Genomic DNA, 141786 nt, shown 5'->3' on the forward strand with positions numbered 1-141786 from the left:
AAATAAAAACATTTGGGTTCATTTTTACAAATGTTTTTTGCAAGAAAGAGTTTATTATTGTTAACTTGAAATATGAATTTTTAAAAAGGATTTATGAATTATGGCTATTTGGTGCCACCTAGTGGTACATATATTTCTAAAATTTGCATTTTCCTTGCCTTTGGAAAATTAAAGGAATATAATTAGAAAGTAACTGATATATCAAGTAAAAGAGATGGAAATTAAGATAAAATTCATTACACACACGCAGATGTTGGCAAGATTGTCTTCTTTTCTCCACAGTGACTTCTTTCCTGTGACAATGCTTTAGAACTAAAAACGTAGATTAGAGATTGACAGGGTAGCATTCGATGCTGTTTTTAATTTTGTTCTAGGTTGGTTTTTAAAAATCAAAGATAGATAAACATTATCAAACTCTTAGAAATGATATGTCACTTCATAATAATTATTGATTATATTATCAGTGTGATAAATCAGTGTCATTGTGATGTTAACATGAAAATAATATTGTAACATAGATATTTCTCTGTTTCTTTTTTGACAATTCCAAACTGTGTTTTTTTTTCTTCAGAATTTAAACATAATGGACTTTCCAAATTTAGCGTCTGGCTGTCTGAGTAGTCTTAAGTCTTTTACATTCCTCTCTCCCTCCCTGCTCCCCTTCCCTCCTTCTCTTCCTCCCTTCCTATTTCATTCCTTCCTGTATTCTCCTCTTGCGGATCTGTCCTAATGGCCACTTTTACAAGCAGTGTACTCACAGTGGTCAACCCCTGAATTTAGTGGAGTGAGTCCTCAGGCGATGAGCAGCTAAACTACTGTGTGTGGTGTGATTCAGAGAGCACACATGGTGAGTGACTGGGTGTGTAGAATGTGGTAGAGAGGAGAAATCTTAAGATTGGGTTTCTGCTCTATTCTCTGTGAGCGGGATTTTTACTTCTTTCTTAATTTGATGCTGCTTCCAAAGGACATCCAATTCTTCTTCCTTATTATCCATTTCCTTCTACTTTTCAAAAATACCTAAAAACTTGTCTTGCTTCTCCATTGAGGCGTTTCAGTGTGTGTGTGTGTGTGTGTGTGTGTGTGTGTGTGTGTGTGTGTGGTGTGGTGTGGTACATTAATGCTTTGGAGTGCCTACCTTTGCAGTGGAGGAGTGTGTTAGGGTTGTGTGGTAGAAACCCATGAAAAAACAAACCAGGAAGGAGACTTTCTCTTGTATATAAAAACAATAACATTAAGTAGTGCAGAAGAGATCCTTTTCAACACAGGAGAGTAGTACAGTGGCACAGGAGGGGGGAGGGGGCTCGTTCTGCTTCCAAAAAAAAAATGCTGCTGGGCAGGGATTGTGGTAGAATGGCCAGACCTCATGAGAAAAAAAGTGAAAGCTTCATCTAGAGAAGGAAATATGTATGTCTCTGTTATACTTCAAAAGGGACTGTGAAGAGTATAGGGTACGTGAGAGGGAAAAGCCAGACACTAAGGTCAGTTTGAATGTCCAAAGCCAGATGGAATTCTTTACTCTCTCCTATTCTGGTAAAACTTACAAACCATCAAAAGCACCCTGGCACAATTCAGGAAAAAGAATTGGTTATTCTTCCAAGGATAAGAAGACATGAGTTGCCACAGACAGTATTTTTTATAGACAACGGTGCATAGTTTGAGAGAGCATTGTGGCTCTAAAATACAAGTCTCATTGCTACTTCAACTGATTGACTTTTAAATTAATTTTACACACACTTTCTGGATGCCTGGTAAACACACAGCTATAGCACATCTGTAACACCTAATTAATCAAATATAGATATGCTTTTTCCACAGAGTTGGATCTTGGAGTAAATTTTAGGAAAGATGTACCGTTTAGTCTTATGATTTGCAGTCATTTTTGAACCAACATGCTGAGGTAACCATTAAAATTACTCTGTGCTTTAGTCTTTGCTGTTTAAATTTCTTTTGAATATCCATAGTTTATTTAGAGACCTTTTCTATAGGAGAAAGACAGCTATTTTCTCTAGATATACTTTATAAAACTGTAGAAAGATGTATAGAAACACCATTGCTCAAGATAACAGTCACATTGGCATCAGTTCACAAAATACTTATGAATTGCCCTGCAGGAAGGCACTTCAAACACCCCGTTTATGGGAGAGCAACTGTAATGGTAGGTCATAGTCCTACCAAGTGGAACTTAGGTGATTCACTTGAGCATACCTGTGGTTTCTGACTTGGTTTGTCGTTGCTAATTGTCTGCTTGTTTCTTGTTAACTCTGGCTTTCCAGACATTGGCATTAAGAGTGCCATCTTTGGTGCCCTCTTGTTCCTCTTCCTTATACAAACCTTGGCTTCTGATGGACTTCTACTTTGTTTATGTCATCGTCGGATTTCTGAGCAAGCCATTGGCTTCAATAGCACAGATGTCTGTGCCTCGTTCCTCATAGTTTGGTGAAGAAACACAAAGAAAGATGCCTGGTGAGTCACATTGATGGAGAAACTTGGTAAAAAAAAATCAGTAGGCTTGATGAGCACTATAGTCTGCCCCATGCAGCTCTCCCTCGGATCCATTCCATTTCTGGGGAGTTGTAGTGCATTTCCTTAGGACCCTGGGGGCTCAAGAACACTTTAGTCAATGACAGATATGAGGACAAGACCAGCTTTAGGAAAAGGACTTAAATCCTTATTCTTTGGCTCACTAGTTATTTCTCTATTTAGTCTTTGTGGGTTTAGCATTTATCAGCCCAAACTGTAATTACTTCATGAACTCATTAATATCAGGTGAGATAATGTATCAGAACGGGTATCAGGAGTCTCAGTGTCCATTTTCTGGCTTTTACCATATCTAGGCATTGATGGATAATTTATGGGTCCATATAAATTCATAAAGTCTTACCACAGAAAAATTGAGAGTTTGTCTAGCCTTCCTAGTGAATCCTTTTGGAATATTCTTATTAGATTGTTATTTCATAGATGACCTAAATTTGGTTGGGCTTTCTCTCTCTCTGTCTCCTCCCTCTCCTTCCTTACCGCTCTTCCTCCCGCTCCTGTTCTCTCTCTTCCTGTCCCCCTCTTTTCCTAGTCTCCATTCTTCCCTTCCTCATTACTTCCTCATTTCAAACTCCCTTCATTCTCAGAATTCCGCCCCTCCTTCCCTTTCTCTTCCCTGACCCTTGTTTGCTCACTCCCATAATTTCTTAGTATACTCTGTTTCTGTAACACACGCCACAGGCTGAGTCAAAAGTTGAGCACATTATTTTAGAATACACCTTTTAGAACACCATATGCTATGTAGCTATTACAAGTTTTAATAGTACTTCTCTAAGTTTCAAAGCTAAATGATCAATGGGCTGGTGAGCGAATACATGGGCAAGGACACTTGCCTCACAAGCCTAAAAATAGTTTCGAATCCTCAGAACCCAAGAAAAGTTGGAAAGAGAGAGAATTGCCTCCACAAAGTCATCCTCTAACTTGCACAGGGGCACCTGTACTCTGGCATGTGGACCTTCCCTCATATCATAACACTAACAATAAAAGTAAAGCAGTAAGTCAGGCATTCTTTACGTTGTAATCTTGTCTTGGTTAAGAGTCTACAGAGGAACAATCTGTAAACGCTTGTATAGCCATGCAGTATGAATACCCGTGCTGGTATTTTTCTAGAAATATTCGTTTATACATTAATTCCTACACACAACTTCACAGACACTCTTTCCTGGTCTCGTGTCTCATATTTTAAAAACATAGCTTTGTGAGATGGGAGCCTCATAGTTGTGCACGAAAGCGCACAGGTATGCTTCACTGCCTGCACTCCATGCACACAAATGCACAGTGATGAAATCTGCCATGAGCTGTTTGTTTTCTGGGGTGACCAAGTGTGACAGAACAAGGCCTGAATTCAAATCTTTCACCTGATAGCCTCCCCATCACACCCTTTGCATCAACTCTGCTCTTTTTACTATAACTAGCAGGCATCCCATCATCAAGCTCATTAGTTCCTGAACGCATTCCTGTTAATTTTCTAATTGAAGTGATCTATCGGGAAGTGAGCATAACATTCGGGTATAATATGAGAAACACATAATACACTCTATTACTTTCCTTGATTAAGTCATTATACATTTATCAAACCAAGACATAATACTTTTATTAAATATGCATGCATTTCTGCTAATTTTAAAACAATCTTTTGCATTTCCATTATGAGTATAATATGTTCACTGTAGGATATTTGATAAGTGCACACAAAGATGTAGAAATTATAGAGATACTAAAAGAATAGCACACATAATTTTCACACCTCCATAAATATTTTGTGTGATTTCTGGAAAGGTTAAGATTTTTTTTTTCAATATCTACTTTATGATTTGCCATATTAGTATGACTTAATTAAAATGTATTAGAGTAGTTGAGTAAAACACTTAACTATGCAGGTATGTATATTTTAGTAAATAATGGAACCTGTGAAAATTTTATTCTGAGTTTTTACAGTCTGTAGTGATTTTCATGAGAATGTCCCACACAGTATCACATATTTGAGCACTTGGTCTCTAGTTGTTTGCAGTGTTTTGAGGCTTAGAAATTGTGGTTTTGTTGCAGAAAATATGCTACTTGAAATGAGATTTGAGTATTTATAGTCTCACTCCAACAGCAGCTAGCTTTTTCTACTTCATTCTTGCATTTAAAGATATGAGGTCTCAGCTTCCCACTCTTGCTGTGGTGCCTGCCTCTTGCTACTGTGTCTTTCATCTATAATGGACTCTTAACCTCCTGGGAAAGTAAGCCCAAATGAACACTTCTTTTTCTGAGTTGCTTCAGTCATGGTAGCAAAAGAAAAGTAAGAAAAGACCTTAGCTTATTTTTGTACAATTAGAGTAGTTTTATATTTCATGTAACAAAATATAGTGCTATTAAAAACATCTCTTGTGCATATTTCTGTAAATATGCACTATAGACTGCAAAAATGTTAGAATACAAATTTTTACAAATCCGATTATGTACTAAAAACAATACAAATGTGCAGTTATGTGTTTTAGTCAACTACTCAAATCCTTTTTAATTAGGTCATACTATTTTGAAAAAAGTGTATTTTGTGGATATTTGGAAATAAAACATTTAATGGTGTGAATAGTTTAAAAGAAACTCTTCTCTGAGTTCCTGTCAAGTTTTTGAATACATATTTATTTTCTGATTTATTATTATTAAGCTCCTGACTACACGTTAAAATCTACTTTTGCAGCAGCAAGACTTAAGTAGACTGCACGTGTAGTACATGGTTCTGTAATGGTGCCATTCCCACTTTTAGTACATTTAACTTCAGAACACAAAACACTTACCTCTTTCTGGTCAGATTAAGTTGGGATTCCACTTTTTGTTTCTGAAATCCTGTGAAAAATTAAATTGTCAGCACAATAAGAATTTGTCTGATGTCCATCTTTGTATCATAATAAGATTTCTAACAGATGTATTCATAGTGAACGTGCTTTGCTGTGGACTGTCCACCAGCCCTAATCAACATTATTACCATGACTCCCTCAAAGACAGGAAAGGGGTATAATTCAAAGAAGAACTCTAATCTCCTGGCTGTGCTCATTTCCTTCTGTGACTGCTTTCTTCCTGTTGTATATGAAAATTACATGCAATACAGTGTTCAGTATGATGTTCGTTTTATCTAATGGTCCTCTTCAAGAATAGTAAAACTGTGTTGATCTTGACCAATTTCTCTTCAGTCTACCAGTGTTACCGTACAGTATCATATGGGAGACATCAGACTGTTGGCTCCTGCTTCTCATTTTCACACTCCAAGTGCTGTGCTTATTGGTTTTTGTCAATCTGACACATATCTGTGTCAAACTTAGACATATCGGGGGGGGGGGACAGAATCTAAGTTGAGGAGCTGCTCCCATAACATTGACTTTTATGTAAGGAGGTAGGGCGTTCTTTTAGACTAATGGTCAATGTGAGAGATCCCAGCTCCTTCAGGTGCTGTGACACACCCCTTTTCTGCAGATGTTCCTGAGATGTGTATGCAAACTAAGCAGTCCATACAGAACAAGTCAATAAGCAACATTCTTCCATGTCTTCTGCATGAGTTCCTGCCCACAGATTTCTCCTATGCTTCAATTCTGGCCTTTACTTCCTTCAGTAGACTGTGAGCTAGAATATTTCACTCAAATAAATCCTTTCCTCTGCAATTTTCTTTGAGGCAAAATTTTATAACAGCAAGAGAAACCTTAAGAAAATTGATAAAAGCCTTATACACTTACAAATAGCTCTCTTTATATTTATCATATTCTATTTAGTACACTTTGTTTTTTCATTCGAAGATGAGATTGAAAATCAGCTGTAAAATGAGATTTAAAAATAAAAATTACAAATATCTATGTCTACTCGATTAAGAACCAAACACTACAAATATAGGTTTATGTTCCTTTTGCAAATTTTATACAGATATAAAAATTTTAATTTTCTTAATTGACCCCAAACTTGTGAGTCATGATTTCACAGACAGAATGTACTAGCACACACTGTGCCTGAGTTTTCATTCATCTTCTAAAAAATTTGTCTACCTATGCTTGACTGAGCATCCATTTAGTCTCCTGGGTGTTCGCCTTTAGTGTTCTATGTTACATAGTTAATAGGGTCCCTCCTATTTAACTCACTGATTTCATGACCTCTCCACTCCTACCCTCTAACTTTCAAGTCACATTTGGTAGTTGCAAGTGTGACTTTGTCCCAAATGACAGCACCACCATGAGAAGTAGAAGAATCACTTACTGAAAAAAGGATCAAGACATTAGTTCTAATAAGGAGCCAGGGGATGCTACTCCTATGATGTCACCTTTGATTGATACTATAAATAGAAGGATGAGACGACTCTAGAGGATGGATTCCTTTTCCTCTTTCATATTCAGTTCATGACAAAGCAAAACATTTTCTAATGGCAGTTTGCTTTGAGGTTCAAATTCTTATATACAAGGATATTTGAAATAATAATAATATAATGATAATAATAATGATAATAATAATATAAATAATAATAATAGATCTTAAGTCGCAAGCCAACCGTTATTTTCAAAGGAAATGAATGATTTTGGAAAAAGTGAAATAAATTCAGGGTGTTTCAGTATTCAACAATTCTTCAGTGCATTTATCTAGTAGTAGTTTATCTACAGTTTATAATAAAATTATTCTCATAGGACACTTCATTCTATATGATTCTATTTTACTACTAATAATACATTTAAAAATTGTATTTGCCAGTTTCAGACGATGCTGCAATTTCCACAGTGTTTTCAACTACAGCGGTACCTAATAGATAGGGCATAAAAGCCTTGTGTTATCTAGTGGGAAGATTGCAGTTGTGACATGTTCTGTTTATGTACCATCATGTAACAAAGTGCTTCAAAATTCACCACCTTTTCAAGTAATTGTCAATAGTTCTTCAATTTTACTAAAGTCATCTGTATGTTACTCATGTAGTACTTTTAGTGGGTCATTAGTCAATAACAATGGCAGGAGGTTCTGGGTCTTTTGGGTAGATGGTTTACCCACATGCTGGCAGCTGTCTCTGCATGTCAACAGTAAGCAGAACTCTTGACAGAAATGCTCACAACTGGTCTCTTCATATGACTTCATCTTTTTCCATCATAATTTTGACTTCTAACACAGAATGTGCCACAGATGAATGTTTCAAGGGGCAAAAAATGGAGACTTGCAGTACTTTTAAATCCAATTGTGAATTGCTGATGGTGTTACACAGCTTGATTGTGTTGACCAATGTAGTCATAGTGCCCACTCACATTAAATGATAGAGAATAGCATTTGACTGTTGATGGGAGAACATCAAAATTATTTGGTAAGTCACCATGACATGAGACATATCATAGATTTTTTTTCTGTTACTGTGAAAAAGTACCACAAAGTAAGAAATCTAGAAAGAAAAATATTTATACCTTACAGTGATGGAAGCGGAATTCAAGAGCAACAGCCTTATCATGGCAGACATATTAGAGGGTGAGAGTTTTTATAAAAGATGTGAGAATTGTGTGTGTGCTTATTTTCATAAAAGTGTTTCTTTTCAAGTAATTACTTCCATGATGATCACAGTATTTTACGCATAGTTGTAGGGCCCCCATGTCCTAACTGTCCCTTCACAGTCTGTCTGCCAGTACTGTAAGAAGTAGATTAAATTCCAAGAATAAGATTTGGAGACTACCAATCCAAATTATAGCAAGAAATATTTATTATCAAGATGAGAAATATAACCAAGTACACTCTAACAGCCTTACAATTCATATTTAAGTTGATTCATATGATACCATCTAAGTAAATGTAATAAAACCCTTTAAACATTCTTTTTAACTGGAGAAATTCACTAAGTATTTTAGCTGCGTGTAAATTGCAAGGCCATCACTAACCTACATCCTATCATGGAATCACAAATAAAAGCGAGCTTTCAGAGTTGTATTTTGGGATCAGGTTTTTTCATATGGCTTTCAAACAAATGCTTTGTTAATTTTTTTTATTTGATTAGTTTAGAAAATAAATTTTTGTTTCATTAACATTAATAGAAAGATATCTTTATTATTACACTTTAAATATTCATAAAGATTGGTAAATTCTGATAAAGAAGTTCTTGTACTTCAAGAGAGATATTTAGAGAGTTTGTTGAGACATTCTGTTAACTGTGATATATTATAATAGCAATTATAATTGAATATATATCATACCTTTAGGATCTCACACACTGAAGCAATAGATGATAGTCCTTCTTTTGAATACAATATACAATTATCTTATTAATATGTAAGAAATAAATGTTTGTTGTATTAAGCCAGTTACTGCTCCTGGTCAACTGACTAGGACTCTGTTTTGTTTTTTTGTCTTGTTTTGTTTATTGTTTCATTTGGTTTTCTTTGTTTTTAAATTACTATTATCTTTAATCTTTTTTTTTACAGTCCAGTTGTTATCTTCCTTCCAGTCTGCCCTCCAACAATTCCTCATTCCATTTCTCCTCTCTTGTCTCCAAGTAGATGTCTGCACCCTCCTCCACCCCCCCCCAGACCTCCCCACTTTTTGAAGCCTCACACCTTGTGAGGGATAGGTGCTTCTTCTCTCACTGAGGCCAGACCAGGCAGTCTTCTGCTGTATATGTGTTGGGGGCCTCATATCAGCTGGTGTATGCTACCTAGTTGAATTAGGGGAAGGGTAGAAGAAGATGAGGAGGAGGGCAAGCCTGTAGGAAGACTAGCAGTATCAACTAACCCCAAGATCTCTCAGACATTTAACCAGGCTCTAGTATTTTCTAAATTGATGGGAAGCTATAAAATTCCCACATAATTCTGTTGTGATTAGACTGCATAACAAAATACACAAGTGTTGGCTGGACCTTCTCACTTAAAAAGCAGAATAAAATAATGTAACTGAACTCTATGTTCACTTCTCAGCACTCTCTCTATTTTGTTAACCCCTCTGAACAGCGGAAAATGTTGTCTTTTCGCATATAAGGGATTATGGATTGTATTTTAGCCATGAATGTGTGAAAATTATTCTGATTTGAAAATGGCATTCATGAGACAAAGGCTTATTCCCAGCAGTAGTACTTAGAATAATCTGGGAATTGAGACTGTACAGGTCAAGGTCTTTTGGTATATGACAAAAAGAAGGGCATTTTGAGAAAGAAATTGATTTATGAGGTCTATGTGAATCCTGAAGGAATTGGGGTACACAGTCATAAAATCAGAAAATGACAGATATTTTAGCTTTCATATCCTTTTTTTATTCAAAAGGTCTATAGTTCAGCACACAAGGTTTGTCAGCTTCCTGATTTTGGAAAGTGCTTTCATTGGTAATTCATAGAATTCCAAAACTTTCTGCACACTTGAGGAAAACTAAAAGTATGGGTGCATATAAATGGAAAACTTTGAAACTGTTACTACTGCTACCTGCTTTAGGAGAGAAAGACAACCAACAATATCAAATATGAATAGTTAGTGAGAAAAAACATGATATTAAAATTTGATTAAACTACCAATTAGTTGGCAGAGATGAACATTTCTCAATGTGAATTGGTCAAAAGTTACTGTGAGTTAGGTGATACAAGCTTGGTGGAAGAATGTATTCTTATATATAAGAATATATATTATAATATATATATTAATATATATATAATATATATATTCAAATATAAGAATGTATGAGGGCCTGCATTGCCCTTCCAACACCACATCCATTTAGATAACTAGATTGGTAAGTAGATAGGTAGGTAGGTAGATAGATAGATAGATAGATAGATAGATAGATAGATAGATACATACATACATACATGCATACATACATAATACATGCATTCATACATACATACATACATGTATAAATATATGATAGATGCATAGACATATGATAGATAGATGGTCTATACATCGATATTACAATGAAATTTGTACCCAGGAATATACAAGAGTATGAGATTATATTGAAAAATGTTTTAGAATTATTTATTTTATTTTTATATGTCTGTTTATCCTGAATGTGTATGTATGTGTACCAAACAAATGCCCACATGGGTCAGAAGAGAATTTCAAATTTCCTAGAAATGAAACTACAGCTGACTCTGAATTCCTTTATGAGTGTGAGGAATTGAACCCAGGTCTTCTGCAAATACACGAAGTCTTCTTAACTGATAAAGTTATCCTTAATTGCCAATTTTAAATAATATCTTACAAGATTATCAACACTGTCAAGTTTAAGTAATACACTTACAGAGATAGACGTTTCTTTGTCTTTCCCAGTGCTTGGGATTAAAGGTGTGCACAACCATGATTATCGAAAATTAGCTTCTTAAATTTGAATAATACATGTCAACTTCAGAATCTTCATCTTCTCCATCTCCATTCATGTGCCCAGGAAATTCTACATCCTTGAATGGCATTTGTGTGGATTGTCTTGGTAGTGCCATTCTAAATTCATCTGATTGACCATGTGAAATAATTGTATAATAGCTGTGACCCACTCTAGTTGAAGGTCATGGGTCACTTCCTGTCATGTGTACTGACTTCCTCATTGTCCTTTCGGGCTTGATGCTAGGACCTGCTAAATTTTTGTTCTTTGATTTTCTGAGTCTTAAGGCCTCTTCTCTCTCTCTCTCTCTCTCTCTCTCTCTCTCTCTCTCTCTCTCTCTCTCTTTCTCTCTCTCTCTCTCTTTCCCCCCTTCTCTCTGAGATCTAGAAAAGTAAATATCATTCCTATGTTGTAATATAATATAAATTTATGTCCTTTCTATGACTCAAGTTTATCATAATGGCACATTGACTAGAATGAGAAGTTTAAACTCTAGTTAGCATTAAAATGTGAATTGCTGTAAATGAAGATGTGCATTCATTTAAAAATAACACTGGAATACAGTATAAATGTTTGCATATATACACATATACACATGCATACATACACATATAACATATATCTGTTTACTTTGCCTAACTGTGTAGCCGTAACCTTATCTATTTTCTAGACTGTATATAGTTATAACATTGCATAAATTTATAAAATATTAATTTATAAATACTTAGTTATTTTATTTGGTTATTAAAATACTGCAACAATGAACTATTTTATTATGCATGTATTAAGTTGCTTACATATATGTACATGTGCATCTTTGAGCACTGGTAAGTTGGGTACTTTATTTATAAGGTCAATGAAGGTATGTTTGAAATTTTAATACCTTTAGTTAACCTGTCTCTCATTTACCTGACAGTAGCTTTAACATCTGAGAAAAGAAGCTATGGTTGGCATGAACACTGTTTGACATGACAGAAAGGTTTAAATCTCTTCTGTTTGGGAGAGTTGTATATTGATTAAGACTCATAGTGAATGGATTAATTTTGATTTAATGATCTGGCATATCAAAAGTAAAAATTCCTACCCTATTTTCTACACTATTTCAATACTTTTCTATGTGTCTGTGTCTCTCAGGAGAAAGAAGAATGTCACTGTCAGAAAGTATATGATAGATGCTGTTAAAATAAAAGATGACTTGGTACAACCTGGTAACATTGAAATTAAGATTTAATTTCTCTTACTGATTTTTTGTATAGGATGTATATCATATACAAAACCTATTGATAATTCATTGCATTTTGTTTTTAGTAACTCTCTAAACATGCAGATAATGACAGAGGATCAATTTGACATAGATATCTGTACATTTGCACTGCAGCAGTCTCATCAAGCTGACTGCTGACTTCTTTCATGATGAGATAATTTTGCTTCAAGTCTTAATACTGTGGAGGTCACATGGTTTGCTGATATTCATGAGGGAGCTGTCACTTTCAGGCTTCTAATATCAGTCACTCTTCTATCTATATTTGGCTTATGGATTCAGGAATGTGTGATAGCAGTTATTAGCTGCTCTCAGAAAATCCTCTTACAAGATAGATTTATTTTCTGATTAATGATGGAAATGATCCAGTATTAATTTCAATTTTTGATATCAACAATTTTGTGTTAACATCAGTCTTGCTGTGTTCACCTTTCAAATTACTATGATCATTCTAATGATTAAAGCGATTGTTTGATTTAGACACACTATGTAATTACCAGACAGAGCATTTCTGACATTTCTAACTAAATTTGGGTACATGAGGTCACGTCTCCTGGGCCAACAAAAGGTTTTCCTAGAGCAGAATTTTTTGATTATATGAATCCATGCAAGTTTACACCATGAAGAAACAAGGGAGTGATATTTCTCATAAGTTCTGCTGACTAAATATTGCCTTCAATAGGTCTTTTGGGATTTTAAAATCTTTATTACCTTGAAATTAGATAAATTATTCAATCTTTTGTTTGAACTGTCATATAGCTCTCAAATGTATTTAATAACAACAACAAATTGCTTTGTCCAGTTGTCTAGATTTGCTAGTTTTGTTGTTCTGGTAGGTTTTTGTCTTGTTTACTGGCTGATTTATTTATATGAGTGTCTAAATTCCTGATGGCTAAATACTTTCTTTATAATCCAGGCATACCCCAAAGCTATGAAAACATTCCTACTTCACCCTGAGAGGGTTGAAGAAACAGGGGTGATGTACCTTATTTATTCTGTTTTTAAGTTGCAATCTTAGATTATTTGAACTTTTTTCATTATTCCCTTGGTTAATGAGAATGGGGGCTTTTTTCTTTCTTTCTTTTTTGTTTCTTTTATTGGATATTTCTTTATTTACATTTCCCTTCTGGAATTCCCTTCCCTCTCCCTCTGCTTCCATGACGGTGCTCTCGCACCCACCTACTCACTCCCACTTCCCACCCTGGCATTTCCCTACACTGGGGCATCAAGTTTTCACAGGACCAGGGACCTCTTCTCCCATTGATGCCAGACAAGGCCATTCTCTGCTACATATGCAGCTGGAGCTATGGGTCCCTCCATATGTACTCTTTGGATGGTGCTTTAGTTTCTGGGAGCTCTCAGGGGTCTGGTTGGTTGATATTGTTCTTCCTATGGGGTTGAAAACCCCTTCATCTTTTTCAGTCTTTTCTCTAACTCCTCCATTGGGGACTCCATGGTATGCACTCACTGATAGGTGGATATTAGCCCAAAAGCTCAAATACCCAAGATACAATTCATAGACCACATGAAGCTCAAGAAGGAAGACCAAAATGTGGGTACTTTGGTCCTTCTTAGAAGGGTGAACAAAATAGTCACAGGAGCAAATACACAGTGTAGAGTAGAGACTGAAAGAAAGGCCATCCAAACACTGCCCGACCTGGGGATCCATCCCATATACAGTCACCAAACCCAGACACTACTGTGGATGCCAAGAAGTGCTTGCTGACAGGAGCCTGATATAGTTGTCTCCTGAGAGGCTCTGCCAGAGCCGGGCAAATAAAGAGGCAGATGCTTTCACCAATCATTGGACTGAGCACGAGGTCCTCAGTGGAGGAGAATGGGGTCTTTTAGCTGCAGCATAATAAAGTGAAATACTCTAAGTCATTGACCTCCACAATGTAGTTATTATCTTAATGTTTCACACTTCCATACTTTGATGAAGTAAATCAATGAGGGCCCCAATTAATTTATCACAAAGTGCTAAAGAAATCTTGTGACATTTACTTTTTAACTTATTTATCTTTGTTTTTTGCTTTGAGCACTATTTGACAAAATAAAGTTTTTTACATTTACAGTGTCTCGGGTGATCACTGATATATACACACTTGTAAAGTTTGTCACAATTGCGTTCATGAACACAGCTACTAGCTTTCAGTTACCATGTTTTGTCGGATATTTTAGTTAGGATTTCTGCTGCTGCTTGTGATAAAATATATCATGGCTAAATCAGCTTGGAGAGGAAAGGATTTATTTCCCTTACCCTTCCAGATAATAGCCCTTACTAAAGGAGGTAAGGGCAGGAAATCAAACAGGGCAGAGATCTGGAGGCAGGATTTGAAGCAGCAGCCATGGATAGGTACTGCTTATTAACTTGCTTCCCATGATTTGTTAAGTTTGGTCTTTTATGACACTCAGCTCCATTTACCCAGGAATGACACTGCTTACAGTGAGTTGGACCCTCTCACATCAATAATCAGTCAAGAAAATGCACAACAGGCTTGGTCAAAAGCTAATCTAATGGGGGCATTTTCTCAGTTAAGGTTCCCACTTCTAAAATGACTCTAGCTCGTGTCAAGTTCACATAAAAAGAAGACAACACCTTGATAAGATTTTTTAAAAATATTAGCAAGTCTGAAGCCTTCAACATTACTAAGTATTCCCCATAGTACATCAGCTCTTCCAAATACGTGTTTTAATTTTAAAAGTGAGCTTGCCCAACAGTGGAAACAGGGAACTTGTAGAATCTACCTCAAGTAGAAAAACAAGACATCAAGTGGAAAAATAGAGTTGCCATCCTATTGTCAAAATTGACCCAGAATTCTTCAAGAGCTGCATGGACAAAAATGGAGAATAGACTGAGGGAAAGGCAGTTCAGTGACTGGCCCAAATTGGAACCCATCTCGAGGGAAGGCTCCAAGGCCTGACACTATTACTGATGCTACGGTTTGCTTACAGGCAGGAGCCTAGTATGGCTGTCCTCTGAGAGGATCAACAAGTAGCTGACTGAGACAGATTCAGATTCTTACATCCAACCCATGGACTAAAGTTGGGGACTCTGGGGGCTGAATTAGAGAAAGGCTGGAAGAAGTTGAGGAGGAGAGTGACTCCATAGAAATATTAACGGTCTCAACTAACCTGCATCCCTGAGATCTCTCAGACACTGAGCCACCAATCAGGCAGCATACACTAGCTGGTCCAAGGCTCCTGACACATATCCAGCAGAGGATTACCTGGTCTGGCCTCAGTGAGAGAACATGAACCTAACTTTTGAAAAACTTGAGGCTCCAGGGAGTGGCAAAACCTGGCTGAGTATGTGAGGTGAGGAGGGTATCCTCTTAGCAATGGGGGAAGAAGAATGGGATGAGGAACTGTTGTAGGGCAGAACAGGGGGGGGAGGGAGATAAAGACTGGATTGTAAAAAAGTTTGAAAATAATAATAATAATAATAATAATAATAATAATAATAATAATAATGTGAGACTTTTTCATAATTTCCACTTAATTAGTGCAAAGACTGCTATTCTCTGAGTTTGAATTTCTATTAGATGTGAAAGTAAAATATTGCAGCATGTGTACACACACACACACACACACACACACAATTTTCTATATAGCCTCTGAATGTTTAAAAAGTCATTTTATCTTTAAATAAAGATACTTTATGCAATCTTTTGTTTGTAGAGCAAAATGGTCCCCAACCTTTATATTATAAAACCCACCAAATTGTTCTTTCTTTATCCATTCATTTTTTGTTTTCAATATTACCCTCTAATGGTGCTGAGATGTGTGCTGGAGTACAGATGTCCCTTTGACATGCTGGTTTTGTTCCTTGTGACACCTGGAATATGGATAGTTGGGCCTAGAGTAGTCCTATTTTACATTTTGAGTAGATTATGTGCCATTTTCATGTAAAATGCATGTACCAATTTCCAACTTCCATAACTGAGTTCATGGATTCCTTACTTCTTCCTGGGGTTATCTTTTACCATTTTGAAAATGTTAACAAGTGACATCTTTATGTAGTTTGGTCTTATGTTTTCTCAATGTATGGTGATCTTAAATATTTTTATTCTTGGGACAAATATCGATTCAGGTTTTTTCCCTTGCCTGTAAGTTCAGTGTAAATATTTGATATACTTTACTTTTTGAGAGACAATTAACAATGGAGATATACACATATTTAGTCCAGACACAAAGATTTTCTTGAATATTTGCTGTCTGCAGTTGATTGAATGTCAATATCATCAGTATTTTGTGGAGCACTTGTACTATAGCTGATACCTGAGAATGTTTTACTATTGTTTTATTAACTTTTAGTATCTGTGTAGTTTTATTATCAGTGGTACTCTAGCCTAATAAACTGACTTTTGATGTGGCTCCCCTTTGTCATCTCAGTAAGCACAGTTGTGACAAGATTATTAGTAATTATTTCTATATTTGGTAGAACTAATTGGTGGAGGTATATGATTCAGGAATTTCTTTTCTTAAGACATGTTTAGTCATTAGTTCAACCTACTTACTTTTGATCTGCTTATAGTGTATACTTCTTTTAACTTTAATTTTCTCTGTTCTTTTGCTATGCACATGATATTAAATATGAAACATTTTTATAACCACTGTGAAATTGTCTTAGCTACACTTTAGCATCTTTTTGAGTAACAGTAGAATTAAAAGGTTTTATAGACAATTGCTACATGGTGGAAATAGACTGAACTTTATTACATATCTGCTGTTACAAATGGATTTTATAATTTCTATGTATCGGCATCCTTTAATTCCTTTAATTAGTTCTTTTACTAAGTGTAGTGATGATTTTATTCAGAATTTTCTTTTCTGGAAATAATTGTGTCTTTCTTTCATTTCTCAGGGTAAGCAGCTGTATATAGTCAATTTTTCTCCTTCTATGCAAGATTTCTGCTGAGAAATGCAATGGTAGTCACATGCAAACTACAAAAAATGGCCATCTTGCCAAAAGCATTCTACAGATTCAATGCAATCCCCATAAAAATTCCAACTCAATTGTTCATAGAATTAGAAAGATCAATTCTTAAATCCATTTGGAATAACAAAAAACTCAGGATAGCAAAAACTATCCTCAACAAGAAAAGAACTTCTGGTAGAATCACCATCCCTGACCTCAAGCTGTATTACAGAGCAACAGTGATAAAAACTGCATGGTTTTGGTACAGAGAAAGGCAGGTAGATCAATGGAATAGAATTGAAAGATCCAGAAATGAACCTACACACCTATGGTTACTTGATCTTTGACAAAGGAGCTAAAACCATACAGTGGAAAAAGGACAGCATTTTTAACAAATGGTGCTAGTTCAACTGGAGGTCAGCATGTAAAGAATGCAAATTGACCCATTCTTATCTCCTTGTACAAAGCTCCAGTCCAAGTGGATAAAGGACCTTCACATAAAACCAGATACACTGAAAGGAATAGAGGAGAAAATGGGAAAGAGCCTTGAACACATGAACACAGGGGAAATTTTCCTGAATAGAATACCAATGGCTTATGCTCTAAGATCAAGAATTGACAAATGGGACCTCATAAAATAGCAAAGCTTCTGTAAGGCAAAGGACACTATCAGTAGGACAAAATGGCAACACATTGGGAAAAGATCTTTACGAATCCTACATTCGATAGAGGGCTACTATCCAATATACACAAAAACTTATGAAGTTAGACTCCAATAATCAAACAACCTTTGTGTGCCTTTCAGTATTATGCTTATGTGTTTGAGTTTTTTTCTTTATTTTTAAAACTTTGTCTTTGGGAATAATATATATGCACAAAATGTATTTCAAGTACATCTTCTTATGTCCTCTCTCTTTCTCCTCCCAGAACCCTCCTCTCCATACCCATACTAACTTAAGTTCTCTTCCTCTTCTTTCTCCTTTTCCTCTTTGTCTTCTACTTTAATAACCCATTAAGATATTGTGTCATATGTGCATGAGTGTACCATGAATCACTGAAGCATGGGAAACCTCTTAGAGATTCCACTCCTGAAAAAACCCCCAGTATTGCTGCTCCAGCAGCCATGAATTGCCAATCCCACTTTAGTTAGGTTTAGGGTCTAATGAGCCCCTCTTGTATCCACACTGGAATGACTGGCTTGATCTTATTGTATAGTGTTTATAGAGAAAAGCACAAATAGTCTATGTTTATGGGTGCAATAATTCTTCCACATCTTTTGTGTCTTTTATTTTTATGCTTCCTCCTCCCCATACTCTTGCTCTTCTTTTTCTTCTTCCTCCTCCTCCTCCCCCTCCTCCTCCTCCCCCTCCTCTTCCTCCTCCTCCCCCTCCTCCTCCTCCCCCTCCCCCTCCTCCCCCTCCCCCTCCTCCCCCTCCCCCTCCTCCCCCTCCCCTCCCCCTCCCCCCTCCCCCTCCCCCCTCCCCCTCCCCTCCCCCTCCCCCTCCCCCTCCCCCTCCCCCCCTCCCCCTCCCCCTCCCCCTCCCCCTCCCCCTCCTTCCTCTTCTTCTTCTTCTTCTTCTTCTTCTTCTTCTTCTTCTTCTTCTTCTTCTTCTTCTTCTTCTTCTTCTTCTTCTTCTTCTTCTTCTTCTTCTTCTTCTTCTTCTTCCACATAGGGTTTGCTGTGTAGTTCTGAAACTCCATTCTCTCAGTTATGATATCTTAGAAAGTGGTAAAATGTGACATTGATGTCATCTTTAGGGCTAAACACCCCACCATCAATTATTCTCTGCATATTGATCAGTTGTTTCAACACCTTAATCACTATCTGACAGAAAAATTATCTCCTTTTATTTGAGGTGAGAGTTTCACTAATGTATAGGTATAAGGATAAACATCTAGAAAACAGTTTGGTACTGTACCGTTTTGCTAAAATAGGAGTAGCAGGTTCTTTCCTAATGTCTCCAATGGGCCCAGTCATAGGTCCTTGACATGTGTTCTCTGCTTCCAGATTAGTAAAATCTTGATTTTTCCATGCTCTATGATCTCTATTTAAGTCTCATGAAGAGCACTTTAAACAAGTATAGCACTTTAAGAAAGAAAAATATAAAATATATGGTTGGAGTATTAAAGGTACACAAGGAAGCTAAATGGAGCTGCATCCTGGTTCAAGGATATTAAATTGAATTAAGGGAGTTGTGACTTTGGGAAAAGGTCCTACCCAGCTAAATTTAGATCCAGGAATGATGGTACATACTTTTAATCCCAGGAGATAAAGCCAAGAAGATCTCTGAGTTCAAGGCCAGCCTAGAACACAGCAAGAAAGCTAATGTCCAGGCTTGGTGGACCACACCTTTAATCCCAGAGTTTAGGAGATAGGCATGCAGATTTCTGAGTTCAAAGTCAGTCTACAGAGCAAGTTCCAGATCAGTTAAGTTTATGCCATAGAGGAGTTGGAAAACAGAAAGCTAGTGATAATGTCATAGAACAAGGGGGCCATGTTCTAGCCCCAGCAAGCAGCAAAATTTGCCAGCTTAGGCCACATGGCTCTGGTTTTACAACCCAGTAAACCCTAAGACAAGGCCCTATCTCCCAAGATCCACCTTTTTTCAGCCCACTTCCTCACCTGGGACAGATCAGCAGCCTGGCCAATACCAACCCAAGTGCTAGAGCCTGTGAGCCTCTCAGGAGGTCCAAGTTAACCAAGGATACAGGTGAAAAATTTCCCCAAATATGCATGCCAGCTGGGACACCCACACTGATGCTGGACAGCCCCCATCCTTCTAACTCCACCTCGTTTCTCTTCCAATTCCTGACCTGGGACAGACCATGCATGATACCCAGCCAAATGTTACAGACTGTGAGTCTCCTAGGAAGTCTACAGTAACAAGGGCCACTGGAGGCCTGTTCTAACCAGAGACACAAGAGGCATACACTAACCAGAGACAACACTGCCTGCCTCCAAGGAGACCAGCTCTAACTCAGGTCACAGAGCTCTCTGCCTGCCTCCAAGGAGGCCAGTTTCAGTCAGAGAGAGCCAGGTCAGTTAAAACAAGAGAGAATCAGATGGCTAGAGACAAGAGCAGGATTATAAGTGAGAGAACCCAATGCAATTTGGCACCATCAGAATTTAGTTCTCCCACTACAGTAAGGCCTGACTACCCTAATACTCATGAAAAATAAGATATTGACCTAAAATTTGATCTCATGAAGATGACAGAGTCCTTTAAGAAAGATATAAATAACTCCCTTAAGAAATACAGGCAAAAACATAGGCAAACAGGTAGAAGCCCATAAAGAAGAAACAAATAAATCCTTTAAAGAAATAGGAAAATACAATCAAGTAGGTGAAGAAATTGAACAAAGTGGTCCAAGAACTAAAAAATGGAAATAGAAACCATAAAGAAAACACAAATAGTGGCAGCACTGGAGATGAATAACTTAGGAAAGATATCAGGAGCAGTTCCCATTGTTATTGCAGACCTCTTGTGCCCTTTCTTACTGTGGACCTCCTGGGAGGCTCACAAGCTGTTGCATTTGGGTGGGTATCATGCCCAGGAAGTGGAGTTCAGGGGATGGAAGTTAGGTCCAGCATCAGCTGGGTTATTGGTGTGCAAGCATCATCAACAGAATACAAGAGATAGAACAGAGAATCAATGGCATAGGAGATACCAAAGAAAATATTGACACATTGGTCATAGAAAATACAAAGTAAAAAGCTCCTAACCTAAAAAAAAAAACAAGAAATTTAGAGCACAATGAAAACATCAAACCTAAGAACAACAGGAATAGAAGAGGATGCAATCCCAGCTCAAAGGGCCAGGAAAATATCTTCAACAAAATCATAGAAGAAAACTTCCCTAACATAAAAAAATATGGGTAGAAGAAGCCTACAGAACACCAAATAAATTGGAACAAAAAGAAAAATTCTCTCATCACAACAATTAAAACACTAAATGATAAGAACAAAGAAAAATATTAAAGCTGTAAGGGAAAAAGCCAAGATCATATAAAGGCAGACCTATCAGAATTACAGCAGACTTCTCAATAGTGACACTAAAAGCTAGATATGGATAAGATCCTGTGATCCAGACCCTAAAAGAACACAAATGCCAGGCCAGAATATTATACCAAGCAAAAATCTCAATCATTGTAGATGGAGAAACCAAGATATTCCATGACAAAACCAAATTAAACAATACCTTTCTATTAATCCAGCCCTACAGAGGATACTTGAATGAAATCTCCAACACAAGGAGGGTAACTATACTGGCTGATTTTGTGTCAACTTGACACAAGCTGGCGTTATCACAGAGAAAGTAGCTTCAGTTGAGAAAATGCCTCTATGAGATCCAGCTATAAGATATTTTATTCAATTAGTGATCAGCAGGGGGAGGGCCCCTTGTGGGTGGTATCATCCCTGGACTGGTAGTCTTAGGTTCTATAAGAAAGCAAGCTGAGCAAGCCAGGGTAAGCAAGCCAGTAAGTAACATTTCTCTATGGCCTCTGCACCAGCTCCTGCTTCTGACATGCTTGAGTTTCAGTCCTGACTTCCTTTGGTGATCAACAGCAATATGGAAAGTGTAAGCTGAATAAACTCTTTTCTCCCCAACTTGCTTCTTGGTCATGATATTTGTGCAGGAATAGAAACACTGACTAAGACAGTAACTAAACTCAAGAACACACAAGAAACTAAACAGTTTACTATAAATACAACAGAAGAGAATAACACATACATAATACCGCCTTCAGCAACAAAAATAACAGAAACTAACAATCATTAGTCTTTACTATCTCTAAACATCAGTGAACTCAGTTCCCTAGTAAAAAGACACAGGCTAAGAGACTAGATATTTAAATAGGATCCAGCATTTTGCTGCATATGAGAAACACACCTCTGTGACAAAGACAGACACTGCCTCAGATTAAATGGCTGGAAAAATGTTTTCCAAGCAAATGGTCCCAATAAAGAAGCTGGAGTTGCCATACTAATATCCAATAAAATAGGCTTGCAACTAAAAGTTGTTAAATGAGAAGGAAAGGGACACTTCATATTCATCAAAGGAAAAATCCACTAAGAGGAAGTCGCAATCCTGAATATATATGCCCCAAATGTAAAAACACCCATATTTATAAAAGAAACATTACTAAATCTCAAAACATACATTGTACCTCACACAGTAAGAGTGACAGACTTCAACACCTCACTCTCACAAATGGACAGGTCACTGAAACAGAGACTAAACAGAGATATGGTGAAAGTAACAGAAGTTATAAACCAACAAGACTTAACAGATATCTATAAAACATTTCACTTGAAAACAAGACAATATACCTTCTTCTCAGTACCTCATGGAACCTTCTCTCAAATGGACAATATAATCAGACATAAAAACAGGCCTCAATAAATATAAGAAGATTAGAATAATCTCATACACTCTATCAGGTCATCACTGACTAAGGCTAGACTTCAATAACAACAAAAAACATCAGAAAGCCCACACATACTCATGGAAATTGAACAACTTTCTGCTCGGTCATAACTTAGTCAGGGAAGAAATAAAGAAAGAAATAAAAACTTTGTAGAATTCAATGAAAATGAAGACACACCATACCCAACCTTAGGGAACACAATGAAAGATGAATTAAAAGAAAAATTCGTAGCACTAAGTGTCATCATAAAGAAAATGGCATCTGAACTGCACTCCTGAAAACTATAAAACAGAGAGAAGCAATCACACCCAAGAGTAGACAGCACTAAATAGTCAACTCAGTGCTGAAATCAACCAGTTAGAAACAAAGAGAATGATACAAAGAATCAACAAAGCCTAGAGCTGGCTATTTGAGCAAAATCAACAAGATAGATAACTCCTTAACTAAACAAACTAAAGGGCACAGAGACAGTATCCAAATTAACAAAATTAGAAATGAAAAGGGAGACATAACAGCAGAACCTGAGAAATTTAAAAAAGTCATCAGAACCTACTACAAAAGCCTATATGCTACAAAATTAGAAAATCTAGATGAAATGGATTCTAGTCAAATACCAGGTAACAGAGTTAAATTAAGGCCAAATAAATTATCTAAACAGTCTCATAAACCCTAAAGAAATAGACATTTTCATAAAAAAAACTTCCAAACAAAAAGCCAGGGCCAGAAGGTTTTAGTGCAGAATTCTACTAGACCTTCAGGGAAGAGCTAATGCCAATATTCCTCTCAGTATTCCATGAAATAGAAAAAAAAAGAATACTATGTAATTCCTTCTATGAAGCCATAGTTACTCTGATTCCTAAACCACATGAAGACCTCAAAAAGAATGACCAATTTTGTTTATGAATATCAATGCAAAAATACTCAATAAAAAAAAAAATCCAAGAACACATTAAAACCATCATTTACCAAGATCAAGTAGGCTTCATCCCAGGAATGTAGAGATGCTTCAATATATGAAAATCTATCAATGTAGTACACTATATAAACCAACTCAAGGAAGAAAACTACACGATCATCTCATTAGATGCTAAAAAAACACCCCTTCATGTTAAAAGTCCTGGAGAAATCAGAAATTCATGTCACATATGTAAACATAACAAAAGCAATATATAGCAAACCAACAGCCAACATCAAATGAAATTGAGAGAAATTAGAAGCAATCTTACTAAAATCTGGGACACACGAAAGTTGCTCAATCTCTCCTTATCTATTCAATATAGTGCACGAAGTTCTAGCTATAGCAATTAGACCACAGAAGGATATCAAGTGGTTAAAAATTGGAAAGGAAGAAGTCAAAGTATCACTATGTGCAGATGATATGATTGTATACAGAAGCAACCCCAAAAATTCTACCAGAGAACACCTACAGCTGATAAACAACTCCAGCTAAGTGGCAGGATATAAAAATGAACTTATATAAACCAGTAGTCTTATTTTATATAAATGATAAACAGACTGAGAAAGAAATTAGGGAAACAACGTCCTTCACTATAGCCCAAAATTGTTTAAAATATCTTGATATAATCCTTACCAAGGATGTGAAAGATATTTATGACAAAACTTCAAATCCTTGCAAAAAAGAAATTGAAGATTTCAGAGGATGAAAAGATCTCTCATGCTTGTGGGTTGCTAAGGTTAACATAGTGAAAATGTCCTTCTAATCAAAAGCAATCTACATGTTCAATGCAGTCCCCATCAAAATTCTAACACAATTCTTCACAGACATCGAAAGAGTGAATGTCAACATCATATGGGAAAACAAAAATCTTAGGACAGCCAAACAATTCTCAATTATAAAGGAACTTCTGAGGGAATCACCATCACTGACCTCAAGCTGTACTACAAAGCAATAGTGATAAAACTGCATGGTTATTGGTACAGAGACAGACAGGTTGATCAATGGAATAGAACTCATTGAACTCAAAAAGTTAAACTTTAAAAGCACAAATTACACAACTTAAAAATGGGTTATGAGATAAACAGAGAATTCACGGTAGACCAATCTCAAGTAGCCAAGAAGTACTTAAAGAAATGTTCCAAATTCTTAGCCATCAGAGAAATGCAAATCAAAACAACCCTGAGATTCCACCTCATATCAATCAGAATGGCTAAGATCAAAAAACTCAAGTGACAGCACATGCTGGCAAGGATGTGGAGAAATAGTAACACTCCTTCATTGCTGGTGGGATTGCAAATTGGTACAATCTCTCTATAAATCAATCTTGGGATCCTTCAGAAAATTGGAGAACCTAGCTATACCATTTTGGGCATATACCCAAAAGAATCCTCACTACACCACAAGGATACATGCTCTACCATGTTCATAGCAGTCTTATTTGTCATATCCAGAGGCTGAAAACAACCCAGAGGACCCTCAACCAAAGAATAGTTACAAAAAAATGTGATTTGGTTACATAATGAAATAATATTCAGCTATTAAAAATGCGGACATCATAAAATTTGCATGCAAATGAATAGAACTAAAAAACATCACCCTGAGTGAGGTAACTCAGACCAAAAAGGATATGTTGGGTATGTACTCACTAATAAATGGTTATTAGCCAAAACTTACAGATTACCTAGGATATAACCTACAGACTGCAAGGAATGTAACAAGCAGAAATGCCCAAGTGAGGAGGCTTCAATCCCACTTAGAAGGTGGAATGAAATAATCTTGTGAGGTAGAAAAAGGGAGGCACCTGGGTGGAAAAGGGGAAGGGGTGGGCAAAAAGGGAACAGGATAAAATGGGAGAGAATGAATAGAAATAAGCAGCCTTGGGGAGTAGGAGATGGGTGGATCCCCTAGAAAGTACCAGAAACTCATGTGGTAAGACACACTCAGGACTCATTGGGGTAACCTTAGCCAAAATGCTCAACTGTGGGAAAAGGGAACTCCATGAATCTACCTCCAATAGAAAGACAGGACCTCAAGTGTAAGGACAGGGTTGCTAACCCAAGTCAAAACTCCTGACTCAGAATTGTTTCTGACAAAATGAACTGCAGGGACAAAAATAGAGACTGAAAAGAAAGGCAGTCCAATGACCAGGCCAACTTGGGATCCTTCTCATGGGGGAACACCAAGGCCTGACACTACTATGTTATGATGTGCTTACAGATGGAAGGCTGGTGTGGCTGTCTTCTGAGAGGCCCTACCAGCAGCTGGTTAAGACAGAAGCAGATACTTGTACCTAACCACTGGACTGAAGTCCGGGAGCTCCTGTGGTTGAATTAGGGTAAGGATTGAAGAAGCTAAAAGGGAAAGTGAGCCCATAGAAAGACCAGCAGTTTCAACTAACTCAGAGCCCAGAGAGCTTCCAGAGACTGAGCCACCAACCAGGAGCATACATGGGCTGGTCCGAAGTCCCTGGCACATATGTTGCAGAAGTCTGCCTGGTCTGAGCTCAGTAGGATAAGATGTGCCTAATTCTGGAGAGATTTGAAGCTCCAGAGAAAGAAGGGCCTTAGGGGTGGGCTTGGGGCACACCCTCTCAGTGATGAGGGGGAGGAGAAATGGAATGAGGTACTGTGGGAAGGGAAATGAAGGAGGAGGTAATAACTGGAATATAAATAAATACAATAATTTAAAACAAAAAAAATAAAGAAAAATACAAACAGTAAACCACCTATGTCCCCATGACACTAAAGTCACTCCTCTGTATGTATTTTTTGGGGGGTTGTGGTTTTATATAATCTAGAGTGACACAAGGATGAACTAGAACATAACAAGCCACATTACCCTTCTACTTTGCTTAGTGAAATTCAATAATTAATATTAGGTAATGCTCGTCAATGACCTTCAAGTGTATTTGATTATTGAGGCACTTGTGGTTCATAGTCTAAACTCATTCATTTTACAGTGTTATAGAATGTTCTTCATTAAACCATCACTACTTTATTAGTAATTTTGATAAATCTGATTAAAATCTGAATAATACAGGAGTGTTTTAGTTAGAGTTGTATTACTCTGATGAGACACCAAAACCACAGCAACTCTTATGAAGAGAAACATTTAACTGAGGGTGGCTTAGATTTAACCTTTTAGTCCATTATTATCCTGATGGGAAGCATGGCAGTATTCAGGCAGATATTGTGTGGGAGAAGTAGCTGAATGCTCTACATCAGAATTGGCAGCAGAAAAAGAGAGTGACACTGGACCTACCTTGACCATCTGAAATTCTGAAGCCATCTCCAGTGACACACTTCATCCTACAAGGCCACACATACTCCAGGAAGGCCACACCTGTTAATTTTGTCACTCTCTATGAGGGTAGTTTCATTCAAACATCTACTTAGGAGTTCGTCTTACAAAACTCTGAGGACTGCCTGTTGCAAGATTTATTGGTAATTTCATCACTTGCACCATGTCATTGTTTTGTATTAGTTATTGAATTTTGAATTAGTCATTTCCTTGCTACCTCATATTCCACTTGCAGTCCATTAGGTACTTCTTCATCTAATTGCTATGTACTTCTAGATCAATTTAGATTGTTCTTATTAACATACTGGATTATCATTGAATTTCCAATATGAAGGTTAATTTATGAAGTTTTTCTGAGGTCATAGTTATAGATGGGAAGAAACTAAGTGAAGAATTGTGACACTCAAATGTATATTTAGAAAACATATATTTCAGAAGTTGGTCATTTTTAGTGTTTCTGCACAGTAGTGAATGAGTGTGGCATCAATATTTATCTTTGGTTTTCCTAAATAGTATTACTATGATTGATTCATAACCCCTGAAATGCTCCCTTCAATATTACCAAAGGACATAATTTCTTTGATAGAAACTGGTCCCTGTATTAGATCAATATGCCTTTATTTTACAAATTAAGGCTGTTATAAAGAGAAATTTCTATTCAAAAGCAATAAAGGAAAGGTCAAATTTATACTCTTCCTTATTTGAACATAGTTTAATCGTCATGTAGATATAAAAAAAGACCATGAAAATAGCAGTGTGGATCACACCAGAGAGAATTTGGACACAAAATGCTTATTTAGTAAAGACATTGTTTAATATTCAGAATTCTTTTTAGAGTCGATTGATTTCTAAATTTCAAACTCAGAAGACAATACCCATCCTCTTACATTACATGCAGTTTATTGGCTTTGCAAATGGAATTGGAAATGATTGCAAAAGGTTCATAAACTTTAATAGATGACAAGCTGGGTTAGCTACTTAGTGTTAGAAGCAAGTAGGAGAATCAGTTTCCAGGATTGTAGTCAAGTGTTCTGTTATAAAAAAACTCTCCTTTGACTTCAAAACCATCCTTCACATAACCCTTCCCCGCTTGTTTAATGCATTATCCTGAATTCCCCTTCAACTGTGTTTCCTAGATGTTATAATCTGCTGTCAAAAACTGCACTTAACTTTAAAACCTCATGATGTAGTATATGTTCTTATTGTTTTATTACATACTTTATAAATACTGATTATTAGTATACATTTAATGCATTTTATTTTCTTAATCTAAATGATATCCTATTTCTTCCCTGATTCTAAGTTTCTGTCACATTGCCTTTTAAGCTCCTGAAATCATTAAAGGGACTTTATTGTGAAAGCTTTGCAAGTACAGATTCACACATTTCTGTCTTTTTCTGTTTTTTTCAAAGTTTGTATAAGATAATGAGCAAATCAGAACATAATGTTTACAACAATTTTAGATATATGTTATACAATCACCAGCTCATTTGTAGTTTCTTTTAAATTTTACTAGTTTCTATTAGTAACCATGTGGCATGAATTCTTTTCAGTCATATCTCACAACATTGCACCAAATTTTTCAGTTGCTTCATATTTTTTGCTCTATTGCTTTTGTGTATATTCTGTCTAAGAAAACATTCCTTTTACTCTGTATATATTGAGTGTCACTGTTCATTGCCATTTGGGGCTTTGTATAAAACAGTCTGTGATTAACAACTGTGATGACTGTCTCTCTACTTAGCCTCTTATGATATATTGGCTCAATGATCAGCATGCTAATTTGTGCAGCTGGTATAGCTATGTTTTTCCTTGCATGTGTTAGGATATCTTAAGTGGTTTAATCTCTGTGATTAGACTGTAAAATTTAAATAGAAGAGTAACAATTTTATGTTAACTTCTATTCTTATTTTCAAGTAGTCTTTCTCTTTTTACTTGTTTTAAGTCCTGAAAGATGTTTAACATTTTGATAAAATATACTTAGACATTTCTCACTGCATTTCACTGTATCTTGTCACTTGGATACAACATCAATGTCAGTTACATTATAAGATAACAGAAAGCTTTGGCTAGAAGGTAAGCATAAAGATGAGTTAAAGATGAACTAAAATTTACTGTAAAAATATGAATGAATGAATATAAAAGAGATATGATTTTATCTCTGATATGTAAAAGTAACATTTATTTGCAAGAAATAATTGTTGTTTCAGAGACTTACTACTGAATAAACTCTGGCTGGTTGGTTCAACTTAGCTGTTCTGGCTCAACATCCTCTCCAAACTGACTGATTCAACCTAGCTTCTCTTGGCTTCTGACTAAATTGTTCTCTTTAACTTCAAATTACTGTGGGAATTTGTTCTAATTTGTTGAATCTCTTTTATTCTATGGCTCCAAGAGCCTCTGCTGACCTACAAATAAGTAGTAGATTGTAGCCATCACTTAACTTCATATATTGCCAATACTTGTAGCTTTACTCTGGGCTTCAAGAAAAGTACCAGTTTTGGAGGCTTCCTGTGAAAAATACCATACTAAAATAGATGAGAATATAAGACAGGAAGAGCCTCTGTTTATGCACTTTTGATCTGTTTCTATTGCCTTAAATTAAGATCTGATGTATTCAGATTAGACAATTAGAAAGTGACAGAGCTTGTTTAATAATTCTTATTGTCCAATTTTAGAAAGAAGAAATTAAAAGTAAAATCAAAAATAGAAAAGAAGCATCCTACTAACTATTGTGTACAGTTAGAAACTGGGAACACTATGGAAATGTTTCAGTTCATCATTAATTGTTATGAATACAGATTGATGGCTGTAAGTAAGTACACAAAAATGTTAATACTACAAGGACAGTAACAGAATTAAATGATTGAAGGACTTCCTTGAAGTTCAGATTATGGACTTTAAATTATGGAGGGCTCTGGGGATAAGGATGGGTTGTATTGGGCAATGCCACTTGTATGAAACTTAAGGACTGTATGCAGACTGGAAGAAGACAAACAGATGAGTACATTGTATTACTTTTTAATGATCAATGTTCATAATATAAATACCTGCAAACAGAAAGATTAGGAGTTGACAGAGGCTTGGGATGGAAGAAAAGGTGAAATAACTGTGTATGGGTACAGATCTTTCCTTTGATATAATGAGATGTTATGAAGCTGAAGACAGGTTGTACAACACAGTGGGTGTCCTAGATTCAAGGGAGTTAGATGAACCCTGTGAAATGGTTAATGTTAAGCTAATATTATAAATTTTAACCTCAGCTTGATCTATTGTAGGAGTCCTGAATTTCCTCCTCCTCCTCACTTTACTTGCCCAAGAATACAAATTTTCTGTTTGCCAACGTTTAAATCATGTTTCTTTTTATTGTATGACTGCAATTACATTAAGTATTCACCCAGGAGGCTTCTTTAGTTGGCAATACGATGGAGGGCTTTATAGAGAAAACAGAGAAAAAATAACTTCCTACAACAATTAGTGATAGATACTGGACAATGGTTATGCAAAACACCTCTAAATATCTCAGTAAGAAGCAAGCAAGCAAACAATCAAATTGTGAATAAAACTACAAAGTTCTATTAAAACACAGATGCGAGAAAAATTTGTTAATTAACACCATATTTTATACAGCAAACCTTTTTTTGTTTTTTTTTTTTCCATGAGACTTGGGCAGAGTCACATGGGAGATGCAGGATTTGAACCGGGAGCAAACCTTTAAAAGTAGTAAAACATAATATGGTATGATATGATATAATATGGTTAAATAAAAACAAACATATCAAAATTGACAAAAAGCAGAAGAAAATGAGCAAAAGGGAAGGTACAAGATAGGCTATGAACTTTTAAATACATGCTGCTTTGTATGTACAAAAAATGCATTAGAAACTTGACAGTTAAATTCAATTCTACATCATTTTAGTAAGTGTTGAAATACATACTGTCCTGACATACAGTATCTCACACCACAACATTATATTTTGAAAATAATATGGGAAAAGAGCTATAACATTTATTCCTCTACTTTTCAATAAGTGCAAGTTTTCAAAGCCCATTTGTGTATGTATGATATTGTTATGATTAAAAGATCAACACTTAGGTGGATTTTTATTAAGATGCTCGGTTCACCTGCACGACTCTATTGATAAGCTGATATGATTTTTTTTTTTTTTTTGGAACATGAAGAGCATAAAGAATTTACCTGCAATCTATATCTACTTTTCTTCCTATTCTCAACAGGCAGTGTGCAATGACACTTTTTGTCCCTGAAAAGGAAGGAAGTTGCACCAGACAAAGCACTTATATGCTGTACAAATTTGAGTATAATAGATCTATGTATTTAATGTATCCAGGGAACAGTCTGATTAGGAGGCATTCACTACAGTGCATATTTAGTTGAAATGCAGATGACCTGCATTGTACTCTTGATACTATTTTAAAATGTCAGGCAGGTTCTGAGTCAAAGAAGGCAGGACATTAATATCAACTTTCTAGTTCACAGTACAATTATTTTCTTCTTACAAATACACAGTTTGAGAATAAAAAAGATATGGGGATATAGATGTTACAAAATAGCAGTTTCATTACCTGTGATTTCTAATGACCTGGGCTTAGATACTGAGTGCTACCCACTGTGTTTACAAACCAAGACAGGTCATTTAGAGTCCGTATAACCTAGTTTCCTACCATACAGGGAATGTTGTACAGTGACGTCTTTTAGCGATACTTTTATTCTTATTTCAATGAATTGTCTTGGGATTTTTTTTTCAAAATGATGTTTGTGGACCTCATGCTATTGAATAAAAAGTGGCTGACAGGTCATTCTTCTTCCTAAGGAGCACCTCTTTCTTCAGTATATTGTGAAGCTCCATCAAGGCCATAACCAAATACCCCCACTGCTAAGAAAATGCCATTAATTGTTCACCAGCCCATCTGGTGCTTTTTAGAGCTCTCTGAATAATAGAAGACTATTAACACCATGAGATATCTTACTCTGAAAATCATTATTTTGTCGCAGATACAAGTAATAAATTTATTACCATGGTGAGTAACTGTAAATTCAACACTAGTGTATTCTGATCATGTCTGGGCTTTCACTAACAGCAGTCACATCTCACTATTTCTTCATTAATACTTCATACCCAGGGCCTATGTGTGTGTGTGTGTGTGTGTGTGTGTGTGTGTGTGTGTGTTTCACACTGCTTACCTGCTTACCAGTTCTAATTTATTTATTTTACATGGAACCATCTTTAGTATTAAAACAAGTCAAAAGACAAATCTAGTGTAAAACATGTGTGAAGGCACAAGAGGACACATGAACCCAAGGTCATTAGTGTGAAATAAGCTCAGGGGAAGCAAAGAGAACATTCACATGTAACACAAGATGGTCAAAAATGGCATAGAAAGTATCAGTGTTTGGTAAAGGGGAGGGAAATGACTAGTGACTAGGCTGGGAGAGAGCTGGGAGGACAAACTTTCAATATTCAAGCTCAATTGTTCGTACTTAGATTCTATTTTAGATTATGTCAAATAACACTTTACCCACCTAGCTATTGGGAACTGACATTTAATTAGTGAATTACGAGCAAGGAATAGTAAGGCGACACAAGGAAGTTTAGAATAAAGCAGAATATTTTTTTTCTCTGCAGCTTGTGCTTGCATGATTTTGTGTTGCCTTTTACCAAACATTTACAACATTTCTGATAGGAAGATGGGGGACAAGAACTATTTATACTTTTTCTCTCATGGCTTAACAATTGACAATTGACAATTGGTTTATAGTAAACTAAAAATTTCTTGGGTAAACGCCACAACTCTGCTAAATATTATCTTCTGTATGAACTGTTATTAAATGTACTCATCTTTATTTATTGCAATGAGACAGCTCTAAGCTGACCCTAGGTTGACATAGAAGGCAAAATAATCTTTCCGTATTGTATGGCTAGCTCTCTCTTCTCTTGACCTTAGTTTTCTTCCAAAGTATTTCCTTGTTTCTTGATTTTTTCTATATTATTTATTCTTTGGGATGATTTATTGAAGGGTCCTACAGTGGAAAATAGTGTCTGGATTACAGTTATATTAACATTGAACTATCCACATTGACATATATACATATGTTTGTTTGGGAATAATTTCTACCCATTAAGAAAAATCTATTTGAAACTATAATACAAGAGAGAAAGTTTTCAATGTAGCAGGAAATTGAATCAAGAATAGTGTAAGGAAAGATTACTGGATAGTATTTTCTAGTTGTGGTTTGTGATCATAAAATTCTCCCATGAAGGAGCTACCCTTTTAAGGATCTAGGTGCGATGAGTCACCAAATCATTGAATCAACCAGAATTAAGCCAACATAATATACTAAGCACTGTCCTTGGACATAGATATCTGGTGGTGTTAAAACAAATGAACCTGTCTATTCTTATGGAGAGTAAATTCCAATGGGAAAGATAGACAGTAGCTATGATAAGTAAGTTGCATGCTACGTAGACTGCTGATGTATTCCTAGGAGAACAACAAAGCACAGCATGGCATATAAAGTATTCTTGTGATTCTCAGACAGGAAGATTATCTTGTGGTTTATGTTACATGAAGCAAGGAAAAGAGTCTTCTGGGAGAAGATAATTCAAGTGCCGGAAGCAGTCAATGGCACTGATAAGCTCAAAAGGATAAGAGAAAAGGTATTTCAGAATAAATAAAGACCTGAAATAGCTTCTTCAACAATTTTGTTGTCAGGTGACATGCTCATCTCCCTTACTTCATCAGTCTCCTATTCTCCTTTTGATTCTCTATCTCCAGAAATAGATTTCTTTGTCAATTTGGGTGACTCTCTACCTCTCAGCCTATAACCTTGATTTCCAGGTCTCATATTTTCTGGTAAATTCTGTCAGCCTGTAGTGGGTCCTCTTATCCTTACCTCCTTATCCTTACCTTGGATTGGGTCTTTATTAGTCCTCTTGATGACAGCAATAGCTTTTCTCCATCAACTCTTAATCTCACTTTACCCCAGTGGCTCCACACATCCCTGTATGTCATTATTGAGGCCTATAGACTGGCCGAGCCATTGTCACTGTGTCATGTGGAGAGGCATGCACATGACACTGGTATTGTTCTTGCTGCCACATGGTGTTGCTCAATATGTGGATCTTGTATTGCTCCCTTTTCTTGTTGCTGTGACAAAATGCTTGCCAAGAAGCAACTTTGTTCTGGTTTGTGTATTAATGAGATGCAGTCTGTAGGAGGGGGGAAGGCATGATGAGTCAGGAGGGGGGCTCCTTGTTTACATTTTTAGGAACCAGGAAGCAGAGAAATGTAGGTAGTGGGCCAGGTTATTACTTCCCAATTTTACTTTACAGGTTATTACTTCAGTGTTTACTTCCCAATTCTTTTGTGCAGTGTCCACCTCCTGACTTTTCAACCTTTGAAGTAGTTATCCAAACTGTAGACCAAGTGTTAAAAGTTGTACACAAGTGAGAACATTTTATATCTATACTGAAAGCATCTTTTTCAGGCTGAAACTAGTGCAGATATGTGCCAGCTATCCAGATGATTACTTACCCTCACAATGTAAGAATAATCATTCTGCTCCAGAAGATTTGCATCCCTTTAATACTGTTGCTTTTGTATTCCTACCATGCTAATCTCAATAGTGTTAGGTGAATTCTGTCTCCATACAGACATATATTTGTGAGGCAGTGGGCTGTGAGAGGAAGCAGGGTACCTAGTTGAGTCTGCTTCAAACCCTGAAGACCTTAATGAGATGGTAGAAGTTTGGCTCCTGGGCACCCTGTTCCTCTCACTTAGCTTCATCTCTCTACAGCTCCTCCCACAGAGAGGTCTATGGCCTTCTGTCATGTAGGAACAATGCCTCAGGTTCTCCCACATGTAGATGAGGTATCTCCAAGCTCTCAGACCAAGCCAATGGGAGTTACATGCTGCTGGACCCTGACCCATTCCAGAACTGTATATAAGATTCCCATAAATGTGTGTGTGAAAATCATCCTGTTGTCCTAGAGTTTCTGTCGCAAGAGCTGTTAAAACTACCACTTGGGAAGAGTTCTGCTCTCCCAAAGCACCTTCAGGACCCTTCTCATGCTCTTTTCTAGCTAGTCATCTTCTCTACAGCTCAGCCTGGATGGAATCAGAGCAGAATGACAGGTGCAACTGGGTGGTGACAGTGGAGATGCGAGAGCAGAGGCAGCAGCTGAGGCAGCGGAGGCAGCAGAGGCATAGGGGTTGATTGTCCCTTCTTGCTCGCACTCTATCCCTTTGGCCTGAACTTTTGCACCAGGCCGGGCTGGAGATCTTCATGGAAAGCCTTCAAGCACCGGGACCCACATATATTTGAATATGAAACCATTAAACAATAAGTTTTATTTTTATACTTTACAATGCTTTCCCTTATATTTGTGTTACTTGCATGATTTTCTAACAGAGGCTTCTCTAAGAAATCATTTGTCAGTCTAACTGGATGTCTGCATGTTGAAGAATGCAAATAGATCCATATTTATCACCCTGCACAAAATGCTGTCATCTGTCCATGGGATATGTTCTTCTAGCTAAATTCCTTTGTCTGGCCTCAGTGGGAGAGGGTGCACCTAGCCCTTCAGAGACTTGATGTGCCAGGGTTGGGGGATATGCAGGGGTACCTCCCTTCTCAAAGGAAAAGAGGGGCCAATTGGAGGAAAATTGTGGGAAGGGATGACTGGGAACAGAGCAAGAGCATAATGAGCTAATGACTGGGATGTTAAGTGAATAAAAAAAGAAACCATTTGTCTTCTAAAAGAGATTCTAAGTACTTAAGAGGACATGTTTGAGAATGTATTAATATTTTTATTCTTGTGCCTGGTCATCATGGTATATTCTTGTAAGCCCAGAATTTGAGATCCTGAGCAGCAGAATTATCAGATGGAGGCTAGCTAGCGCTACATAGTGAGTAGCAGGTAAGGAAGAACTAAATAGCAAGAAAATCAAAACCTGTGTGTATGTGTGTGTATGTGTGTGTGTGTGTGTGTGTGTGTGTGTGTGTTGTGTTTGCTTTTGTCTTGTCAAGACTTTTAGTTGACACTATAAGACTTCTATGTGATATCCACTCTGTCATATATAATTTATATCTGATAGAATCCAAAGCCTCACAACAGTTGAAAATAAATAAATAAATAAATACATAAATAAATAAGAAAGAAAGAAAAGCAAATGGAGTGTTGGTGTGTAAAGTACCTGTAGCTCTTACAGAGGACCCAAGTTTGTTTCCTAGCACCTACCTGGTGGCTCACAGTTGTCTATAAGATCAATGCTCGAGTATTTGCCACTTTCTTTTGGATTTCCCCTGCAATAAGCATGCATGTGGTAGACATTTTCTTTCATGTAGCCAAGCACTCATACCCATAAATTGAAAGTAAGAAAATATTCAAAAAATATACACAAAAGAAGTGATCTAGGTTCTTAGGGAGTTTATATTTCACACATAAAAGCTAGGGCTATGCTTACTATAACAAGAGAGAAACTGCCTTAGGCCTCTTTGTATTCCTTTCACTTCAGGCTCTCAATAACTTGCTGAGAACACTACTACTCAAGGAACTAAAGGAAGATCACAGGTTAAGTTTCTAATTTGCAAAATTACTTTGATCTGCAAAGAATGTCTCAATGTCATCTGTGCCGAAATGGGAGAGAAAACTGAAGACACTCTCCTGGAAGAAACTGGTCCAGGTTAAAAGATAATTCTGTTTCTACTATTGTAAAAATTGAAAATTAATTTAAAAATGTCACCATGATAATAAAACTTCTTTGAGTCCTTATCATGTGTAGACCCTGAAGAGCTGTAGGACCCTGGCTGAGACTTTCTGTATGCTGCTGTCTGCAAAGTACATTTCTGCAGCTTTTGTAACAATTGAGCATTCTCTGGGAGAACATCCTGTTGTAGGCATGATGCACCAGGCAGGGACTTTCCACTTGACGGACCAGACCGTTGCCCCCCCAGTTGGATTCCTGTTGATTATTTTGATTCTTCTAGTGAAGCTCAGAATAGGTTCTTTTTCAGTGATCATGAATTACCAGGTAGAGATTGAATTATAATCAATTAACATTTGATTCATAATTAATGCATTAAAGAGCAGAGTAACTGATTAAATAAAGCAACTTCACATATTGCTGTATGTTGTTGATATGTTTACTTGTTTGTGGATGTATGGACAAATAGGTATGTCTCTAATTCTTCATCTGTTATTTTATTTTAATAGTGTTTATATTCAGAGGAAATTCATGAGATCCTGGGTTTATAGCCAAATATATTAATTTCTGGGCTTCAATGCTGTCAACATATTTGAATTGAATTGGACACTATATTTATCAATGATAACTTTACCTTATACTTTCTATATTTTTGTATTATCCATATGCTCCATTAAAAATTCAACAAAATTGATTTGTAAGTGTGTTTGCATATATATGGTGTGTGTGTGTGTGTGTGTGTGTGTGTGTGTGTGTGTGTGTGTGTGCTGGTCTATAGAAGCTCAGATCTTTACTTTCCACAGTGAATGGGTACAGTTTCCAGTGCAATCTCAAGTTTTAGTGGAAGACTTCTACTTTCTGTGAAACCAGGATCACTCTGCTGCTCTTCACTCTTGCATATGGTAGGTAGTTAAGCTGGCTTGAGAATTTCTTGGGATTGTTCTTTCTGTGCTCCACAAACCTCCAGGGGAACACAAGAATTACAGGTGTGCAAAATTGCACCTAGCTTTTAAATGTGTGGACTCCGGTCCTTATGCTTGCTTGAAAAGACCTACTGAGTTCTCTCTCCATCCTGAAATTGGTTTTATATAAAAGCTAATCTTTTATTTATACACAAAGTAGAAAAATTGGCCCTGGTGGCACCAGCAGTAAAGAGCTAATGGGGCTGAACAACACAGATCCTACCAAGGCCCAAACACAGAGATTTGAGTTAGTGAACCCCAACATCATATGCTATCTAGACTGTTGGGTATATGAAGGGGCTGGTCCTGTAGAACCAGAGCTGCAGGATCTCCATGACACATGGCAACAACAGGAACTAAGAGGAACCCAGGGGAATATCCAGTATTGACAGTGTAGCAGAAGCCTGAGGTCTCCAACCAGACCATTGATGCATTGCAATGAATATTTTTAGGTAAAGATATTTGGGCAAAATTATTTACTATGTGACACACCATGATACATTACAACTTCCACAGCAAGATGTTTTTTTTTTTTATTTTCTATTTTATTTATGTTGTTACTATTGTTTTTATTTGTGTTTTCTTTTAGGGAGTAGCCTGCAAGGGCAGATGGTAGAGATGAGTGGAAACAGGATGTGATATGAAATTCATAATCAATAACAAGTAAAAAAAAAGTCAAATAAAGAAATGTAGCTTCTTATTATAAGAATAGAGAATGATAATTAAATAGTTTCAGAACTGTAGGTTTTAAGCTTTAAAGTGACCTAAAATTTAAGAGTAATGAGCAGATAAGCCACTTTCTTAAGTAACAACTAGTATAGGATACTGAAATTCTTTGTTATTCTTGGGAACTTAATTTAAGTGATAAAACATTTCCATATTTACATTTAATTTATATGAGTTTATATTTATATTTAATTGTCTATACATATGTGTGTGCACCATGTACATGCCTTGTGCCTATAAAGGTTAGAAGAAGGCACTTGATAACCGTAACTTGGAGTTACAGATTGTGTGAGTCATCTGATGGCTGGTGATCAAAGTCTGATACTACACAAGATCAATTTAACAGCCCAGAAATCTCTCTGGCCTCATCTGTGATGAATGTTTTTGCTGAGATGTTTCTGTGTACAAACTTTTCATTGCATGCACTTGGACATAATCCTTTGGGATCCTTCTTTCACAGAGTACAAGCAAGATAGATATGCCCTACAGCTGTCTGGGAGAGCCACTAGTATAGAAAATAATCTAGAGTTTCCTATAAATAGGCTGACTTTCAGAATTTATAATATTAATTTTATAACTCTTGGCTGTAACAGTATATTTCCCCCATACATTAAACAATAAACGGTATTTTGGGAGAAGCTAATGTGGCAGTGGTAAGGAAAGGAAGAGGAGAAGGAAGAGGAGGAGCTAGAAAAAGAGATGAGAGAGAGATGTAGGAGTCATGGAGGACCATGCATGTATCAAAAGCAGTCCTGGGTGATGGGTGACTTATATCTAGGTTAGTTAGTTGGGTACCACCTCTAATTGTGTGGGCATCTTGCTAATTGAGCATTACCAAATATATAAAGCTATTGGATAATCTTTAAACATTAGAGTCTCATTCCTACCAGATACCACGTGGATGGCAGGATGGTCTGGGCTCAGGCCAGCCTTTGTGGAGACAGCATGGTAGATTGGCAGAGCCATCTTCCACACTGGTGTCTCGTGGGCAGCAGGGCCAGTGCATCTGGGCACTCAGAGCCTAGTAGCAGCGAGCCACCACTTGTGGCCTCAGACCTTGCCTAGTTGTGAACATGGCAGCTCCACCAAACAAGCCAAATTGTGTGCCACCATTTTAAATATTATCAATAACACAGTGATTTCAGTTTATCTTCTACTGCAAGATAAACTTATTCAATTTCATGTATGTGGATTGTTTAGTAGAGGCAAATATGTCTTTTTTTGTTTATAGACAGTGCTTATGACCTGATGGAAAAGTTTTGATTTCTTGCATTTACTGGGTATGATTAATAGTTTTCAAGCTCTCTTGTTACTCGAGATGTTTATATCCTTGTGATAAAAAAAAAAATGTGTGCCTAGTTTAGAAATGAGCTACTGGTCACATACTTTAAAATTGAACTACTCCTAGAAAAATTTTATAAAAATATCCCATAGATTGAGCTTGAATGTTCCCTTCCTTACAGAGTGCGAATTAATCATTCAACCTGTCTATTCAACAAGCTGAAGGATCTGTATGTCACACAGTGCTAATGTGGTATTCACGTTTGCCTTTCTAAACCATATCCTATTAAAGAGATCTTGTGTTTCAGTGTATATTGGGACTTCATCCAAAATGAATGAAAATAAACGGCCAGTAATAATTAGCATTCAGAAACAGAATTTGCAGCAAGTCAAATAGTCTGGCTTTGGTGACTGCAAACCACACTTTGCAGACTACATTTTGGTCATTATTAACATGGAATCTAGTTAACAGAGTTTTATATAAAAGTTCTAGACAGGAAAAGAATGTGAGAGAAGCCTGTTGTTTCTAGTCCTAGAGTTGTGTGAGGTGAGGCAGGGGAGGAGACTGGGGAAGCATGGATAAGATGCCTCATTTCTCTGAGAAAAGACATCACTAGAGACAGTAAGAGGCAATAAATGCCATGTGGTGTTCTCTCATTTGGGACTCTGAGCATATAGGGCCTTCTTTTTCTTTTTCTTATATTATAGTGGCTAGTCCTTGACTACAATGGTAATTTTAAAAGCATACACTACCCTGACATTTTATCTTCCCACCTTACTCTTACACTTTCTTGTATATTACAGGTCCCAGAGTAGTGAATCTGACTGGCCAGTTGCCAACAGAAGGAAGTGATGTTTTTCTGTGGTGGACCACCTAGGTTGGGACAAACTTAGTGTTTATAGCAACAAGCTGAGCACAAGTGAGCCTGAACCTGCTCGGGTAAAACACTGGCACATTGTAGAAGACATAAAAAGCATTTCATCATGTTCTGGCTTTGAGTGAATTACTGAGGACTCTATAACACAGAGAATCCATGATTATGAAGTATCACTAGGACATGGACAAGTCCAGATGACTGCATTTGGAAACTTGCAGCTCAGCAACATTTTCTCTTACATGCCCAGTTGAGAGACATCTGTGATGAAAGAGTTGTATGAAAGTGTGAGAAACCCAAGAAACAAAAAAAAATTTCTATAATTACAGAATGTTGTCAATCATTTCTGTTGTTATGTAATTTTAAACTACATTAGGCACCCTACTTTACTAAACACCAGGCATGGGTTGCTGGGCAATTCACAATGATGAGACAAAAGTATAGACAGAAATAAAGACATAGTTGAGCTCACTTCATCTGTTGGTTCTTCCCGCATTATTTTGTAAGAAGTGGGATATTTATTTATCTCTTCACTGTACTTCCAGGTCAGTCAGAGAATATGCCATGGCTTTGGTGGTTTCCATTACTTTTCTTAACTTATTCTATGCTGAGGACCAAGATTCAGGGGCTGGCTAGGTTGATGACAACTGAAAATTTTCTACTTGTCATGAAAATGGTCTTTGTTATTATGTCTTCATATGACTCTCTCTTTATAGGTGCATATATCTGGGCTATCATCCTAGTGGTAGTCTGAATATGTTTGGCCCATGGAAAGTTGCACTGTTAGGAGGTGTGACCTTCTTGGAAGCCGTGTGACACTGTGGAGGTGGACTTTGAAATCCTGCGCTCAGGTTCCACCCTGTGCAGAAGAGATTTTCCCTTCTCTTGGCTGCCTTTGGAAGAGAGTCGCCTTTTGGCTGGCTTGAGATCAAGATGTAGAATTCTTGGGTCCTTCAGTGCCATGTCTGCTTGCAAGCTGCCATGTTTTCTGCCATGATGATAATAAACTGAACCTCTGAAGCAGTAAGCCAGCCTGAATTAAATGTTTTCTTTCATAAAAGTTGCCATGTCGTGTTGTCTCTTCACAGCAATGGAAACCTCAACTAAGACAACCCTTAATTATGTACAAGGCCTATTGTACTGGAACATTATTTAATCTTAATTGTTTCTTCAGAGTTCTTGTCACCAAATGTAGACATATCAACTAAGGCTTTAGCGTATGAACATTGGGACTAAACAATTCAATCAGTCACATGTATATAATTATATTAGCTATACAAAGATGAGAAACTAATCTATTCTTTTTAACATAGTGATTGACACAGGCTAGATGTTTAATAAATGATGACAAGTTACCAAAGAAAGTAATATAATTATACAGTATAATACAATATAGGTAGTTAAAGCACATATTTTGATATAGTGGGTTAAAGCCCTGTTTCACCTATTATACAAACCCAGTTTCTATATCTGTAAGTCAATGCAATAATCATGCCACCCTTTTGAAATGTTAAAAGATTAAATGAGTGTCTGATAAATGATTAACTCCTTCTAAATGTTACTTCTGATCAATATTTAACTATACTCTCTTCAGTTAGCCTACTTTCATTTGCCTAACAGCCAAAGCCCCACCTTTCTTATGTGATAAGCAGGACCAGAGCATGCTGGGAAAGTATTCTCTTGGGCTTGTTTCTGTGTGCTTGATGGTGATATTTTGGCTCTCATGATAGTAATATTTTTAGTGTTTTCAGGAAAAGTTAGGCTAAATTAATTTTAGAACTGACCCACTTACATATTGTTTCCTTTACTTTAGAATACGGCAGCTGAACAGCTAACTTAGACAATTTACAAACTTTATCATGGCTTATATGGGGCAAACTACTCTAGAAATAGGATCAAGTGGCCCAAGAGCAAGCAATTGGTTGATAAATTCAAAACCAGTTCTTAACCCTTGTTCTTCTTCCTGAGGTTCCAAAGTTTGGAGGGTAAGAAAGAATGGCCTATTCTATTTGGTATGTGTACAACCATGTGTGTCTGTGTGTGTGTGTCTGTGTGTGTGTGTGAGAGAGAGAGAATATATATACCAAATCATCACTTAAATAAACAGAATTAGAGCAACTTTCAATTACACTGAACTATTTTCACTTGCTAAATTTAGATTATTAAACTTGGACTAGTTTACAAGCTTTTGCAAGAATTCATTATTAGGGCAGGAGAGATGCCCCCGTGGTTAAGAGCACTTGCTGCTTTTGTGAGAAATTGAGGTCTTGTTGCAGGTACTGTTATGCTAGTTTTTGTAGCCATCTGTAATTCCAGTGCTAGAGAATATGATGTTCTCTTCTGGCCTCCACAGACACAAGGCACTCATGTGGAACACATATATACTTTCAGGCAGACACATACACACACATATAAAGTAAAAATAAATAATTCTTTATAAAATAAATATAACATTAGCTTAAACAACAGAACTACTTTTAACTAAAATAATGTTTTTCAACTCTAATGAACTTTATTTTTGACTTTCAAATATCCTCTTAATCACTCAGTACATTATAGTTTCTTTGCTTCTCCCAGTCTTATCTTTATTCTCAGTTTTGGAATCAAAACTTATGTTTATCTGAGTATCTCTTGCAATTCTGCATATGGAGCCATGTAGCAGATGATAGAAAAACATTAATTAAATCTACTCAACTACCATCAATGATGTTTTAATCATCTCCATCTTGCTTTTATGTAAGATTCTCTTAATGTATCTTTTTCTATGGAGGTGGACTCCAGATTAAATTTTCTCAAACAGTGTCTAGGGAGATCTGTTAGTTGTAGTTGGCATAAGAATGAAGCCTGGTTGACATTCTGACTTTTACCTCTCCAGAGAGATCAGGCAGAAAACCAAACAAATTAAAACCAAAAAATTTTACCAAGCATTACTTGAACATATGTTCACATATGAAGATTTGGAGCCAGGAGCATCAGATGAGAGAGAACATGTGATGTTTATTTTCCTGGGTCAGGTTTACTTCATTCAATATGTTCTTTGTTCTATTCATTTGCCCATAAAGTTCATGATTTCACTTGTATTTACAGGTGAACAGTCATGCATAGTGTATGTGTACCATATTTTTACTATGCATTTGTCAGTTGAAGAACATTTAGCTTGTTTGCATTTCCTAGCTATTATGAATAGGGAAGAACCAAATGTGTTTGAGCAAGCTTCTACCGAGTAGGATGGTGACTTTATTTGGAATACACCAAGGGATGGTTACAGCTGGGAAATATAGTAGATTTAGTTTTAATTTTTAAAGGAATTCTCCACACTGATTTTCATGGTGGCTGCACCAGTTTGAAATCCTACCTATAGTGCAAGCGGAATCCCTTTTCCCCTGGTCCCCTCTGGAAATTGTTGTTGGTTATTTTGTTGATCTTTGTCTTTCTGACTGGTGTATGATGAAATTTTAAAGTTGTTTTGTTATTTTTGTAATTTCTAGGGACAATGAATATTTTTGTGATATTTTTAAGCCTTTTTTTTCTTTTAAGAACTCTCCATTCAGACCCATTTTTTAAAAGTGGGGTGTTTTCTCTTTTGATTTTGTTTTTTGAGTTTTTTAAAAACATATTACCAATATCAATCCTCTGTCAGATGTATAGAGATACAGACCTTGCCATCTTTTTATCTTATGCTTCTCCCTTTGTAGAGTCAACTAAACAAAAATATTTATGGACAAAATTATTACCTACACTAAGCAGGTGCAGAATTGTTATTTATTTTATTAATCCTTAAACAATTCAGCATAACTGTTATTTATGTTGTTTATATAATATTACACATGTTAAGTAATTGGTGATATATTTATATATAGTAGGCCATCTGGATAAGCTATATGTAAACACCAAATCAGTTGATTTTAATATCCACAAGAATCATGAAACCAAAACTCCAAGTTATTAAGGGCTGGCTATATTGTTAAAAGATATTCGGTTTTAGTGTATGAAAACTAGGTAGTTCCTGTAATATTTGATAAAACCAAATAAGTGTAATATTATACTATAAATACTATAAAGCATTGTGAATTCATAATTTTGTAATTTTAAAAGTTATTCAATATAATAGACTACCCTTATTTTGATGAATTTATTCAATGTAATATCTAATGATATTAGGATGTTAGTTCACCATATCCACTGTAGAATTTAGTTTGACTGTTATATTAGATTGTGGAATTCTCTTCATTCTCTATCCCTCATTTCCACTACATTTGAGATGATTATAATGTCCTTCAGAGCTGCTTTAGACTTTTAGTTCATCATAAATAAATGTACTGTTTTTGAAAATTGGACAGTGTTAGTTTTGATACTTATTTTTATGTGCATAAAAATTGTTATGTCTTTCTGTACTTCAGAGAAAAGTTTGAGGCTGAGGGTGGCTCAGCCATGAGCATATTCATTCCCTTCATGAAAACAGCAGAGACTACATCCTTCTTGGAGTAGACTTGGTGAAACAGTTGAATCAGTAACACAGTCTACAGTGACACTATCACAGTGTGAGAGTGGGCTGAGTGCTGTTTTCCCTTTACCACTGTGGAGATGTCCACAGAGACAATGAGCTACTTTCTCCACAAGTAGTCTCCATACACATACATGTTACCCTAATAAAGGCTGGTAGAAATCTAAAAGCAATAGGATATTTCATAGTAATTGAACTAACAAAGCATGTGACTGTACATTTAAGAATTAATTATTGACAAATAATTTTTCCATATCAGAAGTTATAAGGATATGGTTTTTATAAAATTTACAAATATAGAAAAATGATAACATAGGAATGCCTATTTTTACTTAAGCTTCCTTTATAGAAAATAACATTGACCATTTATTGAATGAAAAATAATGTCATTTGTTAATATAAAATCAGTGTTTCTGGACATATCTTGACCTTGCTTACTTTTTTTCTAAATTGAAGTGTCATTACGTGTGACAATACTATGGCTAGATTTGGCTTTAAAATTAATTTATATTCCTTTCTGTCTAGCTAAAATTAAGTTACAAAAAAAAGACACTTAGGTTTTTAACATTTTGCTGGTGACTATGTTCAAAACACTTGCAGTCACATTTGTACTTAGTAATAGTGTTGACTTCATGTCTGATTATGGAACACAGTAGCAGATCTAATGCAGAGTGAATGCTTTAGGCATCTGTACATGGATGTCACAATGTATTGGCTATTTCTAATAAATGTTAAATATAAAATAATAAATATAAAATGTTAAATATAAATATATTCACCTAATAACTTTTTGTCGACTGAAATATTTAGCACTGATGATTAAAATATTTAGAGATAAGCACGTTTTAACACAAAATAAGAATCTATGGTTGAAAAACAGAAGTATAAGTGGCATTCAACATAAAGATGGCCCTATATTTACAAACCTGTTTGCAGTTTCAAGCTGTTTTCACTGTTAAAGATGAAATTAGGAGACCACAGTTCACTCCTCCATGAGAGATTCAGTGTCTTCTTCACCCCTTATCATCCTCAGAAAAATAACATCTCAGAAGTTCTCAATTTCATGTTTTTATACGTCATTAAAACGTAAAATTGGGCTAGAAAGATGGTTTAGCAGATAAAAGCTTTTGTTATCATGCCTGATGATTGAATCCCACCTGGAGTCCACATGGTGAAAGCAGAGAGCTGACTTCCACAGCTGTCCTTTGACCTACATGTGTGAGTCCTGCCACCCACACACTGGTGAGCGTATACTTACATGATAAAATTTAAAAAAATAAATAAAAAATTTAAAAGAAAACTATTTCATTATTTTAAATTTTTTATTTTGCCTATTAGAATTGTGTGTATGATGAATATGCATGAGAAGACTGTGCTCATATACTACACCAAGCTGGCTCTACAAGTGCTTTTCATCTGAGCCATCTCCCTGGCCCTTGTACTAGCGCAACATTTCTATTTGTGTGATTTATGTAATTCTTTAAATGCTTCTTCAGGTAAGTGAACTGAATATTTACAGGGCTGAATAATAACCCAAGGCCTCTTGATTCCCAGTATCTACTTTGCTCTGAATTTAGGCCCTCCTTGTTTTTAGTCATTCTGTTCCAGTCATGTCTTTGTTATTAGGAAATTTAGAACTTTACATGGCATGCTTAACAGGAGTCCCTACATGGAGCATGCCTGCCACATGCTGAGCACATAGAACCTGCTATAATTATTCCTGTTTTTTAAGGGCTGAAAGTTAGATGCAGAAAAGTTAAGACATTTGTGAGAAGCCACATATAAGCAAGCATTCCCTGAGATGGAGATAGAAACCTTTAATCAAGAAGAGGTTAAAATGTCAGGATTCCAAATCTGAAATAGATGCTCTGAAATGGAAGATTCTCAAGAGAGAATAATTAACGGGGTTGACGCCTCATTGTCTTTAACGATATTCCTCACTGTTCCCTCAAACCATTGAATAGATAAGAGGTGAGCAATAAGTTTCAAGCTGATCTTTTATGTGGCAAGATAATTTAGACACAAAGCTCCAGGGGTGATGTGTAAGGAAAATTCACCTGTCTGGCAGCCATGTTTCAGGTTTTATCACCAGGTGAACAAAAGAACCCACATGATGACTATAATCTAGTTTCCTTTCACAGAATTTACTGTGTGGAACCACAGACCTTGTATGTCATATAATGTGTGCAGTTAAGTCTTAGAAACAGACTGATATGTTGCTTCTGAATTTTAGAGTATATAAACAAACTTTATTCATATACACTTATGCTCAGAATACTTAACCTATAATGTCGTAAGATGGTTAATACACGTTTAAAGGGTAGGACAAATAGCCTCAGGCTATTTGTAGACAATTACATCCATATTTGGAAAGTTCGGGATAGAAACACTTAACACAGGTTCTTTTCTTCATTGATTCAGTTCTATCATACTTTTCTATCATACTTTTCTATCATAATTTTCTCAGGAAAAAAATATCATGAGATACCTCCCAATGGTCACTTTTTCAGGGAGAGCTCAAAGACCAGCAAATAACACAAGTTATTTCTATTGCTCTTGTTTGCTCTTCATAGCTGGATGGTAATATCATTTTTGCTGAGGATACAATGTAAATTTTGGAACATTAAGCTGTATCTGACATGGAAACATCTTCTTGGTTTTTTAGCTTTCACGCTGATGACAGTTGTATGCAGGTCTCTGAGGGAGAAAAGTAAACAACTGGATTTACCCAACAATGAACCCTACATGGCAAATACTAACTTGCCAAACAAAAAATTTCTACTGATGCAATTGTGACATAACTGTTATGAAAAGAGCCAACCACTCTTTGATTGTATTTAAGGCCTGCACAGAAAGAAATGCTTTCTTTCCACAGAAAGAAATTAATGATGGGTATTGCAACTTGGTCAAAAGTTCATGGCAAAAAAGTTCATTAGATCCAGAAGAGAAACTAATTGTTTCTATTTCCAAATTGCTTTCAAAATACCAGTGTTTATACCCATAAATCAGTGCTTCTTTCCACCTTGGACAAAGAATCTGCTTTCTGCAATGAGCAGCAGTCAATGAGGAGACCCACAAGTGATCAAACTGATAGCAAGTGACTGCTGAGTGCTCAACCTCTAATAGGGCAATTATATCAACCGTTCCCTTCAAGCTTCAAGGAATATCATAGAAGAGCAGGCAGAAACCATATAAGAGGAACGTAAGACAAGTGTTATGAAATGGTATCTTCTGAATATGACTGGGACATTTTTTTACATCCATGAACACAGCAGCTGTGGTTACCTAAACAGGCCATATAAAAGATATAGTCAGTCCACATTCCAGCATAGATGAAGAAAGGGTTCATGAGCTTCTACCAGGAAGTGAAAAATATTTTACAACTGAAATCGGTTGGGGCAGAAAGAGTCATCTTGTGTAAGGAGTGTGGCTGGTGGCTGATTTCCATGCTCCCTGTAGACAATTCCACATCCACGCACATACAAGTAGCAATAGTCAGACTCAAAAAAAAAAAAAAAAAAAAAGAAATTATGAAAGTAGAATGGGGTAAGTATTGGAAGAGTTCAGAGAGTGGGTGGTATTTCAGTTAAATACAATCAAGATATTTTATATGTATATATGAAATTTTTAAAGAACTAATAAAAATTCAAAACAAGAAAGAAAACTCAACATGAAACCCTACTACTTTGTATGATACTCTGAAAATACAAATTAACTTTAAAAAATAAACAGAAAAGTAAAATAAACCCTGTTTACTTGTTATTTTAAGTGGGTTTATGAAAGCAGAGGAAAATATTTTTTAGAAGAAAAATCTCCTTATGGGAATTAACGGTGCCATGGTTGCATCAACAGTGCTGCAGGAGTCTCTTATCAGCTGGGGAATCATTGAACATTCTTCTTGACTAGAAATATATAATAATCACCCTGTAGTTGCTGAGATGAAAGGCTCAGTACCACATTCAGGACACTTGCTTGACTCTCACACTTCCATTTCATTGGCCATGTCAGCCTGAAGTGCGGCTATGATAAAAATATCTAACAAAAAGATCTAACTGCTACAAGACATCTGTGGGAATGAAGTAGGAAAATATTTCAGTGTATCATAGTTGTTCTGTAAGTAACTAAGGTGAGAAACTATTAGATTGTGAGACAGTTTGCCAATGGCTAGATTTGATACTATGAGAGAAAGAAAGAAAGAGGAAAAAAGAAAGAAAGAAACAAAAAAAAATAAGAAATAAGAAAACCAACAAAAGAAACCTATCTCCATTGGCTTATCCTGAAGACTTAATTTTTGCAATGAAAGAAAAAGGAGGATCTGAAAGTCCCCCTAGCCTTCTGCTTTAAAAGTGTTCTATCACACAACTTAAACTGTGGATCACGACCCCAAAAAGAGGTACTGTAATTGAATGTGGGAGATGGGAAATATTCGGCAACAACAAAAGGTTTCTTAAGTTCTATGACCAAGAAGTAATTCTAAGTCAAACATATACTGAGTAGGGGAGTTTCTGGCAGAGCCTTTCCTTGTTGCATCCCATAGTACCTCTGTACTCACACAGGATATTGATGAGTCTTACCAGAAACACTTCTCTCAGAATCAAGGTGACTGCATGCTGTGGACCTCACTCTTTTGTGATATATACTAGGTTTGCTGCTCTAGCAGGGGAGCAATGGTTTTATTGTGTAAAATAAGGACATTTACTATCTTCTTGCTGCATTTCTCAGGAAGTAGCTACAAATCAGTTCATCTTTGGTCTGCCTGTGTAATATTACTATTTTTATTTTAGAAGTTAAGTGTTTGAGTTGCTGGCTAAAGTTTCATTAAAATGTTAGGTGAACCTTGGATTGGGATGAGGATAGAATTTCCAATAACCTGTAAATCCTACACACACTTCTAACGCTGTGTACTACTTCAATACACACTCAACGCTGATGGTCATAAAGTCCAGTTGTTCACTATAGGCATAACGATGATGATCTGAACCCTGAAAGGTCATTTTGTTAGCTCCATGTATTTAGTTATATGCAAGTAAATAATCACAGCCATCATATTGCTGTGTAAATTCACTCTCACATAAGTACTAAGGAACTGTTACATTATATATAAATATGTACCAAATAACTGCTCTGTAATAATGTTTCCTTGTACCTATCAAAGGTCATTGAAAATAACATTCCAGTGAAGAGGCTGTAGTCTGGTAGACCAATCGGCTGAAAACAACATGAGCTTGGAGTTGTGGAAAACACAATATTTATATCCAACCATTTGAGAGACAACCTTACATTCATCATGTCTGAAACCAAAAGATAAATTAATTTGAATCATTTCTTAGTAATTTATTTCTTTATTCACTTTACATCTCAATCACAGCCCTGTCCCTGTTCTCCTACAGTCCTGCCCTTACAATTTCTTCTCCCCATTAACTGTTCCCCTTCTCCTCAGAGAAGAGAAAGCCTCGTTTGGTACCATTCTAACCTGGGACACCTTGTCCCAGTGGGACTAGGCACATCCTTGCTCTCTCACTGAGGTCCAAACAGACAGTCTAGGAAAGGGAAGGGAATCCAGTGGGCAGGCAACAAATTCAGAGGCAGCCCCTGCTCCAATTGTTAGGGTATCCACATGAACACCAAGCTGCACATTTGCTACAAATGTGTAGGGCTTCTAGGTCTAGCTCTTGCACGCTCGTTGTTTCTTTGGTTAATGGTTCAGTCTCTGCGAGCCTCCATGGGCCCAAGTTAGTTGACTCTGTATGTCTTCTTGTGGTGCCCTTGACCCATCCAGCTCACTCAATTATACACTCCCACTCTTCCACAAGATTTCCTGAGTTCTGCCTGATGTTTGGCTGTAGGTATTTTTATCTGTTTCCATCTGCTGCTGAATGAAGCCTCTCAGGAGACACATATGCTAGGTTTCTGTCTGCAAGCATAGCAGATCACATTTGAATCAATTCCACACCAGTTTGAAAACTACAGTAACACCTCATAGCACTGGCTGTCTGGACTGATGATACTTCTGATACTATTGTTATTGTCCGTTTCATTGTTATAGAAATTGCAGGTTAAGATCACAACAATATTTGCTATGGCAGTCTGGTGTAGGCCAATCTGATTCATATTTGATGTATGTCAATGACCTAAATTGTATGAGGAAAGTAATCAAATAAAATTGAAAACAAACCGGAAGAAGGACAACCAAGCAGAAGTTAGAGACATTGCATTGAATATCCCGAGATAACCTGTAGTCTCCTCATGACAGGGAGATTTCACAGTCACCTCTTTAGTATGTGACACTTCACATAAGAGTATCAGAATGTATTCTAAAATCTCCTGAAGCAGAGGCTTGGGAAATGAACAATACTGCCTGTGCCAAAATGTCTATATGCATGCACATTGGAAAAATAGGCACAATCTCCAGTACAGCTTCAGTAACTGTGTAATAAAGTTTGTGGGGCACAGAGTCAGAATTACAAAATTAAATAGGACCTTGGAGATCAACTATTTTATAAAATGAGATTTTGTTATAATGAGAGAACATATGTAGAAATCACATACTCATTCTGAGGGAGCTGTATTAAGAAAGTTTACATTTAACCTTTCTGAGGGAATTATCAAGTAAAATAAATTTCTATTCCAGAAATGTCAAAAGGAGAACACTGGAGAGTTGTCTCCTGCAGCTTCTTGCTAGTTAGATGACTGGGCACTACTTGTGTTTATAGCACTGTTTTGCTGTGAGGCAGGAATCTAGTTGACTTCTTCAGGAAGATCTGCTGGCTTTTTGTTGGTAGGAACTGAAATGTTAGAATTGGTAGGCTTCATTAGAAAACAGCTTATAGATTGGAAAGTTATTCTTGAAAATGATGTTTCTTTATTTGTTGATGTGTAAATAGAGCTCTATAAATTACCGTCCTTTAAAACAAAGCTGCTCACAGAAGTGGCAGGGGGTGGGGGGATGCTGTGAAAGCAATAACATATAATGGATATTTGAATATGTGATGTTTTACACAAGTTTAAAGCATTAATTTGCTTCATCATTAAATTTGGTATAATCTGCTACTAATTCAGCATTTGTGGTATGTTAGTGTGATGGTTTGTATATGCTCAGCCCAGGGAGTGTCACTATTAGAAGGTGTGACCCTGTTGGATTAGGTGTGTCACTGTGGTTGTGGGCTTTAAGACCTTCATTCTAGCTGCCTAGAAGCCAGTATTCCACTAGCAGCCTTCAGATGAAGATGCTGAACTCTCAGCTCTGCCTGCACCTTGCCTACCTGGACCTTATCATGTTCCCACCTTGAAGATGATGGACTGGACCTCTGAACTTGTAAGCTAGCACCAACTAGATGTTGTCCTTATAAGAGTTGTCTTGGTCATTGTGTCTGTTCAAAGCAGTAAAACCTTAACTAAGTTAGCTGCTTTGCTTAGATTCCCAGTGTTACTTGTTATTCCGAGAAGTACTGTCATCATTTGTGTTTCTCACCTACTTAAAGAAAATGATGACCCTTTCTGAAAACTCAGTTTCTCACGGTCGCAAGGCTGGTGCCCTATGTAAGAAGCACAGTTTGTAAAGAATTGTCTTGACTTGAAGGGTCTTTTCATAATAAGCTTCCCTCCCCAGTGAATTTCCATTTAATGAAATTTTTATATAAGAATATGTAAGGATCAGCTGATGGGTGATGTGTTTGAGCTATGGGGTTAATGCTGTCCTTTTAATAACTAGATGGGATGGAATCAGTGTACTTCGTTTTTCTGCCTTTGCTATGTGCACCTTTATTATTTATTTGTTTATTTTGTTTAATGGAGTGTCTAGCTAAAGATTGTTCTACAGATACACTTTATTGTTTTAATATTGTTCTACCAGGTAAGTATGTATAATATAATGATTTTGTGCTTGTCATTAGATTGTATTCTTCTACTCATTGCTTTACCCCGAAGCCATTACTCTTGCTACTCAATCTCCTGGATTATCCTAGTACATTGACTGGGAGTTTGTATCTTCCCAAACAGTGAGAGTATTCAGAAATAACTTGACTAAGAAATATCATACCATGTTCAGTAACACTAAAGGAGATTAAGCTTAGTTTTACTGACAACCTATACAAATTGAGAAGACTGTACAAGAGGAGGGCACAAAGATGTGGGCATAGGTGGGTAAGGAGGTGGGTAAGGTCAACGGAGAGAAACATGCTCAAAAAACTTTGTATGAAACAATGTTTCATTAAAAAAAACACTGATTTAACTTCATAAGATTAATTTACTCAAATGCCAAATGGGCAGAACAGGCAAATTTATTCAAAGATATAATTAATTTTTTTGTTGTGATACCATATATGTGGAGGACTTAGTAACCTGCTAATGTAGCTGAAATAGAAATGGTTATCAGGCATGAAATACGTTTGTTTTTAAATTTTGTTTTGTTTGGAAATAAGGTTTTACTGTGTATTTTCGGTTGTCTTGGAACTTACTATGCAATCCAGTCTGCCTCTGAATTCTCTGATTTTCCATGTTCCATGTTCTGATTTTTCAACATCAAAAACATTTGTTATTGTCTGTTGTTGTAGGCATTGCAATGGGTGAGAAATGAGAGGCCTTTATCTTTTTGATTCACATTCCCTTAATTATTAAGAGATCAAATATATATTTCTGTTGATTCATAATACATGAGTTGATCTCTTATATGACTGACATCTTAGATGCCAATTTGAATTTACTTTTAAATATGACAGAAGGTAATAAAATTGAAATTTCTGTATGTAGATATATACTTTAAGCTAAACATCAAATTTCATAAAGAAAAGGTAATACCTTTTATCTTTTGACAGACCCACAGCATGCCAATCAGACAATAATAGTAAATGCTCTGCTAAAATCCTTTGCCTAAGCAATAAAGCAAGAGCAAACCTGAAGAGATGAAGATGAAAAACTAACAGGTACATTGTCAGTATTCACAGAAGACAGTGTGATATTAACACATAGAAAACACAGACTGGAGGAGAACTGCTGGGTCATGAGACATAGGAAACCCACTCTTTATAAGATCAATAAAATAAATAGAAACTAAACTAAAACGAAGTAAGTTTTGTTTACATGCTCCCCAACACTAGTTATATTAAATACCAAGAAATTAGTCTACTAGTACATTGAATATTCTTCATTGTAAATTACAAATCGTTATTGGAATGGTCAATTATGCACTAGAATATTGAGAGCTACGTAATATTTGCAAGTTTGGAATCAGAGTCTGCAAACAAGCAGATTTTATGAAGAGAACATTCACAACAAAATTCTTTTGAAATCATCAGCACTCAGAACTGAATCTTAGTAGTAACTTTTTAAAGGATAGGATAATTTCAAAATTGAAATGAAATTGTAAAGGGCCAACGATAAGTTGAAGGATATGCTTGAGACATTCCTGACAAGACAGGAAGATATCAAATTCCCCAATAATTAGAATTTTATATTTAAGAAAAACATTGAACTATAATGCAGCGATCTGAATAAGAATGGTCCCCACGAGCTCATATATTTGAATGCTTAGTCATCAGGATGTAGAACTTGACAGAATTAGAAGGTGTGGCATTGTTGGAGGAAGTATGTCACTGGGTGGGCTCTGAGGCTTTGAAAGCTCATGTTATGTCCAGTTTTTTTCTCTTTGCTCACTGATAAGGATGAAGCTCTCGTCTACTTTTACAGCATCACTCCTGCCTGCTGCTATCATTCTTGCCATGATGGTAATGGACTAAGTCTCTGAAAGTGCAAACAAGCCCCAAGTAAAATGCTACCTTTTGTGAGAGTTGTCCTGGTAATGGTGTCTCTTCATAGCAATGGAACAGTAACTTAGACATAGAATAGCTGTCCAAATTAGAGAAATGGATCAAAACAATCGTGGAAATAAGTTTTTACTCAAAGGGGATCAGCATAGTGTTACGGAAAATAAACTTTTCAACAAAAACTTCTTTGATTCAATAGCCTTATGCCATAAAAATAATTCTTCATTCCCTTTCTTTTTGGATGCCCTCATATTAACTCCAGATTGACTATAGGTTTCCATAAAAAAAGGAAATTAGAATATGCTGAAAAACTGGCAAAAGTGCCTTATTTAAAATAAATCTATTCATCAAAAGGTACCACAGTGGGAAGGTAAATCATATGAGGACAGAAGAAAAGTGTGCATACACATGGAGACATTTCTTTGTGTTATAGGATTCATCTCTGTGTCTATTATTGTCTCACTAAATATCTATTTCATATATAACCATCTGAGTGGCCAAAGAGGAAGCATAAAGTACACTCTTCAAATACCAGTGACAAATGAAAAGAAGAAGAACAGTAACTGCTGAAAAGCACAGGAGGTAGCTGCATCGTTCATACCTTTCTGTTTGGTAAGGGTGTAATTTGCATCCTCTCCTTCAGAAACCTGGTAGTTGCCTCTAACATTGGATGTATACCTTCCTGTGTCCCAGTGAAACCATTTCTTAGCAAAACCTAGTGGAAATTTATATACCTGTGTGTGGTCTAAGGAGCTGTGAGACCAAGGAAAGGAAGCCTAGGTTAAGTATGGATTCCAGGATTGTCCAAACCCAAGGAAATCTCATTCTGAGATCAGCAGGAGTAGGATTGCTTCACCCCTCTCTATCTCAGGCCTATGTGTCTCAGTGCACATAATCCTGTGCCCCCATGTTTACCCCAAAGCAGGAGGTCAAGTAGTCCATACTTCCTCACCCTTATAAGACCATGACTGACAGCACCTGAAAGTCCTCTTTGTGTATTGAGGCATCCTCAGCACCCTCGGGATGATGTACACCGGCCAATGATGGACACTCACCTGAAAGGCCTAATCATGTCCCAAAGTTTTAAGTAGCCTTTGTTCATCCCATTGAACAAGCTGTCTCACTGAAGTTGCCTCCTGAGAGTCTGTTCCCATTGAGCTCACCACTGTCTGTGATCTCTTCTGCTCCTCGTCTTTCTGCCTTGCTTCCCCTCCCAGGATCCACCAGTTGCAATAGTGGGCTGATTAGGCTGCTATGAGCAGGGAAGCCGAGCCTAACTGGCACCTGTGTACAACTATCACATCAAGAAATGCACAGAGCAGAATTATCTTTAGTGTTTCAATCCGAGCAAAGTGTGACTAGACTAGAGAGCTACTCATCACTGCTGCATAAAATAGAATATTATATGGAAAGACTGAATTAATGTCTTGGATAATGTAATACAGAAAAGAATCTAGATACCAGCATTTGATTCTTTTTCTTTTAACTGCAAAAATCATCAAAACAATATTTTCAGTATTTCCCAATGATCAATATCAAAATAATGGTAATTTGCATTGGAAAAATTGCTGTCTGTAGTATTAGTAATAAATTACTTGAACTGCTTAAAGTTATCTACCTAAGTTCACAACAATGTTACACTGAAATATTAGAACAAGATAATGTCAGTTGATAAAAATAACTTTTTATGAAGATGTTGGTTCATACAATTGGTTATTCAAGGATATAAAATTGTCCTTTTAAAACAAAATAAAATAGAAGCGATGTAAGTTCCGGTGTGACAAAAAAACAATAAGCAAGGTATTTTTATTCACTTGTAAAGAAATAAATGAGCTGAACTGAAAAGAAGACCTATTGTCAATTGTCACTGGACGAATGTACACTGAGCACAGAGGTGTCTTAGTAAGATGTCTCGAGAGGGGAATATCTTCCCAAAATGGGTTCTGGACTAAGTGATCTCTAAGCAACTTTCATTATAAAGTATAATTTTATGTCTTCTCATGCTGTATAACATTGGGTGCTACCACATGATTTGACAGACTCTGTCATCAGTCATTTCCCTCTGCAAGGAAATTTTTTAAACTTTCATGGCGGCTCTACTCGAGGAGCATATATCTTCATGTTTTATGTCTCAGCCAACTGCTATATTATTACATGCACAGGTATTGTCTCTCTATATGTGACTGAGTCACTGAGTGTAAACAAGAGATTATTTCTGCACATTTTTTCTTTTAAAAGTTCTCCTGTTTTTAAGAAAATGCCCCAAGTAATCCAAAGATAGTTGACTTCCATTGGTAAAAGCTGATTTGCCATTGTAAAATTTAGAATGATACTAAATATATCTAGTCACCGTGGAGAAAGAATGTTATGAAAAATGAGGCAAGTTCTATTTATTTCTCCCCCAAATATTCAGATTTGCTGCGTATGGTGCATATATGCATTCATATAAACACTATCATGTATTTTTAATATTTACAGAAAAAAGAGATTTTTTTACATAATATTTATTCAGTTTGTGTTGAATAGTAACGTCACATGGCCCAAAGCAAATTGCTTGTTTTTTCCTTGTATTTTTGTTTTTGCCTTTTTTGCTTTTAACTCATCAGATTAATTTCTTTTAATTACTAAGTGCTCTATTGTAGCTAATCATCATCATCATCATCATCACTTGTAGACTTTGGCATTTAAGAAACCTGAGATTAAAATTCTGTACTTTGTAACAAATTGAAATGTAGACATGCACAAATTTAACACATCATTACAGAGGATTTTAAACTCCTTAATTTTCCATCCATGAATCCCATTGATAATATACATCAATTCCAGGCTACAAATTATCTGCTGGAAAACAAATATATTAAACATTTTAGATAATTAAATAATATTATCAATACATATGGCTTTTAATACTATTCAGCTTGCTAGCACACATGATAAATTCAGTTCATTGGTTAAAGTTTTGGAGCAATCTCAAGTCTCATTACCACTCAGACAGCATGAAGCACTGCATGCATTAATCATTGAAACTTTTGGAGACACACACAGTTACTGCTGAATATTTTACCTTCATTGAGTAAGTCAAGTAGCAGAATATCCCTTGAAGTATAAATAACATAACTTGATCTCACTACCTTAAAACAGATTGAAATTACATGTTGAATTACCTAAGCTGTCACAATAATCTTGATTCTAGTTTATTTACTTCTGTATTAAGTAGCTTTATGATTTCAAGCCATTTTAAGTCAATGAAAGAGAAAGATAGTCACAATCTTCTAGCATTCATAATTGTGACAGTAAAATGAAAATGAATAAAATAGAATACTATGGCATGGTTATAAAGTAAAAGAGTTCTTTCCTTCTTCCACTATTCCTTGAATATAATATAAGATCAGCAGCAGCATAGACTGCTCTGTGCACTGCTTAAGATATGTGGCCCAGTGGCCCAAAGCAAGAACAGAGATTTCTCGACCTTTGTTTTTTATTGTTTCATTTGTTTCCTGTTTTTTTTTTTTTTTTTTTTTTTTTTTTTTTTTTGAGATAAAGTTTTACTATAGCCAAGGCTGGCCTTAAATTCATGATTCTCCTGCATTCACTTGGTAATATCCTGCAATACAATGATACAAACTGTCTGCCAGAATTATACCACCATGCCAAGTATAAAATTTTAGGACTCAATTATTTAAGGACATAGAGACTTGCCACATGTACTAGTTATGTATACATTTAGTATTAAATTAATATACAAGGTATGTATATATTTAGTATTAATTAATAAGAACTTACTTTAGGATCTAATGAGAATTGCTTTTTCTATATTATAGAAGTAACAATGAATGCTACTATTAGTAGGATTATAAGAATTAGTCATACATTTTTGCCATATATATATACAAAAATTATATATAAATATATCAGCCAAACAATGCATCTATTTATGAAATAATAAATTTATATACTTATAGGGACTCCTATTAATACAACTGTTAACAAAACAACACAACAGTTTCTCTCTGGAAACTTTCCTAGAATAAAATGTCACAAAAGTACAGAATAGCAGCAATAGAATTTATGTGGTCTCTCTCTCTCTCTCTCTCTCTCTCTCTCTCTCTCTCTCTCTCTCTCTCTGTGTGTGTGTGTGTGTGTGTGTTTGAAATCATAAGTTTACTGGAGTTACTTACAGGAACAAGGGTATATCCAACATAGATGTTACATCAAAAGGCCATCCAATATGGGAAACAGCATATAAAAGCTGGAACCATGGAGCACACTATATAGGTGGCCCAAGAAATGAGTGTCTTGCTTTTCATATAACGTATAAGTATAAGTTAAGAACCTTTTTAAACCATGTGCATTTCAGAGACTTTTAGAGACTTGAAGTTATTTATCTCCTGAGTCTTTAATTGAAAAAAAGTTTTCATTTAATATATCCTGATTATGATTCTCTCTTCCTCTGTTCATCTTTCTTCCTTTCCACTTCTCCACCTATTGGGGTCAACTACCTTTCTGTCTCTCATTAAAAAAAAAAAAAAACAACAGGCTTCTAAGAGATAATAATATAATATGATACAATATAACATATATTAGAATAGAAAATAATAAGATGAAACAAAAGCAAACTCAATGAACTTAAAAAGCAAGAAAAGAGCCCAAGGGAAAGTATAAGAAGCAGAGGTCCAATCCTTCACACATGCTGATATAGATTAGCTGGGTCTCTCTCTCTCTCTCTCTCTCTCTCTCTCTCTCTCTCTCTCTCTCTCTCTCTCTCTATCTTCTCCATCCACTCTGACATCCTTTCTGCCTTCTCTTCTTCAGGGTTCTCCGATCACTGAGAGTCTTATCTATGAGTATAACAGAATGTCATTAGGACCCCTTTTATTGCTATATATTTTCCTTTTTAGAACAGTAGTATTTGTTTTTGCCCTAAGTTTCTGGACTATCTAGTTTTAGGTTCTTTGCCACCAAACATGTCAGGTATGAATAAAATTTACACTAAAAAGAGAAAAAGGTGTATTAGGTTTTACTTTTTCTGTAACTTTGGCAATCAATCATTTTTTTGTATCAATCATTTTTTGTATCAATCATATTTTTTGTATCAATCATTTTTGTATAATTTTGTATTATACAAAAAGTTTGCACTCTGTAAGAAATTCTTACGTTTTTCTGGTACTCTTATTTTGAGTGACAGTGTGGGATGAAAAATTAGCATCACTGGTTTGAATTCTAAAACAGGATTCCACACAAATTAGTAGTTAACCAAATTAACAAAGTAAATAGAAACCATAAGAGTCAATATTCTGCTGGACATGGAGTATCAACTTTTTGAAATGAGAACAAATAATTCTAATAAGCTATTTAAAAGTCCTGCCTAAAATAACAGTCTAATTTGTACATGAAGATAGGAGAGTGTGGACAGAGTCCTTGAAGTCACTTTTATAATGATTTTTTTTCCAGGTGTACTAGTGATGACACAAAGTAGTGAATGTTACATGTTGGGCCACAGGTGTTAAGTGGTTTAGAACAAATCTTAAATTTTAGACCTCCATTGTAAACTTACTACAAACAAAATGTCTGATCTAGAACAGGGGGCTAATATGCTTTATTAAAAATAAATATTATCTTTCATGATAAATGGCTCACATTGCACATATTTTCTTTTTTGAGACTGTACATATTTGGACCCTTTTCAAGCCACCTGTGTGATTCCAAAATCATATTAATTCTTGTAAATATAACTCTAAGCATGTCACATACTTAATTATAATAATACTTAGCTATACTTCTAAATATCAAAATACATCATAAACATTTTATTGGTCAAGTTCTAATTTGCTATATTCATTATCTGTAATAGCTGTCTTTAGGTAAGTTTATTTTTCTTTTAGAGATAATGCAGAATTACTTCCAGCATAACAAAAGAATTTTTAGTTTCAGTTTTATTATATGCAAAAATGAAGTATTTAACCCAATACTCTCTTGCTACGTACCCTCAGAGCTCTATATTCACATTCTTTTATTAAATGACTAATTTATTGTAATGTAGACTGTGTAGTTCATGTAAAATAAGGTCCTGATCGTTGAGTAATGTAATAGGTTTGGCCACATAAATGAAAGAATTGAGATGCTGCTTTTGGTGTCAAAACTCTTTTCTATAGCAAGATTATTCATCAATACTTCATTATTCAGTATTTTCTGCTGGCTTCTATGTCCACAGTTTATAGGTACATTGTTCATCATTCAGCATTTTGGGGGAAAATCTTTATCTAAAACTTTGTTTGGAATAGTGTCTATTAAAATCATTTGACAAGATTAGATATAAAGAGACTGTGATTTTAAATTTTGTTTTAAATATAATTCTATCATTCTTGAACAGAAGTTTCTATGAGTGAGAAAGTATAGCCTGAAATATTGTGATCATGTAGAGCACATGGGTTGAAAGTTGAGAGACAATGTCATAAAGAAAAATTATTTGGACACCCCAGAGATCTTTCATCAAATGGGAAAAATAAGAAAGTTCACAAAAGTTAATTATTAAAAATAAATCAAATCTAGAGCAAATGGATTATAATGACAACCCTAAAAGACTGATTAATTTGCTAATCATGATTCTAAAGCAAGAGAGTGTATGTGTGTAGTAAGATGTAGAGAGCATACGCTGAAAACAAGCACTTTGTTCAACTCTGTTACTAAATGACGGGATACTTCATTGTTCTCAGTCTGTCTTCATATGTGAAAGGCAAGCCTAAATGGTTTCTAAGTGCACTTGAATTGCTAATCTATACTACAAGTGCATATATATATATATATATAGACTGTACCAAAGCCAGCATACAGTACAAGAGCAATGATGATTCCAATTGTTTCCATAAGTAGAATACAATTTCCCAACTCTAAGGTCAACAGATCAGACCATCTTACAATTAAATCAGGCCTGTGTGCCGAACTCCCTGGAGAGGATCTATATCCTTGGAAATCTTAGTCTGTAGATCTGATAGTGCATCTGAGCTATATTTTGTAAATATGTGTACGTTCCATTTCTCGTATCTTCACCAATTTCATTGTACTTTCAATTTTTTCCACCTTGTCTATGCCTCCACAAAACAGAATCTGAATGAAGCCTTAGCCTCCATGCTTTCTTAGACATCTGGTAAGCCTTCCAGCATGCCTGATCAAAACCATAACAGATTCAGTGTATTTATGTCTCTGTACTGCTCTTAGCAAGATTATTTGTTAGCTTTGTTGCTTGAATGGGTCTCTATCTAGTCAATACCTCACGGCACTTTCTGTTTATAAGTTCTTATGCTCATGCCCTTTTCTGTGCCTTAAGAAATGGAAATAGCTATTATGCAACTGATCTGAGTTTGTTACTCTAGCCATGTGGCTTACCCTGATTTGCAGTTTATAAATAGAGCCTTATAAATAGACTCTTGGGATTATCTTACTTGAGTGTGCCACCTACATCCTATTTATTTGGCTCCGGAATAATCTTTTTTCTTTATGTGAAAAAAAAAAGGTACTTTGATTTTTTTTTGTTGTTGTTGTTAATACAAAGAGGGAAGGGGGATAAAAGTGTAAAAGCTTAGCTTTCAACTGTTCTCCTTATGCTAAAATTATTTTACCTGAGCAGCTGAGGGCCAGGATACCATGTTAAAATTGAACACTCTGGATGTTTGAAAATGAAATATTGTTCTATTGTATATACATGAAGCAAGAAATTCTGAATTTTAACTAGAAACAAATATCAAGTCATGACGATGAGTGTGGTAGGGCTTTTATTTTTGTTTTTTGTTTTTGTTTGTATAAGCTTCACAGGCACTTCAACTAGGGGCAGCTCATTAACAGAGGAATAGAGAAAGCTGGAAAGCGCTCAGATATGAGTAACAAAACATTTTTTTTTTAAAAAAGAATGAAAGCACTGGAGGTTTGATAAGTAAGAAGAGATCAAAAAGTTGAGGCCACTCTGTGTTAGCAAAGTGCTGACCACAGGGACGTGCCAGATCCCAGTTATGTAAAGCTTGTCAACTCTAAAAGGTGATAGCCACCACAAACCACAAGAATACTCTTTATTGAAATTGAGCAGGCAAAATAGAAGAGTTCACATCAAGTAAACAAGACCATTTTCAAATGTGCATCCATTTTATATCTTAAAAAGCCAATTTTGCAGACTGTAGTCACTGTGTCATGTGTGTCAATAAACAAAATTGCTGATATTTTCTTTATATAACCTACGTGGAACTTTATGTATTTTGAAAAATGTCTATCCTTAACCCTCTAAAGTGCAATTATATTCATTTTCTACTCTGAAATGTTTCGTGTGGCCCAAACCGTACAAATCCCAGCTATGTAAATGAGATCTAACCTAAATATTTTCGTTTTCTCTTGTTAGGTTCCATCCATTTCGACCTTTGGAGAATAAAATCTCAATTGCAGAATTTATGTGATTCAAGTTATACAATAACTTACAATCTTCATAACATTGTCATTTTGAAGACAGGGCGCCATTGCAGCTGATGATGTTGAAAAACAGTCACCGATTTCAATATATGTTTTATATTTTAATTGAGGTCAAATTACAGATATTTTAAAGGTGCCATGCTCACTGTGTTTACCATTTCAAAAGGTATTTCAGTCTCCATGATGGGTACTAAAACCACTAAAAATTCCTTTTGAAGCTTTCCAGGAATTTGTCTCACACACCTGTGCATGTTTATTTTCCTTTTCCTTGTTCTACTTGGCTTTTAATTTGTTTTACTTACTGCACGGGTTCGGTTTTAGTATGTAGCATTATTTACCCACTTCCTTCACGCCAGCCTTTTCAATATTGTGTAGAGACTTTAGAATGTAAACTACGAGGTGACGAACACACAGTGACATTTATTGTACACATTTCCCCTTCATAGTAATAGGACAGAGTTCCTGCTGGTGGATTTCTGGGCCAAGGCATATGAGTATTTACATTTTTTTTTTTCGTGTTTTTCATTTTACTGATTTTCATCACCTGTATTTGACCTCTTTACTCTCAAAATTTGAGACGATGAGTCTCTGAAAATGCTGGCTGTGATTTTTAGCAAACTGTAGATCTCTGCGAGTTACAGATGTCCACACATTCTACTGTCCAACGTGCCTACTTCATGGATTGACCCTCCTCACAGTATATACTCATTATTTCCCTGATTTTATTTCTTTTATATATTTATATCAATATCTTTTATATGTTTGTTTAACATCAAAATGTTAAAGCAGCAGTTTTATTCTGAGTTTTAATATTCTTTAATGACAAAAACAATGTTTGATGTCTCATGGGAACTGATCTTATCAACAAATGCAGCTTTAAACATCAAGAGTGAAATGTGGAACATCCTGGCCAGAGTAGCTTGGATGCTATCATATGAAAGGCCTTGGAGGCAGGCTAGCATAGTTTACAAGCTATTTGGACCTATTTATAGGGCTGACTTCTTTTGCAATGTCAACTGTAACCTTACACTTATTTTAAGCCTCAGTATCTCAGCTATCAGCCTCTACCAGCTGCACGGTTTTCTCTTATTTGATAAATCAGAGAGACCGATGGAGCCCGCTGAAGTACCTGCTCAGATTAGCAAAGATAACTTTTTAGAAGTTCCTAATCTGTCTGATTCTGTGTGTGAGGATGAAGAAGTTAAAGAGACCTTCAAGCCTGGCTTCTCCCCTCAGCCAAGCAGACGGGGGTCAGGGTCTTCTGAAGACTTGTATCTGGACACTCCAACCTCAGCTTCACGGAGAGTTTCCTTTGCTGACAGCCTTGGCTTCAGTCTTGTGTCTGTTAAAGAATTTGATAGCTGGGATTTACCAAGTGTTTCAACTGATTTTGACTTAACTGGGGATGTTTTCCACACAGACGAATACGTTTTATCTCCACTGTTTGACTTGCCTTCCTCAAAAGAAAAGCTTATGGAACAGCTTCAAGTCCAGAAAGCCGTGCTGGAGTCTGCTGAACACCTTCCTGGGTCTACGAGTGTGAAGGGCATTATTCGAGTTCTGAACATTTCTTTTGAGAAGTTAGTGTATGTGCGCATGTCTTTGGATGACTGGCAGACACATTATGACATTTTAGCAGAATATGTTCCTAACTCGTGTGATGGTGAAACTGACCAGTTCTCTTTTAAGATTTCATTGGTACCACCTTATCAAAAAGATGGCAGCAGAGTGGAGTTTTGTATACGCTATGAAACTTCTGTTGGTACATTTTGGTCAAATAACAATGGCACAAATTATATATTGGTTTGTCAAAAGAAAAGGAAGGAGCCAGAGCCTGTAAAGCCAGTGGAAGAAGCTCCTGGTAGACAAATAAAGGGCTGCTTAAAGGTAAAATCAAGGTGAGTACATGTTTTACATATTGTAATGTTTATAAAAGGTTATTATTTTGGATGTTACTAGAAATACTATTAAACCTAAACTCGAACCTAAAAATTCAACCTAAAAATGTGTTTTTTACTCATAAAAACAATTGTGTCAGATTTAGCAGGTTAATACTGTATAAATAACATCATTTTCATATTCTTTTAAGGAAAAGTTATTTAAATACAGTAATAGGTGTTGTGCATACTATTTGTTTGATTTCAAACCCTGAATTATACAGACTTCATTTATAAAATTATTTTTATTTGGAGTACATTTATTTGTAATGTTTCTCAAATACCCATACTTCACCCTAAACATACTTAATTTATATAAAATTGTGTTTCAATATGTAGTTGGTGCTCAGAAGTTTGTAGACTTTCAATAGCTGCCATGAAGATTTTTAATTGCTTAGTGGGTTATATAAAGACATTTGCAGTAATCTATACCAGGTTAAATCATAGGAGAAATTAATTTAGTAATGAACTAACAAGAAGACAATTGTGAGTGAAATGCACATTTCACATAAAACTTCATAATCATATCAAGTGTAACATTATGGAACATGAATTAGTATAATTTAGTAAAAGTAAGTGGAGCAGAATAATAATAATAAAAAAATGACCCAGATAGCAAGAAGGATATTCAGCTATGCTGATGAGAGTTTTGGGACATGACCCCTCATTAGTAACCCGGCTTGTCTGTTAATGTTGAAATACAGAAGTAGCCTCCAGATCACGCTGTAATACAGAACTGGCTAATTTCCATGACAGTAGGTCAGCAGATAAAACACAGAGACAATTAGATCCCTGTCTGCTCTTCCTTGCATCCCAAAAAGAACAGGCCCCCTTGTTCTTACTAGCTACAGGCAAATGTTTGATTATTCTCTGAGTGACCAAACGAAGTATCCCAAAACAAATGATTTAATAACTTCACCAAAAACATTTTAATATGATGAAGAGGAAACTGTGTAAAGAATGAAAACTTATAACCCAAGTACTAAATAGAAACTTTCAGAAATTACTTTGAGAAGATATTAATAATGCTATGTTTTAATAGATAAAGAATTAAACAGTAATTACCAGACTTGGTGATCTAGTGGATTCGTGAATTAAGCTAATATAAGTTAAATCAATTCAAAAATATGAAATAATACACTTTTAATTTTATGTTTATGTCATTTGAAAGAAGTTTAGTCTACTTTGTGAGTTAGTCCAACTTTCTTATTTCAAACTAAATTTGCTTAAGCTGTAATTTATATTATTAAAAGAGAAAACATGATCGTAACCCCTGTATATGCTAAAATAAAACTTAGATGTTTGTGATAATACTTAGTAACATTATCTACAAAGGAAAAAAAATAATAATTCAATTAATCCAAACTAACCTCTGCATGAAAAATCTATGTATGTTTAAAACATTATTGAATACTTTTAAACCATGCATTCAGGCACTTGCTGTACATGTTAGAGCAAGCAGATTTTAAGGAAGGTAAAAATATTTGGCCAAAGCAGCAGTTTTAAACTCCGTATGTGTTTCTGCGAGTTAAAACTCCAGATTCAAAATGTCCAACAGTACATTATGAATTGAGTTCAGAAGTTTCTTGTGGGATAGACTGCATTTCACTTGCTACCCAAAGTAAACAGGGGCAGCTGATAGGCCTGACTTAATCACCCTAGCTATATATATGTACATATTCACATACACCTTTGTATTCAGAACAGTAATCATCAGTTCACAGACACCACTCAGCTTTTAATATTGCTTTGGAGGAAAAAAAACTGAGAAAAACTGAACCACAAAATGGTCTGAAGGCCTGTAAAGTTTCCTAATGAGTTATGAAAATGGAAAAACCTCTTTCCTTCGAAACCACAAATACATTTTCTGTACTTCTATAACTTAAAAATGACCAACGTAATTCAAACCACATTTTGAAGAAAGAATTTGCCTCTGGAGGAGGCATTCTGTGCTGAGTTTCAGTCCAACATGAATTTTTACATCTGATTTATATACCACTCAAGATGGAGTGTATGAAGGAAATCCTGACAGATCCTCAGAACAGCATGTGCCATAATAGAATATTTATACAGCTTTTCCATGATATAATTTATATGCAATGGGCTTTCAAATATCCCTAAAACTCACACAAGAGAGCATTATCAAATTTCTAAATGAATAGTGCAGTTGGATTTCATTGGGAATAATTTGGTTAGGAAAAGGGAAGGCTCCCTCATTAGTATTATTTTACAGAATGCACTTATGGTTAAAATAAACTAACAGTCATTTGAAAATAGATTTTAGCTTCAAAATATCCTTTCTATAGACAAAAGGTTTGTAAGATCTTAAAATTCTTTTACAACAATACTATACTCCGTATGCTGTTTGATTTGGAGACATTTCTTTTATGAGATAAAAACAAAGAGAAATATACATGAATATGTGTTTCTCATGTACAATTAGATTAAGAATAAATAGTGTGCAAAATAACTCAGAGTTAAAATGAAAATTAGGATGACCTAGTGCACAGAGTAACAACTAACTTCAATTACTCTTAATACCAAAGTTAATTTGCTATCGGTGTCTGTGAGATTGTGTTTCCTGGAAGTGTCAATAATCCCTTCTAATAAGAATAGAGCAAACTGCATGCACACATTGGGTGAGGCAAGATTGCTCTTATGCCAGGCTCCACACAGGTTTGGAATTTTCATTGTGGAAAATTTTCTCAGGTTAGAGTGTGTAAATGTCTTTTTTGGTATGGTGTCTCTGTTTTCACTTGAGGCTTATTACTCTATGTGATTTGAAATATCTAGAGAGAAAGAAAATAAGAGTTAGTTACTAATAGGCATGTGACTTCAAGTGACCCAGAGTATTTAATATCAGTGAAAGGCATGCATCTTGATGCATTTGTTAGGTGTCACCACACATGTGGCAATCGGGTATATGTTACCAAACAAACTAAGCCATGTACAGCTCCATATAAGTTAAAAATAGTATGCTGATACAGTATGCTTGAAAAATTAAACATATTTAAGTTTGAGTTTCAGCTCTCCCAAATAGTAGACATGTGGACTTGGTCAAGTAGAATTGATTTCCTTCTCAGTTAATTATGAGTAGCGGCAGACTATTGGGGATATTTGTGACATGTCTATTATATGGATAATTATATATGTGTGTGTGTGTGTGTGTGTGTGTGTGTGTAAAATTTTGGCATAATTTCCAGTTCATAGCAACTTACTAGTAAATTATTATAAGTTCTAGTTAGCTGCTTTAAACAATCCAAAACTAACTTCATCTTGAGGAATCTGTAAAACCCATACTAAGGCCCAACATTGCAACCTTTTAATTTCAGCATTCATAGATATTCAGGTGGAAAACATTCCTTTGTCTTTTGCAAGATTTTATTCAAGAAGAATAAAATTTAAAGTTTTCAAATATTTTAGTAACTGCTAAAATTTCTGTACGTAATAGACAAAACTACAGTCTTTTTTTTTTTTTTTTTTGAAAAGTTTTGGGGTGGGGGTTGCTGTGTATCACAGCACACATGAAAAAGTCAAAGGACCAACTTATAGGAGTCAGTTCTCCGTTTCCTCCATGTGGGTTCCTGGGATTGAATTGAGGTTATCAGGTTCTGCAGCAAAATTTTAAAGTCCAATTCTCCATCTCTCCAGTCCCCCAAAGACCATTCTTGAAGAAGTAAAAGTGACATTATTTGGGCCATTGAACAATCTTACCTTTAAATGTGAGCCAAAAAAAGAAATAAAAATAAAAGGTACATATGATAGATAGCTGTGTGGGATCTTGCTATTCTTAAGAGATCAACTTACTTACCTGTCTCAGAAGAATAACATGATGGCCAGTATGAAAATTAACTGGTATTTCATCTTTAAAGATTCAAATGAACTTGAACACATACAAATTAGACATCTGAAGCTCTCAGAGTTGTCACCATCATTAACAATCTTCAGTAGATAACTAATTTCATGACCCTTGAACTTACATTTTTTTCTCCTGACATCAAAAACACTTAGTGTCCAGATTGCCAAAGAACTCAATTGTGTAAATTCAGGGCCAGTGTGTCAGGCCCTATGTTACTATGCAGCAGGAACAAACTGGTAAATGAGGCAAAAACCTTGGGCCTATGAAGATATTGAGAAACTCTGAAAGAACAGAACTCATAGGACAGATAGGAGTGTGGGGGTGGAAGAAAAAAATCAACAATGCCAATTCCATATGGTGTGACTATGTGGAAGCCACAGATTTACAAATAAATACTATATAATTTGATTTAAATTTTTAGATTGCAAAGTTAGAAAACTGGCTTTCTTGGAATTTTCCCCCCATACCACCTGCCTAATGTGTGTCCACTATATACAAGATGACATCACCTGTTTTTTTTTTATTATTATTTTATTAAGTGAAATCAATTTATTATTCTAACTAAAGAAAGAGTATATATAGGTGTTGAATGGTATTTATGACTTGGCCAGGTGAATGCAAATAAAACCCCCAAGTGGCCTTAATGCCAACAAAAGAATGACTGGTCTTCATTTTTCTTCATACTTGACATATGGAACCAGGCACATGAAGGAAAAGGAGAGAGAAATTCTTTCTAAAGTGTGGTTTTAAGAATACAGAACGTTTATCTTTTGGAACAATAAAATCATGAAAACGAGGCCAAGAAAAGCACTAGAAAATGGGCATGAGCTAAAACCATGGTGTATGTTCCAGTCACAGCCACTGGACTGTGAGACTTCCTTAATTTACACATCCCACATAGTCTGCGATCCTGGAAATAGTCCAAACTCGTGTAAATAGCTCCACGAGGCCTCTGGGACCTAATGTGTTCCATACAGAGCTCATTTTGAAGACATACTAATTGTGGAAGCTGGGCCTGTTTAAGGGGAGGGACCTTTGGCAAGGCCACATGGAAACATAAAACACAGCTGCACAGGCCTCTCAAGAGGGTGCCGAGAGCTGCCAGCTGCTTGACAGTGACAGGCCAACCTGCTGACTGTCCTTGGAGACCCACCAAGGTTCCAGGGCTTCCTAATGTTGTGGAAGCCCGCACCCTTATAACCTAGGTTACTATTGCGTGAGCATGAAGCTTTCTGCCAGAAAAAAGGAGTAGGGGGTTGCCCTGCAGTGTTAATCAGTCTATAGTAGAAGGACTCACAGTTGAAGCCATATCTCATGTACCTGTGCTGAGGCCCCTCTGAGTCAATCTCCTCCAATGAAGCCTGTCTTTAACCTATAAGGTTAGAGAGAACTGCAGAACTGAGCCGGATCTTTTGTTATCCACAAAAATATGGTGGTATAGAGAAAACTCCAGGTGGATTTGACTCTCCAGTGTCCTGTTGGACTTAAAACATATGCTGCACTCTGATACTTTGCTATATTGATGTTGCCTCAAGTATGTATGCACACGCGCGCGCGCACACACACACACACACACACACACACACACACACACACACACAGAGAGAGAGAGAGAGAGAGAGAGAGAGAGAGAGAGAGAGAGAGAGAGACAGAGAGAGAGAGAGAAAGAGAGAGACCTGTCTCTCCCTCAAGTACAGACTCAGGTTTCATAAGGGTTGTCATGTACTCACTGAGATCAGATATACAGCGACCTTTGAGTTTGAATAAGATAATGCAAATGAATTTTAAAGTCCAAACTGCTGTGGGGAATAAGGCATACGTACAAGATTAATTGTGGCAAAATTTGGGTCTGGAATAGTCTTCTCTACTTTGGCTCTAAAAACAGTAAAGTACAATACAAAGCAAATTCTGTCTTTGTCTCTAGTTATCATTTTAACTTGGAGAAACTGAATCTCACCTCTATTTTATAGATGTAAAATCAGAATAATAATTACTATTTGGCAAAGCTGCAATAAGAAACATATTAACTTACACACATATGCATCAACCCAAGTTGCTGACATTTGGTGATATTCCAAAATGTAATCTCAATGGCAGTGGTGATAAATTCCAGAGTTTACCATCTTGAATGTGGCCAGCACTATGCCTAGGGTAAATGGGGAAATGCTTTGCCTCTAATTATCATTCCTTTTGCCACCAAGCAAGGTAATATAAATAGTTTATAAATAGTTTCTAAAATGAGTCACATTCAATAAGCTCTTGACACTAACCAGGAAACTGAAACTTTGTACTTCTGTGGAAAAGTGACTTTCAAATCTCAAACACTGGTAGGTTAATATATATATATATATATATATATATATATATATATGTATATATATATATGTGTGTGTATATGTATATACATGTGTATGTGTATATATATATACATATATATATGTGTATATATATATGTATATATATATTTTAATGAGGATATAAATATATATATATATTTTAATGAGGATATAAATCTATTTGGAAATTAGAGTCTAAGTAATTTTTAAAATGAATTACGACATGGTTTTAAAGTCATGCTGTATTTTAAAAGATGCTCTTTGGAACAGACAACGCTAGCTACACAGCCTTCACCATTCATCTATTTATATTCATGATCAGACAATAGAATTTGTATAATATGTCCTGCATCTTTGCATGTTTGTCACCTCTGGGTTTTAAGGAATGTTCTGTGTTCCACCAACAAGGTACACAAATTTTCTCAGACAGAGTTCAAATTTGTCCTTGTTCTCTACTGATGCCTTAACTAATATGTACTTATCTATGAATTTCTTTTGAAGGGTTAATTATACACCTTTGTGTCTAAAAACCAAGTGAAAAATATTCCAAATAAATTAATGACTTGGGCTGCTATTCTGTACTGTTGGTAGAGGTCTGTTGGGAATTGGTTCTAATGCTTTGTTTTTATTCACCGACCACCCCCAAATCGGAAATCTGTGTGTCCAGACAATGAAGGTCCCTGTCCCCTATTGGTTTTTGATTGATTAATAAGGAGCCACCCAACAGTCAATGGCTGGGCAGCGAGAGAGGCAGAACTTCTCGGTTCTCAGGAGAAGAAACAGGCAGGAAAAAGAAAGGATATTAACAGAGGAAGGGAGTAGGACGGACCACCCCCAGAAAGAACAGGAAGGAGTAACAACCAAAAATATAAATACAAGAAGGAAAGTAGCCCTAAGAAGGGCTGCCCAGAAGCGCATTGGGCAACAATGATAAAGGGGCGCTCTAGAAGGAGCCAGGATAACAAGATAAAATACAAATTTAAGAACTGTTAAGTCAGGAATGTGGAAGGGGACAATGTGGTGACTGCTAGAAGGTTTAGAAGTGTCCAGCCATTGATCTAGTTAAGTCATAACAAAATTAGGTGGCATTTTTCATTCGTGAATCCAGAGAGCTCTTGAGTGGGTGGTTAACTGATTGACTGTCACAGAGATCGAATATGTATTCAATAAGTCTATCCTCAGATTGTTTGATAGTCTCTCCCTTAATGTTCCTCTGTATGTTCAATGCTGACTATGAGCAATATTCAGATTGCCACTGCATAGAGAATTCTAACATTGTACGAAAGGATTGTACTGTGTTTGAGTTCTGAGCCTGACTCCATTTTAAAATTGATAGTGGTAATTAAGACCAAAATAGTATACTCTCAATTTGATATGTGTAAATCTTGTTGTGTAGTAAAAGACACAAACACCTGCTTTTTTTTTTTTTTTTTTTTTTTTTTTTGGACAGCACCAGAGTCCCAACACTACTAATGGAATTCTGACTTATTTTATGTAATTTAACCAGTATGAAAACCTATAGTATAGGAGAGAAACAGCAAGCTCCCATTCTTAAAGATTTTAGTAAATGTCTTTGCCTAATTACAAATTACATAACATTGCTCAGGTAATGAAATGAAACTGACAGTGTATATTACTGGCATCTGCTTTTGAAGATTAAGATTTATAGTTTTATAAAATGTTGACACCAGTTAAGTATTTAAAGTAATCAACAGAAAAATCATATCCAGGCACAACAGAAAAGGTATAAAATCCTTTAGCATAACCATATTATGATTCTATTTAATAAATAAAGTTATGATCATCTCTTCTCATATTAATGCATCACTTGACTAAATGATTTCATTCTTTTTCCTTTTTTCCTTGGCTTTGTCAGTACTGGGGGTTCAAACTGAGGTCCTTGTGCCTGTGTGCCCAATTTACTCTTACTCTACTGCTGAACAGCGTCTTTAGTTTGTACAACATGATTTCTGAGTGATTTTCATTGAGTCAAATTGTAGAATTTGTCTAGAATTATATTATTCAGTAGCATGCTTGATAAGAGAATTCTGTATTTATAATATGTCTATTCATAATACTTCATCTTTAGTCATTCAGTTATTCTGGCTTTCAGCTGAATTAAATATTGAAATCTCTCGGATTATACTTTAAATGTAAGCATATACAGTTTTGATCATTGATTTCTGTTTTCTGTCCTAATGTCTCCAATAATTTTAGCTGTTTTCCTTGAGGTATGAGCTAATAAACTTGTAAGTTGGTTTGCAGTGACTTAGTTTAGTGTCAGAGATAAAAAAAAAAAACCCTTCAGTGTCAGAGAAAAAAAAAACAAAACAACAATTCATCATTTGGTTAAGGACTGAATGATGCCACCACTACAGGGAACTTGCATTCCTAGATCTGAAGGTTTGGTGGCACTGTGTGGGTTAGTGGTGGCTGGCTAAGGAGGTTTCCCAAAGCTGCAGTCTGTCAGTGACTTACCAATGATAGCACTACAATGGTCGCATGTCTGTGAAACACAGAGAAGATACAGTTCATGAAAGTAGAAGCTAAAGGTACCTCACTTATTTTACAGTCTACACGCAAACAGCTGTACAATGATAACTTAAGCCACTTAGAAAAAAAATAGGGAATAGTTTAGAATGATAATTATGCTAGTTTATAGATACCCAATTTAAAAAAAAAATTCATTCAATGTAATTATACAAATAAAGGATTAAAGACTGTCTTGAATGAATTTTAAAACTCCAAAGTTCATTACAGCAGATGAAATTTAAAATGGTTTCCTTATATCATTATGTGAACAAGACAATACTGAATCTCTAAGCAGAGATCATTTGAAAATATATGTGAAATTTCCTCAATAGCCTGCTGTGTGTGTTTGTGTATGCACATATATTCACAATGCCCTCTCCAAATTGCTAACCATGTCGTTAGAGTTTTATGCTTCTCTACTATAACATCCTAGTCAAGGCTAAAATTTATAAACCAGGTTAACTTGTAGACAATCATAATAATACAAATGTCAGTGCATCTTTTTTACGTGGCTTATTAATGTGTTTCTACAAGAATCTCTGTGCTACTTTGGACTTGGCCATATTTTAAGTCTTATTTTTACTTGTCATTACATTTCATGCTCTCTTTACTCTAACAAGTATTGTTCCCTGCTCACAGGGTGCAACAAAAACAGCTTTCCTTAACTAAAAGACTTGTATTGGGCATAATATAGTTGATACAACTTATTTTTGGAAATAAACAACATTGGCACAAACCTGCTAGTTTATTATTTTCTAATCTGGCTGCAAAAGTCCTAGCTAGACAGCTCTCCTTGCAAGTTGAGTCAGTATATTGACAATAGGTCACTTTACGCAGTTCCTATACATAGGATTTTTACTCTTCAAAATTTCTCATGTATATTTTCATTTATAAATTTTATATTTTGATGTACAGTTTTATTCCTCTGTATAAAATACAAATACAATGCTCCATTGCCAAGCATTTCATTAAATTCATTTTCAAAAATCATCCTTTACTACTTCATTCAAGATGGCTGAAAAAATATCACAAGGCTACATTTTGCTGGCCATAAGTGGGAGGGTGTGGGCCAATGTTTAGTCTAATGTAGTTAAATTACAAAACTATACTCCTTTAAACCTGCAAGCAGCTTATTATAGATATAGACGAAGAAACTGTAACTCAGGTTTCTCAATATAATCCTTCACAAAGCTAGGCTTACAGCCACTCCTAATTATGTTCCCCTACATGGTGACCACTGCCTTACTAAATGTACTAAAAATATTAAATCTCAATTAGGTAATGGGCCACAAATGTTCTGGAATACATATATTTAGAAAGATCCTCAAAGTTTATGAATACAAAGCAGTGACTCTGCTCACACTGTTTTAGTAATAGGGATGTTACAGAGCATGATGTCATATCAGTGAGTGCATTATGAGTGCACTAATCCCAGTTAGAGTATCCCATTTCTCCTGAAAGCACAGACATCTTCCAATAAGAAGCCTTTAGCTTTTTACATTTCTTTATAGTTCCTATTCCCTGCCTAACTTAAACCATTTTAGCTTTCTTTATGACTTTTTTCTTCTCACTTTACTCAAGGACTTGATCAATTTTTCTTTTCAACTCAAGGAGTTTAGTAATCAAACTTGAAAAATATGTTGAAACATACACACACACACAACACACATATGTGAATGAGCACATGTGCACTATATTAATCGTGGCATCTCAGCCTATCATTTTTAGTGTATCTATAAAAATTAATATGATTGTTGCTATAAAACCATAAATTTTGAGAAGTTTGGGATCTTGGTTTCCACAGAATAAGAAAATCAAATACCGGCAACAAAGCAGTGACTAGGCTCCTTATATACACAGATAAATGATTTAACAGACATCAATTACCAGAAGAAATTAATTTTAGAATCTTTATTCATTTGAGAACTGTTTTCTGAACACATTTTTCAACTATTGTCTTAAGCACTATAGATATGTCAGTGAAACATTTTAATGGATAAGAAACTGGTAGAGGTTAGGGACATCCTGGTGGAGACGGGGGGTGGGGGGGTAGGGGTAGGGGGCAGGAAGGAGGTATGGGATGTGGAACAGCTGGAGAGTAGACCTGGAGGGGAATAAAATCTGGAGTGTGAAAGAAACAAATCAACAAACTGATATAGAAAATAAACAAAAGATGCGTATAAGATTTTAGTAGATTGGTGCAGCTATGTAAGTAGAAAGGCTTCCATCTTCAAGGGAACCATCCAGCACTGGCATAAGGTCACGTGGTCATTGTGAGTCTTAATTGACAATGAAGGCAAGAGAAGGAAGGGCCTTGCTGAAGAGTTTTAAGGTTAAGAGTGATAGAAAAAGATCTTCACGTTTTACAGTCTTCTGTGGATATTTGTGCCTGTTTCCTTCAAGGATGAGTCTTACCACAACAATGTGGTAGCACAGAAAGAGGGGAGCCAGAAAGACAAAAATAAACACAGGAATTGATTACTTGTCTTGTCTGACACTAAAGTTTCTACAGACCCTATTGTTTAGGTTTTTGGTTTGTACTAAATGACTCCCTTAGTAATGATTTTTCAATGAAGATGGAGTTGTTAGAGTTAGTGTGATCCAAGAAGAAATGCCACAACTGAGTTTTCTTTTTAAAACTTCTAAAAGTTCTAAACCTTATAAACAAGACTGAGCATCAAAAGCAATACACTTTTGTATTCGTTGGTAAGGCTCTGTGTAGAATCTTACCCGTCCTTGGTTTGCCAGCCTGTTAATTAAATAACTCTATCTGGGGGTCTATTTTCTTATGAAAGAAAAAAGGGGGAGAGGCAGAGAGCTTTTGAGGCTGCTTGGCAAGAATCTGACATGGGCCAAAGACAAGGAAATGGGCTGCTTGGCAGGAATATGACATTGGCCAAGGACAAGGAAGTGGGCTTCAGGCAGGAAGCTGACATTAGGCTAGAACAAGGAAGTTATTTCAGGCAGAAATATAAATCTTTGGCTATAAGAAAGATGTAATTTTATTCAGGAATCTAAATTTTAGGTTAGAACAAGGAAGTTGGCTTCAGACATGAAAATGACTTTGGGCTAGGACAGGGAAGTTGGCTCAGATATTTTGGTCATCCTGATAAGCCCTTAGAAAGAGTGATCACAGGAGTTTTCACTGAACTTTGTTTATTGCCTTGCTTGTTGTTTGACTATTTATGTTTATTGTCTTCCTTGTTCCTTGACTATTGCATCTATTGTATTGCTAGTTCCTCAACCTAGAACTGACCTTAATACTTGCATGTAACTAAAGTGGTATAAAGCAAAAAGGAGGAAGGAGGATGGGATAGGGGGCTTCTAGGGAGGGGAAATGGGGAAAGGGGATGGCATCTGAAATGTAAATAAATAAAATATCCAAGAAAAAGAGAAAAAAGTTCTAAATCACTATGTATCATTATTTGTTTTTATAATGCTTTGTCTTGAATACAAGCTATGGCTTCTGTACATAGTAGACAAGTTTGTATAAATTGGCTTTTGTGAGAGGAAAATATTGTTTATAAATAAGTGTAATGTGCATAGAAATTAAGCTAACAATTGAAAAATGAACCTGAAGGAAAGCAAGTTTTTCACTCATGTTTGATATTGGGAAAATAAATGTATTTACTCACATTTTGTAATATTCCTTTACATGTAATAAAAAAAAAAAAAGCCCACAAGTTAAACTATCAGCATTATCCATGAACTTGCATTCAAGTCATTTTACTGTGTGTTCTGCCTTTTTAAACAACAGTCACCTCATCCATATTATTTTCACCTCCAGACACTAATTGTTTCTTTTATGGGATCTAGGCCTATCGTGTCCTTGGTAGTATGCTTTATGATGCTTGCATCTCCAGTAATTATTTGGCAGTTTGCCACTGAGAGCAACAACTAGAAAATATTTTTGCTACACCAGCTTCAAATTGTCATAAACATGGCTAATTTTATATTAAGTAGTAATAGTCAACAAAATGATGTCAACCATTTTCAATTATGTATTTTAAAGGGAAGAATCATATGTAGTGTCTGCTTACTGTGCAAAAACAAAAAAAAAAAGAAATATAAATTCACTGAGTTATGGGTGTATAATTTCTAGGATTACTTAAAACTAATGTTTAATAGATCTAATTGTACCAGAAATAGAAAATATACACAATTTGTAACAACACTAGTGCATTTGGTTATGCTTACTGCACTCCTCAGTGCCCACCTCCACAATAAATCTGAAGTAGCAAGAGAGTTTTGCTAGGGCTTAATTTTATCCTAGTCACACATTCTTATATTAAAACTAGTGTAGACTAGCACTAACCAATGCATCTCCAACCTGGTTACCCTGAGAAAAGAGAACAGTAAGGTATCCATACTCAGGTTCTGCTCTGAACACTCTGATTTAAATGGTCTGGGACAAGTTCTAGGTACAAAGAAAGTTTTAAAGCTCTGATTTATGGAAGATTGAATAGAGACATTAAAGAAGTGATAGAAATGTGACTGAGTTGTAATTTTAAATATATCCTAAGTCTGTTATTAGTTATAGTATCCTGAAAGTGAAATAAGATTGTTTAACCTGCGGCAATTGGAAATCCAAATGAAATGAAACTTTGGAAAAATGTCGCCTGAACAATTTCTTTGCATCTGTAGCTGCTGTGTTAAGGCTCATGGGGCAGAAATTCAGGGGATGCACTTTGTATTAGTCAATGATATTTTGTCTGCAGTGTGTTGGAGAAAAGAACATTTTTTTTTTTTCAGGAACAAAGCAACACTACATAGCATAGTAAAGTAAATTTTCATTTAAAAATAAAGGAAACTTCTATGGAGTGTTTTCTATTTTGAAGACACTGAAGAGTTAAAGGCAAATAGTAAGACAACCTGATAAGAGAGAAAATGTGAACTGCATTCTCTTTCAAGAATAAAACTAGTGAGATTCCAAAAGGCATCTGAACAGTCAGAAACATGCGGTCATCAATGTCAGTTATGTAAGTTCTGATTAGGCTATGTCTTCAGTTGACAGTAATAGATCAGGAATGCTACCTTTTTGTAGGGTTAGATAACCCACATTTCTTTGAACAATTTTATGTGACAAGAATGACTGTGAAATCCTTGAGGGGGAGGATTTACAGTCACAGGTTCTTTCTGAACATCGTGGTCATGGAACCTAGTCTATGCTGCAAAACCCAGGAAGCTTCACTGGCAGCTTTGGTCTTTTGTACGGACTGCTTTTATGGCATGTAGAATCATCACAAGCTGTGCCATGAGTTATTACACACTATATTGGCATTATTTATCTTAACCTAGGGCGAGGAGATCAATAAAATCTTTCCCACCATCTACTTCCTGGACTTTCAATGCATGGACTATACCTGACTGGCTCATTTTTGCATAATCACAGTAACCTTCAGATCTCAGATGAAATGTTTCCCCCTAGTAGACACTTGCCTGTCTACTGCACTTCCCCATGGGTGAGGCAGTTTCTTTATTATTACTATATGTTCTGTAGGGGTCCATGCCACTCAGTCATGCAACACATACATGAAATAAAAATTGTTTAACGATTATTTTTATGTTTTTGGTGTGTGTGTGCTTGTATTTTCATGCATACATGCATGCATTCTTGCACATGGGAAGTCTGTGTGTTGTGTACCCTTGTCTGTATATGTGGAATCTCAAGGAGTACTTCAGATGCATTAACCTAGCACTCTCTCTGCCTTATTCCCTCGACACAAGGACTTTCACTGAACCTAGGCCTAGGGTGGCAGTCAGCACGCTGAAATCCTGCTACCCTCTTCACAATACCAGGTTACTACAGTTGTGCAGACAGAACCAGAATCATTTGTAGTAGGAATTTTAATTTGGGTCCACATGCTGTCATACTAAGCACTATGACTTGAGGAAACCTCATCCAGCACTGTAAGAGATTTTGAAAGTGCCAGTTTGTGTTCGTCTTTTCATTGGATTTGAAACTTTATGAAGACAAAGTTAGTTCAATGTCTGCCTTGCAGCTCAATTTCAAGACCACTGTCCAGCACTTGCTATATTTTCTTGTAACAAATGTATTTCGAATTTTATCTAGCATTATAATGAACATTCAATAGTAGTATTAAGTTCTTTTAAAAATCACCCACAGAATTAGTTACAAGGATGACTGCAAATTCTGGACTGCACTACTCAGAGTATGTAGCTGAGATCTTTATCAACACAACTTCATCTCAGGAACACTTGGCTCATTCACCTAAAATGAACAATGCCACATGTGTTTCTGTAGCATTTTGATCTGATTTCCTAAGTACCATATTGCTATTTTGTAGATTTCAAACCATTTTCTGACCCAGCTTTCTTCATTTTCTTAGTTTTTTTTTTTTTTTTTTTGCCAATGAAAACCACTCTATTCAGAGTCAAACCTGAAACATTCAGCTGGGGATCTATCTTCACAGGATGAACTTCTGATCCACTCTAAAGCCTCCTATGATACAGACAATGTAGTAGTGTCTGATGTGTGAGCTTCTTTAATTTCTTCCCTTAAATCTACATGGACACATAAATTCTAAATCTGCATTTTTATACTCTAGCCTGGGACCTAAGCAGGACAAGCAATGGTTAGGTACTTTCTGGCATTTAATGAATGCCAGCCAGGATATGAAGTAAAACTTGCTGCAGTGATAATTATTCTAATAAGTATTAGTTATGTTAAAATAATATTATTTTCTGGTAAAAAGCTTGAATAAAATAAAACTGATGTAAAAATCTATTCAAAGTAGTGAGAACCTAATTTAATTTTTGTATGACTGATTTGGTATCATGGTGTATTTTGTGATAGATTACTGAAAACTTCTGCAGACACAGCGTAAGAGGGTATAGCATATGGAGTTTACAAATTAAAAACTAATGGTCTGTTTCCTGAAATTTCACAGAAAATAGGAGCAAATTATATTGCTTCCCTTACACATATTAATAAATCCACATTCCTTTCTATTTTAAAAGATTGTATTATACTTTAAATTAGCAGAAAGTGACTAAAATCAGCATATAAGGTATCAGATGAGAAGGCAAGCCCAGGACCTTTCCACGGGTTCCAAGACAATGTTAATGCAGTACTGTCCTTGATGCCTGTTGTAAACATATATTAGTTCAAAGACTGAACAACTTTTCTTCTATATCATTTGAAATATTGTTGGAATATAGGTAGTAATTTTACTCTATTGGCATGTATACAAAATTCCAAAACAATAATACTATCCATGGTTCGCTTGCTGTGTCTGGACACTGTGTGCTATGTATTCATTTTCTCATTCAGTTCAACATGTTAGTTTGGATACTTACTCTTGATTGAGCTCATTGTGCCTTCTTTCTTACATACTTTCTTGAGCTTTTGTCTGCTCTGATCTCTTGTTCTTAACTTAGTCCACTCTACTGGCCCCTCCTACTTCTACTACAAATTATGCAGTGGTTGGTTTCCTTTTAGAAGCCCGTGTCTTTGTAAAAATGCTTTCTTCAGTCTGCACTGTTGTGAGCCAAAAACCAATTAGACATTGGATAAAAATATAAAATCATATTTTATACTAAATTTTGACTGACTTAGTCAAAATGCTTCAAGTGGTTTGTACATTTAAACCTTGCTTAAATCAAGGAAGAGGGGGTGAAGGGGAGGAGGTCTTTGAATAAAAACTGGTAGATTTCACTTAAGCACAGATCCTTTTGTGAAGAAATCTGACATAGAAGATTGATGGGAAAAAGTAGTTCACAGAAGGGGTGGGTGAGGGGATGGTAAGAAAATGTGTAACACAAAATGTGGACATTTGAGAGGTATGCCTCATTGCTTTGCATTGATGATTTGCATATTAAGAAGTCAGGAGCCTTCACATTAATGAATTCCTAACTAGTTTCTGACACAATAGACTGATATGTCCCTGGAGGAGTCATTATGGTCTACCATGTCAATGATCCGCATATTAATGACTCTCTAACAGGCTCATCAACAGGTAGCCTAAATAGGTTCCCATTGAGTTCCTTTTCATTTGCTTTTTAAATGTATCTTCTCTTCCCTTCCTTTTGTAATACTATTGTGAAGAATTGACAAAAAGGCCCATTAAGATAATTTTAATGTGTGACTTAAGTTCACAAAAGCATTAAATTTAGAAATGGTTCCTTAAGACCTACCAGGACTGCCTTTTTAAAAAGTTCCTAAATGCAGTTAAAAACAAAACTAGTTTGATAAGAGAGCACTTATTTGGATTTTAATATGAACCATCTAGTCTAATTTACTTGGTTCCTGACTCTCGTGATATATTAATTTCTGATATGTTCAGTGCAACTAGAAAAGATACTTTGAAGGTATGATTATAAAATGAAATAACTGGAATATGGAATTAAATTCCAAAAGACTCCATAACATAAAGGGTATGAAACATTTATTTAAACTAAAACAATAATTAATAGTAGAAATAATTTGAATATATTACCGGGAATGCTAGACATAGTTGATTTAATAATAGGCTGACTACCTCATGATCTGAAAGAATTATTTCATAACCTTGAACTTCAACATTTAAATAAAAGTTAAATAGCAAGATTCCTTGTAGTTAAAATTTTTTAAATAGCTTGGGACACTTTATCTAGTTTATCTAGGTATCCGAAACCCTCTTCTAGCTTTGTTTCCAAAGACACCAGTTGAAGAAATAGAGAGTAGAAAGAGAGAGACAGGTGGAGAGAGAAAGAGAAAAAAGGAGATAGAAAGAAGAGAGGGGCAGGGAGAAAGGAGATAGAGGAGGGAAGGTGTAGGAATTGAGGACACAGATCAACAACTGGTATTTTTCTTAAATGTATCTGCACCTTAGTTTTGGAGACAGGTTCTCTTACACAAACACATTATACATGTGGGCAAAATGTGCATACACATTATAAGTAAATCAGTAAATAAAAACAATGAAACTTTTGAAACTTATTGAAACTTTTATTAAATAATGAACTATTTTACTTGGCTTACTGTTGTCAAGAAAGAAATATTAATACATGTTTAAAATTCTTTGTCAGAATCTAAGATTGGGAGAAAACCTGGGAAATTTTAATATTTTGTTCCTTATTAAATAGACTAAAATAAACAACCAAAAAAGAACAGGCATTAGCATCTTGAGGAATGAGGGGCCCCATCTTCTCTGGTGGGTTGTACCAGGTTGGTACTCTAACTTCATACCTGTTCCCACAGTATTTTTGGTTGTCAATTTGACTATATCTGGAATTAACTAAAACTGATGTTGCTAGGCATACCTGTAGGGTACTTTGGTTTCTTTAATCATTTGAAGTGGGAAGACCCACTTTTAGTCCAGATCTTTGAATGTGTGAAAATATCTGCTTTTCATGCTGGTCTTTTGAGGTGAGAGAGTCCACCTTTAATCTGAGCCACATCTTCTGATGACAGCCTATATAAAACAAATGGAAGACAATAACTCTCTCTTCACCTGCTAGCACTCACCTTTGCAGGCAAACCCATTTTTTCATTAGCATTAAAGCCCACCTCCTTAGGATTCCAGCACATACTAAAGACCAGCTGAGATATCTAACCTAGTGGACTGAACAACTATTGGATTCTTGGACTTTCCATTAGTAGATAGCTATTAAACTAAGCTGACCACAACCTGTAAACAACTCAAGAAATTACACACACACACACACACACACGTGTGTGTGTGTGTATTATAAGTCATTATAAGTATGATATATAAATATATATTCAATATATAGTATTATAAAAATAGAGGACAGAAGTCAACATCAGATATCTTTTTCGAATACCTCTCCGTCTTACATTTTGAGACAGGAACTCTCATTAGGCCTGGATCTCACCAATTGGTTAGATTGGTTAGTTAGCAAGTCATGGGATCCTCATGTCTCTGTTCTATCAGAACTGGGATATCAGGTGCCATTACACTGGATTTTGTATATCAGTATTATACACCTGAACTCACATGCCATGGTCAGTACTTTGCCTACTGAGGCAATTCTCAGCTCCTAAAGCACTGTGTTTAACAAATCAAATCACATACATGATAATTATGAACACTACAAATTTTATTGAGAAAACAGCATATTTACAAATGCTTTTTAATTCATGTCCTGACATAGCTCAATCAGTTTTAAATCTTCTAAAGTCAGTTTTTGTAGAACAAACATTGATAAAAATTTGAAGAAAGGTTTAGTTGGAATGTATTCATTTGGGGAAAACACACATATTAACATGCTGAAAAAATTTGAAAGATGGAGGCAGTAGCTAGCTCTTAGAACTCAGTTTGTGGGAGATTTTGAAGACTGAGCAATCAAACTTTGGAGAGGAGACAGCAAGGGTTTCAGCTGGACAGTCACTAGTTTCCTGACAACTACCTGCTTTATGGATGTAATTATGCCCTTTAAGAACTTAGATAAAGTAAGGACCTTAGGGCAGTAAGTTTGAGAGTATTTTTTTCCCCAGACAAGTTGCTGATATACATTCTTTAGTTGTTCAGGACCCATCACCTAAAGACATTTACATTTCTCTCCATAAAATATAATTGGCAGGTGGTAGCAGAGAAGTCCCTTAAGCCAGGTTTATCTATAGTCTTCTTCTACTTAAAATTCATGAATTCTGCTTGTAATTACATCACATTCCCAAGGAACCTACAATGTTTTTTTAGTCCACATCTCAACTTCCAAGATTCTACTTAATGATGTACTAGACCCTCCTCAGTCCGTGCCTTGAGAAGTGCACATCACTTCCGTCAATATGTGTGATGCTCGAGTCAATGACAGAATAATAAAATGTAAGATGCCCGTTCTGCTGTGAAGAGGAGCGAGACAAAACAGCCCCCACCACACTGACATGAGCAAACACATTCAGACTTGTAATTTTTCTTGCTGGAAAATAATGAAGAATCTTTGAGAAAACAAACAACAAAAACCTATCAAGAATTTCTTCATGAGAGTGTGACTTTAAGTTGCTACTTTCTCTGTTATTGAAACAATTCTTCACAAAAATACAAAGCATCATTGATTTTAAATTGAAGTAGCAATGCTGTAATATGTAAATTGAAACAAAATATATTTTAGAATATAGTTTCAGGGTCTTAATGGGATTTAAAAGCAAGAGAGATTGTTCAGCAAAGAAAGACTGCAATCTGCCACCCAGACTGACAATGATCTACTAACTAGCCTCTGATCCCTTTATAGACACCATACACACACACACACACACGCACACGCACACGCACACGCACACGCACACGCACATGCACATGCACTTACACATATATGCATGTACACACACATGCATGCATTCACACACATGTACATGTACACAATTAAAATTTTTTTGAAGAGATGAAAAACAAGAAAATTAAGCCTATTGGAAGAAATTGCACGGCATTTTAGCTGGCTAGGGGTTATTAAAACAGTAATTATACTTTCTCTAATACAGAAAACTAACTCAGTGAAGTTCTCTAAGAGTTTGGTCTTCTCTTTCGAGCTTGAGCAGTTTACTTAATTCACTCAGTCACCTTGTGCTTTGTTATCCTTGGCTTTTCATTGTTTTTTAAATTTCTATGAATTTAGTTTTAGTGTTAGGTTCTATCTAAAATACTTGTTTATCTTAACTGATGGTAGATACTAGCAAAGTTTTAAGTCTTGCAAAGTTTTACTTGAACATGTATAAAATAATAGGAAATAAGTGATTCTACAATACAAAGTGGAGAATAAAAAAAAAACCCTGCAGTTTTGCTTGAACTGGTTACGTTACAATTTTAAGTTAACAACTTCTTCTATTGTTTTATTTAAAAAATTTCACACTCAGTATGTTTTTTTCATATTATTTTCCTTCCCCAAACTACTCCCAGAACGTCCCCATTTCCCTACTTACCAAGTTCATGTTCTCTCTCTCTCTCTCTCTCTCTCTCTCTCTCTCTCTCTCTCTCTCTCTCTCACACACACTGTCTTAAAACCAACAAGATATCTGTACTCCCCTGAACACCTACTCTCCTGTGTCATCCCCTTCCCCATATCCTGCCTTCTTGTGTTTATAACTTCTGTGTTAAAAAGTAAAAATTACGATTTGATAATTAATAAATAAATAAATAAATCAAGAGGAACACAGACCAAATAAACACAAACTGAAATGTGAAAAAAAAAACCAAGAAAAGATCAAAAGGAGCAAACAAAAAACAATAAGAAAATATAGAAGGGGCACATCATGTTGGTTGTAGACTCTACCTGAAGACTTAGTACATAAAAACAAACAAACAAACAACAACCAAATCACCAAGCCAGCTTTAAAATTCTAATGTTCTCTTCTAAAGATTGTGTTCTTCTTTGGGTGACAGTTGGCCTGGACTAGCAATCCAAGCATTTTGAAGGTTGAGGCAAGAGGATCAATAACTTTAAGGTTATGTCCCTGGGCTACCTGAGGACATCATGTTTTAAAAAAACAGAAAGGAAAAAGAAATCTTGTAGAAGATATTCATAAGGGGCATAAATGAGACCAAAGCTAGAAACGCAGACCATCATGTAGAATATCTTAATTAATGCTTTTTAGCATACAATGTGAGGTGATGAAGAAGCTTTTGAAGGCTGCACACAGTTGTGTGCAGTTTCGAGCAGTATTAAAGAGCATCAAAGCCAATACCCATGACTCTTTTGCAAATGGCCTTTTGTTATAATCAACATTCTTAACCCTATTAGAGTAGTTATGTTTTGCTCCTGACACATTCATTCTGCCTCTCACCCTGATGGGTGGATGATATTCAGCATACCAGACTATGGTGTTGTTGAACAAGTCTTTGAGAAGAATCTCTATAAAGTTCTGAGGCATATATGAGATTTTAGCATCATGGCATTATAAGAGTTTAGGGAAAACTCTATTACTAATCATCTTAAAACTGCTACTTTTCAACAGTGATGAAACGAACCATGAACCAGGAATGGTAGGACAGCAGCCCTTTAAATGTCTAGAATTATTAATTTGGTGACCTTCTCAGATGGAGTAAATCGTGTAACAAAGAAAGGTGGAAATGGGCACACAGGCAGGCTACTTTTGAGAGGATGTGTTTAAGTAAAGATTGTTTGTTTAGAATGTCTGCTGAGCTTTCTTGGAATGTGAGCTTATGATAAGAGACTGTTTTTAAAGTTTAAGAGAGTATGAACCACGATCTGCATGTTTTTGTCCTATAAGTAGCTTTTGAATTAATGAGAAAATGTGGTAGACACTAAAAACAGAAAAGTTCAAGTTAAAATTGAGATGGGCAACAGCTGTTATGCTATAATATGTAATCAGCACAGTGCACATGGCATATCATTATTAGTAACAGTATTGATGATAACGAGTATTAACAGGTCCATGTGTTGGAATGTATACAAAATAACCACTCTGTAAGGGACTAAGTGATGTCATTGAGGAAAACAAAGTATTGAGATGCTATGTATCGGGCTTGATGTCGCAGTGTTAGTAACAGTTAAGTACAAGCTTAGTAACCAGAAAAACACATTTAAATGGAAGAATTAGTGTTCTTCCTAAGGCTATTGATTTTCTCAGAAGAATCCTGGCTTAGGGATCAGGATAATAGAATATCCCCCTTAACCACTAGTTATCTTTTTGTAATTTTGACAACATTATCGAGCTGATTCTCCCTCTCTCTCTCTCCCTCTCGCTCTGCCCCTTCCTCTCCCTCTTTCTCTCTCTCTTTTCCTTCCTCCCTCCTTTACTCTTCTCTCTTTAAGATGATAGGATGATATTTTTCTTAGTATGAGGTTCCTTATAGATCTATTTAAATTAGTTAAACCTTGCCAAGAGGTTAAACAAACCCATTGTGTTTCTCTCATTTAATGTCCTTGCCAGATATCTATTACTTAAAACAACACCAACAAAACCCATCCAATCAAAAAAAAAAAAAAAAAAAAAGCACATAGTAACCCTTTGTAGTCTGTCTTAAACTAAGTCCAGTATCATCCTTGATTTTCTACCTTAAAAAACAATACGAACTTTCTGAATATCTTGTTGCTCTCAGGTGCGTCTTGTTTCATGGTGTTTATTCTTTATACTTGTTACTTGTAGTTTTTCTTGATGATTCTGAAATGAGAAACTTCTTACTTCTCAATTAGTGAATTCAGAATGAATCTGTTAAATGTCCCCAACTTTCGTTATTTTAATGCTCTTCCATGTCTAAGGCAGTAGCTATCATATATCATCATTTATTACAATATTTATAATTAATTGTAACTATTATGCTTTACTGGTTTATCTATTCCTGTAATTATTTCATTGTTTGCTTGGAGTAAGTATCTAGATATTACTAATGTTTTATTTCTCAATATTCATTATAGTTAATAGTACATATTCAAACTATCCATAGAAGAATGAATGGCCTCTCTAGATTAAATAATATGGACAACTATACCATATAACTCTAAGTGTATGGGAATGAACTATTGCTCCAAAGAACCTAGATTAGCTTTAACCAATTTTTAAAATTAATTTAAAAAACCTAAATTAAAACAATTATCCCAGAATTCTAAACTTGGAAGGTCATAATAATTCAAGTCTTAGAATATATACAGATGAACATTTGTTGCTTTTCTTTGATTAAATTTTGTGTAAAGAAGAGATGGCATCATTAAAATGCTGGCAAGAGACAGAAAGAAAAAGGAAAGCTAGAAAGAGGGTTGTGCATTTATTCAACAGTACTTCTTTGCTATTATACTGCATCAGGCAGTATGTCAATCACCAGGAATACAGGGGAAAAAAAGGAAAAAAGTTCTGGGGAACACAAAAGGGATCTGAGAGATATTAAAGATGGCTTTACTTATATCATAGTCAGATATACTGATGGTGGTAGGTCCTTCTGTCAATAACCAATAGTCTTCATCTCTTTTCCCATTTATTTATTTATTTATTATTTATTCATTCATCCATTCACTTTACATCCTGATCATTGTCTGCCTGTTCTCCCAGTCTGCCCCCTCACACAGTCCCTCCCCCATTCACTCTTCCTTCTCCTCTGAGAGAGTGGAGACCCATCTGAAGTATCCCTCCACCCTGGCACATCAAGTCTCTGTGGAGCTAGCCACATCCTCTCCCATTGGGGTTAGACATGGCAGCCCCCAAAAGAAAACAAGATCCATAGGCAGGCAACAGCTTTAGATACAAGCCCTCTCTGCCCCACCCCAGCTTCAGTTGTTGGGGGACTGGAATGAAGACTTAGCTGCAAGTCAGCTACTTATTTGTAGGGCCCTAGGTCCAGCCCTTGTATACTCTTTGGATGATGGTTCAGTTTCTCAGACTCTCAAGGGTCCAGGTTAGTTGATTCTGTTGGACTTCCTGTGGAATTCCTATCCCCTCAGGGTGGCCCTCAGCTGGGGGGCTCAATCCTTCCCCTAAAGCTTCCATAAGACTCCTTGAGCTCCATCCAATGTTTGGTTGTAGGTCTCTGTGTGTTTCAGTCAGCAGCTGTGTGGAGTCTCTCAGAGAACAGTGATCCTTTCCTCCTGTCTACAAGCATAAGACAGTGTAATTAATAGTGTAATTAGTAATAGTGTAAGGGGCTGGTGTTTGCTCATGGGTTCATCTTCTTTTTCTAATTGTATACCTGTTTAATTAAACTATATTGTAAATTTGTTTAATTAAACACCTTAGAGGTAATTGGTCAAATAAGTGTTACTTCAAAGTTAAGAGTGATGTTGTGTTTACACATATCTGATAATATATTGCAAAGAGCAAATCACGTGCTCTCATAAATTATCTAAAACTAGGATTGAAATGTTTAGATACTGTAAATGATGAATTAACTAAGCCAAAACACAAAACAAAACAAAAGAAACAACAAAAAACCTCAGACTTGATATTCACATGTATTGATTCCTTCCTTCCAAATTGCCTTAGAAATGCTAACTATAATCCTGATAATCAAGATTTCCTTCAGGGTACTGGTTCTTAATTGTGTTGATTTTATGTAATACAAGCATCTTCTCCCCAAGTTTAATCTTTTGTTTTTAATTTTACAAAGTCTTTTTAAGATTTATTTTATTTTATGTGCATGAGTGTTTTGCCTGCCTGTATGTCTGTATTCTGCAAGTATGCCTCATACCTTCATAGTTAGAAGATAGCGTTAGATTCCCTGGAGCAAAAGTTCTTGGTTGTTATGAACTACTGTGGGGGTGCAGGGAATTAGACCTGTGTCTTCTGCAAGAATGACAAGTGCACATAAGCACTAAGCCACTTCTCAGGTCCCCTTTTATAATGCCTTTCAATGAACAAAGAGTTCAAAGTTTAGTAGTAGGAGCTGGAAAGATGAAGTAGTTAGTGACAAGGAGCACTTCTATTCTTACAGAGACCCTGGGGGACTGGTACCATGTGGTAGCTCACCATCCCAATTCCAGTCCAGTTCCAGGGGATCCAAGCTTCTCTTCTGTTTTTCACTGGTATTGTGCACAAACAGTTCACAGACAATCATGCTCTAAAGCATGCACTTACAATAAAAATAAATGCCTTTAAAAATATTTACATTTTAAAAGAGGGAAACTAAAGTTTTTACTTTATGATGACTTTTTGATTATTTGATAACTTCCTGCTCTGTATCATCATATATGTTTTCTCTTAGGAATTTTCAAGTTTTTGACATATTAATAATTTAGTTCACTTGGAGCTGAATTTTGTGTATGTTCTATTGTCATTGTTTTCTCTATGTATGGTCATGCCCCTGTCTTCATTTCTGCATATTCCCTATCACCCTGTTTTCCAATATGTTAGATTTGACCATGATGTGTCTTCTCACTGTTCTTTGAGTCCTGTTTCTCAGCTGATTTGCAGCTTGTTGATACTGTGTCTTGAAAATTCATTCTTTATAAGAACTCTTAAAATTAGATGAAGCAGATTCCCTTCCCCCTACTCCATTTCCCTCAGCTATAGAGACATCATTATACCTCTGTTTTCTTTGGACTCACATACCCAAACTCTAGGAAAAACAGCTTTATAGTTTTGACTACAATTCATTAAATCTGTATATCAACCTTCATAATTTTTCATTCCTATCTATGAACATGGTATATGTAACTTCTTTAATATTTGTTTATATAGTTTTATCATTTAGAAAAAAATCAGCTTTTATTAGATTTTTCCTATATGTATTCTATATGATATTTCTGTTTCATGGGTATCAAGTTTTCCTTCTAATATGTATTCTTGAATATAAAGTTTTCCCTTATATTACTGAATGTCCATGTTTTGAGGACACTCAATCATAATAAGGTTGTTTAATCACAAATTTCTTGTCTCACAGGTGAGTTTTTACAAATGAATCTCTTATCCTTTCAAAACAATCATTTTTAATGAAGCAATTAAAATTGATTATAAAATGTAGTGATAGTGTTTTGGTAAATATAAAAGTCTTTTAATAGCAAATAATTTCCTTCTACAAATAAATTTTAGTCATGCTTTAGGAACAAATAAGAAATGGGAATAACTAACTGTCTAGCAGGTTATATGTTCTCTTAAAATATTTTATCCTTTCTTGGAGAATACAATGTGCTTTGATTTTGATTTGTGCCTTTTCCAACTCCTCCCAGATCCAGTCCCACCTTTCTACCCACCCAATGTTTTTCTTTTCTTTAATGTAACTTTATTTTTGTTTTACTTATTTTCTTTACATCCTATTTTTCCTTCTCTGCTGAGCAGGTGGGATACCCTGGAGGTCCCCCCACCCCCATGCTGGTACTTTAAGTCTCTGCAAGGATAGGTTCTTCCTCTCCCACTAAGGCCAGACAAGGCAGCCCAGCTTCTACACACCAAACTCACTCTCTCTCTCTCTCTCTCTCTCTCTCTCTCTCTCTTTCTCTCTTCCTATCTGTCTCTGTCTCTCTTTTATAAAACTTATAGAGTCCAATGTGATGTGTTGATTGACTTCTCTTGGGTATAGGGCCTTCCCTGACTGTAATTGAGTTACCAAAGTGTATATCATTAAACAAATCTACAAAACAGACTCTTCTTTTCCCAGAGGCTCCCAAATACCAATAAATTTGCACCTGGATGGTGGGGCTTGATGTCCACCTCCCACCTTTATGCTAGTATTTTGTCTGGCTTGAGTTTGCACAGGTGTTATGCATGATATTATGATCCCTGTGAGTTCATATATGTGGTTGTCTTGCTATGCCCATAAACCGGTTCTTTTACCATCTCTCACCACTGATAATGTATTGCTATTACCTGTGAGTTCATATATGTGGTTGTCTTGCTATGCCCATAAACCGGTTCTTTTACCATCTCTCACCACTGATAATGTATTGCTATTACCTTAGATCACTATGTGTCTCAAGTCTTATCAGAGAAGCTTCTTGGGGGGAGGGGCAGGTATATGGCAATTAATACAGAGACCTAGAACTGACCAAAGTTCTGACAAAATACTGCAGAGTTTTCATTCCTAAATAGGGTATCTATATCACATACCTTTCCCCCAGACAAAGAGTTCTTTGCTCAAGAGAAAGATAGCTTATAAGAGCCAGAGGGTGTAGATGCATTTCAGGCTTGCATGTTCTTAAAAGAGATATTATATACTCCAAATAGCAAAATTATTGTTTTGTAGGTGAATTTCATAAAAATAAATTATTGCATATTTATAGGTCTTGATAATTGATTAGTTCAATTTCCATACTTTCAACTCTATAGTTTAAGAATTTTTATGTACATAGAACATTAGTTTTATTGAGATGCCCAGAACTGTTATATACATAAGTAAGTTACCTTCTGACACTGTCAGGAGGTGAGAGTTTACAAATTATACACACTTTGTAAAAATAAATTTAGCCATGCTGAAATATTCACTGAAAAAAGGCTAGATTCAATTATACAAGTTTATCAGCAAATGCCACTTTTTAGATTTCATGTCTTTGCTGTTGTTGTTTTTGTTTGTTTTGCTGTTGTTGCAGAAACTCATTTTAAAATGTCAGTATTAAAAAAAAAAAAAACAGATTAAGGTTGGGACATGGTGGTACATGCCTTTAATCCCTGTGCTTAGGAGGCAGAGGCAGATGGCTCTCTGTGAGTTCAAGGTCAGCCTAGTCTACATAGACAGTTCCAGGACAGCCATGCTATATAGAGAGGCCCTGGAGAAAGTAGAGGCAATGGGAGAAAAGACTGGCAAGAAGACTGAGAGGAGACAGTGGGTAAAATACTTGTCATGCAAGACCTGTGATCTGAGATCAATGTGTAGAACCCATGTAAAGATGAAAGGAGACAGTTGCCTCTAAAAAGTCTTCTTCCTCTGTCTTCACATTTGTGCCATTACAGACATGCACCATCCATGCACATCAGATGTACCTGATAATAACAGTAACTTAAATTAATTGTAAAAGAAATCCAAGACATAAATTAACTTTTGAATAATTCTACCTAAATTAAAATTTTCATTAATTGTATTTTCATATTGAGTATCAGAGAATAACAGTTATTATGACCTCATTAATCTGCCCACTGACATTTAAAAGAGAAAAGTACATATCACTTCTAATAAGAATGCAAAATATACTATAAAAAGCAATGAAATCTCAGGAATTTTGAAGAAATAAGGTATGTACTTAGATATGAGTACTCTGAAGTCTCTGTTTTAAAATTGGCCAGTGGCAATTCACACATGAAATCCTTGAGCATAAACCTAGCTGCTGCTTTTCAGGTTTTAGTGATCTGGTTTTACTTTATTTCTCCTTTCTATAGAGAAAAATTTACTTTTATAACAATGCTGTTGAATTATAAACAGGCTACAATATATGATTATCTAAATATTAGAAACCAACTTTATAGCAACAATAGAAAATCAATTCATAAAACTTTGCCATTTATACCAGAATGAAAATCCTCTAAATTTGAAAGGTTAAATAAAATATAATGAAAAATACACATTTGCTTTATAGCTTTATTCTGGGTATATTTTAATAAGCACAATATAATCTCATTTAGAAATATGTCATTGTATAGATTATTTAAGTTTTCAGAAAAAAATCAGTATTTATTACTGTATCACCATGGAAGATTTACTTATATACAGTCATACAAAATTATGAAAGCTTATACAAATTATTTGCCTTATTGTTAATTTTTCATCATGCAAAGATATTTTAAAGATATAATTTCAAACAAATGTATGTTTTTCTAAATTTTAGCAGTAAAGAAGAACCATTGTTAACAGAAGAAAATAAATTTGAGACTTTAAAGTTCACAGGTAATATTTATTTAAAATTAAAATCTGTTTTTGTCAATATCTGCAATAAAAACAGTCTTATAATTAAAATCAATTGTATTAACTTTTCAGAGTCCTACATCCCAACAATCATTTGTTCTCATGAGGACAAGGATGACTTGGGAGACAATCTTCAAAACGTAAAAGATATCAACAAGAAGCATGACGAACATAATGAAAAAGAATTAGACTTGATGGTAAGTGTTCTGGTTGACACGGTATTAGAGAAGATGGATCTATTTATGCTCCAAAGATGCTGCAATGCCTGCCTCTCAATGGCTTCAGCTAATATAATTTGCAAATGTGAAAGCATGGCTTATTCTGTCCCAGCATCTCCATCTAGCTTGAGCAACAAGGCACTTTGATTTCAGTATGTTGCTTCTGCTCTCTGCAGTAGTAAATTAATGACATTAATTTCTTATCTTGTTACTAGTGGCTCTGAGTAATAGTTTGTGGGAATTAGAAGCAAGGGCACCATCTTGATGTACAATTGAAATCTTCGTGACAGGTGTGCACCTAGCATAAAGTAAAGTGAGAGGGTTGGAAGAGTAAAGTCCTATTCAACTTAAGAAGTCTGTAATGCTGGTGTTTAGCCCTGTTTTGCTTTACTATTTCTATCCAAGTGGAAATTCCAAAGTTTCTTAGCAATGTAAAATATTAAATTACCAAGGAAGAAGAAAATAGCCAGTGCTACATAATTGTAAAACAGGCAACAAATTCAATGCTGTACAATTTAGTCTAAACTTTGTTACTACACATTTCACACTTGACAAACATCAAATTTGTTCTGAAATTTGGAGGAGACGGTTCAGCTCGCACTCTCAGCTCGCAGTGAGAGGCAGAAGCAAATGAGTCAAATAATGCAATTTATTCTTCATTGTATTTGGTTGGAGCTCCTAGCATGGTGGTACACGGATTCATAATCATCTAAGATTAAAATGACATTTGCCTCTTCAAGTGTCAATGCTGAAACTGAAAAGAACTAGAACTCATCCCCCCCCTCCCACATTTCACCTCTGCAACAGTGATATGGCGACCGCACCACTAAAGTATGCAATTTACTGTGCTCCAACGTTAAGGCACTACAAAGTTGTCACCATTGTGAGAATCCTCACCAGCCGAAAGTTAACATCATCTTTTTTTTTTTCAAACCAGAGAATATAATGAAAGGACCCTGAAAAATCACATACATCACCAATACACCTCATTATCATGAGCAGCCTCAAATATAAAAGTTTGTTTAGAAGTTACTGAGATTGTACGCCCAATAAATGAACAGGGAGCTGTAATTTAGATGCTAATTTGCTCCATGCTGACGTGACTGCATAAAACAATGAAGCTCCATAATAGATGGAAATACAACCAAATCTGTGGAACCCACAGGCATTGGCTTACAAGACAGCTGTGCAGTTGACAAGTAACATGAGCCTTATGTGAGAAGAAGGGGAAGACGTAAGATTTGCATATAATTATTGAGATCATGCAAATGTCAGTTATGAGGAGAAAAAAAAAAAAACACAGGCATCTCACTGTTAAATCCTGACAGTTGGCATCACTGAAGAGCTCAAATACATTTGAGTACCAGTTGGCAGAGGGTCATTAAAACAGAATTTGCAGAGACATTAACTCCCTCACTTTTCTTTGAGTGACGTTTTGCTATTAATAGTTTGCAGAGGCTTTGCAGAAAACATATTAATAAGAGAAACTGTAATGGGGGCACCTACAGCACGTATAAATGTGGCACGGGGTACCTAGGAAGCTGCTCTCTAATTGATTAGCATGGAGCTATCAATGTGTATATCCCAAGTGCAGAAAAAGTGCAATGACAAGCAAGAATGGTTGAATAATACAATGTGATATTTGGAAGCGGAGATGGAGTGTGATTAATTTGGGCCCCTTTTCTTACTGATTTCATTCCCAAGTCATACCTTACAAAGATCTTGCCCCAAACATCCGACTTCCAGAGTTTATGTGAAACCCACAAATGAAATGAGTCAAGGGAATCTACCACACAATTACTTGAGCTAATAAAATCTAATTCGCTTATCATATGTTTAAAAAGATCATATTGTCATAATTTTGTTGCTTTTTTTTTCCCATAAGCTAAACCAACGGTTAATAACTTCCCAGGATGAAAAGAATACATTTTCAACAGATGCAGTCAATTTCACAAATAAAGCTGAGGGGTCAAAGAAGAAGCAAGCTTACCATGAAATACACACTAACTTGTTCAGAGGGCCTTTGTCTCCAAGTTTATCAGCAGAAAGTTCCTTAAAGAGAGATTTCTACCACAGCAGAAATGATTCCCCAGAAAATGAATATGGTCATCCACGTTCAGAGGAAATTATTTCAGATGTGGGAGAAATAGGGCCATCACAGGAAGATACTAGTTCTGATAAGTTAATGCAATTGAAACTCTGCAGCAAAGAAGACCTGGATGATAATGCTAACCCAGCCCGTGGGAGTGACAGAGTGTGTTCTTCCTCTGATCAACTAATGGCATGTAGTCTTAAGAATAATGAAGCAAGAATCAAGAAAACTGGAATGAAAGATTACAAATATTCACATGGAGATTCTTGTTTAGAGGCATCTGCAAATGTGGAAGAATCAAATGCATCTTCCAAAGATGATCATGACAAAGTCAATGATAAAAAGGAGAAAACATGCTTAGGTGTTAATGAAAAAAACCCAAGCAAAAATTTCCAGTCAATATTTCAGAACCAAGAGAGACAAATGGGGTACCCAAAAATAAGCATTGAAGGGGCTAAAGAAGACATGACAACCCTACGAAGCAAAGATACCACAACTAACACCTGGGCGGTAACAGTAGATCCCTCTCCCCCCACAAATACAAAAGTGAATTGGAGAGAAGTTGGAAATGGTACCAATTTAGAACCAAGAACTACTGATCTTGGTTCTCCAGGGAATTTCAGTCTTCTGAATGATGATTATCTTTTCAAAGCTGACAGGGAAAAATCCAACCCTAGTAATCCTGAAGACCAGAATATGAACTCACAGCATAGACAAAATTGGAATGTTCTGGAAAGCCAGCCAGAAACAAGAGCGGCTGAAACAAATATAACCAAGCATACCAAAGAACAAGCAGAGAATAAAGACATGTGGGAAAAAAGAGATAACAGTAGGAATCTGAAAGCTACTCCTACAGAACCATTGTTTACCTGCCAAGAAACAGAACGCTCTGAACTGTCTTCTCTAGCTGATCATGGTATTGCTGAGAAAGCACAAGCAGTTACAGCTTATATAATTAAGACAACATTAGAAAGTACTCCAGAAAGCGCATCTGCTGGAGGAAAAGCAATAATTGCTAAGCTACCTCAAGAGACAGCCCGAAATGACAGGCCCATCGAGGTAAAAGAAACAGCGTTTGATCCACATGAAGGGAGGAAGGATAATGCACATTATTCCCTTTGTCATGGAGAAACAGCAGGTGGAATCCATGACAATGATTTTGAAAGGGAGTCACATTTAGATATTTGTAATGTACGTGTAGATGAAATGGAGAAGGAGAAAACCACATCTACATGCTCTCCTAGGAAGACATATGACAAGGAGAAACATGGAATTGGACGTGTAACATCTATAGACGAAGCTTCACAGGTCATTACAGGCAATCAAAAGGCTACGTCAAAACTGGATTTACATTTGGGAGTGTTACCAACAGACAGAGCAAAATTCCCGGCAAATACAGATCTTGAGCTGCTTCAAGAATTATCAAGGAGAACAGACTTCAATGCTGTTCACTCTGAATTTAACTCAGACACTGCCAGCACTTCTCAGGACAGCTCGCTAGTTTATAGACACTGCTCTAAAAAATCAGTACCTTCTTATGGTGAAGCGAGGGCAGCGACTAACACAACACTCCAGTCTATTCCTACCAAATCAGAATATAATTGGAACCCAGAAAGTGAGATCTTTGGCCATGCCATGTCTAAACCTGAAGATGTTTTCAAAAGTTCAGAAATAATGAAATCAGGTAGTGGAGAACAAGACAGGGGTGCGATTCTCCAAAAAATAAAAGGTAGCTTAGAAAAATCCCAAGGCTCAATGATATTAATCAATAAGCCTCTTGAGAATCTGGGTCAAGCAAGTTCTGAAAATGAAGGTTTAATGGGTTCTGGACAGTCACAACGTTCTTTGGGTGACAAAGGATCAGTGAGCTCTTCTGCTTCTGCTACTGTCCCTATTCAGGAACTTGAAGCTCAAGGCAGGGAATCTCTGTTTTCAATAGCCATCAATTCTAAAATACCACACTTCCTTTTGTTTCTGATATTTCTTGCAACTGTCTACTGCTATGACTTAATGATAGGCTTGGCATTCTATCTTTTTTCCTTGTACTGGTTGTACTGGGAAGAGGGGAAGCAAAGAGAGTCTGTCAAGAAAAAGTGAGCTTGGCGCAGTTGCTATTCTCTCTTGAAAGATAAGCTATTTAGTCCCAAACATTTGGAATGGCAGGAGAGACTATTCATTGTTCAAAGAGTCAGTGCAGTTTTTCTCTTGAAGGATCATTTAAAAAGGAATGCGTATGAAGTTTGCTCCTTCATATAAGTAATTATTCTATATAGGACCATTATGCTTGGATCATTAAATACCTATATGAATATGAGATGTGAAGCACGTCAAGTTGGAATTAGGTACAGCTGTTGCTCCTTAGCAGGCTGTGAAGTTGCAATGCTTCATGTCTCTTCAGTATTTAAAGTGCTATTTCCTGCATTCATTTCTTTCACAGTAAAGCTTTGGATATTTTTTTTCCCTGAGAGTACTTTCCTGCTACTTTTTTTTAAATAGATAAAACACGGACAATAGAGGAGAACTTTCTTTTTACTTTTTTAGCCCCTAGAATTAGCCATGAAATTTTCATTTAGCATTGTGCCCTTTATCAACACATACTGATAGATCAATATTAAAATTTCTATTTATACCTTTAAGAAAATACCCATGTATATTGCAATATACAAACTTAAATTAGAAATATATATTATGCACACTCACGTTATACTTCATGTGCATACACTTGTATCTCTTCATATCTATGATGTCAGGATTTTCATAAACCAAATTTAACCAAGACTTTCATAATAATTAGAAAATTTTCCTGCAATTCTAAAAATTTTGTTGGTAGCCTTTTTAAGTAATGCTTTTTTTTTTTTTTTTTTTTTTTTTTTTTTTAGTTGAATGGGTAGACTGTAATACAGACGAACAATTTTAATGTTAAGTGTTGTACAGACATGAAAATCTAAACATTCTGTAATCATTGCTTCAAGGTGACTTTGTATCTCTAGAGCAGTTCTCAACCTGTGGGTTATAATTCCTTTGGAGACGACATATCAAATATCCTGCATATCAGATATTTATGTTAGCACTCACAACAGTAGCAGAATTAAAGTTATAAAGTATAAGCAAAATAAAGTTATGGTTGGGATCACCATAGCATAAGGGATTCTATTAAAGGGTTACAACATCAGAAAGGTTGAGAACCACTGTATAGAACATAAGGCCTTAAGTAATAGTATAGTCGATTCTAAAGTGGTTTATTCTTCCTGATAGTTCTTCTTCTTTTAGATTAGTTGCTAAGATTTTCTCATAGTAAGGAGATGAATTATATACTAAGGTAAATTTACAGAACAAACTTCTTGCCTTTGGTGATATTCATTATGTGATCTTTAGGTTATAAGATGATGACTCAAAATTGTAAGCAGGCAAAATAGGTATAGTTGGAAGCGTACTGAAAAAGAAGTGAACATAGAATATAGCAGTGATTTTGGTTACTGTCATTATAGGTAAAGGTATGAAATAATGGAACCTTTTGTAGTTAAAGTGGAAATACGATCAAGATTCATACATAATTTATTTCAGCAATTTTATTGAATAATTGTAATATGCACAGTCCTGTGCTATTCTATGGAGGTTCTTTGATACACTGCATATATGGATCCATGTATATAGCAAAATATTATATTTGAACTGGCTTGGAGCATGAAAAATGTCACAGAAGGTAGTCTATTCATTGGTCATCTTTCATGGAAATTTCTTTCAGGGAAGCTTGAACTGAAAAGAGTATGATATTTTCATTTACTTATAAATATGAAATTACATGTCATCTCATATATCTCACAAATATGAATTTATAAGAAAATAAAAATATTTAAAATGACTTATCATTCAATAGTTAGCGGTTTGCTTAAGTTTCTTTATGTACACAATTATTTCTCAATCTTGTAATTGCATGCTTTTCTCAAGTCTCCTTGAAAATGAATCATTGGCTTTAACTTTTTAAGTTGACCTAATACAAACATCCTGAAGTAGGACATAGGTCAAATATTTGCTTTTTGAGAGGCATACTTCCATCAAGTACAAGTGGAATTCTTTGAAGTAGCCCTTAGAAATTTTCTCTAAAATTGTTGCCCTCAGATTATTTTGTCAGACTAAGTTGAGTTGGAGTTAAAGTTAGCATTCCACCAGTTCTTTAGGGCTTAGAGGGTTTTTTTTTTTTTTTTTTTTTTTTTTTTTTTTTTTTTTATTCCTATGTTTTAAGAGTTCTAGTCAACATAGCTTATCTCTTTAATGCAAAGGACACTATTTTAGGAGCACAGGTGCCCAAATGGAAATTCTTCCCTTAAATGATCAATGTAACTTTCTTTACCTCTTCTATTTGATTTCTGGTAAGAATAACTCACCAAAGGTTCTCACTCGTGCATTTGTAATAAAACAGGAACAAGCTTCAAAGGATTTTAAACACTTGTTAGTTGTGTGTTTCTTTGATGAAAAGAAGAAATACCGGATCGAACTGACTTTTCAAACATGACTTATACTACTTGAAATAAAAAGTCAAAAGTACATTTGAAAGGACTGCTACATGAGGAGGTTGGGCTTGGCAGTCTCTTTGGGTCACATCTCTATGCTGAATAAGAGTGAGTGGTAGGATGAACTTGTAGCCTCTGCTAAGAGAGACTCAGTTATGGGCCATCTTGGTAAAGGCCATTTTTTTTTTTTAATTTATAGCTGCCAGTTTCATGTCTCACCACACTTTGACTATGGGCATAATGAGGGCATAGCAGAAATAATTAGCCGTGAAGATCTTTACCTATGCCTTTCTTACTTTAAATAAGGAATATGATTTAATTGTTGTCACCTTTTATCTCTTTGGGGTTCTCACTCTTAGAATAGAACCTCTAAAAAGTAAATGAGAAGTTTGGCAATGTTAAGTAGCAGAAAACAACTGTCTTTTGAAGAACTCTGACTTCTTTAAGCTGTCAATATCACAATAAAATTCTCAACCAGAATAAAATGACTATGTGGTTTATAGCCACTCTTCAACATTTAGGAATGTTGGGTTAGTAGAAATGTATTTTCTTGAGGAGCTCTAATCTGTGGATAGCAAATTTTTTGAGGACTATTTATATTCAAATATTTGTCACTATATTGTCAAAACAGGACATTCTTATACCTCATCTTACACCAGTATTCTGGTTAAGTGAAAAATATTTTAAATGACCAGACCAAATATGGGGAAATAACTAAGATATTTTATCTCTATCCAGTGGTAGTCATAAAGCTTTTACAATATTTTGTTTTACAGTGATGAATGTTAATCCCCTTTATATATGAATAAAGTAAAAAGGTAACAAACAGAACTAGTGAAAATATAGGAGGTGAATCTACTTATCTCCTTTACAATAGCCAGCTTTTCTTTTACATGTACATTGATTCTAGAAACTGAAATTCACAATAAGGACCACCTTTTGGTGTTAACTTGTCTTAACTAGTTCCTTGCCAGGCACATCCTCAGTTCTGTATCTCTGAAGAGATCAGCTAAAATGGTTACTGTTATTTAATTAATTTATCATGGTTGCTTTTGTATATTTTTTTGGAAATTTTATAATAAAAATCTTGTCAGGACAACTTAATTTCCATCATTTGAAACATGTTTGATGAATAATCTACTGTTTTACCACAAGAATAAAACTTTAAAAATTATTTTTCATGAAACGTTCATCATATCTTGGAAAGTGCATGTATTTTAAAATAAATTGTTCAATTGTGGTTTGCTAAAACCTTATTAAATGAACAACTATTTTAAAAGTTCAACATTTTCATTTTATATCATTTTAATATGTGGCAAATTATACACAGGACATTGATTTTTCAAAAATTAAACAGTACATTGTGCCAAACCTTAATAAAATTTCCCCCATGTCATTTTTTACTATATCTACTGCTTGCAAATTGCCAGAAAATAAAGTAAAATTTCAATAACAGGAAAGGATTATAGAATCATTTTGATTTGGCTATGGTGTTTTTAAGATATTATTTTACAGTAGCCTGTGATACCTATTAAATTATTTCTCTGGGTTGATATTGGTACAGATTTCTTTTTGTCTCAGTACAAATCATTTCAGTATTCCACATTGTCTCCTAGCAAAAGTTCTCTCGTAAATCAAGATTCTTTAATTACTTCTCTTAGCCCTACATGTATACATTACACTGCATAGACGATATGGTCTTTCTGCATTCTCTTCCTGTCTAGTGCTGCACACTGTCTACATGTAATTCAATTACAATTCTGTCTTTCATAATCTCCTATTATGGAGCATAACATCTTTCTGTTTTCATTTCTCTGCCAGTGTTATCCTTCCTTTTGCTTGCACTGAACACTTGGATATCCCAAAAAGGCCAAGAAAGAAACACAGAGTTTTAATTTTTTTTTTCTTCTGGTCACCCTACATGGCCTAGTCTACAGAGATGCTGAGCTAGTATTTGTCACAATAATAACTCTTCCTTTTGTCTTTTTTAGATATAATTAAAACTGAATACATATTTTAAACTCTTAGCTGGGATGATAAATAAGTTCCTGAAGATAATGGTAAAAAGGTAAAGAGAATTTGGAGAAGCAATTTCAAGTGATGTGTTGGAGTTGGGGTGTCGAAAGTGGAAAATGGTGTTTTCTTCTCATTTCCCTTAACTATTACTTTATAAAACACTTATTTTCATGTTAAAACTTTCTTCCTCATACACAAAATATTTCTGCCATTTTAATCTCATGGAAAGTAGGCAAACTTTTCTGAGTTGAGGGGAAAAAAAATAATGGATTCCTTCCTTCACTGGCTAAGGAAGAAATTAATGGGACACAGCATGTTGTCAGAGAAAGTAGCTCAGTGGTTTTAAAATCAACAAACATCACAAGGTATAAAGTGTAAGAAACCCAATCTTCCCAGCTGCTGCCATGCCCTTTGAAAATGGCTGATCTCTCCACTCCACACCTGTTCTGCATGTCAACCTTCAGGGTAAGTAAACAGAGCTTGGAAAAGAAAACAGCCCCCATATTTTTTAAGGGGAAAACATTTGTCTAACATATAAAAGAGACTCTGAAAGTACATAGAGATATTAAATACATTAATGCAGCTACATACAAATATTTGGTAACATAATATATGTAATATTCAAAAGTTTATTTTTTCATCAATTAAGATAAAATAGTATTACAAAAAGTAGTATACTTATTTTAGAGGTTTAGGCTAAAGAGAAGAAGTATGCAAGCAGGAAATGCAATAGCTGATTATGTACCATTTCAAGTCCATCTGAAATTAGTCACTTAAGAGTGAAGAAAAAGCCAGCTACACCTCCACTTTATTTTAAAATTCATTAATATCATGTATTGGTTGACTTGGTTCTGAATGGAAACAAATTTAAAATTCAAAAGACACACTCTGTAAAAGACAATCTCAAACAGCAAAGAGATGGCATAAAAGAATCATAAGAAGCTGCTAGCTCTCCCTGTAAATACTTAAATAAAGCATAATGTACTTCTAGCAATTGTATGTAGGAAGTACACATGATAGCATTAATATTTTAGCAATGAAAATATTACACACTTGAATCACCTTTTTTTTCCCTCCACATAATACTGTTATTGATTCTCTGGGAGTTTCATACCATGCATCCTTATAACAATCTCTCTGAGTATTTCCATATCTCTGCCTCCTAACCTTTATGATTCCCCCCTGCTCTCCCATCAACACACACACACACACACACACACACACACACACACACACACACACACACTCACACTCACACATGGTGCCCAATTTTTGTTATCTATATCCTCACTGTAGTGTGGTGAAACAAACTCTCAGTGGCCTGCCCTTTAACTAGAACTGAGTCCATCTCCTTCCACACCTCCAACAGAAGCCATCAATTGTGGAGAACTTACTTTAGCATCTCAGTCACATTTTTTAAGAGTTCATTTTTGAAGCCTCCAGTATAGACTGTTGTCTCTCTCTCTCTCTCTCTCTCTCTCTCTCTCTCTCTCTCTCTCTCTCTCTCTCTCTTTCTTCTTTCCCTCCTTCCCTCCCTCCTTTCCTCCCTCCTTCCCTCCCTCCCTCCCTTCCTTCCTTCCTTTCTTCTTTCCTTTCTTCCTTTACTTGTTTGTTTGTTTATTATTTTGTTCTTTTTGTTTTGTCTTTGTTGGAAGTGTTGGGGTTGTGGTAGAGGTTGTCAGAGGAGTCCTCCATATCCTTCCGTCTCAAGTGTGGGTGTAAAGTCATCACTATCATAGCAAAAGTAGCTTCTTTGCTCTTCACAGTCAGCAGGAATACGAATCATGGGTACACTACCCTGTACCCAGACAAAGCCCTATAGGCTGCTCAGACCACAGATATCAATAAAGTCTTAGGCAGCATCAGAGGCAACCCACATCAACATGGCCTCCAGTGACAGCACAGCCCATGGTCATGGGTGGGTTCAGGCTGCAGCATAGACCATGGGTATCTGCATGGCCTTTGATGGTAACACAGATTATAGACATTAACACAGACTCCAGCTACAGTAGTACTATGGATCCAGACATGGTCTTTGGCAGCAGCACTCTTCTGGTTATCACCATGGACTTGGGTGGCAGTACAAGACGCTCTGGTTGGTAAGCATGGCCTTGTGCCACTTATACACTATAAAATGTTGCATTGCCTTTGTATACGGTAGACAAATTCTCAATTAATAAACTAATTCTTGGGAAATTCATCATATTTTTTTCATAGTGAATAAAAATTCTCACCACTCCTTGAGTGAAAATTTTTTAAGTTCTACCTAAAGAAAGAAAGGAACCAAGATAAAGGAAATTTATTTCCTGCTCTCACAGACTTAAGTGGAGATATTTTGAATACATTCATAGTCTTTGAAGGTTGTGAAGGAAAATCAAGAGTAAATTTAAAATTCAGAAATAGGAGTAACACACACACACACACACACACACACACACACACACACACCAAAACAAAAAACCCTGCTCAGTCACCTTCATCCATGCAAGAGATGGAGGAACATTTTTCAAAAACTGTTTTTTCCTTGTTGATTTCAAAACACTATTGGGTCAATGTCAGGTACTCTAAAATTGTTCTGCTGTCGAAGATACAGATCGTCTCTGGTATTCTATAAATTGAGCACTAAATTTAAATATAATTTTAAATTAATTTATTTTTGTGTTTATGGGTATTTTGACAACATGATTATCTGTGCATCAAAAATGTGCCTGGTGTACATGGATGATGGAAGAGGTTGTGGGAGTTTTTGGAACTGAAGTTACTGACAGTTGTGAGCTGTATTGTTGGAAACAGAACCTGGATACTCTGGGAAAGCTGCCAGTACTCTTAACTACTGAGCCATATCATCTTGTTTGTTTGTTTTATAATTATTTAGGTTAAATATAATCTGATAATAATTCTACTCAAAAATTATTACTGAAAGACAATGTTATTTTTATTCATTCATTATTTCTAATTCTGTATATGGACTTGTTACACATTCACTGTTAGATTTATTCTTAGTTATGCTATATAATTTGTTGTTATTTGAATGACTAAATTTTTTTCTATATTATTTATGTGCTTAATTGAATTTGTGGCTATTTTATTCAATTTGACTTTACTCTTGATTCTTCTTTTTTTTCTATGTAAGTAAAAATAGCACTGTTTGGGGGGGAGTTGTTTCTGCATACATTTCTTAACTTTTGGAAATCTGCAGATGCTTCCTTGGGTGATTTTTCATTTTATGTATGGCATGTGAAGATACTACTTTATCTAATGGCATCTAAGCAGGTAATCTGTGTTATCTCATAGATAAATTTGTAACATTTCTCTCTTTAATGGGAACCACATGGTAGAGTCAAGATGATTATTAATTTTTCTCCTTTCTAGCATTACATAAAAAGGAGATGAAAGAATAAAATAATGTAAAGAACTACAGTGGGAAAAATACTTGGGATGATATTTTAGCAAACTTTTCTAAGTTCTAGCACAGGCTAAGTCATAACTGACTTCAAAGCCCAAATAAGGTTAAAATGTATTCAAGCACTAGAAGACACACATAGGAAATCCATTGGTATGACCTAATTCTAGGAATGAAGCATTAGGACAATAACTGTTTTTGAAAAGACTAAGATATTTACAGCCGGAGATATAAGAAACAGGTATAGGATCTTAATGTAGGATACATTTAAAGTCCTAGTTGGAATTGCCACTGACATAGCCAGTCAACTCTGCTCTTAAACCCTTGAAGGACTACAGTTTTATTTTCTGTGTAACCTGATTGAAAAAAAAAAGGGGACAGTAAAATCTTGAGGGTCATTGGAGACTCATTGTTGCCACAACTCTGTTAGAACACTCTGCTGTGAGAAATAACAACCTCCACAGCCCTGTCTCTGTTTCAGCACGCTTACTCTCCAGTTTGCAATCTGATCCCTTACTATACTCTTAAATGGTAATAGACAGCTGCAGTTATTTGAAGAGCTTCTTTGAAATAAAGGCAGAAACATAAAGATACATCTGAACCAAATGGACCATTCGTAAGAGACTAGGCCGGAACAAAAAATAAATCCCAAACAATTTTGACTGGTGCCCTTAAATAGCTGAAAGTAGGTACTAAAACAAAGAGAACCTCTGTGAAAGAAGACATAGTACACAAAACACATAATGATGAGATTATTTTAAACAAATTAAAGTTGATAAAAATGAGGAAACACCACTTATGTAGAATACAGTGACAAGAGAGTAAAGGTAAAAGAATAGAATAATAGTCCTGAGAGTCAACACCAATACAGAAGGCAGAACACCCAATGAAAACAAAGCAACTTGATGTCAGAGACTCTCTAAGCAGGAGAGGTGCTCTAGCAGTGAAGAATAAAACTGATTGACAAGTACATGTACCTTCCTTGCAGAGGACACCATTTCAGTTCCTGACACTGAGATCAAGCTGCTTGCACCTGCTTCAGAGAATCAGACGCCCTCTTCAGGCTTCTGTGAGTTCCTACACTCACATGCCTCACATGTACAAACCTACACACAGGCTCGCAAACTTGAACAATTTTTAAAAACAGTTTAAAAGTGAATATTCAGTAATATATGGCAAAATGTTTACAAATACGCAAGGTATAAAAAGAAAGTCTTTGGCCAATGAAAATATAAAAAATGCAAAGAATAAGGAATGTTCTATTACCAAATGAATACATGTTAAATAAGAAAAGATAATTCACTACAATGAAATAAAAAAATAAGGAAAGAAAAGAAGAAAACATAACTAACAATCTTTATAAAGAATTATGACTTTATTCAGATGAAAACACAGTGTCATAAAATTTCAAAACTCTGGGAATGAGGAAATTATCCATAGGAACTTCCAGATAAAAGGTTTCACCTGTGAGCATATCTTCTTAGGAGCCAGGATGTATGTTTCACTTAAGAATGTGTTATATTATCAGTAATTCTTATGGATAAATCTAAAACATTAACTTTTCTGTATTCTAGAATTCCTATTGAGTTTATTCTGATGAATTTCTGTCTCCTTAATATTTCTAAGTTAATTGGTTTTTTATTTATATATTCTGTTGAATCTTTAATAATTTCTTTCAACTATTTTCGAGCCTCACTACTGTTTCTTTACGTCTAGTACTTATTCTCTTTTCAAAATCTAGTAACTACAAATTAAATTTTAAAATATTAAATTTTTTTCATGTTCTACCAGGGTTTTTTTTTCCTTAAATAAGCCTTTTGTTGCTCTGTACCCTCAACCCAACATACTCAGGAGACTAATATAGGAGGGTTATGAGTTTGATGATAGCACAAACCAGATAGATAAAAAAAGACAAGCCTGGGATACATTGCCATGTATTCTAGCTCAAAATATTAATAATAACACAATAACTACCTCTTTATTTCTACAAAAATAAAATGTTTATTGTTGCTTTTTCAATCTCTGATTAATATTTAAAGTCTTCATCTGAATGCTTCTTTGAAAATAATCTAGTGTAGAATAATAGCATTTTGTTCTAATTCTGGACTTATTTGCATATACTGGTATGGTACTTGGGTTTATTAAGTCTTTTAGAACTTCCTCTGGTGTTTGCTTTTATTTCCTTCCTATTTCAATAGATTTTTACAGTAGCCTTTTTTGAGCTTTTTGGTACTTAGATGTAAAAGAAAATAAAGTCACTGTGTCTGGGCCATGTGAGCTAAATAAAAACAAATGTTGTAGGGTCTCAAAGGTAAAGTACATTTGCTGGTTTGGGTGAGTGTGCATTACTTAACATCACCAAGATGATGGGTTTTATTCCTGAGTTTAGCTATGAACTTCTTTCCTTGGCCTCAAGTTGTGCACACATATGCCTTGAATCACATTATCAAATGTTCCTTTCAGTTCTTCCCTTGTTGTCTCTGTCATTTCTAGAATATGGCTAGGAGGAGCATGATGGGCCCCACACTAGCTAACGTGGTTGCAAAAGGAACATGGGAGATGCTAGGTGTTCCAGTTGCTTTGCTTCTGTTTTAATACATGTGTCTGAGATGATCCCTGGACAGAGTACTGCAACGAAGGTCTTATTTAGAAGACCTAAATAATCAATGCCGATTTCAACAAAAGCAAATGATATTGGTTATGCTGTTTTTCATCTTTCTGATGAGTGTTCCTTGTCTTAAAATTAATTAGAATTTGCAGTTTAGAGAAGAAATGTGCTCTGACTTAAATTCCTCAAATGGATCTAATGTTCTAATAGCTTATATTATCATATAGCCTTCTGTGAGATTTTTTAAACACATAGAATACTATGCATCTAAAATATATGTTGCGGACTTGAGAAAGAAGTGGTTTATCAGGAGAAGTTCTGAGGCATTCTATAATGCAGTCTGTTCTATAACAACCAACAATTCCCATGGCTTGGTCAGTTCTGTCCACAAGAGTGGTGAAAACAGAGCCAGGTGCTGATGGTGCACACCTTTAATCCTAGCACTTGGAAGGCAGAGAAAGGGAGATCTCTGAGTTCAAGGCTAGCCTGGTCTGATGATGTGTTCTAGGACAGCCAGGGTTACACAGAGAAGCCCTGTCTTGTAAACAAACCAAGACAAAACAAAACAAGAAGAAAAAAATTACTGGTAAAACCAGACCAACTTTTCTATAAAATCCACTCATATGTTTTTTAAATTAACATTGTTTTTTTCATATACTTCTCATAATAGCAAGGGGAAAAAATGGCAGCTGGTGCAAAATGAGAAGCCTGAGAGGGAATCCATGTTTGAATCCTTCTCCATTCCTCCTGCTCTCAACTCATTTTCATTTTATGTCCCACTCTCTTTTTTTGTTCTAATCATTGGCACTAAGAATATTTTACTGCTGCCTTGAGATGGTTTTCGGCTCTAAAATAGGGAAGTATCTCACAAAATTTTAGGACAAGGGTAAAATCCATTAGTGTTTGCTATTGCCCCACTAAATTATGAAATCACTAAAGAATAAAACAGTATCTAATATGATATAGAACATTCCCACCAAAAAAGGTTGAAAAATTATTTCCATTTTTAAAATCCTGTAAACTAATAGTTGGCCTATGTTAATGTTATGTTTTGGTTTCAAACGACCAGATTAAAATACTTTAGTACTAATATCGCTCATTGCTGTCTCTCCCCTTTCATTTACATCACCATCCTGAATCATATTGTAGAGTGTGATTGATGGATTAAGCTACCATGTCCAGACAATTGTTTACAAATCCTATTGCTCTTATTTAAGAAGAAATTCTGGAACATGTTTAGTTTTCATTATAAGAAAATAGAGCATTATATATGATCTGTTTAGAAGCAAGCCTTAGAATGCTGTAGACGCTTTTCTACAGCTTAGAAAATTGAGTGTGGTTCCTCACACACTAAAACAATTTCTGTATGGAAAATATTGAATTAAATTGGGATTATAGTAGCATGTTGAGTAACCACTTCACACTTTATATGCTAACACTACCTAGAGACCTTGAGAGAACTTCCCCACCCCTCAAAATTATTATATAGTATTCAGCTGTACATTTGATGAGGTACAGAGTATTATTTTGCATATTCTTATTTGGGTCTTTCACACTATCTATCTTACTACCAGAATATGTCTTGCATGTTTCAGTCAGCCTTTAGAAAAATAGATACAAAATATGAAAGGTAAAATGTTAGGTGATCCTTTTTTTGTTGTTATTATTACAGGAAAATTTTCATGAGTCATTATCATTGTTTACCACGTTACCAAACTATAGCTGATTATAACTATCTCATATAACTACCACATAACACTGTGATTAAATAATATTGGAATAATTTCACAGAGGAATTGAGCTATAGGCTATACTTTTTAAAGCTAGAGTATTCTGATAAGAGGTATGGAAGAAAAAAAAATGTTTTCCCCAAGAAGGTTGAAGTAATTAGGTCAACTAAAACTTAGAAAGAACTAATAGTAAAAAACTTCCACCCATAAGGCCATATACAAGGAACTGAACAAACTTACTAACATGAATTACTGAGATTAACCTGATTGTAAAACCTATAAGTTAAATATCAATATTTTTACTTTAAACATGAATCTCTGAAGCACTGAGATCACTCAGTTGTTAAAATGTAGAATCACAGCTCAGTCTGAGACAGGAAGCAGTAGAACCCATACAGTTAAAACAAATCCTTTGGAGCTGACAACCTAGTCTTAAAATCATGATTTTATGGAGGGTTCTCAGATTAGTGTCTGAGGCTGAGAAACTACTTCGTGCACATCAGTGATTTTCACTGCATTGTAATTGTCAATAATATCATAGACACTTATCGTTAGTTAGGAGTAAGGTTTCTAATGTACCATAAATAGTGAAAATACAATAAATACATCTACTTCTTTGATGACCGTTTAGCATCCTGGAGAAAATATATACACAAACCAGACGAGACACAGTGTGCTGAGAATAAGAGATTCCATTGTAGATTGGGAGGTCAAGGAGTGTTGAGAGCAGAATGTGGGATTGAGATTGCAGTTGAAGAGATGGGGTGAGGAGAGATTCTGAAGTAAGAGGGGGTGCACATTAAGGCAAGTGATCCTCAAAATGTTCAGCTTGTCTTTGGAGACCAGGGTGGCTTGTTTACATAGCAGGTATGGAAGATGCTGAGAGGCAGGAAAGGAGTAAGAAGTTCACGTCTTAAGGAGCTTTAAGAAGTGTTCAAGTAAGTTAGTCACAGATCAAAAGCAGTTCTGGAAACATCTTTTGGACAACACAGCTTGGAGTGGAAGCAGGAAGGTTGGGAAATTCCTGTGGGTATGAAAGTCAACAAAGCCTGCTACCCTTGACTTCCCCCTTAATAGTCTGTCAACATGCTGGATGACCTGGTAAACTCTTTCCTTCTCTGTATGTCTCTTAGTATCATTATCCCTAATTACTCATCTCAAAATGAGAAAGACAGACTGATGAATACAAAGTCATCAGTTTATAGTATTCTTGAATCATCCATACTTTAATTTTTACATAATATTTTTAAAATTTTTGTTTATTATAGTGGCTTGCAGACTTGAGTGTCTTCCCTCTTGTAATAAATTCTGACTTTTATTTAATCACTAATGAACCTATTTAAATGGCATGTGGTACTACAATAAGGATCATTATTTTCTTATTTGTATTTAAAAAACAATAAATTAATTGATATACCATCAATAAGAAGTACCTATTAAATTGATCAAGAGTAATTTGAGGTTCTGGGTGATGGTAATGGTCCTTTCCCAAAGAAATTATAATTTATCAAAATGTAAGTTTTCAGAATACACATGACATATAAAACTAAAATTATAACTTCTTTTGCTACCACTGCTTAAGTAAACTAAAACTATGATTAATATTTTGTGTGAGGTTTTTTCCTGTCTTCAAAACTAGAGCACACTACTGATAGTGATAAATGTAATTTTTGTCTCAAAAGAAATATTATGATCTTTAATGTAAAAGATAAATGCACATTTTTTAGAATAGTAAAAGTCTTAATTTTTTTTTCAAGTAAAGAAATTTGATTTCCAGGGTAATGACCTTTATTTGAGAACTTTGGTTGTGATGGGTGCATCCTATATCATTTTGCTCTTTGGAGATGGTAAATTTACCCCTTTACTTTTGAAGGCCGAATATCTTGTGGAAACCACAGCAAACAAAACCCCTTTGGTCTGAGAAGTAAGTAGATGTGAATTCTAGAACTAACTGTGGTTCTTTTTCTGAGAGTTTCATTAAGAGCTATTCTCCAATGTCTGTCAAACATTGGCAGTTCTAGTTCAAACATGTCATTTTTTTCCAGAACCAATTTACTTGCATTTAAACTCTAAACAATATTTTGTCCTTAATGTGGAAATACAAAAGGTAATAGAGAAGTTTCAAAAAATTAAGTCTGAAAATTCTTTTAATTTTTCCGAAAGTTGATTAATTTAGTCCTAAAACATTGTTAAGTTACAGAATTTTTTGTGGGTGTAAGATGATCTCATTGAAACTTCAGGCTTGGATTTAAAAAAAACAAACAAACAAAGATTCTTCTTAAGAATACACTCTGTGAGTTGATTGTATTGCCAGTTAATGTGAAATGATCAAATGCTTTTCCTTCTTTGGGTCTTATTTCTTTTTTCCTTTTCTATGAACAACAAGCACATCAAAAATGAATTTCTTATTCTGCTCTCTCTCAATACAGATGCCTAAGAAGGGCATATTCTCCTAGGCCAATAGACACATAGATACTTTTAAAGGGTAAAATGTCTTCTTCCTCAATACCAATGTGTGTGTGTGTTTGTATGTGTGTGTTAGAAAAATAATTTTATTGAATTCAGTTCAATACAGTTCTCATCAATGTATCTTAGCAATTGATTGGTCAGAGTAAAAAAAAAAGCTAAATTAATCAATTCCATATAATAAAAACTTGTTTTAAAACCAACAGTTTACACTTCAGCAAATAGTATATATATATATATATATATATATATATATATATATATATATATAAATATTGAACTAAAATATAATGTAAAATATCAAGTTTGTCACATTTTTATTTCAGTATATCACAGAGACAATCTTCTTACTCCTATCATATAAAAACAATCAGAATGGAGTAAAAGCTACTACTTAAAATTTACTAGAAACATAAAATGTACATTTGTTATTTCCATGTTTGCATAATGAATTTTTCTTATAACTATTATAACATTGAAGAATGTAGGTTTTATTTTTTTAATTACTCACTTTTCCCTTGTTTTGAAGCCATCCGATTCAATCCCACAGTTATATCCAATAAAAAGTTTAAAATGAAGTCACTGTCAACTATTTTCCTGTAGCAAACACAGTGACTCACCGTCCAAATAAAAGTGTATCAACATGAAAGTTTCCCAAGGGTATATTCTAGGTCATAATCTTTATGTTAATGAATTCTTACTGAATAGTAAATTGTACGAATATATTACCTCATTTCTATAATACATTACCTGCCAGCACATAATTATCCATCAAAACAGATAGATATCGCCCTGTGACACCAGTGACCCCTGCAGGTAGAATTAAATAAAAAAGTATACTGTAGTAGGACAAAAGGCACTATTGTATGTTTCAATATGGATAGCTCACATAAAGGCTTTAGCATCTATCTAGAACTTCCCCCTGAAACTTGTTGTAATTATTTTCTAATCACCAGCAGAGAGATTTCGTATCCTGAAGAATCAATAAGCAAATTCTTTGGATTGTTAACTATTACCAAACACATTCAAATTTTGCCTATGTGCCATAGTTTCTTGAGGATATTGTCCTGACATGGCCTTTCTGAAGCTGTTAGGAATTACGTGACAAAGGAGGTAGAAGGGATAGCCAATTATGATCTGGTTTACTGGGCTACCTGACAATTAGATTCAGTAATGAGTGGCTGGATACTTACGAGATGCAAACCATTTCCCAGGCAACCATTCTCAGAACTCCCAGTGAGAAAAATGTTATCTCCTATGGAACAGAGAAGGAAATGTCTAAGTAGCTCTGTGTCAAAGCTAGGTGGCATGTCTCAAAGTCCCTGTTGCTAAGCATTGTCCTACAGGGTTAAAGGTCATGTTTAGAAAAGATAAATGAATGCATACACTTTATTTACCAATGCATTTATATAGCATTTATTTATCGTATTAAAATCTTAATGAAACAGCAATGGGGATCCATTTTATAGAACAATATCAAATTAATAATTTTGATAAATGGTTTTGAATCTCTAACTGATGGTACCAAAGAAACTAGCCACAGTTCAACCAGTCCATAATTATGCAACTGAGCCATTACCTACAATACTTACGTCAATAGTAAAATTTTAAAAACCTATGAGAATATGAATAATTTTATACCTAAACATTTCTTCTTTAGAAGTGGGAGAGAGTTATCTATTTAAAATTTATTATATCAAATGGGGAGAAGTGGTTGTCTTTAATTCTAGCATTATGGGAGACAAAGGTCAGTGAGTCTCTGTGAACCCTAGGTTAATCTTATTTACATAAGGAGTTTTAGATCAGGGAGTGCTACAAAATGAAACCCTGTCTCAAATAAACAAATTAAATTAAACACTTTACTTAACAAAATTAAAATTTACTATTTTGAGTTCACTCCTAGGTTTATTGTCATATGTGTTTCAAATAATTCATAGAAAATTGGTGACCAGAACATAATTACTCCTTTAACGTTTATAATATAGTTATAAACAAATGAAATAGTCAGATATGACCTTTGAAATAGCTGTGAATTAACGATAAGAATCTTAGATCTTAATATGACTATGAAAATACGAATGTAATAATAACCAAAACCAAACCAAATGAAGAATATTCAGTATTTTGTTATTTGTTTGATTTTGATATATTTATCATGAGTCATTGGTGTCACACGGTGATATCTAACTGTTTTGATAGGTAATTATGTGCTGGCAGGTAATGTATTATAGAAATGTGGTAATATACTCGTACAATTTACTATTCAGTAAGAATTTATTAACATAAAGATTATATATATATAAAACCAAAATACTGAATATATATACTGAATATATATATATATATATGTGTATATATACATATGTGTATATATGTATGTATATGTATATATATATATATATTTATATAAAACATTATGAATGAAAATTTACAGTAAAGTATTGAGTACCCATTCATTTCTTTTCTATAAATTTTTACTGGTTCTCTAATATGGACCTGGCAATGGACCAGGCAATAAGATAAATGCCTAGTGTAGTCTGATCAGTGAAGCCAACACTACTCTTTGAATTCATGGAGCTGATAGAGGAGAAACTAATTACTAAGCCAACAACTAAGCAACTAAGGGCTTTAAATACTCTTAAGAAAATAAACAAAGCAAGAAAAAGGTGTCAATTAATGAAATTAAAAGGAAATGTCTGTCTTGCTTGGTTTGGGTGGAATAAATGACAATCTTAGGCTGTCTAAACAGTAAGTATTTATGCTCACAGCTTTGGATGCTGGAATCCCAGGATCACAGCCCTGATAATTTCATTTTCATGCTTGCTTTTTCCTTTCCCTTCCCTTCCCTTCCCTTCCCTTCCCTTCCCTTCCCTTCCCTTCCCTTCCCTTCCCTTCCCTTCCCTTCCCTTCCCTTCCCTTCCCTTCCCTTCCCTTTCCTCCCCTCCCCTCCCCTCCCCTCCCCTTCCTTTCCTTTCTTTTCCTTTCCTCCCCTCCTCTTCCTTTTCCTCCCCATCCCTTTCCTTTCTCTTTCCCCCCCTTTCCCTCCCCTCCCCTACTATCTCCTCCTCTCCCCTCCACTTTTTCTCCCCCTTTCCTTCTCTCCCCTCCCCTCCCTTTTTATTTTTTCCTTTTTCTTCTTCTTTTTCCTTTCTTTCTTGGCTATGTGAGGATAAAAGAAAATAAAATAGTCTCTGGGAACCAAGATTGTTCTAACCATGAGTTAAGGCTTGAATAATTCAAAGGGGGACATGAAAAGGCTTTCCATAAGCAAATATATGCATAGTTAGAGGTACAGGGGTTAAGACTTCAATCTATCATATTGGAGGATACAGTCTAATTTACAGTCCATCTCAGGTGCATCCCCCAACTTTGATGCGATATTTTTCTGCTACAGGTTGAGAAACCTAGTGATGTGAGTCAGCTTGTAAGTTGCTTAAAGCTGGGCTCAGATTTCAATCACTCAATAAATTTTTTGAGCTATTTTACCTTTTTCCTCTATGATGTTTTATAATTTTTGGAATGTTTGAAAACAGTTAACTCATTGAATTTCTAAAATTATCAGAATTTAGTCATCTAACTACTAATGAGTCAGCACAGTTTTCACAAGTGCCAAGGTTTATGTTTCAAGTTACTGTTAATTACAAAATTCCCACAAAAAGCCAGTTCCACAGTTTTGAGTCAAATTTGAAGCAAGCTTTATTTAAGTACTACCTGGATGGACTCTGGTCAGGTTCACTTTGGGATCCCAGAAAATGGCCTCAATACAGGTTTTGCAGGAGCTTAAAAAGTCAAAGCCCACAATTCACTGCAGTTTCCATCAGGTCCAATCAGATGCAAGTATAAAACCTGACTGACATCCTGCCTGTGTGCTTTCCTGCTAACATGTGAACAAACATGTTTTGTATGGTCAGTTCAAACAAACTTGTTTAGGGGAGTGAAAACCAGTGGTTTTGTTATTTCCCAAGAACTCAACTCCCAGCATTCAAGGACATTAGCTTGTCCTCACGCAGGTGGGGCTTAAATGGTTAACTTTGGCGCTTATAGTTACCATCATGTAACCTTATAAGTCAGACTTTAAAGCTCACTGTGTTGAGGCCTTGAAAATAAGTTTTCCAAAACTGTAAAAACTCCAATTAGGCATTATCCTACCCAACATTAATATAAACCAACAAGGTTATTAGAGTAATATGAGGCCAACATGTTTACAACTTTTTCTAAAATATTAGATACATAACACTCACCTCTTTGAATGTTCCTTTAAATCAAATAAATGACCCATTTTTCTTAACCCTTTGGCACAATGGACACAAATAGATAATTTGACTTAATATTATCTTATAGTTGAGTTATATATATCTCAGAATGTGAAAAGATAAGCCATTTTGTTTTTAAGACTGATTATTTCTCTGTTATCCTTTCTAATATCTGTCATTTCTGGTTTAAAAGATACAGTTTTGCTAAGTGTCGTAGTACACACCTGTAATTCCATCATCCTAGAGACAGAGAGAGAAAGTGATATTTTCAATCTAGTATTCTCCGGTTTCCCTTGTGTACAGGAGCCTTGAGAAAGTGTTGGCTTTGTTCAAAAAAAAGGTTTATGACAGGGAAAGTGGCACTCATGAAATTAGCATGCACGTGACCACCGAGACAAAGACTGGAGGGAGGTTTGCATAAACCACAGAGTGTCAGTGACTGCGAGCAAAGGTCAGGAGCTACAATAGGACAAAGGACCACTACTTTACCTTGGCGTAAAGGGGGAATCTCCCTGCTGCACTTTAATCCCAGACTATAGTCTATAGGATTAAGACAATAAATTTATGTTATTTTGAACTTTCCAGTTTGTCGTTCTTTGTTACTGCAGCTCCAAGAAGTTAGCATAAGCCACACAGTGACCTAATTTACTATATAGTCTTCAGTCTGCCATATTTCATTCCATCAAAACAAGAGAAGATGAAAAACAAATTAAATAAGATGACACTAGTAGAGTTTATTTTTTGGTTTGGGCCACAGGGTGCTTTGGTAAACAAAATCAATGTACAACAAAACAACAAACTAACAGCCCTTCCAAGTTGTCTCTTCTTTCCTGGGTCATTTAAGAATCGTTTATGTGGCAGATAAATGCTGTTATTACTGTACCCCCAGAGTCTACATAGCTGTAAAAAAAAAAGACTCAGATTTATTCCATTGATTTTTTTATATGTATAATAAAGATGACATCTGTGGTCCAAAACCAGAAATGTTTTATTACTGATGATACATGAAACTAAGAGTATAATCTGAATTTTTTTCTGACCCCACAAAAGAAATAAAACTCACAGTGCTGCTAGTTAGGCAAACCTTGTTTTCAGGCTGTAAACTGCATATGACTTTTTGAATACATTCATATTCACGCTATTAAAATAGCTTATGTGTGCTTAAAATCCTAGATTATAAAAATAGCACCCAGCCAAAAAGTAGAGTCTTCGCTGATGCTCTTTCCTGTGACCATTATAGTCTTCCATCATATTCCTGAACAGTCTTATTCTCCATCAGTCTTAATCTATCTCTACAAACAAATTAAGTCAGAAAGCCAGGTGAGATATCTGCCTCTACTCTCTATCTCTCACTTCCCTGTGCCTCTGTCAGAATCAATAAATATATACCCTAAAGGAGGAAGGGGCAAGCAACTCATTAATACTGCTGCTCACTGTTTGCAAATTATGGGTGGCACGTTAGAGACCCTATGAAAATCTTGCTGTGAAGTCTAGCTCTTAAGCACATTTAAGACATAGCACTCCAGACATGGGACATGGAGAGAGGAATATGCTTACAATAATTACATTTCAGAATGCGGTTTGTGATTCACCCACTCAAAGCATTTTCCAAACAATATCTTTTCTGTATACAAGTCATAAGTTGTATTATTTTGAGAAATGTTGCCAGGCCTTGCATCTCCTTGTTTAAATCTGTCCTTGAACACAAACAACACTCTTGAAATTTCCAATATTATATGACTTTTTATCCCAAAGCAAATAAAAATCAGCGAAGTGACTTGTGATAATCACTGACTTGTTAAGACTTAATGATAGACAAAATCCTCTTCAGTAATTCATGTAAGAAATGTAGATATCAATGTCATAGAAGTTTACATATGGCATGGGGGTTAAAAGAAACCAGACAAGCAGGAATGCTGAATAAATCTATATGCTTTAATTTTTTTTACTCTTCTTGACTTTAAACTTGGACATGTGGTATCTTAGGCTTATTTTTTAATTGTTTTCTTTCCTGAGTTTGGAGAATTTTGTTATTATTCCTCATAGATTCACTATCCCTAAAAGAAACTGTGTGAAAAGCAGCATCAGCCTGAACGTGGCACTCTTTATTTTACTTTTGTGTGACTTGGCTAAAAGCCATGATACCTTCTTGATACCTTCTATTTATTATCTGAAAGCACCACTAAAACCTACCATGTAACTCATTGCCATGTAAATTTTTTCTTCCAGAGAGCTTTGATTTAAGCAATGTATGCATCAAGAAGAAAACATCATATAATTATTTACTCAAAAAAAAAAAAAAAAAACAAGAGAGAGGAGGTTGAAAGGATGATATCCCATGAGAGTTAAGATTGACAGATTAGCAGCTTAAAACCTTTTTTGTCTGAAGTTTGAGAAAATGATTCCAAGAATTAAGCACAATATACCTCTCAACTTGTCAAAACTAAAAAAGCTTTTATATGTGCAAAATGCCCAGCTCTCTTTTTCTCATAAACAACTAACTTGGAATCATTTTCTTCTTGGAAGATAAGCAAACCGAAAATAAAACCTGCAATGATAAACATAGCATTTTATATATTAAAGATTCTAGTGTCAGGAATTGTTCAGAAGTAAGATGGGGAAAATTTCATAATTTCAAAATAATATACTAGTGTGTCAATTCATTGATCAAATAAAAAGCAACAATAGCCTATCAGTTCCAATTATTGAGTATAAAATAATTGATTATTTTATTGAGTATAAAATTATTTTATTAAGTAATTTTATTAAGTAATAATTTTATTAAGTAATAAAATTATTGAGTATAAAATTATTGAGTATAAAATATTGAGAAAAAGAAAATATTTTGTTGTGGTAAATATCCAACCCAAATAAGCCCGGGCAAGAAAAGTCCAACTCAATTAATCAGAATACAAGCTGTGTGCCTAGACTGGGTGTATCTACTGTATTCCACAGCTATGAAATCCCTTGTAACTTGTACTTTCCTTAGGACACATGCTTTTGCTCCATTTGCCGTCCACCTCCTCTTCTGTCTTCCTCTCTCTTCTTCCTCTCCTTGTCTCCTCTCCTCCTTTCTCTCACCCTCTCTCTATAACTTGCAGCTCCACCATTCTCTTTCATTGCTCAATCACCAGCCCTAGCCTTGATTTTACAAGTTAAAAATGTGGAGAAGTTTCACATGAAGTGATCTGAGTATGTGATTCACGCCGAGGCAGCCTCTCTTGGGGAACCAGAATTAGCATCAAAATACAAACAGCACCACAGCAATCCACAACAATATTAATTAATTAATATTAATATGAACAATAATCCAAGAATAATGATATATTCCTTACTTTAGACTGTTTCTTTATTAGTTGGATTAAAACTACAGATTTAAAAGCGCTGTTTTCATGAAAATAGCCTGAGTAACAGATTCACTAATTTGATCAAGATGATATATCTGAAAAAAAATTAACAGCCGTTATATCTTCAGAATAGAAATTTTGCCTACTCTACCTAGACATTCTTGATGACCCATTAGTTCACGAGATTGCCTCAAATTACAATTACTTCCTTTCATAAAGAATTGAATACACTTGATGCCCTAGCATAGGGGGATGATAGAGTGGTGAGGTGGCAGTGGGTGAGTGGGTAAAGGAGCATCCTCAGAGAGGCAAAGAGGAGGGGTGAGAGGAGGCATGGTATGGGGATTGTGGAGGGGTAAATGAGAAGGGGAACATCATTTGTAATGCAAATGAATAAAATGATTAATTAAAAAATAAAGAATTGAATGCAATTCCCTTAACTTGGGACTTAACACAATAAATTTACCAATGTTTGCTTTCTCATTTTTTCTCTTCCTTCTCTCCTTACTGTCCTCCATCTTTTCTTTCTCCTTTTTTCTGCTTTCTTCCTATCTATTTCCTATACTCCCCTTTTTTATACATCCTGATAAAAAGTATCAGAGTAATCTAGACAGAGGTTAAACATACCAGTAATTTTTGAGAAGTTAGAGAAGGAAGATTGTTGGTTTGAAAGTTCAGTTATTATCTTTCTGTTAATTCCCATATACTGCAGAAGAGCTTCTTTGATGAGGGGTGGGGTATGCATACATCTGTGAGTATAACCTCCTAAGTCATTAGAATTCAGTTTAATGACACTTCCCCCATTTAACAGAGTTATATTAGGTTCTCCTCTGGGTCTATGACCTTTCTGTCACAGGGCTAACAGTTACATAGAAACATGCTTAGTGTATCACTAATTATTGAGAAAATGCAAATCAAAACACCAATTAGATAGTATTTTAGCCCAGGAAGAAACTTATTACATAAAAGACCAAGAGTCATAACTACCTATGATGATACAGAGCAAGATATAGCCTTGCACTCTGTTGGGACAGTCATTATGGAAAACAACAGGGAGTTTGCCCCAAATTCAAGGTGTAACTATCACGTAACCCAGCAGTTTTACTACTGAATAAATATATTCAATGAAAATAAAATCTATATGTCAAATCATCTGCAAATTCATGGTAGTTACAACACGGTTCATTATAGCCAAGAAATGGGAACAACCTATTGGTCAACTGATGGATGCATAGAAAAAATGTGATAGGTGTAAACATTATCTAGGCATGAAATGAAACAAATCTAGTCCTATGGTCTGCAACAAGGATGGAACTAGAAATTGCTGTGCTTAGTGAGGTAATGTAGGTTTAAGAAAACAAATAATGCATGGAATTGAATAAGTTGCATCTAAAAATGGCGATCTGGTGGAAATTGAGAAAACAATATTGACTACCAGAGACTTGGAAAGTAAGCAAAAGAAGAGATTGGGAGATTGATCAATTAAAACTAGATTGCAGCTTACTAGGAGTAAGCCTTTCCTGTGTCCTCTTATATAAAAAAGTGACTATATATTCACTATGAACTGCCGTATCTCAGAACACTATATGAAAAGATTTTGAATGTTTTCACCATTGAACTTTGGTTAAAAAGATATATATTTAATCTTGATCACAATGTAACCATGTGCCAAAGCAACACATGCCAATTACCTCACCAGTAAGAGCAGTTGTGTACTTTTATGTATTTTATTTTAAAATACCTTGTATAGGCGGGGGGGGGGTAGAGAGTAGAGAGAAACCTCGGAGGTTAGGAACATTGCCTGGTCTTCCAGAGAAACCTGGTTCAATTCCCAGCACCCACATAGCAGCTCACAATTGTCTGTAACTCCAGTTCTAGGGGCTCTAACATTATTACACAGACATACATGTGAGCAAATCACCTTTGCACATAAAAAAATTAAAAATTAATTACCATGGACAGTTAAATGATAAAGTAAGAGAGTAAAATAAAATGAAACCCAGATTCAAAAGGCTCTTCAAGGTGTTGCTTGATGTGTTCTCCACACCTTTTCTACCTACCTCTTTCCTCTCAGCTCACCAAACTCAACTGCAGTGGCATCTAGTTATAGGTTCACTAGGCTGGCTTTATTCCTACTTTAGCCTTTGCACTTAATGTTCTTTTGGTCAGGAACACCCGAGCCTGAATTACGTGATGCCATCCTCATATCACTCACAGTCCAGCTCAGATATCATCCTCAGAAAGGTTTTCCAGTTGAAAATAGAATAGGCACTTTTCCACAATCCCCCTACCATATTTTAACATTACACAATGTTCCCAGCACTTATCTCTTTCTGCAAGTGTCTTCTTTGTTAGTATCTTGTTACCTGGCCTTGCTATGAAACCAGAAAGACTTGCGGGCAATGACTTTGTTGCATTGACTTTGATCCCTAAATTATGAAAACCTGTGGTAGGAATACAAAAATACATTTTGAAAGAAAATGAAGAAATGAATGGAGAGAAGTGGAACAGATAATAAGAAGAAATCTGTGCCATCTGGTCAAGTTTGGCCCAGTGGAAAGAATGAGAGCAGGAAACTCTGTAATATATGCAAAGTCTACTCAGGATGAATCAACCTTCACGGTCACTGCTCTGTCACATGGAAAAGTAACTCACTCTTTCTATATCTGTTTCCTCAACTGAGAATGGAGTTAACTATTGTAACTGGTCACTGTGAAGACTCAGGTGAATGGTAAAAATTGTGTGTGTGTGTGTGTGTGTGTGTGTGTGTGTGTGTGTTGTATGTGTAAAGCACACAGGCATTATAAGTAAGAGACATTATTACAACCAACATTGGGAAAAGTATTTGTGCACTTATAGTGTTAACATTATACTTAAAAACTCCATAACTTACAGTTTTCTTTTTTTTCTTAAGTATACACTTTTAATACTATGTAGTATCTATTTGTAAAGGTAACAGATTTTAATGCATTTTGCACATCAAACATGATATTCATATAGGATAGATTTTTCAAGTGCAGTCAAATAATAAACTGGACCATAAAATATGAATTCTTTACCTAGCGATGAAGTACACATGAATAGAAGAGACATAATGGTTGGCCATAAAATATGATTAACCTAGTTGAAACAAAAAGCCTTAGTACCTCACAAGTGGTGAACTCATTAGTAGGTTATAGGGGTTCCACACGAGTGAAGAAATCATGTATAATGGCTGCTCATTACATACTCTATTTATTCCTAGGGTGCCTTTCAAGAAGCTTGTTTTTTCAATTAAATTTCAGCAAGTAGATGGAAAAGTATGATATAAGAATATACCAACCATTTTTTAAAAACACTATTATTGTAGAAAGTTGGTCTGTATTAATCAAAAGAAACTTAAATCTTAATGATAGAGCCAGTTTGCTGTGACGTCCATGTATGAACAAGCCATTTAACACTGCTTTAAAATGAAGACTTTTATGAAGCAGAACCTTTTGATGGGCTATTTCTATGAGCATCATGCTGGCCTGTTACCTCTCTGCTTTTTATTATTACCATTACTGCTTTGTAGCTCTGGTTTTGCAATCACTCCTGTGACTTTGGGGAGTATAATTAACCATGCTGGGAGTCAGTTTCATACTAGTGTTGCCTATCTCATAACCCAAAGCTAGACAATGCTTGTGGATGTTGGAAGCCCTTTGAAGCATCATGCCCAAGCCCTAAGATATTATAGAGTACTTAATACAGTGGATTAATAGAGTACTTAACCCCTGTATTGTGGGTATTCAATAAACATTTAAGTGAGAGAATGGAACTTCAGCTAATGGTCCCAGCCTTTTACATGAGAAAAATAGTATAGGAATCAGTTGCTCTTATTCCATTTCTTATATATGTATGAGTATAATGTGATCAAGAGTGAAGCTCCAAAATGCTTATTTCATCTGTTTTGCTTCACTAAAATAGAATTTTAAAAATTCTAATTGTTTTGATAAATAAAAAAATGATAAATGTATTGTTTCACTTTATAAGCTTTTATAATTTATACTTGTCCAATGGAACTAATGTAGCCAACTTCAAATTTTATTGTAGTTTTTATGATGCTATAGCATTTGTTGAAAAAATTCATAAGCTGAATATAATTTGAAGCATATGCTCTTAGAAATATTACATTATTATTAGAATGCTCTGCATCAAAGTTCTAATCTCAATTTTTGGTCCTTAATAAAATATTTATGTGACTAAATTGAGAACTTTAGACTGAAATGTACAAGTAAGAGACTAAGGCAATTAAAATGATTATTTCTGTACTGAGTATAAGTTATTGATGACTAAGTAAAATATTTTTATATTTCATCTAGAATGAAATTTTAGTCTAAAGAATCTGCTCATGAAAACACTAGTGTAAATTTACCTGTTTATTTTTTATATTAGTCAGTTATTCATTATTTTTTTTTACTGGGGTTTGAATAACTGACAGGATGTGAAACTTTCAGGTTCAGACAACAGAAATAGGTAAGAATACTCCTTTTGTTACAAGGTTCCAAGCTACCGACAGTGCTGCTGGGGAGGTAGGGGGATCACTCTTTAAATGAAAGCAAAAGCATCTGAAGATTCATTTCTAAACCCAGAAAGAAAATGAAAATAATTAACTTGGCTTGGGACAATGGCTTAACTATTTACTGATGGTATTGGATGGCTTTCTTTTTTAAGCAACTTAGTAGAGACCGTACTGATTAAAACATTGGAACCAGGCTGTTTTTTTTCTAAGTTATCTTAGAAAAGAAACATACAGTTCATGTTGAAATGCAACTATTGACCAATTCTCCTTTTATCTTTCAGAAAAAGTTTAGCATTTATAAGGGATCTGAGTAAGGGCAAGTTGTATTTTTCTTGAGATGACAGATTTTATTGATGAATGTTAAATTCCTTGAACACTGAAGATACAGGAAGGGAAAGATTTCAACTAAGTAGATGAACTTCTAATTATAGACACATACACTTAAAAAAATAGCTTCAAAGAATGAATAACCTAGAATATTCTATTTAAAAAAATAAGATGAACTCAAAGATTATTGGAATTTATTTTAGCCATAATTAAAAGGTTGAAAAAAATGGATTGTTTGAAACAGGGTTGTAGGCTTTGATTTTTCAAAACCTACCTTAATTATGGTTCTTCAATACTTCAACCTCCCCTCTAGTACATCACCTACCAGGGGTAAAGGAAAAGAAAAGTTAATAAAAAATGAGGGTTGTGGACATGTCTAGAACTAGTTCTTTGGTGTGATTCCAGTCTTTGTTGTCAGCAGTCCGGTCCACTAGCAAAATAACAAACATAAATCAGCAGTTTCCAAGTAGTCCAATCCACTTGGCAAACATCAAACACTGTTCAGTAACAACAGTTTGATTCAGGCAAAGCCTTGAAGCTTCACTGATAAGTGCATGTCTGTAGAAGCAGCAAGAAGAAACTGAAATACCTCCGGAAGTTCTTTGGTGTATTTTTTGCTATGAAGTCATGACCAGCCATGATCAACAAAGAAAGCACGGTGAACCAATACAAAAACATCATCCACTATTTTTTGAGTTATACTCTTTCCAAACATCACATGCCTCTCAAGTGTCTGATCCAACAAAACATCACATGCCCTTTCTCCAGGCAGCTTCCAGAAAAAGACGTTTGGTAAAAGATCACATGAAAACAAAAACAAAAAACAAAAACAAAAAAACAAACAACAACAACAAAAAACGAGTCTCCAAAGAAGCCAAAAATTTCCACTTCATAAATCCCTTTTTAAAAAACATTGTCTTTTTCTCTAACATTAATAAGCTATACAATAGAAATAATTATAAGAACCATACAATTAGAAATTTGTATCACATTTTAAATAAATGGCTTATGTATAATATAGTCAAACAATAGCTTAAAGAATAACCTTAAATTTTCATCAATTCATAGTAATTCAAACAAAACAATCTTAAATTTTTATCAATATACAATAATTAAACAAAACAACCTACCACCCTAGATAATAACAGTTATAACACATCAAATAATCAAAACCATCCACCCCAACTTAAAGGACTGGGACAATGGTCTTCTTCTTACTGCTTCCTGCTGGTTTGTGCAAAAAAAAAAATTTTTTTTTGTTTAGTGCCCAAGGGGAAAAAGTTTAATTTTTAAAAGCTAGCTGTAGCATTCATTGCCAGTTTTTTTGTTGTCCTATCTCTGTGTTTATCCAGTCTCTGTGTTGTATGTCCAGTCTCTGTGTTGTCTAGTCTTTGTGTGACTGATCAGTTGGGCTAGCTCTTTTGAAGTTGATTTGCATGCATATTTGGGAGAAATCAGTAATTGAGACAGTCTGTGAGAGTGAATCACTTGGGCTATTTGCTTTCTGAAGACATTCTTGTCTCAAGGTTTTCCCTAGAGAAACATAATTTTTTTTATAAGTTTTATTGGTAACCATATTTTTTATTCCATGTAGATACATAAGCATAACCATGTTCCCATCTTAAAACTATTACAGGTTTACATTCTAATGTCAACACATACTTAAAGTTTAGGGTTGGCTTAGTTGTTCAATCTTGTCAATAACCAGTGTCTCTCATCTCCTGCTGTTTCTTTTTCACCAACATTGAGAAAATTTAAAGATAACAAACCATTATTTCGTTAGTCTCTGGAGTTTTTTACTCTTCTTTTTTTTGTTTAAGGGTATCTGTTTTAAGGTATGATTGGCTCTTTCTATATATAGTCTCATTATACATTGACTGAGTTCAACCTCAAGGTCATTATGTATATCAAACTGGCCTTGAAATTTCAGAATAACTCGTGCATCAGATTTCCAGAGTTCTGAGGTTACAGAGAAAAGCTACCTTGCAATGCTTTAAAAATTTTTAGTGTTTTAAATGCTGATCAATAAATGAACTGTTGGAGGTATTACTATCTTCGATTTCAAGTTGATTTCAGCATGGTATTGGCTAAAAAGCAGACTCATTGATCACTGGAACCAAAATAAAGACTGAAACATAGATCTACACATCTGTGAACACTACAATCTTGATAAAGAAACCAAAAATACACACTGAAAAGAAAACACAACTTATTAGTCAAATTGGATGGCTACAGGCAGAAGAGTCCAGTTAGATCTGCATGTATCACCAAATGCATCAAAAATTTCAACATGAAATCACATAAACAAAACCTAGTAAATGGGAAAGAGGGAAATCGCTTTAAACTCATAGGAACAGAAGAAGACTTTCAAAAAAAAAAAAAAGCCACCATTAGTACAGTCATTAAGATCAAGCATTTATAAATGGAACCTAATGAAACTGAAAAGCTTCTACAAAGAAAAGGACATTGACATTCAATAAAGTAACAGTCTACAAGATACAAAATAATTTTTATACTTCTAGTCTGAGTCAGTGCCCTGAGCAGACCTTGGGCACTAGCTCCACACTTAGTCCCACAATACTCAGAGGAAGATGGATCCCAGGCCTTCTAACATGCCAAGAATCTCAGGAGCTTGGTAACGCCAGGTTTTCAATATCCCAGAGGCATCTTGACTCCCAGGAGCTCAAACACACCCAGGATCTCAGGATCACAGGATCCTGGAATCACAGAATCAAAGAGATAGCTGGACTCTGGGGAGTTCTGACACAACCAGGATCACATGAAAGACAGGCTCCAATCAGAGACAGTGAGGGCAGGTACCACTAGAGATAGCCAGATAGTGAGAGGCAAGCATAAAAATATAAGCAACAGAAACCAAGGTTACTTGGCATCATCAGAACCCAGTACTCCCACCATTGCAAGTCCCAGATACACCATCACACTGGAAAAGCAAAATTCAGATCTAAAGTCACTTTTCATGATGATGATTGAGGACTTTAAGAAGGACATAAATAAATCTCTTAAAAAAAGAGGAGAACACAGGTAGACAGATATAATCTTTTAAAGAAGAAACACAAATATCATTTAAAGAATTACAGGAAAACGCAACCAAACAGGTGAAGAAATTTAACAAAACTATCTAGAATCTAAAAATGGAAATGGAAACAATAAAAAATCACAAAGGGAGACAACCCTGGAGAGAGAAAACCTAGAAAAGAGATCAGGAGTCATAGATGCAAGCATCATCAACAGAATACAAGAGATTCAGAAGATACCATAGAAAATATTGACACAACAGTCAAAGAAAATGCAAAAAGGAAAAATCTCCTAACACAAAACATCCAGGAAATCCAGGACACAATGAGAAAACAAAACCCAAGGATAACAGGTATAGAAGAGAGGGAAGATTCCCAACATTAAGGGCCAGTAAATATCTTCAACAAAATTATAAAAGAAAACTTTCCGAACCTAAAGAAAGAGATGCCCACAAAAAAATATAAGAAAGCTACAGAACTCCAAAGAGACTGGACCAGAAAAGAAATTCCTCCAATCGCATAATAATCAAAACACCAAATAATAATAATAATCAAATATAATAAATAATCAAAACACAAAACAAAGAAAGAATATTAAAAGCAGTAAGGGAAAAAGGCAACAAACATATAAAGGTATATATATATCAAAATTACACCAGACTTCTCGCCAGAGGCTATAAATGCCAGAAGATCCTTGGTAGATGTCATATAGGTGCTAAAAGAAAACAAATGCCAGCACAAGCTACTATACCCAGGAAAACCCTCAACTACCATAAGTGGAAAAACCCAGATATTCCATGACAAAAACAAATTTACTCAGTACTTTTTCACGAATCCAGGCCTACAAAGGATAATAGATAGAAAACTCCAACACAAGGAGGGAAACTACACTCTAAAAAACCAAGAAAGTAATCTTTTTTCAACAAACCCAAAAGAAGATAGCCACACAATCATAATATCACCTCTAACAACCAAAATAACAGGAAGCAACAATCACTTTTCCATAATATCTCTTAACATCAATTCTTCAATAAAAAGACACACAATAACAGGCCAGATACGTAAACAGGACCTAGCATTTTACTGCATACAGGAATTGCACCCTCAGAGTCAAAGACAGATACTACCTCAGAGTAAAATGCTGAAAAACAATTTTCTAAACAAATGGTACCAAGAAACAAGCTGGAATAGCCATGTTTATATCAAATAAAATTGACTTTCAACCAAAAGTTAACAAAAAAGATAAGGAAGAAGACTTCATACTTGTCAAAAAAAATCTAACAAGATGAATTCTCAATTCTGAACATCTATGCTCCAAATGCAAGGGCACTCACATTCACAAAAGAAATTTCATTAAAGCTCAAAGCACACATTGAACCTCAAACAATAATAGTGGGAAACTTCAATACCCAGTCTCGGCAATGGACAGATCATGGAGACAGAAACTAAACAGAGATACAGTGAAACTAGAGTTATGACAAAATGGATTCACTAGATACTCATAAAACATTTCATCCTAAAACAAAATATTCCTTCTTTCTCAATACTTCATAATGCCTTCTCTAAAATTGACCATATAATTGGTCACAAAACAGGCCTCAGCAAATACAAGAAGACTGAAATAAACCCATTCTTTCTATCAGATCATCATGGACTAAGGCTGGTCTTCAATAAGAACAAAACCAACAGAAATTCCACATATACATGGAAGCTGAAGAATGCTCTACTCAATGATGACTTGGTCAAGGAAGAAATAAAGATTTTTAGAATTTAATGAAAATGAAGGCATATCATACCAAAACTTATGTTACACAATGAAAGCAGTGCTGAGAGGAAAACTCAGGGCTCTAAGTGCCTCCAAAAGCAAACTGGAGAGAGCATATACTAGCAGCTTGACAGCACATCCTGGAAGCACTAGAAAAAAGAGGCAAATACACCCAAAAGGAGTAGATACAGAAAATAATCAACTCGGGGCTGAATTCAACCAAATACAAACAAATAGAACTATACAAAGAATCAACAAAACCAGGAGCTCGTTCTTTGAGAAAATCAACAAGATAGATAAACTCTTAGACAGACTAACCAGAGGGCACAGAGACAGTATCCAAATTAATAAAATCAGAAATGAAAAGGGAGACATAAACAGAAGCAGAAATTCAAAAACCATCAGATTCTACTACAAAAGCCTATACTCAACAAAATTTTAAAATCTAGATGAAATGGACAATTTTCTAGACAGACACCAAACCACAAAGTTAAATCAGGATCAAATAAACCATCTAAACAGATCCATAACCCCTAAAAAAAATAGCATCAGTCATTAAAAGTCTCCCCACAAAAAATTACAAAAATCAAACAAACAACAAACAAAAACAAAAACAAAACCAGGACCAAATAGGGTTAGTGCAGAATTTGATCAGATCTTCAAAGACCTAATACCAATACTCTTCAAACTGTTCCACAAAATCGAAACAGAAGGAAAACTGCCCAATTCTTTCTAGAAAGCCATAATTTCACTTATACCTAAACTGCACAAAGACCTAACAAAGAAAGAAAATTTCAGACCAATTTCCCTTATGAATATTGATGCAAAAATAATTAAGAAAATTCTCATAAACCAAATCCAAGAACACATTAAAATGATCATTCACCACTATAAAGTAGACTTCATCCCTGAGATGCCAAGATCGTTCAATATATGAAAATCCATCAACTACATAAATAAACTAAAAAAAAAAAAAACCTACATGATCATTTCATTAGATGCTGTAAAAGCATTTGACAAAACTCATCATCCATTCATGGTAACAGTCTTGGAAAGATCAGGTATTCAAGGCTCATATGTAAACACAGTAAAAGCAATATACAGCAAACCAGTAGCCAACGTCAATCTAAATTGAGAGAAACTTGAAGCAATTCAAAGACTAAATCAGAGACTAGACAAAGCTGCCCATTCTCTCCCTAACTAGTCAAGTACCTAGTTCTTGAAGTTCTAGCTAGAGCAATTAGACAACAAAAAGAGGTCAAAGGAATGGAAATTGGAAAGGAAGAATTCAAAATATCACTATTTGCAGATGATACGTTAGTATACTTAATGACCCCCAAAATTCCACCAAAGAACTACTACAGCTGATAATTTCAGCAGTGGATGGATACAAAATTAATGCAAAGAAATCAGTAGCCCTCCTCTACTCAAAGGATAAACAAGCTGAGAAACAAACTAGGGAAATGACACTATTCACCATAGTCACAAATAATATAAAATATCTTGGTATGACTCTAACCAAGCAAGTGAAAAATCATATGACAAGAACTTCAAGTCCCTGAAGAAAGAAATTAAAGAAGATGTCAGAAGATGGAAAGAACTCTTATGCCTATGGATTGGCAGAATTAATATAGTAAAAATGGCCATCTTCCTGAAAGCTATCTACAGATTCAATGAAATTCCCAACAAAATTCCAACTCGATTTTTCATCAAGTTAGAAAGAGCAATTTGCAAAATCCTTTGGGAAAAAAAAAACAAGATAGTGAAAACTATTCTAAACAATAAAAGAATTTCTGGGGGAGTGACCATCTCTGGTCTCAAGCTGTAATACAGATAAATAGTGAAACTACAGAGCAATAGTGATAAAAACTGCATGGTATTATTACAGAGACAGGCATGAAGATCAATAGAATAGAATTGAACACCCAGAAATAAATCTAAACACCTATGGTCACTTGATCTTTGACAAAGGATCTAAAATCATGCAGTGGAAAAAAAAGACAGCATTTCCAACAAATGTTGCTGGTTCAACTGGAGGTCAGCATGTAGAAGAGTGCAAATTAATTTATTCTTATCTACTTGTACAAAGCTCAAGTTCAAGTGGATCAAGGACCTCCACATAAAACCAGATACACTGAAACTAATAGAGGAGAAAGTGGGGAAGAGCCTCAAATACATGGGCACAAGGGAAAAGTTCCTACAGAACACCAATGGTGTATGCTCTAAGATCAAGAATTGACAAATGGGACCTCATAAAATTGCAAAGCTTCTGTAAGGCAAAGGACAATATCAGTAGAACAATAAGGCAAACAAAGAGATTGAGAAAAGATCTTTACCAATCCTATATCTGATAGAGAGCTAATATCCAATATATAAAAAGAACTCAAGAAGGTAGACTTGAGAGAAATAAATAACCCTTTTAAAAAATGTGGTACAGACCTAAACAAATAATTTTCAACTGAGGAATATGAAATGGCTGAGAAGCATCTAACAAAATGTTCAACATCCTTAGTCATCAGGGTAATACAAATCAAATTAACCCTGAGATTCTATCTCACACCTGTCAAAAACTCAGGTGACAGCAGATGCTCACTAGGATGTGGAGAAAGAACACTCCTCCACTGTTGGTGGGATTGCAAGATGATACAACCACTCTGGAAAGCAGTCTGCTGTTTCCTCAGAAAAGTGGACATAGTATTACCTGAGGACTCAGCTATACCTCTCCTGATCATATACCCAAAACACTCTCTAACATATAACAAGGGCACATGCTCCACTATGTCTATAGCAGCTTTATTTATAGTAGCTAGAAGCTGGAAGAACCCTGATGTCCTTCAACAGAGGAATGGATACAAAAAATGTGGTACATTTACATAATGGAAGTACAACTCTGCTATTGAAAAAAATTAATTCGTGAAATTTTTAGGTAAATGAATAGAACTAGAAAAATCCTGAGTAAAGGTAATCCAATCACAAAAGAACATACATGGTATGTCAGTCACTAATAAGTGGATATTAGCCCAAAAGCTCAGAATAGCCAAGATACAATTCACTGACCACATGAAGTTCAAGAAGAAGGAAGACCAAAGTGTGGGTGTTTCAGTCCTTCTTCAAAAAGAGAATATAAATATTCACTGGATCAAATAAGTAGACAAAGCGTGGAGCAGACACTGAAGTAAAGGCCATCTAAAGACTGCCCAACCTGGGGATCTGTCCCATTTACAGTCACCAAACCCTGACATTTTTGTGGATTGCATGCTAACAGGAGCCTGATATAGCTCTTTCCTGAGGGGCTCTGCCAGAGTCCTGACAAATACAGAGGTGAATGCTCACAGCCAACTATTGGACTGAGCACATGGTGTCCAATTGTTGGACTTAGAGAAAGGACTGGAATGAGCTGAAGGGGCTTGGAACCCCATAGAAGAACAATAATATCAACCAACCAGACCCTGAGAGCTCCCAGGGACTAAACCACCAACCAACGAGTACACATGAACAGACCCATGGTTTCAGCCACATATGTAACAGAGGATGGTTTTGTAGGGCATCCGTGAAAAGAGGGGAGTAGAGGAGGGGCTTGGGAGGTGGTTGGGAGAATACTTTCATAGAAGCAGGGGGAGGAGGGATGGCATAAAAGGTTTCAGGAGTGGGAACCAGGAAATAGGATAGCATTTGAAATGTAAGTAAAGGAAATATTCAGTTTAAAAAAAAAAAGAATGATTTTTATGTTCTATACATCTGACAAAGGGCTAATATCCAAAATATATAAAGAACTCAAAAAACCTAGATATAATGAAAACAAATAGCCCAATTTAGAAATGTGATATAGATATAAACAGAGAATCATCAATAGGGAAACTCTAATATCTGAGAAACACTTACAGAAATGTTCAACATCCTTAGATATCAGAAAAAGAAAAATCAAAACTATTTTGAGGTTTCACTTCACACCTGTCAGAATAGTTAAGATCAATAAAATAAGTGAGAGTGCTGGCAAGAATGTGAAATAAGGGGAATTCTCATGCATTGCTTATGGCAGTGAAAAACATGCAGCCACTAAGCAAATCAATGTGGAGTTTATACAGGAAGATGGAAATTGATTTATATCAAGATCCAGCTATACCACTCTTAGGAATACATATAAAAGACACTTCATCCTACCACAGAAGTACTTGCTCACCATGTTTTATTGGTGTTCTATTCATAATAGCCAATGTAAATTAAAATGTCACTTTTAATATATCAGAGGAAAGAATGAAATGAGAGCCAAACCCAAGTTTTATAAAAAAGACTTGGGCTGATTCCCGAGTGTTTCTATCTAACTACCTCTAGGCCTTGGTCTGGAACCTTCTGTCTTCCATGAAATCTCATCTTCTCAAGCCCAGACCTTGAGGGCTTCAGTGTCCAGGCTCCATCTGGCAATTTATCCCCAGAATGTTTCAGCGTCTGAGATTTACTCCTCAATAAATCCACTCTGTAACTCTTTCGGAACTCTGGCTGCTTCAAATCAGCTATTCTGGCTCAAACTCTGCTCTAAGTTCACTGACTCAAACTAGCTTCTCTTGTCTTCTAACTGAATTGTTCTGCTTGCAAATGCTGACTCTAAACTCTGTGATCTGTCCACCTAGGAAAGACTGTTCTGAAAAACAACATGAAAAAATAAAAAAAAAACAAAGCCTGATAAGAAAAACTTAAATAAGTCATTTAACAGAGATAGAGCCACTTATAGATTTAAAAAGAGAGAGATTCTAAAGGTACCAAAAACAAATAAACAAATCACCCCAGATATTTTGGCAAACTAGTATAAATAATAAGAAATCAAAGTTAAAAGAACATTATATGGAATTGAGATTGAAGAATTAGTCAACACTGGAGCAAATGTTACTTACTATAAAGTCACAAGATTTCTGGAATCCAACTTGGCCACTTGAAAGGGTATCTACATAGTTCCTAAGCATTGGAACATTGTTTCAGATAAAACAAATTCTAAAATGTATTAAATGCACAGCATCTAAAGTTTAAATTAGAAAATTAAGGCCACATATGGCTAATATAATTATAAATCTATGGAGGAACGATCTATTACAACAGTGAGAAACACAGATTAGTATTCCTACAACTTTAGAGACCGGCTTTAAAAGAAGAGATGTTCCTAAAAAAACAAATTTAAAAATATTATTAAGGGCATTCATAGACTGCTCACACACTTTCCATAAATAGGATACAGCAGAGGCTGACTCTTCAACTTTATGTGGATACACTACTGCTGGTAGATCACCAGCTATCCTGTCACTAAAGTGGCAAACTGACAAACTTGTTTAGATAGAACAATGATCTATGATAAAAAAAAAATTATAGACACTAAAATACTTAGTTCAAGAGCAGCTGGAGGCTCAATATATATGAGTCCACCAGCTCTTGGAATTCTTCTGTATTTCTCATTAAAAGAAAGTGAAGGAAATGGAACATGTTGACAGACCTCAGAACAACTGATAAAGTCATTCAGCCATAGGATTCATTATAGCCTGGAATCTCATTGCCTATATTGTTACCCAAGGCATGCTCTATTATGATGATTGATTTAAAAGATTAAATTTTCACAATCCCTTTACATGTGCATGATAGGTAATGTTTTGCTTTCTCATTACTTAATTTCAATAGAAATTGTCAAATAAGGAGATATCATTGGAAAGTCTTGCTACAAGGAATGTTGAACAGCCATGTCTTTTGCCAATATTTTATAGAACAACCATTAGAAATAACTTTTAAGCTATTTCTATAATTTACTATTATAAGGATGATAACTTACTGGCTGATTCAGATTCAAATACCTTAGAAAAATGTTTGATGACGTGAATAGTATTTTTGCTTTTCTGGGGATTACAATTTGTTCCTGAAAAAAATACAAAGATTAGATTCTATTAATTATCTAGGATATAAGATTAGGTCTACAAAAGTTTCAATCACATAAGGTACAAATAAAGAGACACCAATCGAGAACTCATAATGATTTTTGAAAATTGATAGGAGACATTAATTGGCTAAGGTCCATAATTAGATTAACTACTCACGAGCTAAGTTATTTACTTCAAACCCTACACAATGATAAATACTTATATAGCCCAAGAAATGATCAGCTGAGATGGAAAAAAATGGCTCTGGTAGAAAAGACATTAAAGGAGGCACATATAGATCATTTGGATCCAAAGATATCTTGCATTTTAGTTATTTTGTCTTCTACTTGTTCTCCCACAAAATTCCTAAGCAGAGAGAAGATAATGTCTTAGAATGAATATTTTTAGCACACAGAGTAAAAAATATGAAAGGCCTATGTAGAATATGTTTCTGAATTGATTTTGAAAGAAAAAATGAGACATCAATTAGTGGAAAAAGAACCATCATAAATTGTACTACATTTTACTAATATAGAAATTGCCTTGTTATGGGCAGAAAATGAACATTGGTAAAGGACTTGCAGTAATTTTATGGGAGAAATTAAAAACAAATACCCAAAAAGCAAGGGATGTCAGTTTATAAAACTAATTGGATTCTTCATCATATTATAAAAGGGACACCAATTTCTAGAGTCTGTACATTCTGTAATGATGCAAGTAAGGCAGGAAAGGTAGGTTATAAGTCAGAAAAAATAAAAAGTGTTTCAGAATCCTTATAATTCATTTAAAAGCTAGAGTTGTAAGCCATTTTTATGGTATTACTAAATTTTCCAGAGTCTCCTAATATAGTTACAGACTCTCAATATGCAAACAGACTTGTTTTGTGTATAGACATTTCTGAATTTATTCAGGATGGTTTACAATTAACTTTATTGTTTATCTGACTACAACAAATGATCAGAATTTGAAATCATTCATTGTATATAACACATATCATATTCCATATAGATCTACCAGGCCCTCTAACACAAGGCATTAGTGACATTAATCAGGTATTAATAGGAAAGATGCTAAAAGTGTCAGAATTTTATTTTAAAATGTGCTATCAGTTTAACAAAGGTTTAAAGAATTTTACTATCACTTGCCAATTAGTCAAGGAAATGTTCTACCAATTCGTTTTATTACCAAACTACATTATCTACATGGAAACAAAAAGACAAAATTTGACAAATGGATGTGTTTCAATTTGCATATTTTGGAAAATTAAAATTTGTACACCATATCACAGACATCTGTTCAGGATTTGAAGGGCAAACTGCTTTAGATTCAGAAAAGGCTGGTTCTGTAATTACACACTTATTAGAAATTATGGAAATACCTGTACAAATTATGAATGACAATGTTCCACATATGACCCTAAAAAATGAACCAATATTGGCATATTTTAATACAAAGCATATTACACATATACCATAAAATCCTACAGGACAGGAAGTTGTAGAGAGATCTAATTATTCTTTAAAGGAGAGCCTTAACAAATAAAAAGGGGTTACAAATTCCCCAGAGATAGATTTATTAACTTTAAGTTTTTTGAATGCTAAATAACAAAAACAAACAAAACCAAAAAAAAAAAATAAAACAAAATCACAAACCAAGAGCTGCTGCAAAGACATTGAAATATGGAAAAAACACTGATGAACTAAATCAGCCTGTTTATATTAAGGGTGTCCTAACTTCAAAATGGAGGGAAATAAATATGTTACACTGGGGAAGAGGCTTTTTATATGTTTCCATATGAAAGAAAAAGAAAAGCTGTGGATTCCTTCCAAATTGATAAAAATCAGATATAATAAGGGAAGACTCCAGAAGGTCCTTATTGCTGACATGAAAGAAATCAAGAAGACCAACAAAACAGATAACTTACATTACTGATATTTCTACATGGGAATAGCTCTGAGACTAGCTGAGAAATTAAAATGTATTCATCCAGAACTTCAGGTTTGTATATCCAATAACTCTTGTTGGCTACAGAATTCTCAAGACTAAACATGCTATCCTTTCAAATGGCATAGATAAAAAATTTATATTATAGTTTGAGTGTATAATCCAAACTAACTTATAAAGAAAGACAGATGGCTTACCTGCTATCTTTTAAATGAATTGTGCACACTACACATTCCATAATATGTTATTGCAGAAACATATATTACTCATGAGAGTTTATATGTTTACAGACATCAATGAAGTTAAAACAGCCCTAAGAAGTTTCACTCTCAGGGTTGCTGAAACACTGAGACATATTTATTTCAGCATCTTGCTTGATCCTAACTCAGACTGGCTCAATGCAGTATCGCCATCTGGGAGAGTTGCAAAATGGCTAGCTATATCATCCAGTACCACAGACTGTTCCATTCTAAATTTCTCAGCATGCAGATTGGACAGCAAATGCTACAGCTAGCTTTCATAAGATTGATTGATGTTTCCATTTTCTTGGGCCCTAAAAGAGGAAAAATGACACTCCCAGTCATTAGGAAGCAATTTTATAATATCAATGTCTCTGGAGGAATGGATGGGATTTGGTCATTTTTTTGGGTGATGATCATTGTGAAAGGGGATATTTACAAGATATTAAATGGTCATAGGGAGAAAACAAAATCTAAGAGGTTAGACTCAGGGATTTCTCTTTCTTGTTTTCTTTCCTCTATCTTTCTTTTTATATGCTAAGTGAAAAAGTGGGAGAAGGGTTGAAAGCGAAAAAGGAGGGATATCACACAAGAATAATAGGAATAATGGTCTCATGATCTTGCTGTTACAATGGCTTTTCTATGACCATAATAAAAAAACATGATATCGAACAAATTTTAAATAAATAAATGAGGTACATTTGAGCAGTTGGTATTAATTTAATAAAGCTTAAAATAAAACAAAAATATGCATATTACAGCAAACTTTTTGCTAATAAATTGTTGAACATAAAATTCATAATATTCATGAGTGTAATTTATGAAATTATGCTTCATAATTTATTTAACATGCATAAATGTAAACTACTCTGGAAATTAGAAAGTATGTTATTATATTTGTTTCTAAGTTAGTCCCTGAATCAGGCCAAGTAAATAACATTTATGTTTGTTTCATAAGTGAGAGACATAATATTTAAGCAATTTGTTCAAAACTTAATTGATGGTAAATTTTAGAATGAGGCTTAACATTTCACATTATGAATCCGTTTCACAACCATTTCCTTCTTTTCCCTCCCCTTCCCTCCTGAAAGATGCTATCACACATGAAGTAATATAGCTTTAAGTCTGAGAGTTATTCACAGTTTTTTATTATCTCTAATTCCTATCAATGTTATTAATTATCAATTATTAATGGGTACCAATTCCTATTCATATTATGTTCTTAAAGGACTTGCACCATGAATGGAGATGACTCAGTTGGTAAGAGCCTTTGATGTTCTATATCAATGCTAAAGCCAGCCATGTCCAATCATGCCTGTAATTCCAGCACTGGGGATATGGAGTCAGAGAAGCCCTGAGAGTTTGGTGGCCAGCAAGCTTAGGGAAGAGATTCAGATTCAGTGAAAGCCACTGTATAAAAAACAAACAAACAAACAAATAGGTAAGTAGAATGTTATAGGAGCAGATATCCAGTATCTGTCTTTCTTTAGCCAATATATGCTTGTGCATGGGCCAGCATATTTACATAAATACATACACAGCAACACAAATATCACATGTGTGTACAGATATGCATATATCTGCATACATATACATACCCCCCAAAAATAACACCCTGGAAAAACAAGTCTTATCTCATTTCTCCCTATGTACAAGGATTTATAGAACATCCCACCTTTATTTTATCCTTTTGTTTTAACAAATATAATATTGTTTACCCAAACAACCAGTTATGCCCCAGTAAGAATCATTGTCAGAAGAAATCAGAATCCCTCTCATGTAGTAATATGTGATCTGATTCGATATTAGATACTATTTAATAGTTCCCATCTGATTCAGGATGAAGCAAGATCTTCCACAGCCTTGCTTCTGTTAAGCTCTCATAGTCTGTTCTTTCCTTCCTCCCTCTCTTCCTCCCTCCCTCCCTCCCTTCCTTCCTCCCTCCCTCCCTCCCTCCCTCCCTCCCTTCCTTCCTTCCTTCCATCCTCTTTTTTTTCTGTAGATAGCCTTTTTAATTCTTTATTTTTTAAAACATTTAATTGAATCTTTATGAATTTCACATCCTGCACCCAATCCTTTTCATCTCCCATCCCTTCATATTTATCCTAGGCCCTTGCAGCTTTCCCAACAAAATAAAACAAAACAAAATAAAAAAATAAAATAACATAAAGTAGAATAAAAAAGATACAATAGAAAAAAATCTTGTCCTGTGTTGGGGTCCACACAAGTCCCTGTTAGGGCGCCAAAATAATGTTGAGACCTGAACTAGCCCCACGTTGGGGCGGCCAAAAACGTCGAAGCCCAGGCAAAATGTTGAGGCCCGGGCCAACCCACGTTTGGGCGGCCACTGTATCCCGGCCCAAGCTGCTGCTCCGGTCTGCAGGTCGGGTTTCAGCAAGAGCGAGGGTGACAGCAGATTCTACCTAATGTCTGAGATTCGTCTCTGATGATCCCTCTATCGTCTCTGATCTCAGTCTATATATTCTCTGATCTCTGGTTCTGTCGTCTATAGTCTGACTAATGTCTTCTATCGTCTCAATTCTGATCTGTTCTGTCTCTGCCTTTTATATGTCTCACTTCTAAGCCACGCCTCTAAGTTACACCTTTAATCATGCCCTTAGGTCTTGTCTCTAACTCTGATCTCTATACTTCTAAGTATACTATTAAGTCACACACCTTTAATCTCACACACCTTTAATCTCAAGGTATCTAAACCAAGATTATCGGAGTGTTCTCAACTGTTGTAGGCTATTGTAATTTAAATCTCATGTCAGGGTATATGGCTCAAGATGGCTGCAAAGCTGATAGCCGCTTTCTGCTAAAAGTCGGCCCCCGACAGTCCTGAAAACTGAAGGGTATCACAATGTATACTCTGTCCACACTTCTTTAGTTGCAAATCTTTATTAAAATGAGTCATTGGTTTGGTTTGTGGCCTCTGGCTTCTGGTACACACTGGCAATACTAGATCATCACTGGGACTCAGATATCCTGTTATTGCCCTATGTCATGAAGTTACTGTATCTTTAGGTCTGTAGAACTGGCCTCTTCATGTGCTCTAGAAGTTCATAAATGGAACAGATGCTAAGGTGGGCCAATTCATAGCCCTGGATCTAGGCCTGGATAGTAGCTCAGTTGGTCAACCCACTAATTTTCCTGTACCCACACTACCAGGGCAAGCTCTCTAGTGTCAGCTCTTTGCCAGCAGGGGCAGGTAGCTTCGAGAAGAGAAGCCCTTGACCCACCAGGTCTAGAAGAACTACACTGAGCAAAGTCTTGTCAAAGCAAGAACTCACTTTAATATTACATGAGCTGTTGCTCCATAGTGAAAGTGATCAGGATGGGTTACAAAAATCGAGCCAGGCTCAAGCCGCTCCTCTAGGCCCAAGAAAAGGGCCAACACACTAGTACTGCCAGTTGTCTCCCCTAGTGCCACAGCAACAACAGGCAGGGCCAGCTCTCCTGCTCTTGTTTTGGGGACTAGTTTATTGGACCCCAATTCCACCAGGGTCAGCTCTAC

The 141786-nt window shown here is 35.4% G+C and overlaps 1 protein-coding gene across 1 annotated transcript; it reads left to right on the forward strand.

Annotated features, from left to right (window-relative positions):
- The first annotated feature begins 64011 nt into the window (after positions 1–64011).
- On the forward strand, positions 64012–105680 carry Ppp1r3a (protein phosphatase 1 regulatory subunit 3A). The gene is made up of 4 exons (XM_034519612.2): positions 64012–64878; positions 93805–93863; positions 93954–94078; positions 95985–105680. The coding sequence occupies exons 1-4, from the start codon at positions 64091–64093 to the stop codon at positions 98286–98288; spliced, it is 3276 nt and encodes a 1091-aa protein (XP_034375503.1). The 5' UTR covers positions 64012–64090; the 3' UTR covers positions 98289–105680.
- The last annotated feature ends 36106 nt before the right edge of the window (positions 105681–141786 follow it).

This window comes from Arvicanthis niloticus, chromosome 15 (genome assembly GCF_011762505.2).
Source record: "Arvicanthis niloticus isolate mArvNil1 chromosome 15, mArvNil1.pat.X, whole genome shotgun sequence".
NCBI lineage: Eukaryota > Metazoa > Chordata > Mammalia > Rodentia > Muridae > Arvicanthis > Arvicanthis niloticus.

What these genes read in the sequence shown, in the direction of transcription:
- Ppp1r3a (XM_034519612.2), top strand. Translation starts at nt 64,091, where the DNA reads ATGGAGCCCGCTGAAGTACCTGCTCAGATTAGCAAAGATAACTTTTTA. An exon ending in TGAGACTTTAAAGTTCACAG is followed by an intron (nt 93,864 to 93,953) that starts GTAATATTTATT and finishes TTAACTTTTCAG; the next exon opens with AGTCCTACATCCCAACAATC. An exon ending in AAAAAGAATTAGACTTGATG is followed by an intron (nt 94,079 to 95,984) that starts GTAAGTGTTCTG and finishes TTTTCCCATAAG; the next exon opens with CTAAACCAACGGTTAATAAC.